We start from the raw sequence: 119,682 nt of genomic DNA, 5'->3' as shown, positions 1-119,682 counted from the left end.
GTAAGATAAGAGAAGCTTCAGCCAAATTTGTTTAAACCATGAGAGTTTTAAATATGGATATTTTTCTTACAAAAACCCCTCGCTTCACTTCAGAAGGCTTTCATTAACCCCCCTGGAGCCGTGAGGAGTACTTTTATGATGGATGGATGCACTTTTTTTGGCTTCAAAATCAGGCCCCTTATTCACTGCCATTATAAATCTTGGAAGAGCCAGGATATTTTTAAATATATCTCCGTTTGTGTTAGTCTGAAAGAAGATAGTCATATACACCTTGGATGGCTTGAGGGTGAGTAAATCATGGGGTAATTTTCATTTTTGGGTGAACTATCCCTTTAAAAGTCAACATGTAATCAAAATTGACTATTTATTTTCTTAATTCATCTTTCTGGTTGTATTGTTTATGATGCATAAATGCATGTTATTCCAAAGATAAGAATATTTGTATCCATAATCTTTCATCAAAATGTAATAACCTGCCTCACCACTAAAACGACTTGTAGTCTGTGCAGGTTATTAATATGAATTGGCTGTTCTAACATCTTATTATCGAATTGTTAGTGCAGTAATGTCGGTTAAAGTTAAAATTTTTAAAAGACGCCAATAATAGCAAATAATTGATCGATCTGCAAAGCGTTACTAATGGGATAGTTTTTCCCACACTAGTCCCACACTACATTTTTTAAAAATTGAATATCCTACTTTAATCAAAAATGTCACGTTGCATAAGATAAATAGTTTGCGTGTGCCATTTCATGTTGACGTTTAACCCTGAACCACACCAGTCAACCAATTCATGCCATTCAATTCAAAATTCAACTCGCAGCATTGTTTATGTACTTCATTTTCATAGTAAGTTCTCATCAGAAAGTGTACTTGAGCAAGAAACACATCTGATATGGACCTGCAGTGTATGTTTAAGGACATGATGCTCTTGGTGGAACAGGTTTGAAATATTATTATTTTTTTCTCTCAGTAACTGATCAATGAGCCATTGGCGCTCACCCGGTGAAGGTTTCTCACTTTAATGCTATGATACGTGCACATCATAGTGTGACGTTACTTGTGTTATGCACCCGGAGGGCTGAAGTTATGCTAGAATCTAACATGACTGAAATCTTATTTTTGTATTTTGAATAGCATGTACAAATGATTTAATTTCAAGACTGTTTTAGTCTAGACAGACATTATTTATAGATTATACTATTATAATGTTTTTGGAGCTGTTTGTTTTTTTTCTTTGACTGCTTACTTTTTACTGTATATGAATATTAATTAGTATATTATAATAATCAGGTATGGGGGAGATGCATCGAATAAGACATCCCCCTGCTCTGCGATGATGAATGCTGACGAACCATGTACAGTGCCTTGCTAAAATATTCAGTCATTTAACCAACTCGGTTATTTTACTGAGTTATTGAGTTATTGTTTTATGTTGGAAAATAGTAATAAAATGTGGTTTTGGGGCAGAAATTATCTAAAAATTAAACTATTTGATGATATGATATTTATTGGTATGAAATAAATATAAATTCAACAAAAAGATGAGTGTCTTACAGTGACGCTATTTGAACATTTCTGAGTGATGCTGTCATTGCTGCAAAAGTTTCCAAAATATTACAATGTAGAGATTGAATGTAACAAAACAGTGCTTCAAAATGGGCACAACTGCAATGTGGGACTGTGTAATCCAGTAACATGACAGAATTGGTCAAGGCCTGATTACTTTTGGCAAGGCACTGTAAATGCTTATTATGTAAACACTTGAATGAAATACATGCTCCTCTTGTATGATTCTTACAAGTTTCTACTTTTCCTTGGAAATGTGTGAAAATACGATGAAGATAAAAAGTAGTTCTTACAGCCAGAAACTGAACTCAAGGGAATGCCGAATATGCAGATTCAATAAAGCTGAATAACCCTGGTGATGTCTTTGGTTTCTTGCCATTTCCTGACAAGATATAAATAATGTTGATACAGCATGTGCTCTACTGTTTCTCAGCTCTAAGATGTACAGTAAAGTAAGGCCAGAGTTTTGGTATTAGCAAAACAAGTACCTTAAAATACTATGCAATGCTTTCTTGGGGCTGGGTGAATCCATGCAAACAAAATGATATAGTACTTGTGTCAAATTGGCACTAGGTAAATTCAGATAAATGTGATGATTTAAGGTGTTAAGGTGTCATTTTATGTAGGACAGTGGTTCTCAAACTTTCACTTTGGACATCAAGTGGCCACCCAACACAATACTAAAATTATTGTACAAACGTGAATAAAAAATGTCCTTTAAATTAGAACATTTTATCAGTACAAATTTATTAGTATGCTACTACCATGACTTTTGTAGGTGGAATAGGAAAAATGAAGCTGACGTCCTCTGCAAATCAGTAGGGCACTTGTGAATGACACAAAATGTTCCTGAGAGTCTTTGGCAGGGCTAAGATTAGCAAACACTGCCACTGTAGTAATTTGTAAACATAACATGCAAATTTATGAGTGCAATTATACAGTCCTGGGGAAAATCTAATTATGTGGAGTGTAATGGCCTCTAGTGGTTGCGTACATCCATTGCACAAATACTCCGCTGCTTTTATAGTTTAATTTAGATTCGATTTTGTTTTTGTTATATTGTTCAAAAACCTTACCTGCATAAGAGGAATTTGTACCACATTTAAGAAAACGTTCACTTTCTTTATTTAAATTTACTTACTGTCAAAAATACATCAAGCCACTCTATCATAAACATCTCTCATGCAGTCGACCCCGCCCACGTTTTTCATTGGCTCGCTCATGCCACTTCGGCGTCCGTGATTGGTCCACTCCGCTCACGTCTGCGTCAACCTGCCACAGCGGAAGTGAGGGCTTCAGAAGAAATAGCTGCTAGTTTAATAAGCATGTTCGCTATTATAGTATTGCTCATTGTAAATATTTCCCACTAACAAAAATGAATGTTTTTACCTGCGTCGTGTTGTTTCTCGTAAGTGCCGCAGCTGCTAACAAAAGCGGGGACGATGAGTGGGTGCATCTGCCAAATAAATGTGAAGGTAGACTGTCCTTATTTATAATGAATCGTTATTTTCCTTTAAATACATCATGATCTCTTGTGCATTTCAACACTAATTTTCAATGCTTGATAAAATCACCGAATACTATCGCAGACACATATTTTACACAATTTAAGATTTGGTTTTATCAGACTCAGTTCAGAGGTCCATGTATATCAATAGCAATCTACATTTTTTGTTTGTTTCGTGACAGCTATAAATCGAAATAGATCATTTTAACCATTTTCATTTCTAAAAACAGCAAAGCTGTCTGAACATTGAACTAACTGAAGTAACTGTTATTCCACATATTATTTATACCTGTCTTACTACATATGGTAGCCTATATAATATATTAAACTATACTACATATTGACAATACAATGATTACAACTTACGATTGATTAACTCTAATAATTATTATAAATAATTGAAAGTATTGCATTGATATTAAGAGCATTTGGGGGGAAACAAAAGCAGCAGATTTCCTCTTTTCAACGGACCTACTCGGTGTGTCTCAAAACGTAGTGTGCTGCCTACCTAGACTGCATGTTTGGAACATTTAAATGAGCCTATAATGACCAACAATGCAGTCTATGTAGGCAGTGCAGGGGTTTTGAGATGAAGCTGCTTTCTGTTCCTCTTTGGTGTACTAAATTTGATTATGGTCTGTATGTTTTTATAGTGTGCAAATTTGTGAGTATTGAGATGAAGTCTGCATTTGAAGAGACTGGCAAAACAAAAGAAGTGATTGAAACCAACTACCGATTCTTGGATGACAAAGGTGCACCGCCAATCAAATATGTGAAATCGTAAGTGTTTTTAATACAAACCCTGATCTTAAGCTAAATAATTGTGCGTCTTGTCTATAAAGGATGTAGTATTGTAAAGTGAACATGTGCATACTGTATTTAGATGCAGTGTGAGTTTTATTGAGCAACATCTAATGCCGTCTTTTGCTTTTTTAGTGATATTCGTTTCATAGAGGTGATGGAGAACGTTTGCTCAAGGATTATGCAGTACAATCTACACAAAGAGAGAGATGGCAGCAATCGTTTTGCAAAGGTTTGCTATAACCTGCTTTTCTACCACCTTCATGTTTTACACCACAACCTTAGTGCTCTTACTGAATAATTAAAGGGATAGTTCACTCAAAAATGAAAATTCTGTCATCATGTCATCATTTCTGTCTGTCTGTTGAACACAAAAGAAGATATTATGAAGAATGTTGGTAACCAGACAGTTGACGGTAGCCATTGACTTACATAGTAGGAAAAAAATACTATGGAAGTCAATGGCTACCGAAGAAAGAAACTCATACAGGTTTGGAACAACTTGAGGGTGAGTAAATGATGACAGAATTAATTAAACTATCCCTTTAACATCTATTAAACAATCTTGAGTGACAAAAAACTTCGTTGTAGAGTGAAAAGTTTGAATGAATGAATACACCAAATTGCTGTGCCAATAATTAATGATCACATTTCATATCATTAATGCCTTAAATGTAATGTCACAATGTTTCTTTAACTGATGATCTAGTAAATGGACATACTGTATGCGTATGATGTTGAGACTGAATTCTTTTACTGTAAAATGCTGTGATGTGTCAAACTGTATTATAGCTGGTGAGATCTGATCATTTCTCTTTCTCTGCTCAGGGTATGTCTGAGACATTCTCTACCTTACATAACCTGGTTAATAAAGGCGTGAAGGTGGTCATGGACATTCCCTATGAACTGTGGAACGAGACCAGTGCAGAAGTAGCTGACCTCAAAAAACAGGTGTGTGAGTGACTGAGAGATCTTACAATTAGGGTTGTCAGTGGATTCCATTTTGCAATTAATGTGATTCATATTGCAGTTGCTGAAATTCAAGTTTTTATATATATATATATATATATATATATAAATTATACCATACCTTATCTCACAGAAGTGAGTACACCCCTCACATTTTTGTAAATATTTTATTATATCTTTTCATGTGATGCTGAAGAAATGACACTTTGCTACAATGTAAAGTAGTGAGTGTACAGCTTATATAACAGTGTAAATTTGCTGTCCCCTCAAAATAACTCAACACAGCCATTAACATCTAAACCGCTGGCCACAAAAGTGAGTACACCCCTAAGTGAAAATGTCCAAATTGGGCCCAAAGTGTCAATATTTTGTGTGACCACCATTATTTTCCAGCACTGCCTTAACCCACTTGGGCATGGAGTTCACCAGAGCTTCACAGGTCGCCACTGGAGTCCTCTTCCACTCCTCCATGACGACATCACGGAGCTGGTGGATGTTAGAGACCTTGCGCTCCTCCACCTTCCGTTTGAGGATGCCCCACAGATGCTCAATAGGGTTTAGGTCTGGAGACATGCTTGGCCAGTCCATCACCTTTACCCTCAGCTTCTTTAGCAAGGCAGTGGTCGTCTTGGAGGTGTGTTTGGGGTCGTTATCATGTTGGAATACTGCCCTGCGGCCCAGTCTCCGAAGGGAGGGGATCATGCTCTGCTTCAGTATGTCACAGTGCATGTTTGCATTCATGGTTCCCTCAATGAACTGTAGCTCCCCAGTGCTGGCAGCACTCATGCAGCGCCAGACCATGACACTCCCACCACCATGCTTGACTGTAGGCAGGACACACTTGTCTTTGTACTCCTCACCTGGTTGCCACCACACACGCTTGACACCATCTGAACCAAATAAGTTTATCTTGGTCTCATCAGGACATGGTTCCAGTAATCCATGTCCTTAGTCTGCTTGTCTTCAGCAAACTGTTTGCAGGGCTTTCTTGTGCATCATCTTTAGAAGAGGCTTCCTTCTGGGACGACAGCCATGCAGACCAATTTGATGCAGTGTGCAGCGTATGGTCTGAGCACTGACAGGCTGACCCCTCACCCCTTCAACCTCTGCAGTAATGCTGGCAGCACTCATATGTCTACTTCCCAAACACAACCTCTGGATATGACGCTGAGCACATGCACTCAACTTCTTTGGTCGACCATGGCGAGGCCTGTTCTGAGTTGAACCTGTCCTGTTAAACCGCTGTATGGTCTTGGCCACCATGCTGCAGCTCAGTTTCAGGGTCTTGGCAATCTTCTTATAGCCTACACCATCTTTATGTAGAGCAACAATTCTTTTTTTTCAGATCCTCAGAGAGTTCTTTGCCATGAGGTTCCATGTTGAACTTCCAGTGACCAGTATGAGAGAATGAGAGTGATAACACCAAATTTAACACCTGCTTCCCATTCACACCTGAGACCTTGTAACACTAACAAGTCACATGACACCGGGGAGAGAAAATGGCTAATTGGGCCCAATTTGGACATTTTTACTTAGGGATGTACTCACTTTTGTGGCCAGCGGTTTAGACATTAATGGCTGTGTGTTGAGTTATTTTGAGGGGACAGCAAATTTACACTGTTATACAAGCTGTACACTCACTACTTTACATTGTAGCAAAGTGTCATTTCTTCAGTGTTGTCACATGAAAAGATATAATAAAATATTTACAAAAATGTGAGGGGTGTACTCACTTCTGTGAGATACTGTATATATAATATACATATATATATATATATATATATATATATATATATATACACACTACTGTTCAAAAGGGTTTTTTTATTTATTTTTTTATTTATTCAGAAAGGATGCATAAAATTGATCATACAGAGGCAATAAAGACATTTGTAATGTAACAAAAGATTTTTCTTTTTCAAATAAATGCTGTTATTTTGAACTTTCTATTGATCAAAGAATCCTGGAAAAAATGTATTACAGTTTCCACAAAAATATTAAGCAGTACAACTGTTTTCAACATTGATAATAATAATAAATGTTTCTTGAGCAGCAAATCAGGATATTAGAATGATTTCTGAAGGATCATGTGAAATTGAAGACTGGAGTAATGATGCTGAAAATTCAACCTTGTTACATTATATATTATATACTGTTATATACGACAACATATATATGTTGTATTGTCTTTTGACCCAACATGCAATACAACATACAACATAAAAGGGTCATAATACAACACAAAACAAGAGACCAGTATTGTTTTGACCCATATGGGTGAGTGTGTGTATATACATATATAATAATACTGTTTCAAACCGGTATGCTGTTGTTTTCTCCTCTACAAACATTGTAAAAAAAAAACAAAAAAAAAAAAAACCTTTGTTTCTTTGTATATTGTATATATTAAGTGTATAAGTTTATATAAGCATTTAAAGCAACACATGCACATGTTTGCATTTATGTTCAGATAAATGGGAGATATGATATGCCCCAGTAAGAGATGTGTGTTTTCTTCCCTCAGTGTGATGTGATGGTAGAGCAGTATGAAGAAGTCATCGAAGACTGGTATAAAGGCAGCCAGGAGGAAGATCTCACCACTTACCTGTGTGAAAAACATGTGCTGAAAGGACAAGACACTGGTAATGTGAAACTAACAGCTGTTTTACTTCATCATATACCCTCTTAACAGTTAAACCACACTAGACATAATATTATGACTTCTTACAGACTAAAACTCTTGATCTCCTTTATCGGCATCGGTTTTAAGAGCCGTTGTTTGTGAGAAGACTCAGACAGTTACTCAAGGCCACAGGAGCAGAAATAGTAAATGACATACTCTAGAGCATATAGCAGCTTTAGCTGGTGTCCTGTGCGCCCTCTTGTACAACTAAATGGACAATGCTTTAAAAAAAGGATTATTTATTTTTGAAAGAAAGAAAGAAATCATTTTATTCAGCAAAGATGCGTTAAATGGATAGTCCACCCAAAAATTCTATCGTCATTTTATATTATTATATTTTTCCAAATAAAATCAGTACATAATTTTGTAACACATTTGACAAAGTACCATTTGTTGAAGTTCTGTAAGTAATGAATCCTGTGTGAAAATACCAGTTGTTCATAGTGTAAATGAGCAAATACAAATTATTAACTGTCTGTCTTCATATCACCAGCTTGTTGCTTCCTGTTATAGAAGATTAATGATTAATTTGGCATTGTGCTGGCTCTTATGCCATTGCTATAGCAACTAATATAGATCTGCCAGAAAAAGACATCACTTCCCGAACACACAGCTCTGATTTGATCACATGTTGCTAATAACAGTGCAGGCAGTCAGTATAAAGATCAGAATTGTGCAAACATGTACCTCTGATTCTCTCTGCAGAATGTCTTAAAGAGTCATGGGCCGGGAAAAAGGGAGACATGGCAGCTATCGCGGAGGACAAGAAGAAAAAGAAGGGCAAAAAGAAGAAGGGTAAAGACAGTGAGGATGGGCAGAAAAAGGAAAAGAAGGTGAAGAAGAAGAAGAAGAAGGAAAAGTCCAAGCTTCCCAAGAGTGAAACTAGCAAGCGGAAAACCGAAGAAGCTGGATACACCTCAGATGAGGAGGAGATTCAAAAGAAAGTTCCTCTTAATCAGGAGAAAACTGAACTCTGATATAGTTCTTTGCCCCCCTTTTTTGTTTGTTTTTTGATGCTTGTCCCCTTGACATCTAAAATTACAACTGATACCGAGATGTACGTTGAGTTTTAGTCCATTAGAAGAAGGTAATATTGAGGTCCTCATTATAGATCAGGCAGAACGTGTCACTTGAATGTTACATGAACAGGAAGAAGCTAAAATCAAACGCCATTTCAGATCCAAAAATGGCAGCTACTGTAGACCAATCAAATCAGAGCTTGGATTTAAACGTTTGCTTGTGTTTGTTCTCATGCTGGTACATGTTGGTACAATATTCCTTTCAGGAAGTGTTTTGAATCATTGAAGTTGGCAAGCCCTTGGAATGGATTCTGGAAATCCTTCTCATGGTTCTCATTTCTATTCCTCTCACTCTTTCCTAAAATTTAGTTAAGGTCTTATACCTGCTGTTACTTTTACTTGCCATTTATTTCATCATTATAGATCCCTCATAGATACCTTGGAGCTTTTTTTCAGTATTAATATGATTAGGTGGTACAAATAAAAATAAAAATTAAAAAATTGTACTTTTTTCTGTGTAAGATAATATTTTTATGTCAACATTTTATGTGATGCAACAAATGCTAATAGTTTTTTTTTTGTGATTCAACGTCCATAAAATGTGATTTTTATTATATATCCCCACAAATTTCCTTTTATTATTTTATTTTAGATGGAACGGTCTGAACTTGGCACCTCGTAAAGCCTCTAAATTTCCCACATTTTTCATTTCAGTAATGCAGATAATGGAAGAAACCCTGAGAAAGTAGGGACCTTTTCTTCTTTTTTTTAAAATCCAAATATAGTTGTACCATTTTTACTCGATCTGTTTTTGCGTTTGCAGTGTTTATGTACGTGATGTCACTTACAGGGAATGTTTGAGTTCGTTTTTTCTTAATACTCTTCTGTACAGTATTGTTTACTTCAACTGTTTATCTGATATCAGGCTTCACTCTTTCCAAAAGCTGTATGTCTGTAAGTGTGTGAGCTCCTGCAGGTGTTTGTATGCCTATTCAGATTAGTGTTGTTTGGAGTGCGATGTGGAGTGTGTATGAAAGTTATTGACCGGAGATTGAACTGTATATGCAAATGTTGTAATGGGAGGAACATGTGCGGGTTTTGTGTTTCTTGGCAGCAGCTCATTAGCTGAGGCTTTTGATAAGTGAGTTGTAAATGACTGATGAATAAAAAAAAGTAAACCAACAACAAACAACTGTTGGGATTATTATTATTATTATTTTTAAATGTCACAAGAAAATGTTTTGGGCAGTAGTTTTGCAGCCTTTACCACAAGGGGGTGGTAACGCCAAAAACAAAGAACAAATCATTGCTTGTTAAAAGAGACGAGGATTTGTCAATCAGTTTTATGGGAGTGTGGGAATGTGTTACTACGATATTCAGGATCGTTTCTTTCGTGTGTGTGTGGTCCTGGTATTCCCTACGACGTTATATGGGGACCAAATGTCGCCACAAGGACTTTGACCTTGTGAGGACTTCTTTTTTTTTTTGGTCTCCATGAGGAAAACCGCTTATAAATGATGTTATTAAATGGATTTTTTTTTTTTTTTTTTTTTTTTTTTTTTTTTGTAAATTGCAGAAAGTTTTGTGCTATGGTGTTTAGGGCCAGGTTAGGATATACAGGTTGTAAACTATAAAAATCACGATGTCTATGGAAATGCCCCATAAAACATGGAAACCCAACGTGTGTGTGTGACAACTATAGACTGTAAAAAAAGGGTCACAACGATTCCTGTGGACAAAATCAAGTCCCGCCTTACATTTATTGTTGTTCGAGAAGCCGTTTCACTCAGATATGTCACCATGGGGAAGAAAATACTATCGCTTCCGTAATACCTAAACTTCCGTTTCCTGCCGACTGTAATGTCCTTCTTATTTGTTGGTTTGTTTTTGTTTTATTGTAGCAAAGCTATCTTTCTCAAGAGAAAGAAGAGGAAAAACATCAGAAACGGGACTTATTTGATTTACACTAACTTTACCCCCTTCATTTCTTAAAATTTGTGGACAAACAACATCCTACAGGTCTAGCAAAGCTCTTCCGACACAAGAAATGGTGCGTTATGAAGAAGATTCAGTGTCGCTCCGTCTGTCACGAGGACTGTTTATCAGTAAGTGAGTGACCCTGAAGGCTTTGTCCGCATTTCCACTTCTCAATGTCAAATTCCTTTTCTGTTATGTTTGAGCAATCTGTATTATTTGCCCTTCAGTATTGGAGCAAATGGCTATTCACTTGCACAAACACATCTCAATGAATAATTCACAAAAACAAACATCTTGCACCCAGGCTAAAACCTTTTCATTTTGCTATCAGTAAGGCTGGGAGATTCTTCCTTCGGCAGATGGAGAAAATCGAGTATTTGATTGTTCTCTAATCTCTGAGAATAAAACTGCAGTCTGGAATTGAAATATTGATCTTTTACATTGCAATCACCTGGTATATTACACCAGAGACAGTATGTGTGAGCAAGAATATGAATTTCTCTTCTCTGGGTCTTTGTTGACTGTTTTGTTTTACAGTTGTTGACCATGTGAAATCATGTAAAAGCCCTCAGCATGGTTTCTGGTTTCCCCACAGTATTAACAATTAATTTTGAAGAATTGGGCCGTTAAAAAAAAAAAAAAAAAAAAATCTATAAAATCCCTATTGGTGGAGTGAAGTAATACATTTATAATATAAAATAACTGGAAAAACTATTTTATATATATAATTGTTTTATATATACATATGCCATTAAAAATGCTTTTTTTTTTTTTTTGAAAGAAAGAAATGCTTTTATTTAGCAATGATGCATTAAATTGTTAAAAAAAAGTCACTAAAAATGTAAAATAAAAATGTATCATGGTTTTCACAAAATTATTAAGCGGCTCAACATTGATAATAATAGGAAATGTTGCTTGAGCACCAAATCAGTGAAGGATCTGAAGGATCATGTGACTAAAAATTGGAGTAATGATGCTGAAAATGGACTATCACTATCACTTACTATCACAGGAATAAATGACATTTTATAAAGTTATTTTAAATTATATTTCACTGTATTTTTGATCCAATAAATGCAGCCTTTGTGAGCATAAGAGACTTCATGTACAAATATAAAAAAAGAAAAAAAAAAAAAAAAAAAAAATTGCAACTGTGCAGGTCTATAGATATATAAATGATTTTTTCCCTTGTATTAACAGTCATTCATTTAAAGAAACATTCTCATTCTTCTATATGGTGAAAGTCAAAAGAACTTTGGTCACTTTAGATGAGGAAAAACATCCTCTGTTATCTTTCGATGTCAAAAGAAAAGTTGTTCATGGGTTCAATGACTTAATCATGATTTAATAATTTCCTTTCAAAGCATTTCCTCCCTTTCCATCCCAGTGTGCCCTAATATGGGTAATCTAGTTAAACAAACATTTTTTCATGTCTTATTTAAGTGCTTTCTTCACAATGTGTATCTTTATTTGAAGGCTGTGGTGCATGAAATGGTTCTATAACTCAATGGAGACAAGAAGCTTCTTCAAATCGCATTAAAAAAAACATGTGGGCTGCCTTTTTCATGAGTAACAAAATAAACTCATGTTTTCTGTTTGGAGTATTATGGGTAAATCATTCAATCAGTGCCTCTGACTATTTATAGTTGTTGCACCACCCTGAGAAAACAGCAGCCACCCTTAATGCATCATGGGAATAATATGACATATCAGGCACATTTCTGTTTATCTGGCTCAAGGAATTGAAAAACGGCCCACAGCTTGGATAATCATTTTAAAGAAAATAATGAATGCCATGAAATAAAATGATGTATTGTTTTGCTGTTGTAGATTGTAAAAAGGTTTTAACGGAGTACGTTTTACAAGAAAAAGCTACTACTTCAAATTTTCATGTTTAATTAAATGTTCCTTGCTATTTCTTTGTAATTATTTGTGAAATTTACCAGCAAATTCTAAGGGCTTTTCACACTTGGAATAGTTAACCCTGTGTCATTCTAAACCCTGGGTAAACGGAATCCTGGGTTATCTTGCACACTGCTCATAATTAAGGCAACCCGAGGTTAATAATTTGTCCTGGGTATTCTTAAACTGATGTATTACATTGTACATTCCTAAACCCTGGGTTAATGTTTTTATTTGCATATCTGTGGTGTCATTGATTTGATAAACACAGCACGCGACCTGTTTACAGCTGCGTATTGCCGACTGTAGGCTACTATCGAATTTTGAATGGACATTTCGGACTATAAAGGTAAGAATGAAACGGTCTCTTCTACACTCACATTTAGGGCTTTCACACTTGAAAAAGTTAACCCTGGGTCATTCTAAACCCCGGGTAAATGCAATCCTGGGTTATCTTTATTCACGTTTCACACTGCTCATACTATACACCTGGGGTTAACAGTTAATAAACAGTTCATAACATGCCATTTCACACTGCACATTCCTAAACCCTGGGCTAAAAAGTCTGTAAAAATAGGGCACAATATACTGTATAAATATAAAGGATTTTTCCGTATTGGTATTTTACAGGTGTTTTACCTGTGTTTTGAATTACGCTTTGCATTAGGTTGTGTTTTAAGGATTAACAGAAAATTCCGTAAAATTACTGGATAATGTCCTGGCAGAAATTTACTAGTACATTTTCCGTTTTTATGTTTTACAGTGTTCTTATTTGCATATTTGAGGTGTCAGTGTTACTGACTGGACAAACGCAGCACGTGACCTGTTTACATAAAGGCTCTTGCATTGCTGACTGTAATATCAAGTTTTTTTCAGTTAACTTTTCGAACTAAAAAGGTAAGAATGATATTCTCTTCTCCAATTGTCGCGTTTTCCATTTTTCCTATCATAGGCAGAAACTGCTATGTTTCCATGACTGCGCGTGAATATAAGGCACGCGATTGGTTGTCGGTTGCAAAGCATTTAGTTATAACATTATTACGGAGCCCCGCACATGACATGCAAGAAAAAAAATTAAATCGTGCGCACGTTTCATAACCCCAGATAAAGGCGGTGCTAACCCCGCATCTACAAGTGTGAAACGTTACAATAAGGCTTTTCACATTGCGCTTAACCCCGGGATATCAACGTTCAATTGGAGCGAAGAGACCGTCATTCTTACCTTTATAGTTCGAAAAGTTGATTCAGAAAAAAACATGATATTACAGTCAGCAATGAGGACGCGCAATGCAAGAGCCTTTATGTAAACAGGTCAGTTTGTCCAGTCAGTACTGACACCTGAAAAATGCAAATAAGAACATTAACCCAGGGTTTAGGAATGTGCAGTGTAAAACGGCAGTTTATGAATACCCTGGATTAACTGTTAACCCCGGGTATAGTATGAGCAGTGTAAAAAGTAAATATAAAGATAACCCAGGATTGCATTTACCTGGGGTTTAGAATGACCCAGGGTTAACTTTTTCAAGTGTGAAAAGCCCTCGTTTAACACCGTATCTTAACCCCGGTTAAATAGCGGTGCTAAACCCGCTTCTAAATTACAAGTGTGAAACATTCCTTTACCAGTGGTTAAAAGCGGTGTTTACAACAATGATAACCTGGGGTTAGTGCAGTGTGAAAAGCCCATGTGAAAAAGCCATTTTTTCAGTGTATGGGACCATGTTCTTGATACTTGGTTTCATTTTTATTGTTTATTTTTTGTTTCCAGCCTGCTTAGTCAATGATCACACAATATCCTGTATGTCGTTTCCTTTTACATAGGGACTCAAAACTTGTGTATAACTTAACATTTTCCAGGATGCTGAAATTGACTGAATACACCAATAAATGCAACAGTACTGATATATTTCTCACAAAACAATCATTGCAAAACAGATGCCATTTCTGTATATATCCTAAACACATGTTTATCTTCCGCTCCTATCTTTTGCTTACTGTAGTTTTTAAACCGAACATTTCCCACGTTCCCAAATGGTCATCTCCCATTTTTAGAGAGCAATTCTGAATCAGAGTAAATTGTTTTCAAATCTATTTATGGTCCCCAAAGATTTATGGTCTCGGGTGATATTTCTAAAGTATGCAAAAGAAAAATATTACAATTCCACGTTACAGTACTGTACTTTGAGTCATGATATCCTTGTTTGGAAAAGGAAATTGCCTCTTTCAAGGGTCCTTTTAGACTCTAAATGAGTCTACAGGACAATAATGACATTTTAGCTTGTGTCTGAAATGCCAGTCATGAGAAGACCACAAACTGAATGTTAATGAGGACTTTGATATGTGTCAATAAAGGCACTAATGGGGTCTTCATTTGCATGACCTAAATCAATAGGACTGTTTGATGGCTTTTGCATCTTGTCATGAGGAACGCTATTGACGACAAGGTGACACTGGTGACATGAGCATAGCATTGTTTATTTGTGTCCTCGGTTCTTTCTGGTGCACAAAACGGTGACAGACATCGATCTACACCTTTCAAGACATGATTTAGCATTCAAATGCCTATAGGAAAGATGTCTCAAGGCTCATCCTGACAAAAGCAGTAGGGAACTTCTGTTCTGCGGGAAGTCTGTTTTCCTCTTTAAGTAACTCTCAGACTAAATAAAGACTCATATGTTGGGGGAAATGCCAAATATCCTCTGCGGTCTTAGTGTCTAGTTTTAGCCTATGCTAAAACGGTTAGTGAATCAAATCTCCGTAAATGCTTGGGAACCACAGGTTTCAACAAACCAAAGACCTACGTATCATATGAAGGGCGAAACATTAAGGGGGATTTTCAAAACTTTTGAATGAATGACGTGGTGGTAATACTGTATTTCTCATTAGGAAAGATTCAAAATACAGAATAAACATTCATTAGCTTTTCCTTCTGACTGAAAGCCAATAAAATAACGCAAGGTCTTACAAAAGAAAACTAGCACATATGGTTGCTCAAACTGAAGAGCAGGTGAACATTTTAAACAGTATCAAGAAGCTAAACTGACCTACAAAGAGAGATAAAATGAACCGAAGAACCAGAAGATGGGCAAATAAGAGAAAAGCAACAAAATGTAACATTCCACACTCTTCAGAGTCTTTCAACAAGAATGAAACACAAGCTAGATGCATCTCTTTTCCTTCTCTTTCTCTCGTTTTTTTTTTTTTTTTTTTTTTTACATTTTCATCAGCCCATCCTGAGGGCATTAGACTGAAGGTCACTGTCCTGAAGGGATAATGTCAAGGCTTCAAAACAAGTAACGGGACGTCGCCCGTCTCCAAAGAGCTTAAACAGGGAATTAAGCACAATGTATGTAGATAAAACAACAGTTGAGGAATCTCGAATGTTGTGAGGATGGGAATAAGAGTGGATGGAGCAATCAGTTGGGTCAAAGAGAAGATCTTCTCCAACATAGCTCATTGTGTAAAACCGTGAAGTCCTCTCTTCATTGGAAACTGCATTTAGGAATTTGATTGTTTTTTGTGTAGGGATGATCCATGATGTGGAGAACATCCTTGCTCTCTCATTGGGAGTTCACCTCCTCTTAGTATATTATTGGATTTTTTGTGTATGATCTGCTTTCTGTAAAAAAAGAAACAACAAGAGGAAGGTTTGAGAGTGAGTAGTAAACCACAAGTTTAACTTGTAAATTACAGCAGTCTGGAAAAAAAGAGAGACACTGAAATCACCAAACTGTTTACCGACTGTTTTTTCAATATTATTCAATGATTATTTAAATGTTTAACAGTGTTAAACTTTTCGTTAAACTTTTTTTTTTTTTTTTTTTTTTAATAAATTAATACTTTTCTTCAGTAATGATGCATTAAATTGATCAAAAGTGAGAGTAAAGACATTTATAATGTTAAAAAAGATTTTTATTTCAAATAAATCCTGTTCTTTTGAACTTTCTATGCATCAAAGAATCCTGAAAAATGTATCCTGGTTTCCACAAAATTATTAAGCAGCACAACTGTTTTCAACATTGATAATAATAAGAAATGTTTCTTGAGCAGCAAATCAGCATATTAGAATGATTTCTGAAGGATCATGTGACACTGAAGACTGGAGGAATGATGCTGAAAATTTAGCTTTGCCTTTAAAATATATTAAAAATAAAAAAAAATATTATTTTAAATTATAATAATATTTCACAATATTACAGTTTTTGCTGTATTTGTGATCAAATAAATACAGCCTTGGTGAGCAGAAGAAACTTCTTTCAAAAACATTTAAAAATCTTACCAAACCCCAACTTTTGAATGGTAGTGTGTTTTTTTTTTTTTAATGGTAGATTTTTTTATTTATTTATTTTTTTGTCATATACCAAAAAAACATTTTTTTTTTTTAGTTATATTCTTAATTGTATTTTTATTTAAGTTAATTTAAGATGGGCCAAATGTTTGACCAACATGTTTAAAAACACTACTTAATTCAAATATAAGAGATAAAAAAATAAGAAAAAAAGAAAATAAAAATATAATATTTACTTGTAAATAATATATATCATTTCAAATGCAATTTAACTCTAAATAGACAATTTTTGCACATCATGTAAAAAGATATTAGACATTAGTAAATGAACACCTCTTCCAGTCCAGTGCTATGCCAACGTGTAGCAGATTTTCTCGGCATTAGGGAGCCATTTTAATAAAATTAACACGAGGTGTAATTCAAGTAATTTATCATGTAGCTTTAGCTGTCTCACGGAGGGGGAGAGAACGAGAAAGGCCAGCTGCAGAAACAGATAAACGGGTGGAAGGGCGGTGCTGCAATATTCATGCGGTGAGGCTTTGCTTACACAGGAAACTTGCAATTAGTCCCCAGTCTTTTGATTCATCTATGTGTTTATTTGCTAATGGTTTCGCTCTGAGACAGAGGGAGCCGATGATCTCATCTGTTTGGAGGACACGGGCGAGTGACACACGGTGTTGCTGAGAAAGACTGATGGGAAGGGGAAGTGAGGCCAAAACAACAAATCCGAATAATCCACAGCTGAAACTGTCCACGTCCATATAAATACACATTGTATACAAACCCGATTCCAAAAAAGTTGGGACACTGTACAAATTGTGAATAAAAAAGGAATGCAATGATGTGGAAGTTTCAAATTTCAATATTTTATTCAGAATACAACATAGATGACATATCAAATGTTTAAACTGAGAAAATGTATCATTTTAAGGGAAAAATAAGTTGATTTTAAATTTCATGGCATTAACACATCTCAAAAAAGTTGGGACAAGGCCATGTTTACCGCTGTGTGGCATCCCCTCTTCTTTTTATAACAGTCTGCAAACGTCTGGGGACTGAGGAGACAAGTTGCTCAAGTTTAGGAATAGGAATGTTGTCCCATTCTTGTCTAATACAGGCTTCTAGTTGCTCAACTGTCTCAGGTCTTCTTTGTCGCATCTTCCTCTTTATGATGCGGCAAATGTTTTCTATGGGTGAAAGATCTGGACTGCAGGCTGGCCATTTCAGTACCCGGATCCTTCTTCTACGCAGCCATGATGTTGTAATTGATGCAGTATGTGGTTTGGCATTGTCATGTTGGAAAATGCAAGGTCTTCCCTGAAAGAGACGACGTCTGGATGGGAGCATATGTTTTTCTAGAACTTGGATATACCTTTCAGCATTGATGGTGCCTTTCCAGATGTGTAAGCTGCCCATGCCACACGCACTCATGCAACCCCATACCATCAGAGATTCAGGCTTCTGAACTGAGCGCTGATAACAACTTGGGTTGTCCTTGTCCTCTTTAGTCCGGATGACATGGCGTCCCAGTTTTCCAAAAAGAACTTCAAATTTTGATTCGTCTGACCACAGAACAGTTTTCCACTTTGCCACAGTCCATTTTAAATAAGTCTTGGCCCAGAGAAAACGCCTGCGCTTCTGGATCATGTTTAGATATGGCTTCTTTTTTGACCTATAGAGTTTTAGCCGGCAACGGCGAATGGCACGGTGGATTGTGTTCACCGACAATGTTTTCTGGAAGTATTCCTGAGCCCATGTTGTGATTTCCATTACAGCAGCATTCCTGTATGTGATGCAGTGCTGTCTAAGGGCCCGAAGATGACGGGCATCCAATATGGTTTTCCGGCCTTGACCCTTACGCACAGAGATTGTTCCAGGTTCTCTGAATCTTTGGATGATATTATGCACTATAGATGATGATAACTTCAAACTCTTTGCAATTTTTCTCTGAGAAACTCCTTTCTGATATTGCTCCACTATTGTTCGCCGCAGCATTGGGGGAATTGGTGATCCTCTACCCAATCATGTTGCCAATTGACCTAATAAGTTGCAAATTGGTCCTCCAGCTGTTCCTTACATGTACATTTAACTTTTCCGGCCTCTTATTGCTACCTGTCCCAACTTTTTTGAAATGTGTAGCTCTCATGAAATCCAAAATGAGCCAATATTTGGCATGACATTTCAAAATGTCTCACTTTCAACATTTGATATGTTATCTATATTCTATTGTGAATAAAATATAAGTTTATGAGATTTGTAAATTATTGCATTCCTTTTTTATTCACAATTTGTACAGTGTCCCAACTTTTTTGGAATCGGGTTTGTACATGAATGTGTTGATAAGCATGTGTTTGTACAAGGAAAAATAAAAATACTAAATATTTTAGCACTCTCTTCAAAATGAATACAGGGAATGATCATATTTACTATTAATAGGGTTGGGAATTGAAAATCGATTTCAATTCTGGAATCGGATACTTAAGGTCAGGAATTGGATACTTGTTATAAAATTAAAATTTCGATTCCTTTTATCGATTCATTTATGTACATTTTAATATGACTTTAATCCATTCAAGCACAAGAAGACCCATGAAAAAAAAAGAAGAGATTTTAATGTGATTTTAAACCATTCAAGCACAAGAAGACCCGTGCGCTGTTTTCACATCCAAAACAAGCGCACAAAAAAGCAGCCTCTCATGCTGAATAGTGTGCGATACTGAATTGAGTTCTCTTCTGCGTCTTTTTGCTCTTGAAAGGACAAATACACACAAAAATATGTCAAAATATCCTTGTACACACAGTCGGTTATGTCTTAAGTGAACGTAAACAATTCACAAAGAAAATGCATAACAGTATATTGGATCGGTGCAGCTCTTAAAGTGACAGCAGCCTAATATTCCTGTTGCCGTCTCTATAATAATGTTAATCAAACAACAAAAGACAGAGAAAATTCACTTGCTGTTCTTGACTGAATAACTTTTGTCACTATATTTGTAATGTATATTTTATTTATAATGTATATTTAATTTTTAAAGTGCAATGGTATTTTACTTTTGATTACAGTTTCTGTACCGGAATACCTGAAAATCTTAAAACACTGTTGATTTTAATTGTATATTTGTTCAGTTGTATTTATTTGTGCAATTGCTAATTTGTTTACTTGATCTTTTTTAATTACTGAGTGTCTTTAATACTGCTTGAAATTTATATTAGACAGGCTAGTTGTTTTTTCTATGGTATTTTTAAAGCATAGGCAAAAGTTCCTTGTGTAAGTGTTTTTCATCCTGTTGATTTTTGTTCATGGTATTCAGCTACAATTAAATGTTTGCAATAAGACTTAGAATAAATGTGAATGATATGTAAGTTTTTTTTTTTTACCTTTTTGGAATCAAATTAGGAATCGATAAGAATCGGAATTGATAAGCAGAATCGGAATCCTTAAAATTCAAACGATGCCCAACCCTAATCATTATTATATATTGTATATGTCACCATTCAAAAGTTTTTTGAAAAGAAATTAATATTGCTATTCAGCAAGGATTGATTAAAAGTGACAGTAAAGACTTTTACATAGTTATAAACAAATTCTATTTCAAGTAAGTGCTGTTCTTTTGAACTTTTTATTCATCAAATTATCCAGAGAAAAAATGTATCCCAGTTTCCACAAAAATATTAAGCAGCACAACTATTTTGACATCGATAATAAAAATAAATGTTTCTTGAGCACCAAATCAGCATATTAGAATGATTTCTGAAGGATCATGTGACACTGAAGACTGGAGTAATGATGCTGAAAATACAGTTTTGCCATCACAGGAATAAATTACATTTTAAAATATATTAAAATAGCAAATAGTTTTTTTAAACTGTAATAATAGTTCACAATATTACTGTTTTTACTGTATTTTTTAATAAAAAAAATGCAAACTTGGTGAGCAGAAGAGCCTTCATTCAAAACCATTACAAAATCTTACCAACCCCAGAATTTTGTACTATATATTTATTAAAATATGATTAAAATAGCTTGTTCTGCAATAAGAAGTTCCATTCAGTACCTTGTAACAAGCAGTTGTCCTCCGGGCTTCTGCAGCGTTCTGTCTCCATGTCCAGACTGATTGGATCTGTGTTAACAGACAGCGACAGCTGACAAAGTCTGCTGAAAGACTATCGGCCTGAATGAAACTCACTGAGTGTGTGTGAGTGTGTCCCACCGTGTATGAGAGAGTCTGATGAGGTGGCCTGCTGTAAGGCCTGCTCGATTTGCCCTCTCCGCTTGGACTCATATTCCAGCGCCTCCTGTAACCTCCTCTTTGCCTTCTTCTCCTTCTTCAGACGTCTCTGAATGGTGGCTGCATAAGAAAAGATAAGAGAAAAGTTCCACGTGTAAACATCAAATGGAATTGGATGATTTCTGTTTTTTCAATTTTCCAATTATTGTATTACAACTTAACACTTTACCTCGACTGCGTAACTCAGAGGTGAGCTGTCTCTCTAGACTCTCTCTCATCTCTCTCTCTCTGTACAGTTCCATTTTGAGCTCTCGCCTCTCTTGCTGAAGCTGTTTCTCCTGCAGACGGGCGTTCTCCAAAGCCACCTTTAGCAGACCCTAAAACACATGTCCAAATGTTATTGATGTTGAACATTGTATCGTATGTGTGTCTCTCTGTGCATGTATTCCATCATGGCCGTACCTGGACATTAGTGAGCAGAGTCTCCACAGAGGAGAGGCCGTCTGTGAAAAGGAGGGAAGCAGGGAAGCCTGAGGGAAACGTCTGGGCTGGGACCTTCTCAAATATTGTTGGCTTCGCTGTATTCTGCTCAACTGCAAAATAATAAACACACAGAAATTAATTAAACTAGTTAAAGAAATAGTTTAGCTATTAATTTAAATACTGTCATCATTTACTCAGCTTCAAACAGGGTTATTATAGTTAACTACAACTAAAACGAAAAATAAATAAATAAATATATATATATATATATATATATATATATATATATATATACACATACATATTTCATCACTTGAAATAAAATAAACATTATATAAAATACATTTTAAATAAATATATATAAAAAACAAACTTATTTTATTTCAGATAGTTGCCAAGGCAAAATTTCTAATTTCAATTTAGTTTAAATTGATGCACTAGAATAACTTGAACTGAAAATGAAATAAGAATTAATAAAAACTATATAGACAAAAATTAATTTAAAAAATAATAATAATTATAATAAAACTCACAAAAAAAAAAAAAAAGTTTGGGGTCAAAATACAGTAAAAAACTGTAATATTCTAAAATATTAAATAATTGTTTTCTATTTTAATATATTTTAAAACGTAATTTATTCCTGTAATGCAAAGCTGAATTTTCAGCATCATTATTCCAGTCTTCAGTGTCACATGATCCATCAGAAATCATTCTAATATGCTGATTTGCTTATTATTATCAATGTTGAAAACCGAAAACCCCCAAAAAACAAACGAAAAAAAAATCGTACTGACCCCAAACTTTTAATCGGTAGTGTGTGTCTGTCGGTTAATGCTTTTTATATATTTTCTAGTACAGGATGGTAAGAAGTAAGGCATTAGCATATTATTTTAATTGTTTTGAGATTACTTGTGTATATAACCTAGAATATCTCATTATAACCAACAATATACCATTACATCACCCAACTAAACGCAATATAAAGGCTCTGTGTAATAATTGAACTGTAATGAGAGCAGAGGAGGTCAGAGGCTTTTATGTAATGTTATGTTACATGAAATTGTGTTGTTTTTTATGAAATTTTGTTTATGTTGAGAAAATGCACCCCTGTCGTTGGAAAGTCTGTTCATATGCAGAGCTGAGTCTGTCTCCCTTTGTTCATCATGAACGTCATATGCTGCAGAGAGAGAAAGAGACATAAAAAGACAGTAGATAAATGAAACAAGAAGCTTCTGAGTAGCACAGACTATTACAAACACATATTGCTTTGTGCTGTTATTGTGTATGCACCAGAATCATTGCAAGGATTGTTGATTAGTTTACAGTAACATCTTTTTTTTCCCTCAATGTAAATCATATAATGTTGTTTACTATGGACATTATACGCAAGATATTATGAAACAACAGTAATATCACACTTCAAGATGAAGATGCTAACCACAATAACTGGGTCTCCATAAATCCACTAACATTCAGAAACAACATTTTATGAGGGAAAAAAAAAAAAATTATATATATATATATTATATATATATATACACACCGATCAGGCATAACATTATGACCACTGACAGGTGAAGTGAATAACACTGATTATCTCATCATCACAGCACCTGTTAGTGGGTGGGATATATTAGGCAGCATGTGAACATTTTGTCCTCAAAGTTGGTTTGTTAGAAGCAGGAAAAATGGGAAAGCGTAAGGATTTGAGTGAGTTTGACAAGGGCCAAATTGTGATGGCTAGACGACTGGGTCAGAGCATCTCCAAAAGTGCAGCTCTTGTGGGGTGTTCCCGGTCTGCAGTGGTCAGTATCTATCAAAAGTGGTCCAAGGATGGAACAGTGGTGGGCAGCCAAGGAACATTGATGCACGTGGGGAGCGAAGGCTGGCCCGTGTGGTCCGATCCAACAAACGAGCTACTGTAGCTCAAATTGCTCAAGAAGTTAATGCTGGTTCTGATAGAAAGGTGTCACAATACACAGTGCATCGCAGTTTGTTGCGTGTGGGGCTGCATAGCCACAGACCAGTCAGGGTGCCCATGCTGACCCCTGTCCACCGCCGAAAGTGCCAAAAGTGGGCACGTGAGCATCAGAACTGGACCACGGAGCAATGGAAGAAGGTGGCCTGGTCTGATGAATCATGTTTTCTTTTACATCACGTGGATGGCTGGGTGCGTGTGCGTTGCTTACCTGGGGAACACATGGCACCAGGATGCACTATGGGAACAAGGCAAGCCGGCGGAGGCAGTGTGATGCTTTGGGCAATGTTCTGCTGGGAAACCTTGGGTCCTGCCATCCATGTGGATGTTAAATTGACACGTACAGTACCACCTACCTAAGCATTGTTGCAGACCATGTACACACTTTCATGGAAATGGTATTCCCTGGTGGCTGTGGCCTCTTTCGGCAGAATAATGCGCCTCGCCACAAAACAAAAATGGTTCAGGAATGGTTTGAGGAGCACAACGAGTTTGAGGTGTTGACTTGGCCTCCAAATTCCCCAGATCTCAATCGAGCACCTGTGGGATGTGCTGAACAAACAAGTCCGATCCATGGAGGCCCCACCTCACAACTTACAGGACTTAAAGGATCTGCTGCTAACATCTTGGTGCCAGATACCACAGCACACCTTCAGAGGTCTAGTGGAGTCCATGCCTCGACGGGTCAGGGCTGTTTTGGCAGCGAATGGGGGACCAACACAATATTAGGAAGGTGGTCATAATGTTATGCCTGATCGGTGTATGTATATATATTAGATGGCTTCTTACGCTACTGCCTGTTATATGTCTATTTAATGGTTTACTCGTATGGCACAATAATGTTTTTGAGTTGCACTATAATTCAAATGTTTAGGGTCAATAACACTTTAATGTTTTTGAAAGAAGTCTTATATGCTCACCAAGACTCCATTTATTTGGTTTAAAAATACAGTAAAAACTGTAATATTGTGAAATAATATTACAATTTAAAATAACTGTTTTCTATTTGAATATATTTTAAAATGTAATTTATTCCTGTGATTGAAAACTGAATTTTCAGCATCATTACTCCAGTCTTTAGTGTCACATGATCCTTCAGAAATCATTCTACTATGTACATTTGGTACTCAAGAAACATTTCTGATTATTTTTCAAGATTCTTTGATAAATAGAAAGTTCAAAAGAACAGCAATTATTTGAAATAAAATACTTTCATACCATTATAAATGTACTTACTCTCACTTTAGATCAATTTAATGGACTTGCTGGATAAAAGCATACATTTCTTTCTCTAGAAAAAGTACTCATCCCAAACTTTTGAACAGTAGTGTTTGTGCATTTGAGGGTTTTACTCAGCAAATATTGATGTATAGTTTGATTCATTGCAATAAAAGCAATTAACTACTCAGCATATAATTAATTAATTTGATAGCCCTACTGAATATGTAAACTCACCTGTTTTTTGAGGAGAGTGTATGTAAGGGTGTGTGGGGCTGCTGGGAACTGAACTGCTTTGTTGAGGTGAGGGCTCAGTCTTCTGAGGAACAATCCCCTCAACGGATGGTGTCATAGAGGGACTCTCTTCAAAACACTCTTGCTGAAATAAATAAATAAAAAATAAAAAGTTCAGTCCTGTAAACAATTACGCACCCATATAAACTCTCCCCACATGACAACACATCTTCAATGGCCCAGTTCGTCTGAAATCCAACTGAGAGTCAGATTGGCTTGAGGTTCATCGTAAAGGATTTGTCATAAAATAAAATCTATTTTTCAGGTACAGCTTTGTGGTGAAGCTAGTTTAATAGTCAAGCTGTGTTTTGCAACACAAGTCCCTAAAGTAGTTTGGACCCCTTCAGACCAAGTGGACCAGCAAATTGCTTTAAGTGACTCAAAATAAATAAACTCAAACAAGAACTGTGTGAACAATCCCTGATGACCTTGCAGCAAAAGAGCTCTTGGAGTGTATGTGTGTGTGTTTTAGTGTCTGGTGTGTACAGTATGTCCTACCTTGATGGCAGATGTCGGCCTGGAGACGGGGCTGTGCACCTGTGCACTGGCAACCATGTTGGCAATTGTATTAAGGTGGTTCATCTGGTTCATTGCCATGGCAACAGAGGCAGGAGGAAGTCCAACAGGAAGCAGGGGATGGGGCATCATCATGAAGGGCAGGTCCAGTCCTATGCGAAGAAGAAAGAATCAGAGAATAACTACTTAAATTTCGGTCTGTTTATCACACAAATCTACTGAATGTCTTCAATCATACGTATGGAAGCATGTTTTTTGCTACTAAATAAAAAAATAAAAAAGGTAATTGCGACTTCTCACAATTCTGAGATTTTTCTCAGAATTGCGAGATATAAACTCACAATTGCGAGTTAAAAAAGTCAGAATTGCATGATATAAACTTGCAAATGAGTCTTATAAAGTCTCGCAATTCTGACTTTTTTTTAGCAGATTTGCGAGTTTATATTTTGCAATTATGACTTTATAACATGCAATTGCGAGTTATAAAGTCAGAATTGTGAGAAATAAATTTGCAATTCTGAGAAGTGTCTTTTTTTCCCCTCACAATTGGACATTATAACACGCAATTGCAAAAAAAAAAAGTCAGAATTGTGAGATAAAAGATTATCTTTATTATTTTTTATTTTATGGTGGAAACAAGCTACCATATATATGGACTACTTTTATGATGCTTTTTAGGGCTGCATGATATATTGTTTTGGCAACGATATCGCGTTGTGCGCATCCGCGTTAGTCACATGCAGGATATATGGATGTATGCAAGCCTTCCTGCTGCTGTCTGTGTCATTAATGTTAAACTGGGTTCACCTGGCCAAATTTGCCCACTGGCCTCTATCCATCATCATGGCCTCCTAATCATCCCCATATAAATATTGATTGCCTTCATCACTCTGTCTCCTCTCCACCAATAAGCTAGTGTGTGGTGGGTGTTCTGGCGCAATATGGCTGCCGTTGCATCATCCAGGTGGATGCTGCACATTGATGGTGTTTTAGGAGATTCCCACTTCCATATGTAAAAGCGCTTTGAGTGCAGGGAAAAGCACTATATAAATGTAATGATAAATGTAACATCAATTGCCCCAATAATTGAAAATAGAAAGTCATACATGCTTGGAAAGACATGAGGGTGAGAAAATACTGACATAATTTTTGTTTTGGGTTGAATTATCCCTTTAAACACATCGGGGTGTGCAAGTGAATGGTTAATACTCACTGTTGGCCAGTAGATGGGTGTGTTGGAGAGAGTTGAGCTGAGAGCTGTTCATGCTGTGATGTGTTTTCTCTGAAGCAGGTGATGAACGTTTCTCTCTCTCCCAGGACAAAGCGCTACATCCTGTTTAATTAATTATAAAAGAGCATGAAACAGAGAAAAGAAATAGTAAAATATTTATATATATATATATATATATATCTTATAACGGATCTTTAAAAGTTAATGGACAAACGGATCTTTATGAAAGTCCACATTGTTATTGCAAATGAAATATAACTTAACATTAAATAAATATTTTTATCATGGAAAAACTTTGATTATAGTCACTCAAACCTTTATCTAAACCTCTCACCGTTGGTCGTGTATATCCGCCATGTTTTATAGTTTTTTTTTTTAACACTTTTTACTCGTGTTTGTAGTTACGAACCTAATCCTTGCCCAATGCGCAATGGGTTGTGGGCAATATTATCGTTTACCTACCGGAAATAGTAGACCATCCAAGGACCTCTGGCATACTCTTTTCAACATACTATGCTTTGTGACAGACTTATTGTAATCTCATATACTATTTAGGATGGATAGTATAGACATTGGGATGCAGGGATAGTTCTACCACTTTATTCAGCAGTAGTTTTTTTTTTTTTTTTTTTAAGTCATAGTTTAGACTTTATACTGACACCTACTGGTGTGTCAATGTAGAAATAGCCTATTCATTTTTATAGCCTAATCAAACTTTTGAAACCAAAAATAACTGCAAGATACAGACTAATATTACTGGAGTTTGTTAAAAGTACTATTCATTGCTTTAGGTTAACTTTAAGTGCACATTTAACCACATACACACACAGATATGCTCAGACTAATGAACTTAGTTAAACTTATAAAAGTTTAAGTTAAAAAAAGTTATGCCCCAAAAAAGTGATCAGAATATTATAAGATGTGCATATTGTTATTTTTAGTGAATAAAGAAATAATAAATAGTAGGTTGCCCAACGACCAGCAGTAACAATGAGCTGAAATAATCTATCATCAGCATTCATGTCAGTGCCATTGGGAGCAGATGGTGTTTAGGTGGCAGATTGTGGCAAAGGAATCAATGATAACGCAGGATGAAGTTGGTCCCCTTAAGACTTTCACACACTCCAGCCAATAAGGTCTTCACACAACCGCACAAAAATAACCTGATTAAAAACAATAAGCTCCCTCATTATACCACGACACAACACTGCAGTTACATTACAACACCACGACAGCTTCGCAACCTGGGCCCTTCACCATGACATAAATACCGTACAATAGAGCGGCCATCTGTGCGACGATCTGCACGTCCGTGGAAATCAAGACTAGTGTCAACAAACGCTCACATATCTTGTAGGACTGGAGTTCTAACATAAGTGAGAGGGTGCAAATTCACAGTAATCAGACAGATGAAGATGGATGAGAGGAGGGAAAGCAGGGGCAATCAGACAACAAGAGCTGCAGCTGTGCTGTGAAACACTAAAACAAACACAAACATGAGCACATACACACACGTGCATACGGTATATGTCTTGTGTCAAGTACTCAAATAGAAACAGCTTTCAGCTTTTGGTGGATGTCTAGAACAGCTTTGGTTTGGCAGATCTGTCTGTGAACGATCAACATGAAATAAAAAGTTTCTTAATGAAAGACAATATAAACTTTTTAATAAACATTCCTGGCCTTATTGTGTGTGATTCATAAGTGCATGTTATTCAAGATAGATTTCCAACAGATAATTTTCACCTGGTGGATGATGAAACAGGCCAAAAATCCCATCGATTTACATTAAAAGAAGGACCTGCGCCATGTTTAGTATAGAATATAATTTAGGGTTGGTCTATTGACTTTGGCCAGTAAACAAGCAATCACCCTAGCAATGCCCTAGCAACCACATAGCAACAACCAGTTAAAAATGAAAATTCTGTCATTAATACAACAAGATTTCGAATCAGTGGTTCGGAGCATGAAAGTCATGTGATTTCCGTAAACGAGGCTTCATTATGTCATAAGTGTTTTCGAAATTTCAATGGTGCACGTGACTTTGGCAGTTTGATACATGCTCCAAACCACTGATTCGAAACAAAAGATTCGTAAAGCTTCGAAGCTTCATGAAGCAGTGTTTTGAAATCGCCCATAACTAGATATTGTTGAATAAAGTCGTTTTGTTTTTTAGGTGCACAAAAAGTATTCTCGTCGCTTCATAACATTAAGGTTAAACCACTGTAGTCACATGAACTGTTTTAAATATGTCTTTAGTAGCATTTGAAAGTGTTAATTGTCTTGCTGGCAATGGAGGCCTCACTTAGCCATTGGATTTCATCAAAAATATCTTAATTTGTGTTCTGAAGATGAACAAAGGTCTTACAGGTGTGGAACGACATGAGGGTGAGTAATTAATGACAGAACTTTCATTTTTGGGTGAACTAACCCATTAAAAGTTATTACTGTAAAATATTAGAGATTATTAGAGAAACATGCAAAACTCAAAAAACGTAATTATACATACAATTTGCAGCAGTTTCCAGCTGAAGTGCCAGTAGAAATCCAAAATTTTTTATTCCTTTTCACACCAGTTCTGATTACAGACGCAGATTATGAAAGAATAAAAACTTATTTTCATGCAGTTCTTTGCACAATACTATGTTATGACCTCAAAACACTTTTACAATAGTGCATGATTTGTAAACGAGTACATTTTTAAGTTTGCATCACATAACCAGCTCCGTATGTTTAGCTTTTCTGACATAGTAAACTTGCTCAGTAGCTCACCTGGAACAGTATTGCACTTGTGATGTAGAGCGCTCGGGTATGAATCCCGTGAAACATGAATGACAAAAGAGCTCAAAGATGTAGAATCAAGCTAAAATGGCATGATGGGTTTTTTTGTTTTTTTTTGTGTCACATTTGCCTTTGTTAACACTATCTAATAAGTTTATGGTAGAGTTTAGTTGAGGTTTTGCGTTATTTTCAAACGTGATAGAGAATTAAAGGGTTGGTTCACCCAAAAATAAAAAATTCTGTCATTAATTAATCACCCTAGAACACAAATGAAGATGTTCTAATGAACATGTTCACTTTATATGATGAACAGATTTAATTTAGACTATTATTGTGGTAAACAGAAGCTCAAGCACGCTTGCTTGACATGCGAAAACCAATGAGGTTCATTCTAGTGTGTTACACAGCACGTTTGTTTTCGCACATCAAGCAAGTACGGTTGAGCTTCTGTTTATGTTCGCTGATCAATGTTTATATGTGATTAAAGCCTAAATTCAATCTGTTCATCATATAAAGCGATCGTGCCTCTTTAGAAAATTTGGACTAAACCACTCAATTCATATGGATTACTTTTACAATCTCTTTATGAACTTTTTGAAGTGTCAAAGTGGTAGTTGTGTGGACTGTCAATGGAGGGACATAAATCTCTTAGATTTCATTAGAATATCTTCATTTGTGTTCAGAAGATGAACAAAAGTCTTACGGGTGTGGAATGACATGAGGGTGAGTAATTGATGACAATTTTTTTCATTTTTGGGTGAACTAACTCTTTAACATTTTAGCAACACTCTCCAGACTTTTTTTTATTTCTGAACTGCCACAATACGTACAATAACCAATGTAATAAGTCATCTCCAGATCCACGTTCATCTGTTTCAGACAAAACTGAATGCACAGTTAGCACTAATCACTAGACATTTCACTTTAAATGCGTCACGAAACACGCAAAAAGCAACGTGATATCGCTTCGCAGAAATGTCGCCACAGTCACGTTCTCCCACTGGATGACAGAAAAAATGAGCCTCAATGACAAGGTCAAAACAAGGTAAAACTTTCTCATAAAAATGGCTATTTCTCACTTTTGAGTATTTTTGGCCAGTAATTAATTATAGTAATTAGTATCCTAGTAATTAATAAACACCAGATGGTCAGCTTGTCTAGACTGTTTGATCAAGTGAGAAATGCTTTAAAAGTCAACTAGAACAGATTTGTGTGTTTCTATATGTTTGCTCTCACCAAAACACACACACACACACAAACATTGCCCGCACAAAAAAAAAAAAAAAAAAACTACTGATTTAAACAGCATCTTAAAAATGAGGGCAACTTCAAACAGACAAGATGAGAGAGACAGAAAGGGGGTGGACGGGTGAAGATCCAAAAATGCTGACCATATGCTCGCAGGGAAAGATGGGCAAACAGATAATGTGTGCGTTACACTAGACACGACTTCCCTGCTAAGCGCACGCGGACGTGAAAACAAGCACACATGTTCTAACATACACCCGTATGCGTGCACAACGCACACCTGTTTCTGTTAACGCAGGCAATCACCCGTATGACAGGTTTCGGCCATCTTGTTAAATAATGCATGGAATTTTTCTTTCAACTTGTCAACGCAGGGGAAAAAAGTATCTCTCACTGTCTCTCTCTTCTCTTCTGATGTCATCCTTGATGCTGATTTTCCTTGACTGCATTCCATCTTTCTGATGAAGGCCTTTTTTCTTCTCTCCTAAATTCTGCTTGTCCACAGCTGTTCTCACTAGGAACGCTGTGCTCTCTTCCTCCTAAACACTTGTGAAAGGGGCCTTTGAAGTTCACATTATCTGTGTTAGTTTTAGCCACAGTTAGTATATGGCTGATGTGTTTGAAGACTCGAGATTTCATGTGATGCCTGAAAATCAGTCTAGCAAGACTCGCTTAATGTAAACACTAAAAAAATGTATTTCTTTTTTAAAGAAAATGGTACTTTTTCCCCAGCAAGAATACATTAAATTGGTCAAAAGTGGCAGTAAAGTGTCAAAAGATTTCTATTACAAATAAATGCTGTTCTTTTGAACTTTTTATTCACTAAAGAATCCTGAAAATATATATCATTGTTTTTAATAAAATATTAAGTACCACAACTGTTAACTTTGATAATAATGGAAAAAATATATCCAGGTTTTCACAAAACATTGATAATAAAAATAAATGTTTCTTGAGCAGCAAATCAGCATATTAGAATGATTTTGAAGCATCAAGACTGGAGTAATGATGCTAAAAATTCAGCTTTGCATCACAGGAATAAATTACATTTTATAATATATTCAATTATAAAACATTTATTTAAAACTGTAATAATATTTCACAATATTTCTGTTTTTACTGTACGTTTCATCAAGTGAATGTAGCCCTGGTGAGCATAAAAGACTTCTTAAAAGACTAAAAATCTTACCAACCCCAAACTCAAACGGTAGTGAATAAGTAAAAATGTTATTTTTATTCATTATATTTTTTTATTATATTTTAGATTTTTTAGTTTTTAAACATGTTGGAGGTCAAACATAGCCCTACCGTTTTGTTAGTGAAGCTGAAATGAAAATAAAGAAGCTTACAACTGATTCAACTATTGGAAAATACACTTCATATATTTTTCAATAACAATAAATGCTTTTGAATAACGAATGACATGTGAATTGTAAAATATTTTGCAATTTTGAGACTATTTTTTATTTGTGTTTTTTTCTGACTTCTGTCAGTTTCAAAATGCATCACCAGGTCTTGTAAATAATGAATATTTTTTGTTTTCAAATATTTTTACTTAAATATGAGTAAATGCAAAAGTATAAAGTAAATGTATTTAATTTCAACATTTTTATGTCTCATTTTCTACCATAATATTGTATTATACCACATCAGATGGGTGAGAAATATAGATATAAATATATTTAGACAATAACCCTAACCCTAGACAAAACAAATATAATTAAATATAAATAAATGTGTACTATTAGATCTTCATGTTCAGAAATTCATAAAAACAACAAAATATAAATTATGTAAATTATGTATCACACACACACACACACACACACACGTTTGTTTTTGTGAATTGTGGGGACATTCCATAGGCGTAATGGTTTTTATACTGTTCAAACCGTATTTTCTATCCCCCTACACCTAAACCTACCCATCACAGAAAACTGTGCACATTTTTACTTTCTCAAAAAAACTCTTTCTGTATGATAAGTCTTTTGAAAAATGGGCACATGGAGTAATGTCCTCATAAGTCACCCTCTCCTTGTAATAGCTATGTCATACCCATGTCATTATACAAATTTGTGTCCTGATGTGTCAAAAAAACGCACGCGCACACAAACACACACACACACACACACACACACACACACACACACACACACACACACACACACACACACACTTGTATATATGGTTTACGGGGACTCTCCATAGAAGTAATGGTTTTTATACTGTACAAACCGTATAACTGTATTATATCCCTACACTACCCCTTACCCCTAAACCTACTTATTACAGGAAACTGCATTTTTTGAATTAAAAAAAAAAACACTGTTTAGTATGTTTTTTAAGCCATTTGGTTACAAGGACACAGGAAGTGTTATGTTGTAATACCCATGTTATTATACACATTTGTGTCCTCATGAACCATATATACAAGAACACACACACACACACACACACACACAAATATTGTGCATATATAACACAGCATGTGCATACACACAAACACATGCACCTCTGCACCAAATGTCTTGTTTCATCTCTAAGGCTGGTGTACGATTAACTATTCTCCTGTCCGTTGTTGGTCTTCTCTAAATGCACAGTCAGGCAGCAGTCATTAATGTCACCATTAGTCTCTGTAAACCAAGCACAGCCCTGCAACATGGGCCCCTCGAGCGAGCTCTGTGATGGGGCTCATCTCACCCAAAAGGCCCAGGTTACTATTGCAAGGCCATCTGTCTCACACATCTACAGATTGCACTTTAAACAAGCTGCCTTTAACACAACACATTAACAAACAAATAGAGAAAGCACAAGAACTACCTGTATCTGTATTAGAGTTGAGGTCATCTGAATCGAATTCTAAGCCATTGTGGGTCTTGTGTAGATTCATCATCATTTTCATCTTCTGTATCTTCAAAGCTTCAGCCATTGTTGTTAGACCTGCAATACAATGATATCACAAATAACTGAGTACATACACAAAACACTCCACTCTCACTTGTTTCTCCCACACAGCACCGAGGTAATCAAATGGAGACACTTCTGCTTCATGTGAGAGTAAACTCACATGTGTCTCCTCCACAACAGTTTTAGCAGAGATCACAAAAATATCTCAGTCTGAGCTCAGATTTGCCAGGATTTTCTCCAATCAAATGCCATAATTTCCAAGATGGAATCAAACATTTCTCATCGAAATTAAATATTTTTCCAAGACCACATAATCTAAGCTTTTCCATCCAAATCTACTTTATACTGTATATATATTCTACTGCTCAAAAGTTTGTAATAAGTCTTTTATGCTCACCAAGGCAGCATTTATTTGATCAAAAATGCAGTAAAAACAGTAATATTGTAAAATAGGATTACAATTTAAAATAACCGGTTTCTGTTTTAATATATATTAAAATGTAATTTATTCCTGTGACGATAAAGCTGAATTTTCAGCAGCCATTATTCCTGTCATCAGTGTCTGATATACTACCATTCAAAAGTTTGTGGTAAGTAATTTTTTATTTTTTTTATTTTTTCAAATAAATTAATACTTTTAGGGCACATTAAATTGATACTATCAAAAGTGACAATAAAGTGACAGTAATGATAAGAACCATTATTAATATTTGAGCACCAATAATAACAGAGTGGTGGAACTATGATGCATTTTTGTAGGCCAAAACCCGGAAGTGAGTTAGCATTTTAGCACTTCCGGTTCCATCGTCCCAAAGTCAATGGGTTTTTTGGTTAAATGGCTGAAATAAGGTCTGTGGTTAACACAAGCTCAAAATACTTAGTTTATTCTACGACATAAAATACATCAGTATTAACCTACCCATTATTTTTTAAAGCTGTTACATGTCTTGAAAATGACTAACAAGTGGCTAAATCGGACTACAGAGGCTGTTGGCAACATTAAAAGTCATTGCGCCGAACAGGTAAGCTCAGTCTGCTTTTACAACCTAGTTATGCTTATAACTGCACTCTTACAAACTATTCTAATTCAAACTTTCAGGGAACATGTCTTTAGATAAAGACTGAAGGAGTTGTCGGAAGCTTAGTGGTGGTGACGTTGTGGGACCGTGCTGTAGTTCGTTTATAGCCTACCTTTAGCTTTTTACTTCAGGCGACTGCATTTAGGCTTCAAAATTCATAAAAGTTGTGTTCATCTGTGAAAATGATCTTGATGGACAAAACGTGTACGTATCATAAACTTTTGTTGATCACAGAACTTATTTTTTGCAATAATCCAAAAGTCTATGGGAAAATCCTATTGGGTTTTTGTCGAGGAAAACCAGAGTGATGCTAACTGCCGATTGGCCTACAAAGTGATGTCAACGTTCCACCACTCTATTGAGCAGCAAATCAGCATTAGAATGATTTCTAAAGGATCATGTGACACTGAAGACTGAAGTAATGATGCTGAAAATTCAGCTTTGCATCACAGGGATAAGTTACATTTTAAAATATGCTGAAGTGGAAAACAGTCAATTTAAATTGTAATAATATTCCGCAATATTACATTATTTTTGAGCAAATAAATGCAGCCCAGGTGACCATAAGGCCATGTGTTTTTTTCCTGCGGCTAGTGTACTTTTCCAATTGTTTTTAATGGTAGCGCCGCATTTTTTAAATGCCTGGAGCGTAATGAGGCGCTGACTGTCTTTTTCACGCTCAAGCGCTGTTTTCAGCTGGCTAAAAACGCTTTGGTGGACACACGGCCTAATGGCCCGTTCACATCAAGAACGATACCTATAAAGATAACAATAAAGATATAGTTCTATTAACAATTACCATTGCACACCTGTAGATAATGGATAGGTGCGTTGAAGAGAAGACCAAAAAAGTCAAAATTCTAAAAAAACAAAGAGAATCCCACACACTATCAATACTTGCAAAGACGTATCAAAAATATTTTATTAGCAACGTTTTGGTCGCATGACCTTCATCAGGCATCATTGCGATATCATTGGGATCACTTTCAGAACAATTTTTTTCAGCTGTTGAACGATAAAACATTGACAGAATCTATTCTAATTTAAGGGCTCGCGCATTTAAAATGGCAGACAATATTGCGGAGAAGATAATTGCTGAAGTCCAGAAAAAGCCACCACTGTTTGACAAGTCAACGCCCCTATTCAAGGATACTTTAAATATAATGGACATATGGAAAACAAAAGGTCATACCCTCAGAATAAATGGTGAGAAGTATTAACGATGAGATCATTATGCCAGGCTAGAAAACAGTGTAAAATAAAATTACCTCAGGTATCCAGCGCTAGTTTCGACAACATTGTCTTGCTTCCTTTGAACTGAAAAAGTCTAGGCATTGTTTTTATTCCACTATATTGACTTTGTCAGCTATTAGATTAGATTGATTACACTAGCTATTCACTCGAAACATTGCATGCTGAGGACATCTGCTGGTTAAAGCCACGTAAATGCAACAAGAACAGCAAAAACATGATGTACACACTTTGAAACCGCAGCACGTGAGCTTACAATAAACAGACTGTTATTGTTCGTTGGTGTGGATGCAAATATAGTTATCTTTATAGTTATCGTTCTTGGCATGAACGGGCCTTTAGAGACTTGTTTCAAAAACATTATTAAAAATTGTAATTATTCCAAATGTTTGACCAGTAGTGTACAGTCTTACTGTAAGACAACAATTATCTAATTTCTTTCTATTTTTATTGAGAACTTAAATGAGAGAAAAAACATAGGCTTCTCTTTTTGGTTTTTGAAAACCTTAATATACTGGTTTCAGGCTGCTAAGAGATGTGCTATTTATGAAGAACGTTAGACTAAAAATTATAGCAATAAATTCCTTAGTTGACAGTGAATGGATGTTGTCATCAGCAGAGTTTTAGTCAGAGCAACTGGAGGGTCGCAGTGAGATAAGGGACGTGAAATGTTAGCTGGACAGAGAGCATATCATGGAAGTCGTCCAAGAAATAGCCATCCGCCAATCAATCACTTTAAACTCCTCCTACTACCAGCACAATTAGCCAGCCTGAGAGCTCTGGCCTTGGTTACCCTGGATACCATCAAAAAGGCAAAAAAAAAATAAAAATGTATTGATTAGTGACAGACGGTCAATGCTCTGGACCAGTGATTGATGTTAAAATTGCTGCCTCTCTCATTATAGTTTAGATTTTTCAATACACGACCCTGCAACTCCAGAGATGTCCATTGAGCATGTGTTTGTGTGTGTGTTCCTGTATATTTTTGCATGTGTGTTTGGGTGAGCGTGTGTATCGCATCTGACAAGGTCACGATTGTGACAAAGGAAAAGAAAAGTGCAGGTGAGACTGACTGCTGAGAAGGAGAAAAACAATGGACCATTAACATGCACACACATAGACACAAGTACAGACCGGCATATTCCCTCAGGAGAGCATCGACTGCTTGGCTAATCATGACTTCAACATCTCTATATGTAAATGCTGACTGTCTGAATCTAGTATACAGCTGTTGCATGAGCTTCACTGTGGGCTCATGGGAAAATAATCTTCAGAGACTTGAGTTGAGTTACATAAGCTGTTTGACAAGAAGGAAACCGCTCGTTCATGTGAAGTGAGACTATCCTGAGGGGGGATTCTATTCCTTAAACTCTAATGGTGCACCAAAAACAAATTTCATGTCACAGCAACACACACACGAGAATAATTAAGATCATACATACATTTATGCACAGAACATGCTTTATAAAAACAACCAGAAACTCACTTTGAAGAAACTGAGCAGTTTAGTCCAAATTTTCTGTAGAGACTTGATTGCTTTTTATGATGAACAGATTTACTTTAGGCTTTTACTCATATATAAACCTTGATCAGCGATTTGGTGCAGTGCTCATTCAGTGTTTATGTTCACTGATGAATGTTTATATGTGAGTAAAAGGTTAAATTAAACCTGTTCATCATAAAAAGTGATCGAGTCTCTTCAGAAAATTTGGACTAAACCGCTCAATTCATATGGATTAGTTTTCTGATCTCTTTATGAACTTTTTGAAGCGTCAGAGGTCAAGTTGCAAAGGCAGTCTATGGAGTGACAGAAATCGCTCAGATTTCAATAAAAAAGATCTTCATTTGTGTTCTGAAGATGAATGAAGGTGTTACGGGTTTGGAACGACATGAGGGTGAGTAATTAATGGCAGAATTTTCATTTTGGGGTGTCACAAAGACACGTTTTTGGTACTTTTTGTCATTTTCTGGAGCTTTGCAATAATGTAAATCACTGGTCAATTTTGATTTATAGAAAAGAGCAGCTGGGAAATTCCACTAAATGTCTCCATCTGCATTCCATGTTTAAAATCACAGAATTTAAACAACACAGTTTTAATTTTTTGGTGACATATTCCAGACAGCGAGAGAGTGATTCAGCAAGGATGCATTAAATTGATCAAAAGTGACAATAAAGACATATGGTGTTACAAAAGCTTACTATTTCTTTGCTTTGGTGAGCATAAGAGACTTTCAAAAACATTATGAAAATCTTGTTGTAAACTTTTGAACGGTATGTATGTATGCATAAGATTTTTATTCTTTTAGATGTCTTGGAAGCTGATGTGTGCGTTTAGAACCTATTATATGGAGATCAAATACTGTATTTCCCCCATCTCTACTCTCCTCTCGTCTCCCTCGTTTGGCACCACCCCCTGCTGTCTGTCACTGCCCTGTGTCATAAACAATCCCAAAAATTTCAAAACATGCCAACGAGGCCATTTTGCAGCAGTTGGAGATTAGAGAAAATGAAAATAAAAGATTTAAATGAATGTCAAAGTCAAATTTTACAAACAAAAAAAATCCATGCTAATGTCACATACTTCAGATCCCAGAGGAAAATCTTGAGGCAATTACTGATGATCAGTAAGAACTACACAATTAACGTGGATAGTATAGTTCAGTTCATTTGAATGTTTCATATTGAAATATATGACATATGGAAGCTTGTTTCTGCCACTGAAAATAAAAAAGGTGACTATTTTCCTCACAATTCTGACTTTTTTATCTTGCAATTCTGACTTTTTTCTCAGAATTGCGTGATATTAACTCGCAATTGTGAGTTATAGTCAATTGAGAGTTTATATCTCACAGTTCTGACTTTATATGCACGGAGTGCTCTTTAGAACTTCCGCAATAATATAAGCCAGCTGGAAAACTTCTGGTGAAATGTCACTTGCTGGTGTGTTGAGCATCAATAGTGTAATACTTAGTTTATAATCAGAATATAGTCACTTAAATAGTCAGGCATAGCATTAATTTAGTTATTCAAACGTAAAACGACATAAAAAAAAAATTAATAAACAAAGACGTACCTCAGTGTTCCTCCTCAGCTAAATTCAGTTCGACCATCAGTTTCACACTTTCGTGTGAAAAAAAGCATCAAAAATAAATATTCATTGTGCACTTTAGTTGGATTCATTGAATAAAATATGATTTTTTACAAATGTGCCAAAATAATTGATCTTGCGCTGCACTGACTGACAGCTGCTGTGATTACAAAGGGAGAGCGCGGTGCTCGCTTTCTGTGTAATTCATTCACAAGAAAAGTTATTGTTTTTCATGAGATTTTGTGAGTACTTCATACTACATATTGACAAAATGTATTTTTAAACCTAGTCATTTTATAATGTTAAATATTTATTCAAAAGTGAAACTAAGTGAAAAACTATTACAGGAAATGGCAAATATATATGCAAATAAATGCTACTCTGCCGCCACCTGCTAATTATAGTGGTAAATAATGTCTTTTTTATTTTTAAATAAGTGTTTTCTATCAACTGTTGGATTTCCCACATTTTGAATCGTTCGGTTTTACAAATGGGGACAATCTCAGAAGGTTGAACAAATGTTTGTGGTCATCACATTAAAAATAACATTTGAAGTGCTGGAAAAAAAAAAAAAAATTGCGTGTGCGTCTAATTACAGACACGGCATTTCTTAAATGGTCAGAATAGCTTCGTCTTTATTGCAATCAATAAAACTGGTTTATTGGCAAATTAATTAAATGTGATAAGTGCATTAAAATATGAATACAACATTAAAAAGTCAACCACTGATGGTTTTGTGTCGATGTACAGCGAGTACAGAATGATCAGCTAACAGTTCACCGGACATGCCCGAGCTGTCTTAACGGCAACAAGGAAGTAACCGTGCATATAGTCAATTGTAAGAAAATGTCAGAACTGTGAGCTGACATTTTTTCCCCTCAGAATTGGACTTTGTAACTCGCAATTGTGAGAAGTCAGAATTCTGAGATAAAAAGTCGCAATTATCTTTTACATTTTTTTATTATGAGGCGGAAACAAGCTTCCATAAATTTTCTGAATGTCATCATCATCTTCTGAAGCTCTAAAGAAACATATAAGAGATTACTCTGGAATTTTTTTTCTCAGGCAAACAATCAGAGAATCATCTCAGTTGAGATATTAAAGAAATTTCTGATTTTCTCATATGGAAGCAAACAAAAACGCAAAGCAAAATACTGTCATGTCTCCACTGTGTTTCATGGCAGGTTGTATTTTGCTGTTAAGACAGAATCATTGAATCACTCAAATGGTGCCACCATTTTTTATTTTTTTTTTACCTTACTGTCATAGCCCCAAACAATGACTGAGCACTTGGCAAATCAAAGCAAACTGCTCTACTCTCATTCCTAACGAGTCCTGACATCTGGCACTTGACGAAGCCAAGACTCTAAGTGACATCTCCACGGTAACTGCTCAAACATGGCAGAATATCACTGCACAGTCTAGCGCATCCTCCATGGTGACCCCACAACTTTGTGTGTATGTGTGTGAGGGGGTACTGCTATTACTATACACACACACACACACACATACACGTGCTTATAAACATTTAGAAAAATAATTTTGACCAGGTGTATAGGTTTAAAAAGTGGGTTAATGTTTTGAAAAAGTTGATATCTCTGAAATCTACTCCAAATATTTATTGGAGTGACCATTTTTTTGACCACAGTGAAATGAGGCTCATTATTTTACTGTTTACTTGCATTGGCCTCTTCATATGGAAGCTTGTTTCCACCACTAAATAAAAAAATAAAAAAGGTAATTGTGAGTTTGCATCTCACAATTCTGACTTTTTTCTCAGAATTGAAAGATTTAAATGCAATTGCGAGTTATAAAGTCAGAATTGCGTCTTAAAGTCAGAATTGCAACTTTATATATATAGTTGCAATTCTGACTTTTTCTGACTTTATATCTCACAATTCTGACTTTTTTTCCTCACAAATGGACATTATAACACGCAATTGCGAGTTTATATCTCGCAATTCTGAGAAAAAAGTCAGAATTGTGAGATAAAAAGACGCAATTACCTTTTTTTATTTTTTGTTTCATAGTGGAAACAAGCTGAAATAAGTTCAAGTACTAAAATGACATAAATAAAAAATAAAGCTAAATAAAAACTAATAAAATGACCAAGGCACATAACATTAAAATTAACTAACTTAATTAAAATGAAAACTAAAATCTAAAAACAAAAGCCAAAAATAGTAATAAATACTATATTAATTACAAATTAGATTTTTTTCTCTGATCTTTACCCTGCAACAACAAAAAATAATACTAAAATACATATAAATAAAAATGTAACAGTGGCGCAAAAAAAAAAAAAAAGGTAATAAAATATGACAAGATCTCAGACTTAAACTGTGTCAGAAAAAATTCTTAATTAAGTTAATCTTAATTAAGAATTAATTAAATTATCTTAATTATGTCAGATAACACTTAAGCAAAACATGGTCAGGTCAAAGTGTCTGAATAATTTTTGGTTCCAAATTTTTATCAGTTTTACTGGTAGTCCACTGTATGAAGAATTTTTGGGTATAATATGTCACAGTTTACTTTACTTTGCAATCCTCACTTACATAAATGAACTATAGTGTCCTGCACCCACTAGTAAAAATATATATATATATTATATATATATATTATATATTATATATATATATATATATATATATATATATATATATATATATATATATAATATATATATATATATATATATATATATATATGGGATTTCTTAAAGGTTCAGCAGTTACTTTATTTCCAGATTTTTTGGCACTGTTTCCTGAAAATAAGCCATAATTTTTTGTCCCCTTCAGGCATAGTGACTGTTACATCCCTGATTCTGGTGGAAATAAGACATTTCTTAGGGCAAATTTCAGCACATTTTCAGCATCCACCCTTCCCAATGTGATACAGTAGAGTTGAGAAGAGAGGACGGGGGATGTGAGGCTTCTGGCCAGTGAGAGGAAGAGGGAAATAGAGAGGGATGAACAGATGGATGAGTGATCCCGCTGGGGTGTGTCATTCATCACTGTCACCCGTAAAAGAAGGTGCATGAAAGATGACCGAACAGAGCGGCAGAAAGGGAGAAAGAATGAAAGATGAGCAGAAGGACAGCAGAGGAGGGAGTGATTTAAGCATATACTTTTCATATGTGTTGAAGGGGGCTGTGAGTGAGTAAATTGAGGCTCATCTAAATTTACAGCGCTATGAACGTGGTGAAAAGCGAGCTGGGTGTGTGTGTATGGTTGGATTTACCTGTGGGTGACAGCAGGGCTGGAGACAGAAGGCTGTTTGCTCTGTGGTGGAGGATTCTGGGGCTGTCTTGCACACTGGCCCCATAGGAACGCTTTGGTGGGCGGCCTGGACGAGAGCTGTGGAGGGCGTAAACAGACATTAGCAAATTTGCGCCCATTATTAAGGACAACGGGAACAGACAATGGAGAAGATGTGTAAGAGAACCAGTGTAGAAAAATAGACACACATTAAAAGCAAATAATAGAAAAGTATGTTTTACAAAATGTGCACAAAAACTAAAAAAATAACACTTTAAAAGGAGATTATATATATATATATATATATATATATATATATATATATATATATATATATATATATATATATATATATATATATATATATATATATATATATATAAAGAATTTATGTATTTATTTATTTATTTTTTGGAAAGTGTGATGCATTTTGCATCCATGATGAATAAAAGAATTTATTTATGTATTTTAAATCATACTGGCCTCAAACTTTTAAACAGTATATGGGTCATTGACAAATAAGGTTTTTAAAAGTGTAAAAAACATATTGGAGATATTACTTCTAATGTTTTATTAAGTGTTAACAATAAGATTATGTGGTTTTTTATAATCAATTAACACTACTTTTGTCATTTTTTACAAGATGGACAAAATTTTTCACCAAAATTTCGGTTTTACAGAATGACACTTTTGGTTATACCGAATGATGATACTTTGCTTGCTTGCATATTTTGCTGTGCTTGCTAACTAGCTAGCAAAAGGACAATCAAAAATTTTATATCTAGTACAAGTTTTTTAAAATATTACAACATTATCCATGTTTTATACTGTAGCGGTTGAACCGAATGACCTGATGTTTCGGGACATGAGCAAGTGAAAACATGAATGTTTCAAATAGTTAAGAGAGAGTTAGTTACTTTGCTTCACGACCATGTGGTCCTTTGCAGGTGTTTAAATGATGTCACATCCTGTCACATGATATTGACTGCATGACTTGATCCAAAACAGTCCCTTTATATTGGTTACTCCGAATGACATCAATGAAATTCATTTTTCCAGTCATTCTCTCTCATAACAAAGCAACGACTTAATTTTTAAACGACACATAATTTGGACGGTTAAACCGAATGACCTTCTGACACTTCATATAGAATTAAAACCTTTTGGATTCAATAAAAGAGATTTAGTTGTACTACCTTACATACTTTGGATGTCATATTTGTTTTTTTTTATTATTATTAAGGGCTTTAGAAAAAAAATGACCTGCCACGTCATTGACCCATATTTAATTAACATAAATATGAGACTGTTTTATGAATGTTAGTGGTCTTTATGATCAACAATTTAAATGATAGTCACACAAGAGAGCCCTTTCAGCAAATCATATATATATTTCAAATTATTTTATAGAGTATCAGAGCCTAATGAGCATTTATGAGGTGAACATACTGAGGTTTCAGCTTTCTAACTTCTAACTGGAAAGGCGTTATAAAGGTCAAAGCAAGAAAATCATTCCGAAGGTTCAGTTTCAGACTGTTCAGTAAGCTTCAAAATGGATGCTTTTGCTTTTCCCATTAGTTTTTCCCCTGAAGTAGTTTTAACATTGCACTTTGTCTGTCACCTGTCAATCTTGGGATATGAACTATCCACTATAAAGCAACAAACTGCTGATCAAATAAAGACAGACAAACCCCTCCAAATTCAGTTGAAATAGCCGAAACATAATATATATAGACTGCCAAGTCAGTACGGGTAACAGGAGGAGAAAGACAGAGTACAGCCAGTAGCTTTTCTTGCCTGTCTTGCTTTTGTTTATAACTCCAAAGGTTCATCTCAGGGGTAAAGGCACAATCTCTGAGCAGTCAAAGGTTAAAAGACACTGAGGGGCTTTTGCCCTGGAAGAATGTGGATGAAAAAGGAGAAAGACCTTTAAACAGAGGCCCGTGACTGACAGAGGAACAAACTTAGTTTAACATCCCTCCATTGATTTATGCGGCAATGGTAGTCGATGACAAGTCTGTGATCTCTCCTCTGATAGAGCAACAATCATGAACCCATATGTGAAGAACAAGAGAATGACATTGATGTACAGTGAGCTAGAATGAACCAGTGACATTTTTTTTTCAGTTGTCGCTCGCGTCACAACAGCTAAAAGCTGTCTACACAGCACGCGACAAAGCGTCCGTTGCAAAGCATTTGTCCTTCATGTCAGTACGTCATAAATAGAACGAGGCATCAGTTTACTGTCGGAGATTACTCGCGTTGCGCCGCATCCAGTGTAGACAACATCAATGATTATAATGAGTTCTATTGTCTTTTGTCGTGTCGCATCGCACCGCTCGCGTCTGGTGTAGACACGGTGTAAGGTATTATGAGTGACGTTTAGTACATTGCTATGCAGCTGCCGGGGATTCTGAGTGGATGTTAGGGTGTTGCTAATAGGCGGTTGTTTACTGTCATAAGTCTCTATATGGCTTGGGTCCCTCCTTCAAATGTAAATCTATGGGATCTTTTATCCTTTTTATCACTCTCTCCTCAAGCTCTTCTCAACAAGCCACACAATTTGCAGAATTATTCATGACTGTAGCGTAAACAGTGCAGGGTGAGTTATGCACTGAAATTTAATACTTTTGTGTTTTAAAGGAGCAAGGAAAATCCTGTTTTCTCTGATATGGCCCCTCTGAAATCTCTGAGTATTAACACAGGCTCAGCAGCAGTTTAGATTTTAAACAGAGTAAATTTAATAAGGCAATGTGATTCTGAAACAATAAGGATTGTGTATGCTTTTTGCACGCTTAATTAGTTTGATGCCTAAAAGGGCCACAGATGAATCCCAACAGAGAGAAAGAAAGAAGAGGGAAAAAAAGCATTTCCACGGCAGTTCAGCTGCTCATATCTCTCTTTTCATCCTGGTGTGTAATGTTTATACATCCACTAACCCGCTGTGTCAGCCTAACAGGAATGTGTGCAGTGTGTGTGGGACGGTGTGTTGATGTACGGGGGTGTGAATGGTTTCCTCTTTCTTAAAAGCACAGACAAAAGGAAGAACGCTGTTTACAAAGCTTACAGTAATACAGCTCTTGGAGACGCTCATTCATTGATCTCTTGATACCACTTCTCTCTCCCTCTCTTTCTCTCGCTCTGTCTTTCTGTGCACACACACACGGAAACACAAAAAAAGCTAATCCAGATCTACTGACAACAGCTCTTTTGTTCTGTATTATCAGAGAGAAAAGAATCCCTCTCTTTTAGTGAACGACAGGATGAGCCGCTGATGGAAGCGATGCAGTCATGCAGAGGTCACTAGCAAGCACAAACTCTCATAAAAATGACTGAAGCACCGATCGGAGGGACTGGAAACACACTGGCTAAACAAGCCAGTCATGCCAACATCATGGCATCAGATAAGACTGCATTTCTGTAGCTCAACAGGTAAAGCAAGATGCAAGAAATGCCAAGGTCATGGGTTTGATTCACAGTGAACAAAAAGAGTGCATGTGTAATCGTACACTGATTATAAATAATCAGCAGACTACACTCTAAAAATGCTGGGTTAAAAACAACCCAAGTTGAGTTGAAAATAGACAAACCCAGCAGTTGGGTTAAATGTTTGCCCAACGTGCTGGGTAGTTTTATTTAACCCAACTACTGTTTAAAAATTACTATATGGCTGGCTTAAAATGAACCCAAAATTGAAAAAAATTGGAAAATTAAAAATCAGACACATAATTACTAGAGGCAACAATAATAATCAAAAGGTGAACATTTATTAATAAGCAATTTAATAAATGTTTATTGTTCAATTATTATTCATTAAACTTATTATTAAATGTTCATTTATTAAAGGGGACCTATTATGCCCCTTTTCACAAGATGTAATAACTGGGTGTCCCCAGAATGCGTCTGTGAAGTTTCAGCTCAAAATGCCCCACAGATTATTTATTATAGCTCGTCAAATTTGCCCCTATTTGGTTGTGAGCAAAAACACGCCGTTTTTGTATGTTTCCCTTTAAATGCAAATGAGCTGCTGTTCCCGGCCCCCTTTCCAGAAGAGGGCGGAGCTTTAACAGCTCACGCATTGGTTGCTCAACAACAACAAAGCTGGAGAATCTCACGCAGCCAAAATGAAGATTGTCAGTAACGGTGTTCAGCCTTACATTGTTCAAACCGGAGAAGGACACTGATGGAGAGACTCAGGACGAAGTTACAGCTTTTAGAATGCATCTGGACATTTCTGAATGGTTAGTGGATAAATTTATGTAGTTGCTCTGGAGTTGATTCAACTCATCGACTAGCATGTGCCGTCATGTAAATCTTTTGTGCAAATCCAGCGTTGACCCTCATTTGTGAAGCAATCCGGCGTAAAGCGAGGCATGGTAACAACTCTCTACATATATATATATATATATATATATATATATATATATATATATATATATATGTAGTTTATTTAGTTAACATTTTTATTTGTATTTTAGATCAAATATGTGCACTCTACCAATTCTGATCCCAAAGCTTCAGTGGGTTTTTAGAAATCACAATTTGAGTAATGATTTCCCAGGTATTTAGTCTAACTGTGGGCATTGCAAATGAAAAAAAAAAAAAAAACATTGATTAAAATATATAATTATCTAAAAAAGCTGAGTTTTAGTATTTAGTATTTCTGTAAAATAATATAAAACGTAAAACAATGTGACTGCATAATTTTTTTGGGATTTGTTTTCACATATTAAGTACATAACTTAATATGTGAAAACAAATCCCAAAAAATTATTTACTCAATTAAAGAATGGTATCGACATCTATTCTATTTATTTATCATGTATTTTATTTTAAAAGGACACTGTGAATTTTCTTTGTGATACTATATTTTTTGTGATACATGTTTAATTTGTTCGTATGTAGTTTTGTTTGTGAAGCCAAAGACAATAAAGTATTATCTAATCTAATTAAACATGCTCGCTCACATACATACTGTATGAGACCTTGATGATATTTGCTGTATCATCGAGAACACTAAAATAACTCTTTATTTATTGATGTTTTACTCTAGAGTGTATTACATTTTATTAAAGACACCCCCCCCCCCACCAAACTCTGCATAAAACATATATCAGACCACACCCAAGAGCCTGTTACTATGGAAACTTCTTCTCAATCAATACTCTGTCATCGGCTATGATTGGTGGCAGATGGAGGACAAGGGAGGATTCCCCCAGAGATCAAAGACATATTATTAAAGCTCAGGCACACACACACACACACAGGTTTGTTTTGCTATCTTAGTGAGGACATTCCATGGGCGTAATGGTTTTTATACTGTACAAACTGTACATTCTCTCCCCCTACACTACCCCTACTCCTAAACCTACCCATCACAGAAAACTGTCTGCATTTTTAAGTTTTTAATAAAACATTGTTTAGTATGATTTTAAAGCTATTTTAAATATGAGGACTCATGAAATGTCCTCATATTTCATGTTTATGTCGTAATACCAGTGTAATACCCATGTCATTATAAAAATTTGTGTCCTCATAAATCACAAAAACGCACACACACACACACACACACACACACACACACACACACACACACACACACACACACACAGAGAGAGAGACAGAGGGTAGCTATACTATTTATTGCCATCATAGATATCAAACAGCTGTCATAACCGTTGACCACAGGTCTCACTGCAGTTCCTCTTTACATTCATAAATGTTCACTAACCATAACTGTAAGGGTGGAATCTCATGGAAACATGACATGCAAATGGGTTACACTTCACCCCAAAGTTATAAGAAAAAAAAAAAAACTTAATAGTGTTTTTTTCTTCTGTTGAACACAAAAGAAGTTATTTTAAAGAATGTTGTTAACCAGACAGTTGATGGTAGCCATTGACATCGATAGTATTTTTATGTCAGTGGCTACCATCAACTGTTGGATTACCAAGATTCTTTAAAATATCTTCTGTGATCAACAGAAGAAAGAAACTCATATAGGTTTAGAACAGCATTAGGGTAAATAAATGATGTTAAAATTGTCATTTTTGGGTGAACCAACCCTTTAAATACACAGAAGGAATGATCAACAGAACAGGGAACAGGTGCAGAACTAATTAGAAACCATGGTAACAAATGAGAACTCAAAGACAGTGACAATAAACTAAACAATTTTTGAATGTATTGTAGTAAAAATATTATTATATTATATTTTTAAGTACCTGCACCTTCCACTTAATTATCATGCAAATAATGTCAATGAAAAAAAGGTCTTAAAGTCCCCCTGTAGTCAATAATTTTGTCCCTTAAAACTCATCTTTGATCACCAAAATGACATATTTAAAAGTTTTTTTTTTTTCCTGAGGAAAAATGTATTCATGCCTTAAAATAACTTGAATGTAACTCTACACCCTTGCCTCATTTAGTATACACAGATCTATGAATATGCTAATTAGCCCCGCCTCCACTCACTCGCACGAGCTCAGAGATCCACTCGGTCAACTTACTGAGGTAAACGCTGCACAATGGTATCGTTCTTTACAACATCGGACACATAATGGTAATTGATATGATAAGCCTTTTGCTTGACTACATTATCAAACAGCTAATAATGTGTTGTTGCTAATGTTACACAAACCATGTTCCCATTCGCGAGCTGTCTGCTAAAATCAGTATCCTTAGAAATGCTTTGAACAACTCAGAACATTAGTGGAGAAAGGCATATAGTTCATCATAACATCGTAATATACATCACCCTCTATATTGCTAAATCTACCCGATTTTTCATATCAACAGAAAACAGACTTCTCTTGAGACTCCCTTGCTTCAGAGCGGTCATAGTTAATGATATGCTAAAGCCTGTACTGTACACATTACAGATATATTTACAAGAATAGCACATTCACCATTTCAATACAATAATCAATCTGTTTTACTGCATAGCACACCTGAATTGCCATGCTTTGATAAGACAGAGCATCTGTTTCTTTGTGTGCTTGTTTTCTACTATGATGTCATAGTGCTCTGGAGGGAATCCCTCCCTCCCTTTATTGATTGGTCAAGGTTGTCTTCTTTACTTTCTTTCTTTTCATTTGAGCTAGGTATTGAATTTATGTAGCCCTTTGCCTCTTTTCTCGCTACTATCAAGTATGATAATAAGGATAGACAAGCAGCACACACATAAATAAACACTCTCACACACACACACACAAGCTTAATCACACATTCACACACCCATTTATACACACATACACAATGACATCTATTGACTTTCTTCTGAGAAATACAATAGCTCCATCTTTCTCTAGCTGGTTTTGTGTGGACCACAGAAGAGCTAATTACAGTCTCTCATTTTCAATTGAGTGAGAAGAGCAGCAGGAAAGGGAAGAGATGACAGAGAAACACACTAAAGGAAAGAAAAAATGTCCTAACAAAAAATAACAAAGAGAAAAGTAAGAGAGAGAAGATCATAATGAGACAATCTGAGACTTATTCAGTGTTCAAAACCAATTTCTTTTACAGCCTCTGACACTTTATATTGTACAGTATATTATGAAAAGAACACAATACTTAGGCCCTGAAGTCTGACTGTTACTTATACTTGTAATAGGCTACTTAATACTTACAAGCACACACAACACACTGGAATAGTGGTGAAGAGTTTTGTATAGGCGAGAACAACTCCCACTTCTTCAAAAAATGTAAAAATCTAGTATATATTTGTAAAAGTATGTTGTACATTATAAAAAATCTAGAGGCACAACATGCATGTTTATGCATTATTAGGTAAAATCAATAAAACAGTTTGCTCTAATTTTCAAATTATATACAAATATACACACACATATTACTCCAGTCTTCAGTGTCACATGATCCTTCAGAAATCATTCTAATATGCTGATTTGCAGCTCAAGAAGCATTTATAATTATTATCAATGTTGAAAACAGCTTAATATTTTTGTGAAAACCGATACTGCAAACTTTTAAATTGTAGTGTAAGAAATTAAGTTGTATTTTTATTCAACAAGGATGCATTAAATTGTTTAAAAAAAGCGAGAGTAAAGACACTTATAATGTTACAAAACAATTCAATTTCACATAAATGCAGTTCTTTTGAACTTTCTATTCATCAAAGAATCCTGAAATAAAGTGTATCACTGTTTTTACAAAATATTAAGTAGCAAAAACTATTTTCAACATTAATAATAATACAAAACATTATTAATAATTGAGCAATAATTATAATTTATAATAACTGAGCACCAAATCAGCATATTAGAATTTCTGAAGGATCATGTGACACTGAAGACTAATGATGATGAAAATTCAGCTTTGCATCACATTACAAATTACATTTTAAATATATTCAAATAGAAAACGGTTCTTTTAAACTGTAATATTTCCAAAATATTTTAGTTTTTACTATATTTTTGATCAAATACATGCAGCATTGACAAGAATGAATAGACAATTTATTCTAATACATGATTTTGATTAATTCTGCATTTGAAAAAAACTGAGTAAAATGCATTTGGAAGGCTGAGTATGAGAGCAGTGTAAGAATGAAGAGGGGGAAATGGAGATGGAGAGAGAGAGAGAGAGAGAGAGAGAGAGAGAGAGAGAGAGAGAGAGAGAGAGAGAGAGAGAGAGAGAGAGAGAGAGAGAGAGAGAGAGAGAGAGAGAGAGAGAGTTTATCTGCTGCTCTGTTCCTTGACCACACAAAGGCGGCATTCATTCTCTGTCTAAAAAGAATCACAGAAGCAAACAGAAAACATAAATGCTGATTTCTATTCATAGAGTGAAAGAGGAAAAGTGACACAAGGAAACAACAACTGGTGGCTTAAAGCATTTTTTATGCTTGTGTAAATATAGAAATGTCTTTGAAAGACAAAATGACCAAGTGAACATAATTTATGGGAGTGATTTACTTTTATGACACTTACTTACTTTCATGACATGATCTGTTCTAAAAGATTGTGAACTGTCTAAATATACTGTAAGGTGGAACCTTATATTTATTCCGTTCTGAGAACTATTGACAAAATAGATTTGTGTAATTGTGCCAACTGTGATCAAGTCTCCTTTGCAGATTGGCGGTTTCTAGAGAGTTCAGAGTGGTTGCTAGGTGGCTGCTAAAAGGTACAATCAAAAGAGCCGTGAAAGTCTTCAGGGTTTTGCAGCATGTTATATCATTGTGCCAGGTGAAAATCATATATCTGAGAGCTTAAAAAAAGAAATAGTAGTCCTTTTCCAGCCTCCCAATTCGAGCTTTTATTAAAGGATTAGTTCACTTCAGAATTAAAATTTCCTGATAATTTACTCACCCCCATATCATCCAAGATGTTTATGTCTTTTTTTTCTTCAGTCGAAAAGAAATTAAAGTTTGAGGATTTTTCTCCATATAGTGGACTTCAACAGTTACCAACAGGTTGAAGGTCCAAATTGCAGTTTCGATGCAGCTTCAAAGGGCTCTACACGATCCCAGCCGAGGAATAAGGGTCTTATCTAGCAAAACGATCGTCATTTTCTAAAAAAATAAATAAATAAAAATGATATACTTTTTAACCACAAATGCTCATCTTGCACTGCTCTGCAATGTGCCATGCATTACATGATCACGCTGGAAAGGTCACGCGTGACGTAGGCAGAAGTACCGATCCAGTCTATACAAAGCTAGCGTGCCAAGACTGTCAAATGGCCTTCACAAAAGAAGGTAAAACAATGATGTCTGATGATTTTGAAGTTGGAGGAGTAAATGAAACAAGTTTTTTACCCTATCGTGGTACTTCCGCCTACGTCACACAGTACCTTTCCAACATGATTACGTAATACGTAGTGCAAGACAAGCATTTGTGGTTAAAAAGTATACAGTTTTTATTATTTTTAGAAAATGATCAATTGTTTCGCTAGACAAGACCCTAATCATCGGCTGGGATCGTGTAGAGCCCTTTGAAGCTGCACTGAAACTGCAATTTGGACCTTCAACCCATTGTACCCTGTTGAAGTACACTATATGGAGAAAAATCCTGGAATGTTTTCCTCAAAAACCTTAATTTCTTTTCAACTGAAGAAAGAAAGACAAAAACATCTTGGATGATGACATGGGGGTGAGTAAATTCTGGAAATTTTAATTCTGAAGTGAACTAATCCTTTAATGTCTTTAGCATGAATATTATAACAAACAGCGTAACATGAGTTACACACTAAAGTTCTATACTTAAAGTTTTCAGTTTGTTTAAATCACAAAAGTATAAGCAATAGTAAAAGTGACTCTTACAGTATGTTAGTGAGTGCCACTAATGACCACAATTCTCCATTGACTGCTTTTCAGTTTCTGCCTCTAGCTCATGAATACTTCTTCTTTCTCTTCTTCTCTTCCTGTCTTTCTTTCCGTCTTTGCCTCCTGCATATTAAAACATTTACTTATTCAATTCTCTCTACTTTTCTCCCTCTCTGTCCTTTTTAGATAGAGGACATATTTGCAAGCCAATAAACAATCCTCTCTGTGTGTGTGTGTGTGTGTGTGTCGGAAAAGTGCCAAGTCAGCACAGTCAGGGATGACACCTTGTGATCGGACAGAGAGACGCGAGCAGCATTCTCAAAGATGCTACAGGGTGAGAATGGGAAAAACTGGAAGAATATAGCAGACAGGAGTGGAATAAACCAACAAGCCACAAAAGGCATGTGCTAAAGTGATTTTAACACAAAAGAGTTTTCTTACGCATGACTAAAAGAATTTAATATCAAACTTATTCAACAGTGTGCAACAGTCAGGTTCCGGAAGTAAAAATCCTATTCCTTTTCTCCATAAGGGAATTGATTTTTAGCAATAACTAATAGACCATTAAAGACCAAACTTACTGTCAGCTATGAGGTTGTTAATCGATGGCATATAATTTTGTTGAAGCCATCATCCTGCATAATTTCAACCTGTTTTTTTAAATAATCATGTTTAACATTGGAATTCCTGGTGAAAAACTATTATCCATGATTCTGCAAAAACAATCCCCACCAATCAGGGAATCGAAGCAAGCAAATCGCACCAAAAGAACTCTTTACTGCCCACCCACTCCCACTAAGCCCTGTGAATTGCATAATAGAGTCAATCTCTCTACACTCGCTAACTACTTAAATATATATATATATATATATATATATATTCTGCAATTAAAATAAAATGTACTGTTTATATAATACATAATCAACATATTTATTCAATAGTTTTATATTTAGCCACTATTTTTATTTTGATTGTCATTTGCAGTGCTCATCATGTTGTTCTGTTCGTCCTTAAAGTCTGGCTCCTTTGTAATTTTTTGCTTCAAATTAAACTTTGATTTGTTGTGATTCTCCTTGTAGCTGGTTGGTTTTTTTTTTTTTGGCTTATCACTATTAAATGAAAACTTCTTGTAACTATTAAATGAAGACCAAAAATCCCTATGGGAAAAAAATAATGGTAAAAAAAAAAAAATACTACCAAACCACTAAACCAGGCCACTAAAAAAAAGTGAACAACACTTCCCCCAAGTAATTTAATTCAATGTGGCTTATTCAAATAGATTCAGATTTATCTGAACTATCCATCCAAGTGTGGACAAAACAACTGTTTAAAATAATACAGAAAAATGAGAAAATCCATAGACTGTTTTCATGCTCTTTTCCATACAATGACAATAAACAGGGAATGAAGCTTCATAAATGCACCATTAAAGTATCATAAAAGTAGTCCACACAACTCTTATATTCTAAGTCCTGTGGTTATTCACTGAAATACTTGACACCTGGCCTAGATTTCCTTGGCATGCTCACAAGAAAAGTAGAAATGTCTGATTTGTGAATGAATCATTGTTTTGAGACAGATCTTTTCAATGAATCAATTGATCTGGTTCACAAAAACTGTCTGAATAATTTGTTCACAAATTGAACTAATCCAATTCTATCCGATTAATTAATGATTCCAAGGTCTGTTTCTCACACAAAGCTATTATATGACTTAAAAAAAACATATGTGTGTGTCATATGGACTACCATGATGATAACTTCCCAATTCTTTTGCATCATTTTTGATGTCTAAAAAGCTTTCATTGTAATTGCATTGAAAAGTGGCTGAAAATAATTCTCCATTTTGGTCATATTGTTAGATATAAGATATAATGGTAAGTAAATGATGACAGATATTTTCATTTTTGGGTGAACTGCTCCTTTAAAAGGAAGGCATGAAAAAAAAAAAAAACATACATTGTCAAGCACCACTTTGTCATTTTTGTTTTCTTCAAGCCTCTAATGGAGAGGTGAGTAGGAAGAGAGGGCTTATCATGTGTCTAACATCCATCCATAACATCCACACCTCAACAGGAAAAAGCGTGGGGAGGGAGTGTGTGTTTGTCTGCTTGACTGTCTTAAGGGGAAACTGACTATTTTACAGCAGCTTATCTCCCTCACTCAGATAAGAGACCTGAACAGAAGTCTGGTTTATTTTGTTCGGTGAAACATTATCACAACACATCTATCCATCCGCATGTTACCCGTCTACATGACCACAATGCAAACACAGACGCATGATCTCAACAGAAGTCATAAAGGAGGTCATGATGCTATGGCTAAAACAAGTGAGATGGGGGATCTGTTAGTCTGAAACAAGCTGACTCTTGTTGCGTCTAGACGAGATCATTCATTTATGTGTCTGTGAACCGCACAAGCGTCAGGTCATGAAAAAAAGATGCCAGATTCCTCCTGTTTCTTTCAGTATCTCGGGTACTTAATGTGCTAACCTGTCACTTAGTGCCTCACAATCAGCTAATCACTTGGCATAACATACAGAACTTCTCTTTGTGATCCAATCGCTAAACACAGCTATTGTCTCTATTGTAACGTTTTAATTGTCTGTTTGGTTTAACCTACCTATGGCTGTAAAAGACTGTACACTATCTTCGTAACTGATTGTAACTGAAAACAAAAGAAAGGGAAATGTTTCAAGTTTCATAAATATAATTTATTCCTGTGGTGGCAAATCTGAATTTTCCGCAGCCATTACTCCAGTCTTCAGTGTCACATGATTTTTCAGAAATAATTCTAATATGCTGATTGTCACGATCATGTCATGTTTATTTCCTGTATCTGGTTCTGTTTTGTTTTCCCTGTTACCATTTGCCTGAGTTCTCATTCATAGTTTGTTCCCACGGTTTCTGATTGATTTATGCACCTGTTTCTTGTTCCGTTGATCATTCCTTCTGTGTATTTAAGCCCTCAGTTCTTTCTGTTCATTGTTCGGTGTCATCAACATTTCTGTATAGGGCATTATTGGTTATTCTTGGTGTTTATTAAAAGTATCAATCATTTATTCTGCGTCACACATCATTCTTCGGATCTAAACTACACAGCCCTGTGAACTGATTTGGTGTTCAAGAAACATTTCTCATTATTATCAATGTTGAAAACAGTTGTGCTGCTTAATATTTTTGTGGAAACTGTGATACATGTGGAATAAAATGCGTGTAAAAATGCGAGACACAGCGCTCAGGAATACTTTTTAAAAAAGAGCTGCGTAGAATCCGAGGGTCTCCAGACGCGCTTTTCAGACATGATGCAATAATGACAATAACGGAAATAATAGAAATAGGCAAACAGCAGAATTGATAGATATGAGTTTTGACATGGGAAAAAAAGAAAATAAGATAATGAGCGCCTTCTCCGCCATGTTGCCGTCCAATAAAACAGTTGTCATGCCAACTTGCTACTATAAACAGAAGCTTGCAACGCTTGCCCCGCCTCTGAGTTCTTCTGATTGGTCCGCTGTTTTGAAACTGACATTGACACTGCGTGTAAAAGTTGAAATTCTTTTAACTTGATATGGCGTCTTAAAAACGCTGCGATCATGTGCAAAAGATGCGAGACGCGAGCGTAACGGTCATGCATGTCCGCCAAGCGTGTGTTTACATAGAAAAACAATGGGAAAGTAGCGCACTGGAATAGAAAAACGCATTCTGTGTGAACGGTCCCCTTACTGTCACTTTAGAACAATTTATTGTGTTCTTGATGAAGAAAAGTAGCCTATTAATTCCTTTAAAAAAAAAAAAATTGTACTGACCCCAAACTTTTGAAAGGCAGTGTACTGTATGTAAAGGATGTTATTTAAAATATTTTTTTAGAATTAAGACTAAATATACAACAAAAGTGATTTCTATAATTTTGAATCATGCACCAAATAGAGTATCTACAGTATAAAGCATACCTTGTTGCTTAATTACTGGCAATATAACAATCTAACAGCATAAAGAAGCTTTATTATCCATATGTTCCTGATGTTCACCTGGTCTACACAATAACTTTCTGAAGAGGAAGTTTCTAATATTTACAGCCTGATTCTTGATAGAGAGGCACAATGATGTGACGCAGAAGTCGTACCATCCAACATCCGCTTCTGATGTGGACAAATGTAATTAAGTGTTATCAAAACGTCCACTTCACGCTACACATTAACCTCGCTGAGTGCAAATGCACCCCTAGTACAGCTCATTAGTACTGAATGTACTGAATGACCTCAGCTGAGACACAACTCAATAAGGAATCAAATGAATGACTGCTGCTCTCATGGTCTTTCACACTCACTGCTTGAAGCAGCACATAGTGCCATGTTTGGCCTGTTTTGCAGAGCACGCATTTGAAGCGGCACCCATATTAACAGGTTACTGTATTCACACTGTTTACTCTTAAAGGGATAGTTCACCCAAAAATGGAGCCGCATGGAATACTTTTATGATGGATGGATGGATGCATTTTTTTGGCTCCCATTCACTACCATTATAAAGCTTGGAAGAGCCAGGATATTTTTATATATATCTCTGATTGTGTTTGTCTGAAAGAAGATAGTCATATACACCTAGGATGGCTTGCAGGGTGAGTAAATCATGGGATAATTTTCATTTTTGGGTAAACTATCCCTTTAAGCAAATTACACTGAAGAAATTGCGAAATGGCTTCACTACAGAGTCAGGAGCTGGAACAGTCTGATCCAGAGGCCATTATATATTCATATTATAGCAGACATAGTCCACCGCAGCCACAAGTACACTCACTATTACATCATGGATCACTTCATACCAACACAATCATGATTCAACAACATCTGAGGCATGGACTTAATGTTTTATTGTGCTAACTTCTTGGTTTTCAAATTCTTATTAATAAATGGTAATAAATGCTAGGCAATAAAACAAGCCGCCCTTTGAGCCTGCTGTATTCTTAGAATCACATATGGTGAGACATCACTGTTTATACAGAGAAATAAAATCATGAGTGTATGTGTGTGTTCTCTACAATATATGTCACAGGTCAATAAGCAGTTCACTCATGCGCAGCAGTGTAAACCATCTGCTAGGAAACATAATCCAGACAACACAAAGGTGAAATGTGACCAATACTAAATTCTTAATACAATCAAAAATTATATTGTTCTTCCTGGAATCACTCAGTTATTATCACACTTTCTTATTAATAACTTAATTAACAATGAATTATGATTTCTTTAGCAGTACACTAGCAAATAGATGGCCTCAAACAGACATGAACTAAAAGACACAAAACAGTCTCTCTCACTGCTAGTAGATGCTTTTCTCTCCCATCGTTTTCTTAAATGATTATAGTTTTAAATCTCAAGACTTTAAAAAAAAAAAAAAAATACTAGCTTCCTAATATCACCAGAGGCAACAGTTCTGACATTCACACCTCATAAAATATTTCCTGCAAACCTGTGAATGTATCCAAAAGTCCCTTTGAAACCTGATGACAGACTTTCTTCAAAACACATGACCTAATATGACAATATATCTCCCTTCTATTCAGTCATGGTCTCTGCACAAACGGACCGCAACAAAGAGAAGGATTAGGACATCACATTCAAAGCACCATATTTTAACCTATTGTCTGCCGTGAATAAAGCGTGGCCGTAACATGACTCTATAGATGTTACACGATCCCAGTGTTTTCACAGCACTGTACAAAACATACTAAAATATATACAGTCCTGCAGTTAATCACTTGGGGATTAAACAGAAGCTATTACTCAAATGAAATGTTTAAATGCATTTAAGTATTAGGCTACAAACTAATATTGTCTTTGCTAGGAAATGCAAACAAATTGGTTCTCTCTCTGTTTAGAAGAAGACTGTTGTTATTATTGATGTTAGTAATGAAACTTAACATAGGATGCTTAAAATGTCTTACTGAAAAAACAAGCAGTGAGGTCAGAAAGTGGATAAACAGTTTACCATCTTGAACAATGCATGTGCGTTCACATAACAGAGGATCTGGAAAATTGATCTGTGTCACGTATGTGAGGATCCAAGGGGATTGAACAGGACAGGCATGCACTGGGCTTCAAAGAATGGCAATTACAGTTTGGTCACGAAAAAAATTCACAAGCTGACACACAACGTGTATTCACAGAACTAATGGTTCCTGACGGAACTATTCCATCCAATTAGAGCCAGGGTTTTCATTCAGGGGTCCGTGGACCCCTGGGGGTCCCTGAAAGTATTCCAGGGTGTCCGTGGAGAAGACAGATAAGCACATTGTAATGCAAGCAAACTTTCTTGATAAAAGTTTAACCAAGAAAAAATTAACTCATATAGCGGTTTCGGGACCTTGCATTGGCAGAATGTCGGAGATGGCTGAGCTCATTTTTTGGTCGGGATGCATAAAAAAAATTCATTAGGAAAATTTAATTCATCTGCAAACATCTCTTCTGTCATGAAAACGCTTTTACTTTCAGAGTTAAAGTCTTTTAATATCTTTTGTTGGGCTTAAAGTAAAAAAAAAAAAAAAAAAAAAAGGCTAGTGTAAACATCTAGATTGTAAAAATGAAGTCTCATTAAAATGTTCAAATTCTTGAAAAAAAAAAATGTTGGAATAATTAATTGGCATAATATTTGATTGATTTTATTAGCAATTTAGTTTTAAAATGTTATTTATTTATTAACTTTCGGCTGCCAAATCAAAGTCAACGTCCAACTTTCAGGAAGACACATTGTCATTTGGCAAAAAAAACATAAAACAAAAATCATAGTCAACCAAAGTCAAAGTTTAAAAAAAAAAAAAAAAAAAAAAAAAACCTAAAATAATTAAGTCATATACTCTCTTGTGTATTCAAGATACCAGTACTTTTGTATGTTTTACTGAAGATAATTACATTTTACTAGGTTGCAGTCATTGAATCAATATATTTGCAGAAAATTAAAATTTCTTAAAAAAAATGAATGAAATGAACAAACACAAAGATTTTATTTCCAAGAACTTTCTTAGAGCTTTGGAGTTTTAAACTTAATATTTCTATTTATTCTTAATATTTCTTGCCCCGCATATTTGCCACCAAGTCAAAACTGGGGCTCCACTTGTTGCTTTCTGTCCCCATTTGAAATGACTCAAGAGCAACATAACGGGACACTATGTTCCTCTACCCAACCCTACTATGTACTACTATGTACACTATGTACAGTCTACCTCTGTTTCACACATTTCTGCTTCAATGAAACGAAATCCTTCTCTTACATCGAAAAAAGTACTGAAATTGTCTTTACTTTAGGAGTCTATCTGCAATTTAAAAGTTAATTCACACCAATTATTTACACTTATAAACAGCAAAAAAGTTATTCACCAAACGAACCTTGCATTGGTACAGTCGTTGTACAACGCTTCGAAATCCTTCCTGGAAATGAGTTTGCAGCGGTTCACTCCGGGCTGGATGGCACCCAGTCCGCGCAACACGCGCACCTGCTCCACGGTGCACACCACCGGGTTTATATCCAAACGCTTGAGTTTCGTGTACACGGTGTGCAGTCCGCCGACAAGGTGCTTCAAGAACAGGTCGAAGACTTGAGGGAGACAAATGAGCTCCTGTCCATCAACGTTGAAAGAAGCGACTTTCACCCCGTGCACCTCCACGATTTTGCACTCGTTTGTCGCTACGCCGCTCGGAAGCGTCGCGTTCAGCGAGTTGATCAGTCGCGGAGAGTCCGCGGGACTCGAGAAGAACGGGTCGGTTCTGAAGAGTTTACCGGACACCACAGAAGTCCCAGAGTGAACCGGAAGAGTCGCAGGAACGGCCATAGTGGTTATTACAATTAAATTTCTTAATGTGCCCTTTTACGTCGTCTACTTTCTCATCACTCCCTCTTATATGCTTTCCTCTCTCTTGCACTGCGTCCAGAGAGCAAACTGGCAGAAACGAGCCGCGCGCCCCTCTTTACCCGTGTGAAAATTCAGATGAACGGAGCGCTTCTCGGTTCGGTTGACTCCGCCTCTCCTTGGAAGAATGATGCTCCATTTTGCCAACCACATGTGCTCCAATTTATGCATGAAGACTTCACTGGAGGGAGAGAAATTACAGCCCTCCTCCTTTATTGAACGAGTGTCCAGCTCAATGCTTCTCTCAAGCTGTTATGTTTCGGACGAGATATCCCATATCTGAACCCATCCATCAATCTCAAAATTACTCTAAACATTTTTTCCACATTTTTTTTTTTTCATCTGTATTAATAGGCAAAGTTTATTTGAAGTAGCCTAACTACAAATAGGCAACTTTATTGGTAAAGGCTATTTGCAGATTTCACCCACTCTGCTAACACAATTTACCACAGTACAAATAGCATTACTTCTATTTACATTTTGTGCAAATAGGTTTCTTCACTATTCACAATTTACACTATGTAAACAAAACTTGCATGGGATATTTTATATAGTCTATTTAGGACCACATGACCATTTTAATTGTTATTTTAGTATTTTTATAGCTACTATTATAGTATTTATAAATATTTTGAATTAAGTTTAAATTTTTATATTTTCAGTTTTTATTTTAATTGTAGTTTGTTTTAGTAATTTTTTTTAGTTTTTTTTTTTATATTTGTATTTAGCTGTCATTTTATTTTATTTCAGTTTTAGTAATTTTAGTACTTAAAATTATTTTATATCAGTTATGGCAACATTTCGAATCTATCTATCTATCTATCTATCTATCTATCTATCTATCTATCTATCTATCTATCTATCTATCTATCTATCTATCTATCTGTCTGTCTCTCTATCTATCTATCTATCTGTCTAAGTACTCTAGAACCACCTTTTCCCCATTAACCTCTGCCCAAAAATATTCACAGAAATTTTGGTAACACTTTATTTTAGTGCTCTTGTTACATGTTACTGTACATGTACTAACTGTAATAACAGTAAATTATGCATAATTACATACAACTAACCCTAAACCAAACCTTAATCCAAACCCTAACGCTATAGTTAGTGCATGCTCTTAATCAGTATTACTCAGTACTTAAATGTATAATCACACTGTAAAAAAGACACCTTAAAATAAAGTGGAACTGAAATTTCCCCTCATAAATGTATAGCTGCACTGCACCGTGTTATACACTCTAAACTGTTCATGCACACTAAATTGTGTGCGATAGTCCTATGTCAAGAAAATAAAGCATGAAATAAGAAGTATGATCCTTAGGCAATAGAAGAATCAGCTTTGTCTTTTATAGGTCAGGCTAAGTCAGGTACTCAAGCATTTGAATGCCATCTGTTCAGCATCATTGGGAAACAAGCTTACACATCTGGATGCATCTGTGGAAAGACTTCTGTGCATCCCTCTCCTGGGACTTGTGAGAAATCCTTTGAGAAAAATGCAATAAAAATACCCCATGCATCCCTTTAACCACATTTGTGTTCCCATCAGGCATACCATATCTTTATTCACATTAATGAATTTGTAACATATGTTTTAAAGTGTTCTGTAATGGAAAATGGATATTTTAACCAAAAATTAAAATTCTGTCATCATTTACCTAAACCTTATATCCCTTTAAATCTATTTTTCTGGGCATCATTGTTAGAAACATCTTTATTGTTGTAGAATTTGTAGCAGAAAATGATTTAATTGTATATTAATAGGACAAAAGTATTATTAAATTAGATAAACTGGAAAATAAAGGCATTATTTATTAGTGGCCTCAGGCTTTATACATGTAATTACAGTAGATACAGTTTTGCTATAGAGCTTTCAGGCTATTCATTTCCAGTTTGTTTTTGTAGTTTAGAAATTATAATGTCTAGTACAATGGTCTTATCTCAGCATGAGCTTTTGATATATACAAATTTAGAACACTAACTGACTCAGACGACATAAGTGAAGAGTAGGAAGAGGTTTGTTTGAAGAAGAGTGAGTCATGAAACCATTATAAAACAGTATGCTGACACAATACTGATTTAGATGCATGATCTAAACAATTTATCAGCATTATGAACACTTGAAAAAACCATTTTGGATATCGAGAAGCAACTTAAAAACTTTGCAAGTTAATATACTGTTTGTGGGATTATGATAAAGTGTCAGGAAGATGTCAATGACCTTAATGACACTTTGACCTGAATTTGCATATCAGTGTGAAATACAATTATGAACAGTAAGAATGAGACTTTCTGGGAAACAAGGCTGGAGTTAATCCATTCAAATCCAATTTAAAGGAGAGAGAGCGAGTGCATAACTAGTCTTAGACTGACATGCTGCTCTTTTAAATGGTTAATAGACAGTAAATTAATGATGTGAAAGCTGTAGCTGCAGAAACACATTTAATAATTTTGAGGTGAAGAAATTGTTTGAAAATTGAGGGGTATTAATAAGGGTATTAATTTGACCCAAAAAAAGTGTCCATCACACAGGAAAATGCCAAAATCTTTGAACATACCATTTGAACACCGTATGAATACTTCCGGCATTTCCATCACTGGTTTTGGCGCTATTGTTGCGTGTCGCATTAAGAGTGACACCAAAGACTATTTAAAATCTGATTTGAGCAGCCAGAGCGTCCAGACTGAGATGCATCTGTAAAAATCTGACTGGAATCGCATTTTAAACCACTTCCATATCTGGTTTGAATCAGATTTTTATTTATTTTTTTATTTTTTTAAAATCAGATTTCATGTGTTTTTTTGCTGTCCAGACTTTCAAAAACCCATCTGGATATATTCTGGATATGCAAAAAATTAAATTTTTACTGGCAGTCTAAATACCATCTATCGCTATTTGCACTTAGTGTAATTAGCCACTACCATTTTTATATTAAAAGGAGTTAGTAATTCTCAGGTTATATTAGGTTAGTTTCCTGGTCATTTGTTCATCTTACCTATGTATTTAATTATATTATAGGTTATGTTAAATATCATATTTAAATTTGTATATAAAAATAAACAGTCAGTTGTTTTTTTTCATAGTGATTTACAGTATCGTTTAATCTTAAAACATGCAAAACACCTGTATCCATGTTTGACATATGCAAGTTAACAAAAGAGAGTGATGAAAATTGCTCCATGGCATCTTACCTTTGTTTGTATATCACTGACAATAAATCATCTTGCTTACAGGATCAAAGCTGAATATCTCTGTAAAAAAGTTAGATATTAAAGATATTGAAAAGAAATTAAAAGGCAAATAATAATAATGGACATATTAATAATATGAACTAAAATACATAGATACTACATTACATTTAAAAGGCAATTTATTAACTCATTAAAACAGGAAATATTTTATACTTTGATACAATTTCTGAATAGATTACTATACTGGATACATTATCATCGTTTAAAGGGTTAGTTCACCCCAAAATGAAGATCTGTCATTAATTAGTCGCCCTCATGTCGTTCCAAACCCGTACTTTCGTTCATCTTCAGAACACAAATGAAGATCTTTTTGATGAAATATGAGAGCTTTCTGTCCCTCCACAAACAGCTACGCAAAAAGTTTCACATATAAACATTCATCAACTCGCACATCAGTTGTGGTAAACGGAAGCTCAAACATGTTTGCTTGATGTGCGAGAACCAATGAGGTTCATTCTTGTCTGTTACACAGCACGTTTGAGCATCTGCAAGAGGTTTGTTCTCGCGTGTCAAGCAGGTTCGGTTGAGCGTCTGTTTATGTTCACTGATCAATGTTTATATGTGAACATATGTAAATTAAATCTGTTCATCATATAAAGCAACCGTGTCTCTTCAGAAAAATTAATAAAATTCATATGGATTAGTTTTACAATCTCTTTATGAACTTTTTGAAGCGTCAAAGTGTCAGTTGCATAGCGGTCTATGAAAGATCAGAAAGCTGTCAGTTTTCATCAAAAACATCTTCATTTGTATTCTGAAGATGAACAAAAGTCTTACGGGTTTGGAATGACATGAGGATGAGTAATTACTAATTAATGACAGAAGTTTCATTTTTGGGTGAACTATCCCTTTAAGGGGATTCGAAGACACACACATACACACAAATATGAGAGAAAAGGCAAGGTCAGTCGGTCAGAGATTTGGCTATGCATCAGATCACTTCAAGGGCTCAAGGAATGAGAGAATAAAGAAAGAGTATGGACCACATTTCTGCTCCCGTCTCATCTATTTTTTCCCTTCTTTCAAACACATGCATTTATAGACATACAGACACAGATCTGCCACTCAAAAGAGCAGTATAAACATGATATATAAGAAAAGATCAGACGAGTGGCCAAACGTCTTCAGTAAACGGAAAAATAAATCCAGACGCTCTAAAATAAACCTTACAGGATGGACTATGATGACCTAGATGATGAAGCCTCACAAATCTGATAAATACAGTATAGTACACATGTTAATTATCTGCTATTTAGAATCGGATGTGCATCTATTGAAAGAATGATTTGCCAAAGTTAAGCGTGTCATAAGCGGTCACATCCACAAAGAAATGACTGCCACAAAAAGAAGAAGAAAAAAAAACAGCTCAGTCTTAGACACACTCTCCCTTTACTTTCTGCAGCTCTCTGTCATTGTGTGCAAATGAGAACAGATGTGTTGCTTATCTGACAGATGCTAAAAACACTTACATGAATTTTCCTCTTGGTTAAATGGGTCTGAGGTGACAGCAAACAAAAGTGACAATGATGAAAGGTGAAGTCTCCTCCAGCTCAAATTCACTGCTGTTATTATACGCCTGAGCTGACTTTGGACATTGGCTAGGACTAAATTTAGTACTAATTATCTCTCTGGACTTTCTCGGAGTCAAAAAAGTGTTGGTTGTAGGGATGAAACGGTTAATGTTTTGACGATAAACCGTTTGGACTATATTATCGTATCATTTTTGAATTATCATTAAAACTGTATTTTGAAAAACTCACGGTAAATAGTATAGTGTTCAGCATTCAGCAAAATTGGCAACAGTAGGCTACCACGCAGGCTCAGAATTCAGCGTAGGTTTCAATTTGTGTGAAAACATGACGGAAGGCAGAGTGCTGAGAGAAATTATATGAGAGAATTTATGAAGGAATTCTTGTATAAGGGGGAACCGACTGTTTTCAGGAAAGTTTCGATGGCATTTGCTTTTCATCTTCCCTCTGTATAATGCCTAATAAAGTATCGTTTTGCCTTGTTTACAGAGGTTACCGGGGAAACAGCCCTATTTCTGCTGTTCCATAAGCGCCACCTACTGACAAAGAGTGAATTTACATAATCATTCAGCCTGTCTACCGTTTTTCTTCAGATCAATAAAACAAATCTGCCTGATTTTTTGTTGAAAAATTTTAACAGGTAGATGGAAAATAATAACTAACGTGCATTCTGACAATCTCAACAATTCAGAATGTTTATGGAGCAGATAGGCAAAAAATACCTATAACTTATCAATTTGACACCCATCAAAGCGTTTCGTTCAGGTTACGGAAGCCAAGAGATTTTTCAACAATGCTGTGTCCCAATTCAGGGGCTGCACCCTTCGAAGGCCGCATTTTGAAGGCTGCATACATCATCGAGGCAGTCTCATTTAAGAAAAGTAACCGTTAGATTGCAAAGTAAGAAATAAATTACAGTATTTTACACCTCACAATGAATATCAGTCAATTTTATTACTGTTACTTTTCTTAAAGGGTTAGTTCGCCCAAAAATGAAAATTCTGTCATTTATTACTCACGCTCATGCCGTTCCACACCCGTAAGACCTTCGTTCATCTTTTGATCGCAAATTGAGATATTTTTGTTTAAATCCAATGGCTCAGTGAGGCCTACATAGGGAGCAATGACATTTCCTCTCTCAAGATCCATAAAGGTACTAAAAACATATTTAAATCGGTTCATGTGAGTACAGTGGTTCAATATTAATATTATAAAGCGACGAGAATATTTTTGATGCGCCAAAAAAAAAACAAAAAAAAAACGAATTATTTAGTGATGGCCGATTTCAAAACACTGCTTCAGGAAGCTTCGGAGCATAATGAATCAGCGTGTCGAATCTGCAGTTCGGAGCGCCAAAGTCATGTGATTTCAGCAGTTTGGCGGTTTGACACGCGATCCGAATCATGATTCGACACGCTGATTCATAATGCTCCGAAGCTTCATGAAGCAGTGTTTTGAAATCGGCCATCACTAAATAAGTCGTTATTTTGTTTTTTTTGGCACGTGAATCCAGCGTTAAGGGAACAGTGGATGAAGTTTGTTTTTCCAAAGCAGTTTTGCGTGTTTGTTTGTTCCCGGAATTTCTGTGATGAATGCTTTGTAAACAAGTTCCAGTTCGGCACTGGATTTGCAGATCTCGGGCGGTGAGTAAAACTGCATCAGATGTCTGTGTTTTGTTGGCAATCGGCGTGCAAGTGCATAAAATGTAAACAACACAAACATTTTTGTTCCCCTTTTATTTATAATGATGTCGCAGCTTGTAGACGATCTCTATGCAAAAGCGGTGCGCACCTGTGACTCTTTAGCTCTGCCCACGGCAGGCACGCCTCCAGGAGCTCGGCTTTTTTCGGAAAGACTCGGTACAGCATATCTATCTTTTATAAATATGATAAAACTAAAGACTTTTCAGAGATATGAAGGATGCAATACTACTCTACAGGTACTCAAGATTAACATGAGATTGGTAGAAACTGTGTGTAACCTACCCTTTAATGAATATATATATATTTTTTTAATCTTTAATAAATGTTATCCTAGACTCTTTAGTTAAGCTAATTTTCCTCTATAAGTAAAAGTCCAAGCAGTTCTGCACTAAAGTCATGTGAATTTTTATGTGGCAATATTGTATAGCACAAAAATAATAAAATATTTTACAAATAAATGGATTGAATTAAATATTTTTTTTTAAATAATATTGAGATTGGGGTTGCAATGCTAACTTTTAGTAGTCATGTACTAGAGATTACTCTATTAAAATCTGCTATTCCATTAATTTCCTTCTATTTACAATCCTTCTAATATATTGTAGATCTACTGCAGTAAAAAAAAATTACAAACCCGATTCCAAAAAAGTTGGGACACTGTACAAATTGTGAATAAAAAAGGAATGCAATGATGTGGAAGTTTCAAATTTCAATATTTTATTCAGAATACAACATAGATGACATATCAAATGTTTAAACTGAGAAAATGTATCATTTTAAGGGAAAAATAAGTTGATTTTAAATTTCATGGCATCAACATATCTCAAAAAAGTTGGGACAAGGCCATGTTTACCACTGTGTGGCATCCGCTCTTCTTTTTATAACAGTCTGCAAACGTCTGGGGACTGAGGAGACAAGTTGCACAAGTTTAGGAATAGGAATGTTGTCCCATTCTTGTCTAATACAGGCTTCTAGTTCCTCAACTGTCTTAGGTCTTCTTTGTCACATCTTCCTCTTTATGATGGCCAAATGTTTTTTATGGGTGAAAGATCTGGACTGCAGGCTGGCCATTTCAGTACCCGGATCCTTCTTCTACGCAGCCATGATGTTGTAATTGATGCAGTACGTGGTCTGGCATTGTCATGTTGGAAAATGCAAGGTCTTCCCTGAAAGAGACGACGTCTGGATGGGAGCATATGTTGTTCTAGAACTTGGATATACCTTTCAGCATTGATGGTGCCTTTCCAGATGTGTAAGCTGCCCATGCCACGCGCACTCATGCAACCCCATACCATCAGAGATGCAGGCTTCTGAATTGAGCGCTGATAACAACTTGGGTTGTCTTTGTCCTCTTTAGTCCGGATGACATGGCGTCCCAGTTTTCCAAAAAGAACTTCAAATTTTGATTCGTCTGACCACAGAACAGTTTTCCACAGTCTTGATGATGTGAAGAATGAGCCTTGGCCCAGAGAAAACGCCTGCGCTTCTGGATCATGTTTAGATATGGCTTCTTTTTTGACCTATAGAGTTTTAGCCGGCAACGGCGAATGGCACGGTGGATTGTGTTCACCGACAATGTTTTCTGGAAGTATTCCTGAGCCCATGTTGTGATTTCCACTACAGTAGCATTCCTGTATGTGATGCAGTGCCATCTAAGGGCTTGAAGATCACGGGCATCCAGTATGGTTTTCCGGCCTTGACCCTTACGCACAGAGATTGTTCCAGATTCTCTGAATCTTTGGATGATATTATGCACTGTAGATGATGATAATTTTTCTCTGAGAAACTCCTTTCTGATATTGCTCCACTATTTTTCGCCGCAGCATTTTGGGAATTGGTGATCCTCTGCCCATCTTGACTTATGAGAGACACTGCCACTCTGAGAGGCTCTTTTTATACCCAATCATGTTGCCAATTGACCTAATAAGTTGCAAATTGGTCCTCCAGCTATTCCTTATATGTACATTTAACTTTTCCGGCCTCTTATTGCTACCTGTCCCAACTTCTTTGGAATGTGTAGCTCCAAAATCCAAAATGAGCCAATATTTGGCATGACATTTCAAAATGTCTCACTTTCAACATTTGATATGTTATCTATATTCTATTGTGAATAAAATATAAGTTTATGAGATTTGTAAATTATTGCATTCCTTTTTTATTCACAATTTGTACAGTGTCCCAACTTTTTTGGAATCGGGTTTGTACTATGAAAGTGCAGCAACTCGAAGCCAGAAATATACTGTAAATTCACACTAAAATGTCTGTAAAGGAATGCATGTGCATGTTTGTCAAATTTTATTCCATGTCTCCCTCTTCCACTCCATTGTTTATTTCCTTTGAACAAGTCTACAGATAGTAAATAATGACCAAATGATTTTGAAGATATGGCGCTGACAGATGCTGGAATCCAGCTTGGAATGTTGCATGATTTACCACTACAAGTGTTTGCTCAGCGATTCACCAACTGTGGGTTTTGCAAAGCTCAAATGAGAGGGATAAAACCATGACATTATCATGACAATGAAGACAAGGCTTAAGGCAAACAGTTGAAGTTGAGCAGAGAGTAAGAAAGAAAGAAACAAAAAGATGTAAGTTTTCAAATCAACTAGTCAAAAATGAACAAATATTACAATATTGAAAATAAAACAGCATTGAAATGAAAAAAACAAACAAACAAAAAAACATTTCCTCCTGTTATATAGTCTGACACTTTTTCTCTCTTCTGCTCCACATGTTGGCCCTTGTTTACTTTCCACCATAATATTTCCACCCCTCCACTCTCTTTTATTTCTCCCTGGTGCAGAAGAGATTCTCTCAGTTATTGTTAGACTTATTCTGACAGAACTTATCATTCCTTCACTGACTCCTATCGTCCCATCAGTTTTCCTGGCAGAGAAGAGGAGTTTCCTCTGGGCTCCCTGAACATTGGCTACCGCAAGGCTCTAAATCAGTGTTGTATCGCTTTTGACTCATCTTTCTGCTTCAAGTTCATCTCAGGGTTTGGAAGGCCAGGTAAGAGCTGGCACCAGGTTTTACGACTTTCCGTTCACTCTCCATAAAGGCAGAGGGAAAAAATGCATGGCCAGGTTTTTTTTCCACAATGTTGTAGATATCACTGCCTTGGTAAATAAAAATGAGAAAAACACTGAGATCTGAAGCTGGAGAAAGTGATACAACCTCATACGGTCCCATCACAGACAAACATGTTGTCAACCTTTGCGGTATGCTGAGTATGTATAGCTTGAGTTATTTGACCAAGTTGTAGCATGTTCTTACTACATGTACTCCATGAGCACGATCAAATTTTGTGATTTATTGTGTTGTTAAGGCCTGCCAAACACCTTTAATTTTCAATGTTAAGTCCTTGTGCATTGCAAATAATGTTTAGCATTGTAATTTCAATCAGTAAAATATTTATTTAATTGTCCATGTTTTATGTACTTGTTTAATACCTGGATTCACAGACAGGGCTTATAGATTAAGCCAAGAGTAGGCCTTAATTCAATTAGGACATTTAAAGGGTTAGTTCACCCAAAAATGACATTTCTGTCATTAATTGCTTTATTCAACAATCTCTTCTCTTCCCTGTCATTATCCTTATGCAGTTGACGCAGTAAGCATGACAAATGTTAAAGCAAAAAGTGTTACAACCATTCTCTGTCTCTCCTGATGCATAAAGTGTTTACTTTTTTTTTTTTTTTTTTTTTTTGATGTGTGTAAAAGGTTAATTGAAATTGGCTTTCAAGTGTCATTTAGTTTAAGGATAGCATTAGTATGTGTGAAGGAAACCTGCTGATATAAAATCTCACAAATTTAAGCATTGATTAAACACTAAAAACCTTTTTACTTACAATCTTCGACAGACCAATGCCATCAGTGCTATTGCCTTAATTAAAAAGGGCCAAAAAGTGCTAGAGGTTTTAATTGTACCTATAAATATTAGTTACTCCTGCATCAAACTAAATCCAAATGAAACTCTAATGCAGTATGTGAAGATATTATCTTATTGACCAGAAACAGGATATGATTTCACATAGATATGAGCTCTAATAAATGTATGACGCATACAAGCATCTATTTTCAGCATAGTACAGGCACAAGGCCAAAAATACTGAAATCCACCCAGATAAGGTGAAGAAATGAAAATAGTCAACATGAAGGAAAAACTTGATCCATGAGATAATGGAGAAAACACCTACAGTTTCAAACTCTTTCATCTGTATTCAACCTAAAATTCCTCAAAAGATCAATCATGGGACAGATCTAAAAAACCTTGTCTTCTCCTGTTTTAATCTAGAGTGTCTATCAAGTATACCCTTGGATTTATGGTTACCTTATGAAAGCAGCTATTTTTTGCTTGATCCAAAAGTAGCACAATCAATCAATTACCTGTTGCTAATATTTTTAGCGTTTTAAAATGCACTACCGTTCAAAAGTTTGGGGCCGGTAAGACATTTTTACTTTTATTCAGCAAGGATGCATTGAATTGATCAATCTGACAGTAAAGACCTTCATAAGGTTACAAAAGATTTCTATTTCAAATAGATGCTGTTCTTTTGAACTTTTAATTCATCAAAGAATCTTGGTGCTTGATGCTGTTTTGTTGTTGTTGTTGTTGTTGTTGTTTTTTGAGCAGCAAATCAGCATATTAGAATGATTTCTGAAGGATCATGTGACATGGAAGACTGGAGTAATGATGCTGAAAATTCAGCTTCGCCATCATTACATTTTACAACATATTTCGAGTGAAAACAGTTATTTTAATTTGTAGTAATATTTTAGAAAATTACTGTTTTTACTGTATTTTTCGATCAAATAAATGCAGTCTCTGTGAGCATAAAAGACTTAAATCATTAAAAATCTTATTGACCTCAAACTTTGGAATGGTAAGGTGCATGACTACATTAATGATTTTCAAATTATTCACAATGGTTTTTGCAAACTGGATCAACCGTTCAATGAGAAGATCTATTTCTTTGAAAGCATTCTATCCAGTCAAGATGCCATTTCTCTCGCCTCTCTATGCAGAGCTTTCTGATGAGCAGAGGTTTGGCTTGAGGGGTTAATGAGTGTCCAGATTTATTCTGACACTGACCTTCTCTCTCTGCAGCAGGATACTTATCAGTGGTATTAATAGATTAATGAAATCATAAGCAAAGCCATTAATCATCTCAGGAGTATCCTGCCACAAGTTTAACTCTCAGCAGGTAGTCGACTCTTTGTTTCTTGTTGGCAACACTCTGACTCTAAAAATGAGATATCACAGACCTGCACTTCAGAAGAGAGTGACACTGAGACAGAACAGACGGATCTTATGCAAATACGATCCTCATTCTCAATGCAGATTATAGTGTCCTCTATATAATGACAAGTATACCACAACTGGAAATGGAACATGGAAATGGAATCAGTCAATCAATCTATCTATCTATATCTATATCTATCTCTATCTATCTCAAGTATCTGCATGTGTTTGACTAACATGTAACTTTAATTTATTTTAGCGTCATTTGCTTCAAGAAAAACAAGCTATTTGCACTAAACATTAGACACTATTTACACTAAGTGCAAATAGCGATAGACGCTATTTACACTAAACGCAAATAGCAAATGTATTTACTTTGCACTAATTGTAAATAGTTAAATGCTATTTGTGTAAATAGTACTGGAAGTTATTTACAATACATCTCAGTGTATTGTAGTACATTATAAAATAGTATGTCATAACAACATATGTATTTGATCATATTTATTAAAATCATAAATGGATGCTGCCTTATTAAGAGCTTAATTGTTTTGATCCATAAAGCACACTTCTACATCTACATCTACAACTAACCCTAATTGAACCAAGCTGATAAGTAAATGTGTTCTCGAAGGTCCATGGTTTTGAGCGTGGTATACAAAATGAGCTACACGCATTGCATTTTTATTTTTATTTAAAATAAATGCCTCTCCGAGCTCATATGCGATGGGAATAGGGAGAAGAATGGGGTCAAGAAAAGGTGTATTCGAACTTGTGTTTTTTGCATCAAAAGCTAAATACTCGCATGCCACTCTCTTGGTTGTTGGACTGCTTTCTTGAGTTAGTGTAAACATATTTGCCAACAAGATGGGTTATTTGCACTTAGTGTAAACAGACTCTCCCTAAACTTATACTACAAGACTCAATTAAATAAATGGTTTATACGCATGTTTTGTTTTTGTGCATTTATCTGATTAAAAAAAATACAGTAAAAACAATAAAATTACGAAATATTACTACAATTTTTTATTACATCATTACGCCAGTCTTCAGTGTCACATGATCCTTCAGTAATCATTCTAATATGCTGATTTGAAGCTCAAGAAACATTTCTTCTTATTATTAATGTTATAAACTGTTGTGATTGTTTGATGAATAGAAAGTTCAAACTTTTGTAACATTATAAATATCTTTACTGTCACTTTTTATGCCTTTTAATGCATCTTACTGAGCCCAAACTTCTGAAGAGTAGTGTCTGCAATGTTCAAAGGAATAAATTGTTTCTAAATTTTGACCCAAACCCCTTTTTCTATAGTATTTTTCAGGGTTGCCAGGTCTGCGCAATAAAACTCGCCCATTGGCCAATTAAAACAAATGTCCAAAAATAGCCCAATGCAGTTTTCTCCATCTGGGAGTGAGTAGGAGAGCTGAATTTGCACATCAGTGCAACCATTTAAAGGTAGCCCAATTTCGCAGGAAAAACGCGGACTTGGCAACACTGGTATTAATACTACAAAAGTACATGTGTAAAATGTTGATGATGTCAAAATACACTGCCCGGCCAAAAAAAGTCACTGTTTGGATTTAAATAGGCAAATGCTTAAGAGTCTATGACTGGATCATTATTGCTGTCATTATTATGTTTCTAGCATGTTATATGTTTAGCAACAGTTCTTCTACCCCTAATTGATGTAGTGTGTAGCTTCATTTCTTAAACAAACATGTAGGAACCATGATCATACTCCAGGATGACAACGTCAAGATTCATTAGGCTCAAACTGTGAAAGAATGGTTGGGAGGGTGCGTAAAGAATCATTTTCACACATGAATTGGCACCTCTGAGTCCAGACCTTAAATTTATTGAAAGTCTTTTGGATGTGCTGGAATAGACTTTACAGAGTGCTCACCTCTTGCATTGTCAATACAAGATCTTGACCAAAAACTGATGCACCTTTTGATGGAAATAACATCACAACATTTATTTCCATCAAGAGGTGCATCATTTTTTGGTCACTATCTTGTATTATAGGGTTAAAAGAACTGTTGCCAAACATATAACATGCTAGAAACATAATAATCACGGCAATAATGATCCAGTCATAGACTCTTAAGCATATACCTATTTAAATCCAAACAGTGACCTTTTTTTTTTGGCCGGGCAGTGTAGTTCCTGGAATTTCTGCTTGAGAGAGCATAACTTATCAAACAGTTTTCTAAAAACTCACCAAGTTCTGCTGTTACATGGATGAGTTTTGAGGAAACAAACCATTAAACATCCCAATTACCATACAAAGTGACCATTGAACAGATTCTCTCTCCATATAAATTCCTCTGTCTAGTCTTTTAAGCTGTGACATGTAATCTCATTTAAAACACAAGAGAAGAAGGAGATTTAAAAAATCAAAAGAAAATGAATCCACATTAACATCCGTTCCACTGTATAAAACAGTAGGGGCTTAAATTTCATTTCAGTGTGAATAAAGGGATTGCTCTCCCTATCTCTCCCTCTCCACCTACTCCTTTTATGAAGCAAAGACGGAGTTTGATCCAGTAGTGTGGACGATTTTAATAGGCTGTGACATTGTCCTTGGTCATGACATCAGCTGGAGAGTGAAGACACAGGAAGACTTCTCATGAGACATGGACCCCAGAGGGGTGAGGGGGTTGGAAAAGGATTGGGATTGTCTCTTGACACAAGTGAACAAGTTATTAAGAGCTCAAAGAGACTTTCATATCCTTTTTTTTTTTTTGCCATATACCTGAGGGCTGCATATACATTAGCTGGACCTCTTTTAGGATATTTTCTTGTGAACTTCTTTATACACAGATGAGGTTTCTTTCTTCAGGGAAGGACATTTAGAGATAAGTATCATGACTATAAATCACTTTTTTTAAACTCACTAACTCATCACATACACATTCTTCATCATCTTTCATCAAGTCTAACCTTTCATTTTTTACTAAAATATTCTGTTTCATTCAGTAACATGTCACATTATAAAGTGGGTTGTGACCAAGAAGGTCTAAAATACCTGGATAAAACTAGACATTAGCACACAAGACCACTCAGAATTGAATGGCCTGACTGCTGCCATCTTTGCAAAGCAAGTCCATTTTATGCTTTTAGGCCCATCAACATCAACAACAACAACAACAACAAAAATCTACTGAAAAATTAATGACTACAATATAATGTAATTTTATATAACACTTTATACACCACTGTTCAAAAGTTTGGGTCATTAAGATGTTTTGAAGACAAGAAAGAAGTCTCGTATATTCACCAAGGCTGAATATATTTGATCAAAAATATAGTAAAAACAGTAAAATTGGGAATTATTATTATAATTTAAAATAACTGTTTTCTATTTTGATATCTTTTGTAATTTATAATGTAATGTATTCCTGTGATAACAAAGCTGGATTTTCAGCATCATTACTCCAGTCTTCAGTGTCACATGATCCTTCAGAATTCATCCTAATATGCTGATTTGAAGTTCAAAAAGCACAGTTTTGTTGCATATGTTTGTGGAAACCATTTCTTATTTCAGAACAGCATGTATTTGAAATAGAAATCTTTTGTGACATTATAAATGTTGTTACTGTCACTTTTTTTTAACAATTTAATGCATCCTTGCTGAATAAAAGTATTAATTTATTATTATAAAAATGACTGACCCCAAACTTTTTGAAAAAATGTCATTAAATACATGGCTACTTTTAAATAGCTGTCAATGAGAAAGATGCTTTTGTGCATCTACTGTAAAATATTTTCTACAAGCATCTGCTAACTGACCCATGCTAACCAGCCAAATCAAATACTGCATCATGTTGACTTTAACATAAAAAAAAAAAATACTCATAAAAAATGTACACATACATTGACTTAAAGGCCTGTTCTGGTCCACTATCATTAGATGTCAAACAACCAGACAGTGCAAGTTTAAGAAGCAGAAGCATATACCACACAAACTGAACCACCAGAAAGCATGCAAAATGCAGGTCTTAAACTTTAAACGACATCTGTGCAAACAGGGAGGAAAAACAACCATAGGGGATTAGCTAATGGGAAGACAGTTTAAGGCAGATGTTTGGCTAAATATGTGGATTTGAGTGTGTAGGTGAATGAATCATCAAGGGCAAAGTGGTTGGAATGGTTTAGACCTTTTCCAGTGTCTATTTTTTCTCAGACCCCTAGGGTGAGATGAACCTGAGGACCACTGGCTGCTTACTAAATTAACAGAAGAGCTCTAAAATATATCACCCTTCTCATGCCAGGCGGTGTATGACATTTTCCAAATGACACCCTTGACATTTTGTAGTAACTCTTTCAGGGCATTTGTGCTTTTATATCTTTCAAGTGGAAAATGAGTAATAACAAGGAATAAAAGTTTAAGGTGGGAGAAACAAATGGATGAGACAATTTGTCATTTACACACATCGATACACACACATTCACATAGAAAGCAATAGGAGTGCGGGCCGGTGAACTTATATGGTTATCTTTGAAAGTCAGTTTTAGTACATGTACACAGTTTAAAGGGATAGTTCACCCAAAAATGAAAATTACCCCATGATTTACTCACCCTCAAGACATCCAAGGTGTATATGACTATCTTCTTTCAGACGAACACAATCAGATCGGATATATTTAAAAAATATCCTGGCTCTTCCAAGCTTTATAATGGCAGTGAATGGGGAGCCGATTTTGATGCCAAAAAAGTGCATCCATCCATCATAAAAGTAATCCACACGGCTCCAGGGGGTTAATAAAGGCCTTCTGAAGTGAAACGATGCGTTTTTTTTTTAAGAAAAATATCCATAATTAAAACTTCATAATCTAAAATGACTAGCTTCTGGCAGATGACCGTACACATAGTGCGCAAGTCGACTTACGCCACAAGAGTAACCCGTGACGCGATGTATGACATAGGAGTATCGTAAGCTTAGACGCCGATCGCAGTTTAAACAAATAAGGCTGTGCAACAAACTCAAGCTTCTCTTCTCCTATATCAAAATCCTTCGATATTTCTCTTTAAAATTTCTCGTTTTAGACTTCTAATTCATTACCGGTGTTTTGTTTTGCTCTATCCTCTGCACTTTCGCATTCGCAGGGGTCAGGGGTTACTCTTCCGCCGCAAATCGATGTGTACGGCCGTCTGCTGGAAGCTAGTTATTATAGTTAATAAAGTTTTAAATATGGTTTTTTTGTTTGTTTGTTTTTTACAAAAACCCATTGCTTCACTTCAGAAGGCCAGTATTAACCCCCTGGGAGTTGTGTGGAGTACTTTTACGATGGATGGATGCACTTTTTTTGGCTTCAAAATCTTGTCCCCCATTCACTGCCATTATAAAGCTTGGAAAAAGCCAGGATATTTTTAAATATATCTCCGATTGTATTCGTCTGAAAGAAGATAGTCATAGGATGGGTGAGTAAATCATGGGGTAATTTTCATTTTGGGGTGAACTAACCCTTTAAGTTTGCTTTGTGGCCTAAACCAGATCTACATGCAGATGTATTACAGATCTGTTTTCACATCATGTATCCTGAGGTTTGCTATCTATCTCAGATCTGTCTTGGAGGGCATTTACACTTGGACAGATAGCTATCAGATCAATGAAATCATGTGAATTCAGAAAGTGTAAATACTCCTTTAAAATTTTGACTACAAAGAACAGTTTGAAGTTGGCATGAAACGGAAGTTGTGATAGTCTTTTTTTCCCTTATTGTGACATATATCCATTTGAAACGGCTTTTTGAAAAAGAAAAAATGTAGGGCGGGACTTGATTTTGTCCATCAGGAATTGATTGGATCATTAGAGTTGGGTTGTCCCGCCCTTGCACCAGTAAACACATCAACAGAGAAGAAAAGTTGAAGCAAGAGGGAGATAAAGTTATTAGGGTCCAAGCACAAAGTGCAGGAACCCTATTGTATTTGTAAGGATTTTCTGCCCTAAATCTGTCTGAGCGTCAGAGACCTTACATCATAGAGACCCCAAACTTGGTGGGATGGTCAGAAATCCCACCCGCTACTCAGGCACATCGACACACATATGTCGGACTCTAGGTGGCGCCACTTTGCATTTTGGTTAATAACTCTGGTTCCATAAGGGCTAGAAACAAAATTATTGTGTCTTCTGAATTCTTGATGTGCCTCATCTAGACTAGAGACCCACATGGGAAAAAAATTGTCAAAAGAATTTTGATTGATTAACAGATATAAGCCAATAGAAACTGCAGGTGTGCCCTGTTTTCACTAATATGCAAATATCTTCTAAATGCAAAGTCTAAGCTTAAGGAAACTTGGTACACATACTAGGCCCGGTTTCACAGACAGGGCTTAGCCTAAGCCAGGATTATGATGTACATCTTGAGACAAAACAATGGCACTGACATATTTTTATATATGTCAGAATAAGTTGCTTTCAGTTAAAACACATCAAACATGCATTTTGGTCTAGGACTAGCTTTAGCCTTGTCTGTGAAACCAGGGGATAGACGAGGACATGTGGATGCAAGTCAAATTTTATCCTATTTCTCCCATAGGGGGCGCTACAACAGAAAATCTTTCATAATGCCATTAACTGCATGGTTAATGAAGTTGAAAATTGGTATACATCTTTGGTGGATGTCCTAACATATCCTCTCATTTCACTAGGATACATTAAAAAAAATGGCCACCAGCAGCCAATCAATTTTCAGCAGCTAATAACATAAAATGTGGATGGCATACCATTGCAGAAATTGACATAATCATAGACCATGTAAAGCTGAGTATGTCTTCCAAATTTTGTGAAAATTGGCTATATGGTGGTCCTATAACAAGCTATTTGACATTTTTTGGCTAATAACGCTAATAAAAATGTTACCAGACTTGATTAATTATATTGCTGTCCATTTAAAATTAAGACAATTTTGTCTCTTTTAAGATAATATAGTATAGCATTTCTATAGGATTTAAGTACATTTTCTAACATGTCTTTAGTAATGTGTAGCATTTTTTCAGCATTATTAGGCTATATTATAATTTGTACAAATATATGATATCCATCGATCCATTCAGCCATTCTTCAAACCGCTTTATCCTCTGTTGTGTGGTGCTGCTGGAGTCCATCCCAACATCATCGGGCCAAAATATATTATATAATTACAATAATTTTTGCAGGCTGCAATAAGTGATTTCCTTTGGAAGTCAGTTGTCCCTTTTGACACCAGCATGTATTGCTAACCTGCTTCATCAAACCCAAACTAACACATGGGCCATTCATGCTTGGGCCCCGATGATTGCAGTTTGCGGCTATATTTCTGATTAAAGGTTACAAGGGCATATGATTTATTAATCTTTCTGACTTTCAAATATAAACATCTTTCTGACATTCAAAAATAGGCCCAATAGTAAAATCTGAGTGTGTGAGGGGGGGTGGAAGGTGTATAAAAACCAGACCAGAAAAGAGCATTTCTCCAGATGATGTAGTTTGCAGGTTAAGGTGGTCGTAGAGACAAATTACCTCTCAGCCGCAGTGCACGGGCTTCAGAATACACGGTGGAAAGCACACAGGCCGACAGGTGCTCGGAAAATCAAACAGGGCCGGTGATGATGATGAGGTGTGATGGAACAGTAGCAGCTGGTCAGCAGAGCTCCGGCTTCAGCTCCCCTTACAGGTTCCGCTTCGCCGTATCAAAACAAGAGATTACATTCACCTGCCGAGGAATACAGAGCACAAAAGGTGAGGACGAGAGAAACAGATCAGTTGTGAGATGTTTTTTGAAGGGTTGACATGTTTTAATTAGTTGTTTAATCTCTTTGTCCTCGCATAGTTGTACGCTATTTGCAGACTTGCCGTACAGTATTTGTTTTTACCTGGGTCGTTGCTTAGAAATTCATTAGGAAATACTGCCACCTCATGGCATATAAGATGAGCTGCAGCTGAGGAGATTTCCCTGAAGCAGACGTCACGGTTGTGTTGTAAGGTAGCCGAAAGCCTACGTAGACTACGTAGTCCTAATTTAATGTACGGCAGGGGTGTCCAACCCTGCTCCTGGAGAGCTACCATCCTGCAGATTTCAGGTCCAACCTCAAACAAACACACCTGAACCAGCTATTTAAGGTGTTCAAGACTGCTTGATCATTACAGACAGGTGTGTTGGAGCAGGGTTGGAACTGAAGTCTGCAGGACGGTAGCTCTCCAGGAGCAGGGTTGGACACCCCTGATGTACGGAATACTGGGGCTGGTTGGTACTTTTTTTTACTCTATTGTATATTGAATAGGCACAAGACTGAAAGTCGTGACTAAAAAAACTATTGAATTCCATAGTCCAGAGAAAAAAGATGCAGTTCACTGAACACATGTTGACCTTTTTTCTGAACTGTATTACAATGCCTTATATTTGTCTTGTACGTTTTGCATTGTACGTGTCTGTAATTGAATAATAATAATAATAATAATAATAATAAACATGTTGACCTTTTGTGACAACATGCCCCGCTATTAGGTTAGTTGCTGAACTTTTCTACATACATACATATATATATATATATATATATATATATATATATATATAATATATTATATATAATAGCCTACACACACGATATATATATATATATATATATATATATATATATATATATAATATATATAATAGCCTACACACACGATATATATATGTGTATATATGTATATATATCGTGTGTGTAGGCTATTTTATCTTTACAGTGATTTGATGCCATTTTTCGTTGGCTTTTCTATTACTTCTATTACTTTATTTTTTACTAAATATTTACGGTCAGTAATTTTGTTTACAACATAAAACCTGACGTCTATGCGCGTTTTACAGACTTGTGTTGATTGTACTAACGCGTGTGGTGATGCTCTGCACTGAGATCAGATACAGTAGTGCTGCTGATGCTGCTCAGTTTAAAAACAGGATGCGTGAACAGTCGTCACGAGACCGCCGCGCGCAACTCCCTCACAACAGCATCAAACGGATAATGTCCCACATTATCAACCTTTATTTATATGAAAAGTGTGGTGTTTAAACCCTAAAGGCGCAGAAGATGGGGGATAAGTTCGAGTTGCTGAAGACACCTGTCAATAGGACAGCTGCGCGGAAGAAGAACAAGAATGAGAAACTGCGATTACGCGTCATCTTCTTAGACGACAGTGAGAGAGTTTTCGAGGTGGAGGTGAGAAATAATATATATATATTTATACAGGCCAGGGCAAGTTGTCACAAGGGGGCTATGTCGGAGTACCTATAAGGTCCACAAATGCTTGTTTTCTATAGCAGTGGTTTTGTATGCTGGTTTCAAACCTGCGGTTCTTAGTCGAGAATATGTTTTGTGAGTTTTGTCTCCAAACTAACATTCTAATAGCATATTTTTTTGCTATATCTGTTGTGTAAGCTAAACAACTGCACACAATAAAACCACATGGCGTGCACTCAAACTAGGGTCAGCTGTATAATGAAGGTAGATTTTAACTGTGTAGGTTAGTTATCATAATTGTCAGATTGGGGCAAGTTGTCACATGCATATTTACTTGTTGCCCAAATAATGGTTTGATATATCTGTATGTTACCTTTTTGACTTATGTTTGATGAATTGTTCAAAATACCCCATATAGTGTGACAACTCTATTGAGGCATGTTGTCACAAAAAGACAGAATGTGTTCTGTGAACTGTATTTTTTTTTTCCTGGGAAGTAAAAGTGTAGTTTTTTTTTGTGGCTGAGACTTTAAGCTATTTGACAATGGCTTTCAAAAATAACCCTACAGCCTGTGAAATATTCAGTGAAGTAAAAAGTGTGACAACAAGTCCAGTCTACCTTATAATTAAATTTTGTAATGTTTATGTCTATATTAAATAATCACTTAAGTATGTGTAGCTGGTAACAAGGACAATACATAATTTTGACATTTAATATGTTTGCATTAATGCATCACTTTACATCTCTTTAAGTTTCCTCATTTAAAAAGTAATTAATTCAAAAAATAGGCTACATCCTTTGTCAAAACCATCTTTTGTGGTCTAGTTTGTGTGTGTGTGTGAGGGGTTCTCTCACTTTTGCTCCAGCTGTGTTTTGCTTGTAAAGGAGCATCATTTCATGTCCCATTATCTGCTGCTGCTTCTGCTTCATGGGGGATGCTCTGTGTGTATGTGTGTGTACGTGCCTGGGGGTTTTCACTGCTTTTACACAGCACAGTCTTGTCCTGCCAGTCAGAAAAAGCAGGTGAGATATAAAGTCAGGGTGGTGGGGAGATGGACAGAAAAAAAAGGACAGAGAGTGAGTGAATGAGTGAGTGAGAGATTTAGTGCCCGTGAGGCATGTGTGTGACTGAATAGGGGTAAATATCATGGCCTACACTGAACAGAAGCTTGTCCTGGCCTCATTCCAGAGAGCACGCCAGCATTCCCCTACACCCTCGGGCAAAACAGGCAATTAGAAGCAGTGAAAAATACAAGAAATCTGAGAGAAAGATGTCAGGTTGTAGAGAGACGATCTGTTGTTTTAATCAATACTTGTTCAAAAGAATGTAATTTCAGCATATTTTGTGGTGCTTGCTGTTATGGTTAGGGTTTTTCTAAAATCCCTATGCATAGGTATTAAATAATGACATGAATCGGTACCTTAGATAGTGTGGCTTGTTGATGAGAGCTGTGCTATTACTTGTCTAAGCAAGAGACTTAAAAACAGGTAAAATATCTTGTAAATTTACATTAAAAGAGGGAAATATCTGATGCCCAGGCTATATTAGTAACCAACCACCCAGGGCATCTAGCAATGTTGTTATCGTTAAACTAAAACTATTAAAAGTGACTGAAATTAATCTGAAATTAACTGAATTTAATCTGAAATATAATAAAACATATATATTAGAAGATAAAACTTGAAAAAGTTAAATGAAAATTAGAAATATTGTCTTGGCAACTAAATGAAATAAAATAAAAGTACTAAAACTGAAAAAAGCTTAACAGAAATATAAAAAAAAAATTATATAAAAATGAGAAAAGTACATAAAATTACTACTGTAAAACCTGATAAGTTATGGTAACGCATACTGTTTGAGGAAACTGATTGCCTTTTAAAACCATTAAGTATGAGTACTGTAAACTCATATACATTAAGTTAAAGTCACTTATATTTTAGTGTTGGTTTAGTCGATCATTAGAGTAAACTCAACTTAAAGATTTTAAGTTTATTCCACTCATTCAGTTTGAATTCAGGTAACAAATCTAACTAAGTCTTAACAACTATATAGCTAATTAAATGGTTTGAGGAAACCGATTACCTTAAATGGTTTAGGTTCATCAATCTCAAAGTAATAAAGACAATGATGACAGAAAAGGAGATAAACTAAAATTAAAACTAAAAACTATTCAAAATATTATTAAATACTATAATAGCATATAAATAATTCTTAAATAACATTGCTAGCCACAACATTCTGACATCATGGTGCCAACTTTTGCACAGACAAACATAAGTCATGTTTTCTGTAAAAAAATGTTTGTTATTTGATAGTATTCCCCAGACACAACTGGATTAAATTACATGTTCAGTGATGATTCATTGTTGAAAGTCACATTTGTCCTGAATAAACAGTGCAAAAAAGCATCCATTATGTCTTCACACATATTTACAAAGTCTGTATATTCTGACGTAACTTCAACCTGCCATGAGTTTCACAGATCTTTCTTTATTTTTGTACTGTGGTCTGTTTTAACCTCTCTATCTCACACTTGTTCCTGACTTTATCCCTCTATCTTCTTTTGTTCCTTGTCTTTGACAAGATAATGGGGAGTTTCTATGCCCCGCTGTCACAGTAAATACAGGGTTTAGTGACACATCCTCACACACATATGTGCCCACAAACACACTCATCAGATAGCAACCCTGTATTTTGAGGCTGACTCAGTGAGCATCTGACTTCCCCATAATTCCGTTTGAGCAGTTCAGTTGCTGCAGATTCAATTACCAGAGAAAGTTGCTCTAACAGTAACATTCTGCTCAAATCGCATCACCATCTCATTAACACCCGCATCAAGTAATAGAGATGGAAGAAAGAAGCAAATCCGAGGAGTAATTTCACAGTGACGCTGTAGTCACATCACTCAAGAAACTGATGCAGGCAGCACTGAGACCAGTATAAAATGTCATGTAAGATGTATAAATGTCATGTAAGATGTATAAATGAGATGTATTCTCCTTCATCTTCCTGCAGAGAAAGATTCTGGGTTCTGATTTCTTCAATAAGGTGTGTGGTCATCTAAAGCTGCTAGAGAAGGAGTACTTTGGCCTAGAGTTCCGTCACCATACTGGCAGCTATGTGAGTCCTTTGACCTGTCAATGATGCCAATAACAGTTTTATCATAAACAGAGTCTAGCCCTTAAAGGAAAAGTTCACCCAAAAAATAAGCATGTTGTCATCATTTGCTCACCCTCGTGGTGCACAAAAGAAGAAATTTTCAATAGTGTAGTTGGTCGCTAAGATTTTTCATGCAATTATATTGAATGGGGTCTAGAGCTTTCAAGCTTCAAAAAGGTGTCTTGACACCTCCATAAAGGTGTCATAAAGTGGTCTGTATGATTTACACTATATTTTGAGTCTTATAAAGTCTAATAAATATCGCTTTCTGTGAGGAACTGACAGAAATTATAGTCATTGCTTATTGAAAATTTTGCCATCCGCCAAACTCTTTGCAGTGACTTCATGAGAGAAGTAGCGATGACTTTTGAGTATGATTTTTTTTTAATCGGTTTATCCAGGTCACAAAACTGATCTGAATGGATTGTTCAAAAAATCAAAATCGATCAATGATCTCATCATCTCATGATCTTATTATCAGTGAAAAATGACTTTAAATTCGGTCTGAAGAAAATACAAAACTACATGAGGTTGAACACTGACAACATTTTTATTTTTGGGTGAACTGTCCCTTGAAATAATTGCTTTATTCACACTTGTCAAATGGATAATTGTTTGCTGCAATAGAAAATTAAATCAGGTCTTAATGTTTCTTCTACAGGTCTGGCTTGAACTCCTGAAACCAGTGTCTAAGCAGATCAAAAGTGAGTTTTGTAGTGGTCGTCTTGTGACAAGGTCCACTTGGTTAATTTTCAATTTATTATTTGTTCAGCAAATGCTTGTTCACTTATGCCAACTAATAATACTGGCGAATGGTGTGCCAATTTTAGGTTAAGTTTTATTGGCAAGGAAAAAGGATTTAGAGGTGAAATTGATACACTTAAAGGAATAGTTCACCCAAAAGGGAAAATTATGTCATTAATTCCTCACTCTCATGTCATTCCAAACCCGTTCATCTTCAGAACACAAATTAAGATCTTTTTGATGAAATCTGTGAGCTTTCTGTCCCATAGACAGGTACGCAACTGGAACTTTGACGCTTCAAAAAGTTCATAAAGAGATCGTAAAACTAATCCATATGAATTGAGAGGTTTAGTTCAAATTTTCTGAAGAGACCTGATTGTTTTATATGATGAACAGATTTAATTTAGGCTTTTATTCACTTATAAACCTTAATCAGCGAACATAAATAGAAGCCCAACCAAAACCTGCTTGATGCGTGAGAACAAACCTCATTGGCTCTTGCGGAAGCTCAAATGTGTTGCGTAACACACGAAAATGAACCTCATTGGTTCTCACATGTCAAGCAAACATGTTTGAGCTTCTGTTTACCACAGCTGATGTGTGAGTTGATGAATGTTTATGTGAATAAAAGCCTAAATTCAATCTGTTCATCATATAAAGCGATTGAATCTCTTTAGAAAAATGTGGACTAAACCACTCAATTAGTTTTTCAGGTACTGTATAGATATATATGCTTAAACTTATACACTGTAAAAAGTAATACGCTATCTTCAGAAAAATGTGGACTAAACCACTCAATTCACATACAGTATATTAGTTTTACAGTCTCTTTATGAACTTTTTGAAGCATCAAATTGTCAGTTGCGTAGCTGTCTATGGAAGGACAGAAATCGCTCAGATTTCATCAAAAAAGATCTTCATTTGTGTTCTGAAGATGAACGAAAGTCTTACAGGTTTGGAATTACATGAGGGTGAGTAATTAATGACAGAATTTTCATTTTTAGGTGAACTAACCCTTTAGTATATTTTGGGATATCTATATAAATTAGAATAGTGCATCTGCAACACTGCGCCATAAAATTATTCATTCATTAACCATTTCAATCATGTCCGACTCTTGGTGATTCTATGGGCCATCTCTTGCTATACACAAGAGACTGTCCGTAAATTTTCTTGGCGATGAGTTTTCCGAGGCAGGTCACCAGGTCTTTCCCCAGCCCCATTACATGGCTTGGGACTCACACACACGTGAATTCACACCTAGTGTCTACAATTCACCTATACTGCATGTTTCTGAACTCCTGGGAAAGCAGAGCACCTGGATGAAACAGACACAGCGAGGACATGGAAACTCCACACAGAAAAGCTTCCTGGCTCAGCTGAGACTCAAACCAGGGAGCCTCCTTGCTGTGAGGCGACAGTGTAACCCACTGAGCCACTGTGCCGCCCAGGCCATTAAAATAGGGCATCTCAAAAAGAAAAAAAGTGATTCAGTGATTTAGAAATCTAACTTGCCCCCAAAACACTTTGACATAACACTCATTATACTGGCTATGTAGAAAACTCCATGAACAGCTAAAAATGCTGCTGACATGACTTTTTTTGCATGTCAGCCACATTTTCTTGCAAATGAACACTTTTAAAAATACATTAAAATACTGTATCTTGAGAATGTACCCCCTGGCACATCTTACCCCACTTTCACCTACACTAGATGCTTTCTGTATTCCCTAATTTGAATATGTGGTCTCAGAAGTAAGTATTCACCAATTCCAGCAGTTCCTTAGACTGAACCTTTTATTTACCATCTCAGATGCTTAACCATTAGAATATCACTGTCCGCTTGATCCTTTGCATTTAGTCAATATTAAGATTATTAATAACATAGGTTTAATGCTATTTGGGGGTCAAATAAGATTGTGCACTTCCCATAGATACCAGTGATGTGGCGTTCCATTTTATAGTGAAATTTTTCCCTCCTGACCCAGGACAACTGCAGAGAGGCTTAACCAGGTAAACCACAAGCAGATGATTATCTGTTATATAGAGCGATAAATAGATGGTGATACGTGATATGCGTTCAGTCTGACTGCTGCCTCTTTTATACAGGTATCTGTTTGCCCTTCAGATCAAACAGGATCTGTCAAATGGCAGTCTCACCTGTAATGATAACAGCGCCGCCCTACTGGTCTCTCATATACTGCAAGGTATCTCTTCTTACCTCATTGAAAGTTTACATGCCATCTGTTTGATTATCATATACACCTTATCATTTTCCCTCTCTGTCCCCATTTGTAGCAGAAATTGGGGATTATGATGACGAGTTGGATGCTCATCATCTTGAAAATAAGCAATATGTGCCAAACCAGGAGTACTTGGACCACAAAATCACTCGCTTTCACAAAAAGCACAGGTAACATGCAGCTACACACAGTATGAGCATGCCAAAATAATAATATTCCCATTAACATGCAGCTCTTATAATGTACAATATGCCATGACAGATGAGTAATTGAACACCTTTAATTTTGTCCATTAACTTAATTTGGATTTTGGTGACAGAGGACACACTCCTGCTGAATCAGATGTGCATTTGTTGGAGGTTGCCCGGAAAATGGACATGTACGGGATCCGTCCTCACCCTGCCCATGATGGAGAAGGCATGAGAATCAACCTCGCTGTCACACATATGGGGGTACTCGTTTTTCAGGTATTGTACAGATATATATGCTTAAACTTATACACTGTAAAAAGTAATACGCTATATCTACTCCATAAAATTGATTATTTATTATTAATTAAATTCAACAAATAGAATTGAGTTAGAATTAATCAAATTAATTCCTTAAATGTCAACCATTTAAAATGAGTAATATTTAAGTAAAATTTAAACAAAAATATCTGAATAACAGATAGACGTCAAAGATGAATTAAGAACTCTTTATTTTTTATTGCCAACATTGAAGACACCTGATGATAACAAGTAGAATCACTGAAGGAAAGAGAAACACATGAATTAACAGAGGTTTAGATGTTGATGTTGATTTTATTGAAAATGTTTGGTCACCATTATGGTGATCAGTGTTTCATTTAGTTGCCCAGTTTGAGTCTTTGCTTTTTATGTCAGTTTGTGGTTTTTGTAATGGTGTTTGCTAATTTTACACATTTTAAATGGTTGACTTTTAAGTAATTAATTTGATTAATTCTAACTCAGTTCTTATATGTTGAATTTAATTAATAATATTGCTTGTAATCTGTTGCTACAGTTTTATTGAGTAGATAGAGCGTATTACTTTTTACAGTGTGTATGCTTAAATATACACAACAACCTTAAATGCAGCTAAGAAATATAAATTCTCTCTTGCATGTTTAAATATTTAACATCTTATACCATTATCAGGGAAACACAAAGATCAATACCTTCAGCTGGGCCAAGATCCGTAAGCTAAGCTTCAAGAGGAAACATTTCCTTATCAAACTCCACACTGAAACTGGGGTGAGACACAGACAATCCCTCCATTACTACCACTGTTGGGAAACTGTGGGGAAAAGAATACTATAGTTCCTCTGCAACACTTGAAATTATATTTCTCTTCATATATCATATCTGCAACATTAGTGCTGACTTCTAGATTTACATTTAGTCATTTAGCAGACGTTTTATCCAAAGCTGGCAGACTTACAAATGAGGAACAGCACAAGCAATTTATCATGAGAGACAACAATGACATAGAAAAGAAAAGAAAGATAAACCACATAAAAAAGGAAGAAGGCAGATGCACAACTTTTGTTTATCCTCTTAAATAATCAGCACCAATGTAATGGTAAAAATGTACATTTACATGTATGCAGAAGCCTCAATATAAATAAAAAAAAAATACATTGAATTTGATCAGTTAATGCATTCCCTGGGAATCAAACCCATGTCCTTGATGTTGCTAGCGGAGGTTTCTATTTTTGAGCTACAGAAAGGAAAAAATTTAATTTTGTATTTCTAATAAGCTAGCATTAGTCTGATTCTGAAAGCATTTAATTTGACTATGAAAATGCTTTAACAATCATAATCTGTCATTCACTCAACTCTTACTGTGTTAGCCTTCGAGGAGGGACACTGTTGAGTTTTCCATGGCAAGCAGAGATGTGTGTAAGGCGTTCTGGAAAATGTGTGTGGAGTATCACGCTTTCTTCAGACTTGCTGAGGAGCCCAAGTCACATCAAAAGTCCATTCTGTCTAGCAAAGGATCCAGTTTCAGATACAGGTATGTACAGGTATATGTGTGTAAGAGAGAACGATTTTAGATTTGCGGAATGCAATGAGAAACCCCACTTGTCTAATACTTTATGCCATGATGATCCTTCCTAATCATCTTCCATAAACCCTCTGAGAGTGTGTAATGGGTATATTAAACAGAGCAGTTCTAATCTTTTTTTCTGAACACACAACTAGAGACTTTAGTCGTTGGTATATATGTGTGAAAGTGTTTTCACACTGACAGCGATTTAGTGAGAGTTGATGATAACCAACGAAAAGAGCAACAGTAACCATTGGCGATATTACATGACATTTGACTAGTGATATAATAAAGTTGAGAATAGTTTAACTTGATGCTCATGATCAGATACTATAGTTGAGTGAAGGCAAGATGGAGAAGTTAGTCACTGTGAGTGATTTTACTCTTCAATATGATATGTCTCTGCCCACATACATGAAAAATGATGTGTCAGAAACTGTCAGCATTAATTCATGTATTGACAAACATTCGTCTTGTTCAGGATGCATCATGGACTGCTGGATTTTATATACACTCAAGAACATTCATTTTTAGCAGTATGAAAACTGATTGTAAAAATAGAATGGTGTCTTGTTTTTACCAGCAATATACACTACTGATCAAAAGTTTCAAACTTTTATTCAGCAAGGATGCATTAAACTGATAAAAAATGACAGTAAAGTCTTTTACATTGTTATAAAAAAATACATATTTTAAATATAGTAAATGCAGTTCTATTCTATTCATTAAAGAATCCTGAAAAAAAGTTTCAGTCCCCACAAAAATATTACGTAGCACAACTGTTTTCAAAATTGATAATAATGAGAAATCTTTCTTAAAGGGTTAGTTCATCCAAAAATTAAATTTTTGACATGAATTACTCCCCCTCATGCCGTTCCACACCCGTAAGACCTTCGTTCATCTTCGGAACATATTAAGATATTTTTGATGAAATCCAAGGGTTTTTTTATCCCCCATAGAAACCAATGTAATTACCATCATTCAAGGTCCAGAAAGGTATCAAAGACCGCGTTAAAGTAGTCAACGTCACTACAATGGTTTAACCTTAATGTTATGAAGCGACGAGAATACTTTTTGTGCACAAAAACAAAACAAAAATAATGACTTTTTTCAACAATTTCTTCTCTACCCTGTCAGACTCGTACGCAGTTGATGCAGTGAACGCATGACAGAAATTTCATTTTTGGGTGAACTACCCTTTAAGCACAAACATCAGCATTTACATTGTAATAATATTTCGCTATATTACTGTTTTACTGTATTTTCAATCAAATAAAATTGATCAAATAAAAGCATGAGCATAAGGAGACTTATTTCCAAAATATTACCAACCCCAAATCTTTGAATGGTAGTGTATAACTCTGGCCAGTTATGCAACCCACAAATAACGTTAGGGCATCCAGTGGCAGGAAATCCAAATATTCAAGAAAATCACTTTCAGTGTGAACAAGACTTGATGGTATTATTTTTGCATCATGCACATCAGCAACAATTGTCTTGTAAAAAATCTTTTAATGCTTACGATTGTGGTATTGTAGTGGCAGGACACAGAAGCAACTTCTTGAGTGTGTGGGCTCTGGAGACAGGAAACATTTGCCTTTTGAAAGGTAAGATGTTATGTTGGGTGTTGTGATTTAAAGGGGACCTATTATGCAAAATTCACTTTTGCATGGTGTTTGGACATAAATGTGTGTTGGCAGTGTGTGTACACAACCACCGTATAATGATAAAAATCCAACCACTCCTTTTTTTTAATCCCCATAAATCATAAGCAGTGTCTCTGAACAAGCCGTTTCCAGATCCCTGGCAGTGTGACATCACATTAGCCACAGGCCCCGCCCACGAATGTTGACAGACACTGCCGTTTTAACTTAGAACCGCCCTGAGCGAGTTCACAGCGAGTTTACACAGTCCACCTTTGCTGCACTGATGAGAACATCTCCCAAGCGTTTTAGGTGTTCTGTAGCTGGATGGATTAATCCATATAGATCTCTCCATTTACTCCCTAAATCTGAGCCTCTGAAGATGAGGTGGATTCATTTTGTTTTCGAAGAAAATGCTCCCTCAACTCTACTGAAAATCGTTTATGTCTGCATGAATCATTTCACATCGGACTGCTTTGTGAACGAATGTCAATACAAAGGGACAATACAAAACAGAGGTTGTGCTAAAAAATTTGTTACTCAAGGATAGATCAGTTCATGATCCAGCTTACAGCCTCCAAAGTGATACTGGATATGGCAGTAATGAAGGTGAGAGCACTTTATTACTGTTCATCGGAGTTGATTTACGGATATAAAGTTTACCAGTTTATTAAGCACCACCCGAAAAGGCATAAGGTCTTTATATATTTGTTTACTGTTAGTTGTAACGAGTGTTTCTGTGTACTTCGCTATTTATGTTGATGATAATGCAAGGGAGAGAGAGAGAGAGTTTATGGATAATATTTTAACGCACACTTGGCATGTATTTTATTAAGCTCTTACAGTGATTTTCTAGAATGAAAACAGACGCTTCATATTTTGTGTGAAGTACAATAAACGTTATAAAACTCATCGGTAACCAGGCTTATACTAATATAGTGGATAAAAACAAGAAGACAATATAAGTTATAACTGTAATTAAACTAAATTATACCTGTTCTATCTCCATGCAGCATGTATTCGCAGTTTCTGACATTATAGTGCGTCCTGACTGACTCCTGACACCAGAGAATCAGCTCTTGAAGCTCCGCCCTCTTAGGCCGAGTGCAGCAGCTCATTTACATTTAAAGGGCACACACTGAAACGGCGTGTTTTTGCTCACCCCCAAAAAGTGGCAATTTTACGATGCTATAAAAAATTATCTGTGGGTTATTTTGGGCTAAAACTTCACATACACACTCTGGGGACATCAGAGACTTATTTTACATCTTGTAAAAGGGGGCATAATAGGTCTCCTTTAAAGAGAAAACGTTTGTGCATAAGTTTTGTGTGTAATTTCTGTGGGACTAAAGGGAATAGCATAAATTATACATAATGATTTCCCAAACACTCTTGCTGTCTTCTGCTGGATTAGACAATTAGGTAGCCTTAACTAACAGCAGTTGCGTCAATGTTACTATATTGAGCCACTCAAACAAAGCACACTTCTGAAACCCACAACATCATGGACGGACAAATGATGACCATTCCAAGTCCACAAGACCACAAGTACACATCAAGGGCACCATTTGGGGCAGGAACCAACAGAGCAATGTTGAAAGCATCTTTTGTGAAAGTCAACCTACAAATGGTTTAAAGTTGTCTCTGAACATTAACCTGGGGTGCGTTTTAACATTTTGTTGCAAAAACAGATTCTTTAGGAAATTGGACAGTGCTGTAGGGGTTTGTTTTTCACTGCATCTACAAGCTGTTTTGCATTTTTATTTTCAGAAGTTACTGCAAGTCTGAATATGACACTCGACAATGCAGATCCTCTCCTGACATACTAACTGACGTCTCTAAGCAGGTATTGTACTTGTTACTTACTTTTCAGATGTGTTTTTGGATCCTGTTTCTCACATTTGTTTCTTTCTCACATAGCTGTACGAGCATCTACCTCCCGACCAAACTGTTGCCGGGCAACACAGCGAACAGACAGGCGTAGCAAAGCGCAGTCTATCTGCGGTGGAAGTCATGTTCACTAATGAGCTCGAGCGATCCAGGCCCTTGTCAAGAAATCCTGCCTTCTCAAGCAACTCTGCCTCACCCAAGCTTCGTTCCCTGTCTACATCAGGAGTAGAACATCGTGGTAGAGGAGCCCAGAGACAGAAGGCAAAGCGACGATTGTCTCCCAACGCTCAGCATCTCGTGCTCCTCTATCCTAATACGCCCCACCTCCAGTTCCACCCTGTTCTGCCCACTTTCCCACTCGCCACTCACCCGTACATACTGCAAGACCACACGTCTTCATCCCTAGACCGCCTCCCTCAAACCCATCACAACCATGTGCCTCTGCAATACTTGCCCAGACAAATTGCCCACTCGTCCTTGCCATCCTCTTGCTTGTCGCCACAACTTCAGAAGCAGCAGGAAAGGCTCCGTCCTGCTGGCCTGGGATTAGTCGAATCAAGACCGTACCCCAGAGGAGGACTAGGGCTGAGGGCTGGGTTGAATAGGAAACTAGACTTAAGTAGAGTGGAAGCAGGCCATTACAGTGACGACTCCACCTTTCAGACCGGCTTGCCGCGTCGAACCTCAAGCCAACCAGACTTCAAATTCCAGCGACCTACACTTGCCTCAAATGCTGCTGCATATGCATCCGAGTATCGCCCGCTGGGATATTATCCACACCTTTCTCGGCATCAGGTTCCTGCCAGGCCCACCTACCTTCCTCTAAGTCCTGCCCCTCTCCCAGAAAGACCCACTTCTTTATGTGTACTCGGCACAGGTAGTTATAGTGATTCGGATTCAGACACCTTCTACCCATATTTTCCTGCACTGGGTAAAGTGGTACGTTCTGGACCACTGGCACGCATGCGCTTCTCTTCTGGAAGCCTCCAACTTGATGAAGAGGATGGAGAGGAAGAGGAAGATGAAGATGAAGAGGACTGCCCGAATGATCAGGAGAACACAACTCTCACCACTGTTAAGATGATGAAGTTATAGTAGCCATGCTCAGAATTTTGGCCCTAAATGATGGGACTCAACAAATAATATAAACTGTTAAAGGCACAATATGTAAGATTTTTAGATTAAAATATCCAAACATCACTAGAACAATATTATATTTTTTTTTGACTTGTGTACTTACATTATCCCAAACATTTCCAACAATGTTTAAATCCAAAGAAATCAGCAATTTTAACCAGGACACAGACCGGATGACGTCATATCCGCGCTACCTTTGATTTCCAGTTTTACAAATATCGATCTAGATTACTGCAAAGTGCAACAAGTCTCTCATAGCTAGTGTTGTAGTCAAGACCACCTAATTCGAGACCAAGTCAAGACCAAGACCAGTATGTGTTCAGACCAAGACAAGACCAATGCTGCATCCCAATTCACCTAGTTATACTACGCCCTAAAAGTATGTACTGTTTTTGTGAAGAAAAAGTACATACTTTTGAGTGTGTAGCAGAAGAGTGTGCAAGCTTTGGGACATACTACTTTTAACGGACGTTTGTCGCTTAGTTACGCAACCTGTAACCATTTAAACTGCCCTGTCAATCATCTTGTCACAGTTAAAATCCTCCACATTCAATTAAATTGAATTTCCTATCGTTCCGGAGAGAAATGTAGTCGCACGTTGATCTGCCAGTCATGGGTCTTTGATGTGGAGAACTCTCCTCATAATGATGCATTTAACCAAACCAAATTGACCAAACACATCGTTATAAAAGTTCACAATGCTGTTGCTGATGAAATATAACGTGGATAACATTTAATAAATATATTTTCATCAGGTTAGATACTGATTATTAATCACTCAAACCCCTTTATCTTAAACGCTCTGCTTAACCATCGTACTCGCACATCCCACGTTTGTAGTTTTTTTAACACTTTTTATTCGTATTTGTAGTTCTAATCGAATCCTCGTCCACAGCGCAATGTGTTATGGGCAATATTAGCCGTTAGAGTGTGCACAGATCTGCACTTCGGATTCTAACCGGAAAAAGTAGACCATCCGGGTATCTTTGGAATACTCATTTCAACATACTACGATTTGGGACACATTAATTCTAATTTCGAATACTATTTACGACGGATAGTATGCAAATTGGGACGCAGCACAAGACTTTTAGGGGTTGAGACCAAGACGAGACCAAGGCAGGGTGAGACCGAGTCGAGACCAAGACCCGATTAGCACTCAAATTCATCTGAAAGATCCACATTTACTGCCTGAGAAATGTCTTATTTTTATTCAATAAATAGCTACAATTAGAATAATAAGACAATATATAGAGCTGTTAACAATCAAATGAAATCACTAACAACAAAATTCATTGTTGCACTGCAAGTGGCACAGAAATTGCATCCAAATAGGTAAAATTACAAATGCCTAAACAATGTTTTGTTTATTGAACATTTGTATAAAATCGATATCACATTTGCAGTTGTGCTCAAATTTGTGAAAACAGCTTGCTCTTGCTCTTGTTAAATTGCTTTTTAAATAATTATATCATATGTTGTAATATAAAAATCCAGATCTATTGGATCTACATTAGATTAAATGACAGAAGTACTTTTTTGAATTTTGTGGCCATTTGTATCAATCCCTTATTAATTTCTTACCCAGCACAACAGTATAAATAAATCAAATTAGAAATAAGTTATTGATTGCATCCGAAGCAAGAAGTTTTACATCTAATCACATTAATGATGTTAATAAATTAGACAATGCACTGGCAATTTAATGATATCCAATAAAAGCTCAGCTGGACTCGAGATCGGTGTGAATCGCAGGTGTCTTTCATTAGCATTTGATCCAGTGGCCCCTTCCGCTCCCACGGCTCTCAACCTGTCCTGCTTCATACCACCGTAATGTTAGTAAAACTTTAATACATTAACTCGTTCATGAACATGATTTCTGCCCGCGTTCATCGGATTCCGTACCATCGGCTGGCTGTGGAGGTGAAGATGACAACTTCCATGATTCCACACTCATTTACGGTGTCATCAAGCTGCGCCTTTGTTTTGAATAAGCGACCTCTAGTGGCAAAAATTACATATTGTGCCTTTAAGAACTGCAGACGTTGCACTCTGAGAAGAAATGGTACAAATCTGTTACTGGGGCAGGACCCTTTTGTACACTTAAAGCCTAAAAGGTTATTGCCCCAGTGACAGCTTTTGTACCATTTTTTTTTCTGTGTGGTAGTAACAAAAACAGAGGGGCACATTTTTTTTTAATCAGGTGACATTAGGTAATATTTCTGTAAATAAGGGGAGAGGGGGAGGGGGGGGGGGAATTAACATATATTTGCATCTCTGATCTAAAGTTATATTTTGTTGTCGGCTGCTTTAAATTTATGTATAGTTCACCCTGATATGAAAACTGTGTTATCATTTACTCACCCTCATGTAATTCCAAACCTGTTTGACTTTCTTCTGTGGAGTACAAGAAAAGGATGAACTGGATTAATTGACGCCTAAATGAATCATTCAGAATGGTTTTGTGAAGTGGATCAACTTATTGGAAAGATCTGAGTCAGAAAACTCAACGCATGAATCAGACGTGAAAAGACTTGCTAGGATTTCTTTCAAAACTGTGTTGCACGGAATTTGAAAAAAACATGAGGTTATGTAAATGATGACTAACGTGTCTTGGGTAAACTATACTTTTGATTAGTCATTATTTCTTAAAATGTACTGAGTGAATAATCATTCTGTGGTGATTCTGAGTAAATCTTAATTTTCAGGAAAGTCCATGTTTATGTAACTACTAAAAATGGATTCTGTTAGCTGAAAATGAAAACAGATATTCAGATGTTTGTGTAATGGGGAAAACACTAGCAATTCTTTCTTTGACATTTGTGCTACCATAGTGATATGTATTTAAAACATTTTTGCAAGGATGTGAAATTTTGTCAATAAATGAGATATGTAATTTATTGTAAAGTCAAGCTCATTTAGCACTACAAGGTTTGCATTTAACCTTATATTTACACTATAGTACTCAACTTCTATATGCCAATCACTTGCACACATTTCCTTTTGCTTAAAGTACATGCTAATAAAACTAATTTAAACTGAATTATTTAAATTGAATTGACATTTTCACCTAATCTTTTGAAAATGTTCTGAACAAAAGAAAGTACAATGTCCTTTGAAAAGAAAGTACACCCAGTACTCAGATCTAAAAAGCAGAAGGACATTCTCAATTAGTTTAATTCCTGTAGCTCAAAGAAAAGTGCATTAACTGATCAAATGTATACCTTGAATGCACTGCAAGTCGCTTTACATAAAATTCATGAATGAATTTAGCCAAAAAGAGCATCAGTTTTTGATTAACCTTAACATTGTACTCACTGAATCGCTGCTATAGCTTGGAACTTTCACTTCAGTATTTCATTATGTTTCATCTGTTGTCATAATTGCGAAAATGGTCAGAACCCCAATACTCATACAAATACTCAGAGATTGTTAAAACATTTTAGTCTCAAAGGAACATACAAAAATGATCAACAACAAAATCAACAATGACATGAGTAGGATCTGTTAGCGTGCTAAAATGTAGTGCAACAATAACATTTTTTTTAACAAAAATTAAACAAGTAAATGCACAGTACAACTGCACAATCATGTAAACAAATCAAACTCTGCAAAAATAAAAACTTACTGGTCCACTTTTGTATTTCACAGAAAAAGTATTAGTATATATCTGTATACTCCATTAAGAGTGCAGTGCAAAGAGTACATTTCAGCTGGAAATGAGTCTGCTATTGGTCAGCTGGTACATTTACATCTCATTACACTCAGGAAAAAAGCATAAACTGTACCTTTAGGGGTGCAACACCTTGTCACTGGGGCAACACCCTTAAAAGGACAACTTTGTACCTTATTTATGCCTAAAAGGGTCTAGTAATACCTTAAGGGTACATATTACTACTCTAGGGTACTAATATGCACCTTTTATGGGTAATACAATGTACCGCCATGGGGACAAGCTGTTATATCAAAAAGGTAAAAATTTTGCATATTTTTTCTGACAGTGAAGATATAAGTTAATCACAGCAGTTCGCTTTGTTGAATATTTACATTCACCAGCATTTTAAAGTTTTTATATGCAGATTGTGTCAAGGAAAGAAAAGAAAACATTACTGTTTTTTTTTTTTTTTTTTTTTAAGAAATAGTCAAAATTAATAATCTTTGCCTGTACTAATCTACTGGGTAATGCTACAGTTATTAATAGCATTCAAGATAGAAGGTTTTAATGCAGCTATATAACTATATAACCACAGACAGGTACAAATAATAAGCAGCAATGCTTGATTTAAAAACAGCATCAACAAAAGTAACATAAGGATTATCAAAAATCTCTAGAATGTCTATAATATTGCATTGTGTCAGATATTGGAACATTTTTTAGTTAGTAAGAAAAGCATAATTTGGTGCCTAAGCTGTTTTAAGGGTCCAGATACATCGTAAGACATGCTGAATGCTGTAGGAGGAAGAAGAGGAAGGTAAGGGTTTGGTCTAAGCCTGGGCCACAGACATTCAGATCCACTGAATAATATCTATGAAACAGCAATAAAAAACACTGAAAGAATAAATCAACTTCATTGTTGTATATGATTCAATCTATAGCACATTTCAATCATTTGTGACATTAAAGTGCATTGAAATGCACTTTCTACAAAACAAAAAGATCAGCTTTTGCTTTTTCCCCTTTTCTTCTAAACCTCCCAAATGCTTCAGTGTGGAGTTTTAATTTTCTTTTTCTTTCTTTCACAACCTACAATTTTCAATAAAGCTCAAAGCTGCAAGTCCTCTATATATGGCAATATTCGTTTTAGAAGTTACTTTTACCAGCTATAACAACTGTCATATGAGGCACTTACTAGTTCTGTCAGCAATTCAGCCACAATCTCATTCTAACTATAATGCTTCCGTATATTTGTGTGATGCCACAATGATGTCAGAGTCAATTCACATGGCAAAAAAAGCCTGTTTCAGCAATTACTGATTCTGCAACTAAACTAGAAGTTCTCATCCTACTGACATTGTGGAAATATTTGTTTCTCTATGCATTTTTTAATTTGCAGTGTTCACGAAGGAAGTTCCCATTAGGAATGTGGCTTGAAATTTAAACTATTTGGGTGAAAAGTGGGTCATACTTCACCCCAATATTAAAAAGGAATAAAATTAATAATTTAATTATAAGTATTTAGAATAATAATAAAAAAAAAATGTTGGCCTATTGAACTTTTTATGCATGTTTTTGCATTTATTTTAGGGTGTAATATGATTTGGATATTTTACTGACAGTTCTTCACCCATTTTAACAGAGCATCCCTTTTGGCTCTGTTTTCTCCTTCACTTGGACTTATTCTTGTCTCTTACACTTCAGCTGGACCTCCTGCTCCTCGTTGCTCTCTTCTATGAGTAGTTTTGCAGCGGTTCACTGATTTTCATGCAGGCCCAATGTAGGGCTCTGAACAAAGTGAAGAGCACCAGGAGAATGAAGAATACCCATGATGCATAAATCCCCTTATATTGCCGTGCATTCAACCACGTACCAGCCTACAGAGAAAGAAAGGGAACAGAGTAAAGAAGTTTCCTGGCATTCTGAAATGGTGATGCTCTTTGAAATAATGAACTCTAAAACGCTTTTATTCTTACAATCAATCCTGCAGTCGTTATGATGAGAATCAAACACAACATAAAACATTTCAAACTCCGCTTTCTCGGGTACCTCTGGCCAATCGATGAGCTGTATGGATAAAAAGAATGGAATTTACTTGTAATCAATGTAACTGTGTGGTACTAAATAAAGGAAGGTCTATGGATAGTATTTAACATACACTTTTCTGCAGTGTGGACATCGAGCCAATGTCCGATCTGTAAATTCTGTCCACTAAATCAACAACAGAGAGACATTACAGATACAGTATTAAGGCTATTATTAAGGCAAGAAAGAAGAAATGTTCTTACCAGAAAAGTGTTTGCACAGTGTCCACATGAAACTCTGGCACCGCTAGGCTGAGGATTCGGACTTCCAGCACCAAGATGAACTGGACCTAAATTGATAATTCGCTTACTGATACCCCCCCCCCCCCCAAAAAAGACACATACACAAAAAACAAACAAAAAAACATTTATTTAACACTATTTCTGGAAACTCATAATTTAAATTAATACTTTATTTGACTCCATTCATTAAAGTCCACTGAAAAAAAAAAAAAATTTTTGACAATCATGGTGTATGAATATACACTACCATTCAAAAATTCGCTAAGATTTTTAAAAAAAAATTTTTTATTAATGCCTCCAAGCCTGCATTTTAAAATGTTCTATTTGAATATATTTTAAAACGTAATTTATTCCTCTCATGAGCAGTGTTGGGGTAATGCATTACAAGTAACGCGAGTTATGTAATCAGATTACTTTTTTAAGTAACTAAAGCATTACTTTTAAATTTACAACAAAATATCTGAGTTACTTTTTCAAAAAAGTAACACAAGTTACTTTGTTTTCCCATTTATAGACTGACCTCTCTTGTCCCCATGTTGAGAGAAATCAGTAGTAAGGTTGCACTTCCTTCAGCCGGAGGCTTTTTCATTTCACTTTTGGCGTGAAAGGGCCTTTACATTTGCCAAAAATAGAGCTTTTATTTATTTTTGTTCAAATTCAAACAAGCAAGCCCAGCCCAGGTGAGAAAAAGTAAGGCAAAAGTAACGTAATGCATTACTTTCCATAGTAATGTAAGTAACAAAGTAACACGATTAGTTACTTTTTCAGGGAGTAATGCAATATTTTAACATATTACTTTTAAAAGTAAGTTTCCCCAACATTGGTGATGACAAAGCTGAATTTTCAGCATCATTACTCCAGTCTTCAGTGTCACATGATCCTTTAGAAATCATTCTAATATGCTGATTTGGTGCTCAAGAAACATTTCTTATTATTTATCTCTTATTATTGCGGAAACCACGATATTTTTCAGGATTCTTTGATGAATAGAAAGTTCAAAAGAACAGCATATATTTTAAATATTTTTATTTTTGTAATATAATAGAAGTCGTTATTGTCACTTTTGAGCAATTTAATGTTTCCTCACTAAATAAAGGTATTCATTTATTATTATTATTATTTTTAAATTTGAATGGTAGTGTAGTAAAAAAAAATCAGCTTCAATATACCATGGTATGTTCCAAATACCATTGTAAGAGTCATGAATTATGGTAATGTCTCCTTTCAAATTCGCTCACCAGTAAGGTCGAGGGCAGGCGATCCTCTGCGAGGTAACTTTGCAGATGAGAAGACAGTTACACGGACACCTCACATACTTCTTTCCTGCTGGAGCATTCTTTATGGGCTAGATAAATCAGGAAGTAGTATCACAGTCTTTCACTTAAATCTAGTTCAGTTTTCGTCACTTCACTAAATCATCAAACACAATCAAACATTATGCATGATTGATGAATGGAATCCTAAATTAATTAGCTTGTTAACTCACTGTAGCCTCATTGCAGACACCACATTTGACCACATGCTGGTGGATTTTGCCCTCCACATTAATAAGCGACTGACACACTCTGCAGCTGATGACAGGAGCGCTGCCGCTCTCCGGAGAGCCCAGCGGGGAGTACGGTGGAGGAGCCTCGCCCAGCATCAACAAGGGAGGAGCTGACGGGAAATCTGGGATGGAAAGAGAGCATGAGAGAGGATGTAAGGTGGCGGCAGCAGACAGAGAAAGTGAGGAAAAAAGAAAAGGATTGGCAGTGCTGCAACTAAAAATGACAATTAAATACAGAAGTAGAGCAAGTTTTTGATGAAAACATTCCAGGATTTTTCTCCATATAGTGGACTTCAATGGTCTCCAAACGGTTGAAGGTAAAAATTACAGTTTCAGTTGAGCTTCAAAGGGCTTTAATCGATACCAGACGAGGAATAAGGGTCTTATCTAGCGAAACGATCATTCAAAAAATAAATAAATAAAAATGCATATGCTTTATAAACACAAATGATCGCCTCGCAAGTGCTTCCGCCAGATCGCTTTCCGTATTCTTCAAAAAGCTTACGCTGTATGTCCTACACCTTCCCTATTCAACTTACGGAACGAACACGGCGCCAGTTCCGTTTTTTCCGTAAGTTGAATAGGGAAGGCGTAGGACATGCAGCGTAAGCTTTTTGAAGAATACGGAAGTGCGGTTTTGGCGGAACCATTTGAAGGCGATCATTTGTTTATATAAAGCGCATACATTTAAAATTTTTTTAAATAAATTATCGATCGTTTCTCTAGATAAGACCCTTATTCCTCGTCTGGTATCGTTTAAAGCCCTTTGAAGCTGCACTGAAACTGTAATTTTTACCTTCAACCGTTTGGAGACCATTAAAGTCCACTATATGGAGAAAAATCCTGGAATGTTTTCCTCAAAAACCTTCATTTCTTTTCGACTGAAGAAAGAAGGACATGGACATCTTAGATGACATGTGGGTGAGTAAATTATCAGGAAATTTTAATTTAAAAGTGGACTAATCCTTTAAGTAGTCATACAGTTTCAGGCTGAGTCAATAGTACTTGAACTGATAGACTGATAAGCTTGAGGGCAAAAATCAGGATTCCTTTAGTCATGAGATTGAGGTGTACTGTCTAATCTGGCAATAATCTATTTGTAGTGTGCTCAGATTACTGCAAATTAAATCACATGATCAACATATGTTGATCTGCGTACAGTGACATACTGTACGCTCTATATAAGTCAAATTCAAATTAATAAATTAAGGGGATTCTAAATAGTTCACTGCCTGCCTAGACAGCATGCGCGCGTGGGCATCATCACACAGAAGCGTTTGAACGCTCCAGTCGAACTGAATTGAATAAAGTCATGCGTTCGAATCTGCTTACGATGCCAAAAAATGCTGTGTAGGTAGACAGCTCAATAAGCTTTCAGACACAGCCGCTGTCATTCCGGATCAGGTTTGACTCACTCTGTGGTTTGGTCGGCGGTCGGTAGGTCTCATCTACCGGTGACAGCCCGTTCATTCCATCGCGACTGTCCGACAGCAAAGGCGAGCGCTCACCGTCAGCCATGCCGTAAACGAGCACCAAAAAGTCCGCAACAAAAAGCCCGCTGTAGATGTTGGTGTTTCCTGCTGGTAAATGTTGCCACGGAGAGCAAAAGTGATACGTGAAAGTAAAGCAACAGGAAGCGTCACATAATCACATGATTTTTGCTACCAGGAAGTGGACAACAAAAATAACAACACAAGCGCGTGATCGCGGATTGGGCCAATGAGAGACGAGTTCACAAGGATTGAAAAATTAATATAATCCCGTTTTAATTAGCTCTCACTCATTTAGGTGTGCTGTGCTTCGAGTGAAATATTAATGTTCACCGCTCACTATACACAGCTTTTTAAAAGCTGCCAGTATTAGAGAATGTCATACATTGTGAGCTTATGAACTAAATCCTTTTCATTGGTCAAGTTATTTTATTATTCTGTAATAACAAAGATGTGTGTAATGCATGTCTTTTTAATTAATTAAATAAGGGATATGTGGTAACAATATAACTATATACACAGAAAACAAAAACTTTACTGCATATATATATATATATATATATATATATATATATATATATATATAAACATTCCTGCAATTCAATCAATAATAAAAAGGAATTAGTAACTGTGAAGATCCAACTTCATTAACTGCATCTATTATTATTGTATTCTTGAATAATAATACACAATGATCTATAGTTAACACTATAGGTTTATTTCCACCATTTAAAGCGAAAAAAAAAAAGCCAAAATATGAAAAGATGTCTTTTACTTCACATAAGTCAGAGCAGCATTTAGACACACAAAAATCCACAGATAAATTACAATAAATATCAATGTAAACATTATCAATATACATGTTCATCTGTTATGTACACACATCCCTCAAGCTGTCCATAAAACAGCAAAAACATTAAAATTTCAAACAAATAAAAACAAGCACTTCAACAAGTAGTCCAGTACCCTGAAAATGCAGCAACACTTTTGTCAGAAATTAAAGTTATAAAATACATCTTTATGTACAATCCTTGTGTAAAATGTACAGTCCAAAAACACACCATAAAAACAATGTATGATTAAATGAAAATTAAATCCATTAATTATTCTGGGTTATATGAAAAGAAAACATTTTGAACACAGAAGGGAAAAATATCCAGGTTTGTAAAGCAAGTCCCTTTTGTAAAAGTATATGTATCTCAGTGTGTGTGTGTGAGACAGAGCAGTCAGTGTATAAAAACACACACATAGAAGCGCCCTTCCTTCATAGCTGAAATTTGCACCTCAGTAACATAATATTCAGTGTCCTACGCATGATGTGATACTGATGGAAGGTTCAAAGGAACCGATGAAAAACTGGTTAGTGTTACACATTGTAATCAGGAAGTGCTGAATAACTGATGCCACCAACAGAAGGAGGGGACGAATGGAGCGGGAACAGCCAACATAGTATAGAGCCTGTAAATATGAGAAATACACAAATGGAAAAAACATTTATCATTATAAGCACTATCCTTCAAAAGTTTGATTTTAATAAAAGTACTCAAAAAAAAAAATCATACTTTTACTCAGCAAGGAATGATTAAATTGATCAAAACAGACAAAAAAAAAAGGCATTTATAAACAGCAATTCAGCAAATCAGAATGATTTCTGAAGGATCAGGTGACATTGAAGACTGAAGTAATGATGCTGCAAAATCAGCTTTTCTATCACATGAATAAATTACATTGTGAAATATATATATATAAAAATCAAACACATTTAAAAATTCAAAAACATTTAAAAAATAATTTCAACCCCAAACTTTTGAATGGTAGTATAACATATTCCTTAATGCTTTGGATTTCTGACAGTGATTCAGTTCTGGGGGGTGGTCTAGAAAGCAGGTTATGTCACATACCTAGGAAATTTTAAGAATAAGTAAACAGATAACATCAATTTTTGGTTACAGAGAAGGAAGTAACTTTCAGGGTAAGTAAGTAGCCAACTTACTCTCAAACAAAACCTGCTCTGGAGCTGGAACTTTATATAGCCATATTATTTTTGCAAGTATAGTTTTTTAAATCAATATTTATTTATTTATTTACTTAGCATCAAACTATTTAATCCTTGTTCATAGTCGTTAAAAACATATTTCTGCATCACTGAAGTACAGTAAGTAGAAGACGAAAGCGAAAAAAGGATACGATTAAAAATGATTGCACAACAGCCCAATAGATGGTGATATGCACTGAGACTATACTCTTGCCATTAAACAAAAGAACAAGAAAAAAAAAGTATGGTGCGCTTCTTCTTAGTGTTTGTTTCCACGGTGACTCTTGTAATCGGTGATCCATTGATGACGCTGTCTTTATGTATTAAAATACTATCCATAAACTCTCTCTTTCTCTCTCACCCCTTAATTTGTGTTCCGAAGATGAATGAAGGTCTTACGGGTTTGGAACGACATGAGGGTGAGAAATTAATGACAGAAATTTCATTTTTGGGTGAACTAACCCTTTAATCTTGCTTTCTTGAATACCCCCTAGATGCTAAAAATAGTTACTCACCCCGTCCAAAAACCTCTCTCAGCAGTGCAATTTTTGGCTTTCTTGTGTGTGTAATGTGTGTCGGGTGGGTGTTGTTGGGTTTGTCTTTCATTAGTCTGTTCCTCATCTGCTCGATGGGCGTCTCATCCGTTATAATGGACACCAGCTTGGGACAAAAACAAGAGAGACAGGTGACAGATCATCACATGCAAAAACATTTAAATTTCAACAATTACATAAGGTTTGCATTTGAAGAAAATAGTGTTTTGAAAGTCAAAAGAGAATAGTGTTAGAGTTTTACACTGTGTCTACACCAGACGTGGGCAGCACGACAATGCGACAAAAGCAGTTAGAACTCATTATAATCAGTGATGCTGTCTACACTGGATTCGATGCGGCGCAACACATTCCCAACAGCAAACTGATACCCCGTTCTATTTCTGATGTACTTCAAGCTCTCACGCTACTTGTAGACAGCCTCAAGATGTTGTGTCCGGTGTAGAAACAGTGTTAGGCAAGGTTGTTTAGACTTTAGTTCCGCTAAAGAGCCACTTTGCACTTAATCATACTTCATTCATTCTATTGGCTATGCATAAGAATCAAGACAAAACACAACATCATCTTTGAAATTTAAAGGTGAATAAATGTTTAAATAAATGCAAAAATATCACAATTCAGAATTCAAATAAGTGCAGAAAGACCAGTAGCATTTCAATATGAAATATTACAATTATGTCACTGCTGTTCAATTGCTGAACATCCATTAAGTCTATTCTAATATTCCTTAAAGTATTGAGTTAAAATAATTTAATTAAAAAGAACTACAAATTACAAATATTTGTTGAGAAGAATAAATATATAGAATAATAATCTGAGAAATGTCTCAGTGTTTTTTTCCCTCTTTCCAATGGAGGTTAATGGTAACCAAACTGTTTACCATTATTATCAAAATATCTTCTTTTTTGTTCTGCAAAGGAAAATTATGCATACAGATTTGGAACGGCATGAGGGTATGTAAATGATTTTCATTTTTGGGTGAACTAACCCTTTAAGGAATATTATTACAGCCTCCCCATGCAAACAATGCAACAAAGAACGTAAGTACAATACTGTGGCTGTGTGTGAAATTGTGAATTCACATTTTTCAAAATATTAGCCTATAATATCAACATATGGTACAAAACATATGCTCCCACTGAAGCTATATAATGTTGAAGCATACCTGGTCATAAAATATCACCAAGACAAAAACTCCAAAAAGTATTGACTCCACCAGCAGAATGATATAATGTGCCCTTCAGAACAAATGACCAAGAACAGTGTGAGAGAAGCAAAAAGCTAACAAAGGCAATATTGATAATCATTATATAGTATAGTGAATCAGTACATTGTAACTTACACAATAAGATGTTTGCTGGGAGCTTCTTCTCCTTCTTTATCTCCATCTCCCTCTCTTTCACTCCTTATTCTCCACACCCATGCTGACACCACCAGCGCCATGGAATACAAGCTGGCCATGCCTACAGAGATATGGCATTACAGGAGAGAAATGGAAAATCAAATCTGCATCCAACAGGGCATCCTTATGTTCTTAAACAGGGGTCTCCAATCCTGCTCCTGAAGGGCCACTGTCCTAATTAAACACACCTGAACCAGCTAAACAAGGTCTCACTAGACCAGGGGTATCCAAAGTCGGTCCTGGAGAGCCACTGTCCTGCAGTTTAGCTCTAACTTGCCTCAACACACCTGCCTGGACGTTTCCAGTATGCCTAGTAAGACCTTGATTAGCTGGTTCAAGTGTGTTTCATTTGGGTTGGAGCTGAACTCTACAAGGCAGTGGCCCTCCAGAAGCAGGTTTCAACACCCCTTTTCTTAAAACACCCCATGTTATTAAAACTCACCTGTGTAGAAGAGGAACTGAATGAAGTATTTCTGATTGAGCTCTCCAACACAGTTATTGATCCTATAAAAGAGCAAACACATATGCAAATGCATTAATGAGAGACATGACAAAAACTGTAATGGTCAAACATCATATGAGGTGTCTTTAACCACTTTGTACTTCCAAAAAAAAAAAAAAAAAAACATATGTACAACGTACTTGTGTTCATGCTGGTGGTATGGTTAGGTTTAAGGGTGGGTTAATAGGTAAGGGGAATGAATTACAGCTATAATTACATGCAAGTATTTTTTAATTAAAAGTACCATGTGAAAACATGTATGCACACAATAAGTGCATTGTATCAACTGATTAATGTACGTGTTATTACCTATTACGTTTTTTTGCATTTTCAGCTTTTTTAGTATGTAATGTAGCTGTTTGAGAATACGAAAGGTCTACAAAGTTACAAAGTCATTCCTCTATATCAGTAAGCACTGTTTCTGAACTCCCTGAAACGCCTCGATTGTAGTCTTGCGTTTCCTTCAGGGAACGTACATGTCACAATATTCCTCATTTAAATAATTCCCACCAAAAAAAGGGACAAGGCCTGGTTGAGTTGCATTAGTAGTGTGTTGAAACTCGTGGTTATGGTAAGGGGCATGACATTTCCAAAACACTCTCAGCGGTTGACTAATCACAACAATTCTAATATTCTAATATTCGTATTCTAATAGACCCCAAAAACAAACTCAAGCCTTTGTGAAAGTGCATAATAGGTCCTCTTTAAAGACACTTAATGTAAAGCGGGACCCATTACACATGGCATATTTTATAGCGCAAGTATATTACATACACTTATGCTATTTTATACACAGCCAGAAATGACAGAAAAAATATACATTCAAGTTGATAACACTGGCCAATGGAGAACGCGGAGAGACTGACCACGGGCAGTGATGGTCCATTCTTCTGATGCAGCGCTGACAAACTCTGCAGTGATGGGCTCGAGGAGGCCGATACGTCTCACAGCGACTGCACACTGTCCAGCCCTCACAGCCCTGATCAGAACCAACACAATGATTAAGACAAGTCACAGAGAAAATGCACTGTGAAATAAGACATAATCATGTAAACAGAATATACACACTCTGCACACTAAACAAAGTATGTGAACAAGCTGAAAGGGCCACTATGAAATCAATAACTACAGCATAAACAGAAAAGAAAAAGTAGAAAATACCATTTGCAAAAGAGTTATATTTACACAATACAAATACAACTTAAATATAGTTACAGTAGTAAACAGGTCAGTGACACTCACTCTGTCATTTAGACGGTTGGACTGGGACCTCAAGTCAGAGAAGTCAATGGCCGTCTCAGGTAGAGGAACCATTCCTGTAACGGTAAATGGTAAAAGTTTTTGACTGATTAACCCTGTAATGCCTGACATTTGAAATAGTCAGAAAAAATTGGAACAGTTTTTTTGAACCTTTAAACAAAATATAAAATAAATTAATATAAAAGTTTGTGTTTTAAGTTGTGTATCATGTTTGATGCATCAGGCTTTTATGACCCATATAGTATGATATAGAGAGCTCACATTCAAGGAGAAAAAAAAAAATAAAATTTAGAGGCCCAAACTGAGCAAAAATTTGCAATTTGGTGCAGATGGTATTTATATAGCTTGCAATGTAAATCAGATTTCTAAACAGCTTAGCAGACTACATACAATGCAAATAAATATCAGTTGTCACTATATCTCCCAATAATATGTATTAGATGATATTTAAATGATTAATTTTATTGATTAATTTTATATAAAAAATTACAACTAGTTCTGTAGTTGTAATTGTGGGGGCAAAACATATAATCCAATGCAATTCAGTAATGACTGAGAGATTCAAATAAATGTTCCTCAAAAGCCTGTGGGATGATATTTGATTCTTGCAATGTAACATGATTTTTCTACAAAATTATGTACGATAATAAAGTAAACCTAAGTTGCTTCAGTCCAGTCCAGTATCAGTCATCTTGAAATATTACAAACAAGATAAAAGTTATTCTTATTGGAAAAAGCAACTAGCAAAAGAAACGTGTGTACCACAACCTGAAGATGCACATTTTTACTATGTTATACTAATTTTACTTGCTCCAAAAAGTATGAATTATCAATCAGAGGACAGAAGGCATGTAGAAGATTGAACACAGCAAGTTTTACAGCAATGTTTTGATTAAGTTGATCATTTGGAGGGCTTTATAGGGTTAAAACACAAACAGTCTAGTATAAAAATCAAATGTTTGATCCATTAAATAAGACAAAGCAATGTCAAGTTTCAGGACTCTCACCAGGGTCGGAGAACACTGCTTTTGCATGGCACGCCAGCAGTAGTAACAGAATAATATTGAACACAGATCCATGGAGAGTGCACCACACACTAAACACAAAGAAAGTAAACATACACTTTACACACTGAAATACCCATAAGCAAAAAATAACCATAACCACAAAATATTTTGCATATGTATAAATGTAGTCATTTTGTTTCCTGGTGTTGCTAGCTACTAATAGGACCTACTTAAAATGAAGAAACATTATCAATAGCCTAAATATTAAACAATTTCTTTACATTGTGTGACGGAGTTGACATAATGGTTGTGACAGACAAGCGCAAAAAAGAAAAGAAAAAAACGTAATGAGGATATTTGTTTTGTTGTTGTTTTTTTAACTCTTTCTTCTGTCAGGACATAGTAGTAATGCTTATTCAAAATATTTATTGTTCCTTAAGGACAATAATGGCGAAATAAATTATTAATGCATCCCCACACGTGGGAGAGAGATTAAATTACCACTATTATTAGACTATATAAATATTGATTTACATTAGTTGGAAAGCCTATTTGCAGTTACACTAAATAACATGCTTTAAATCACTAATAAGCTTTGTTAATTGGAACTATTGACACTCAGTTTCCCCATTCATGCAATTCAGTCTACTAAATATAATGAACAGAATTATTACTAGTAGGTAAAGATCACGTTATACTAACATTTCCTCAAGTAGCGAGTCTAGCGACTAGGTTATGCTCCTTTGCTAGACTATACAGACATTAAAATGCGTTTTACCGTATTCAGTGCATTTGTAACTTGTATTTTATTTATTTATTTTGATCTGTCATTTTGACGTTTTCATCCAGTATGTGTAGCAAAATGCAGGACAGGTGGTCCAAAACAAAAAACATAGGAGAGTGGTACCGTTTATCATAATATGACTTGTTAATTTCAGGTGAGATAACCTGCTGAAACCTTATACTATAGACTAACAGAGACTGAAAGTGTAGTAAACACGCGCTGAATGATGCACTACAGCAGAGTCCGACGATCCTAATACTAGTGCTTGCAGTAACGCACTGTAAACACTTTTCGCGGTATAACACATCAGCACGAACACTTCTTTTGACCGGCTGTCGCTATGGATGATTCTAAAAAGCTAATGTTACAATTAAAAAGCGATAAAATCATGAGAAGCGCGTGCTGTTACGTGAACCAAACGCTGGCTCTTCAAAGCTTTGTTTACACGGTACTCACCTTCCAGAATACGCGGGGATCAGGACATACTGAATCACAACATAGTCGGCGTAAAAGACGCTGAAATAAGTTAAAATAAGACAAATAAAGCCGCACGGGTCTCGCCGACAGCGAAACGCAGCCATCTTTCCATCTGCGGTCTTCCCGATGACGTCATAAAAGGACGAGCGTTACGTAGCCCGCGTTGTCCGTCATCCGTTTATTTCTGACCACCTGTGAACGTTTGTGTATTTCTGTCAGGTTTCTGCTTATCTTTTAAAAATTATACAATTTAAATACCAGCACAAGCTTTGGGGTAGCTTTGTTTTTCATCTATTAATATATAATATTATATACACACACACACACACACACACATTATACAGGTGCTGGTCATATAATTAGAATATCGTGAAAAAGTTCATTTTTTTCTTGTAAATTATTTTAAAAAATGAAACTTTCATATATTCTAGATTCCCTACATGTAAAGTAAAACATTTCAAAAGTTTTTTTTTTAATTTTGATGATTAGAGCGTACAGCTCATGAAAGTCCAAAATCCAGTATTTCAAAATATTAGAATATTTCCTAAGATCAATCAAAAAATGGATTTGCAAAACAGAAAAGTTCAAGTTCTTTAAAGTATGTTCTTTTGTGCACTCAATACTTGATCGGCAGGACATATTACAGCAAATGACTTGCTCCTAGCACAAATTACAGCATCAGTGAAGTGTGGCATGGAAGTGATCAGCCTGTGGCACTGCTGAGGCACTATTGAGCCTTCAGATCATCTGTATATTGTTGGATCGACTGTTTCTCATCTTTCTCTTGAAAATATCCCATAGATTCAGGTCAGGCATATTGGCTGGCCAATAAAGCACAGTAATATCATGGTCAGCAAACCACTTGGAAGTGGTTTTTGCACTGTGGGCAGGTGCTAAAGTCCTGCTGGAAAAGGAAATCAGCATCTCCATAAAGCTTGTCAGCAGATGGAAGCATAAAGTGCTCCAAAATTTCCTGGAAGATGGCTGCATTGACTTTGCACTTGATAAAACAATGGACCAACACCAGCAGACGTCACGCCCCCCCCAAATCATTATTGACTTCAGAAACTTCACACTAGACTTCAAGCAGCTTGGATTCTGTGCCTCTCCAGTCTTCCTTCAGACTCTGGGACCATGATTTCAACATGAAATACAAAATTTACTTTTATCTGAAAAGAGGACTTTCGACCACTGTTCACTGTCCAGTTCTTTTTCTCCTTAGCCCAGGTAAGATGCTTCTGACATTGTCTCTGGTTCAGAAGTGGCTTGGTAGTCCTTTTCCTGAAGATGTCTGAGTGTGGTGACTCTTGATGCGCTGACTCCGGCTTCATTCTACTCATTGTGAAGCTCTCCCAAGTGTTTGAATCGGCTTTACTTGACAGTATTCTCAAGCTTGCGGTCATCCCTGTTGCTTGTGCACCTTTGCCTACCCAATTTCTTCCTTCCAGTCAACTTTGCATTTAATATGCTTTGATACATCACTCTGTAAACAGCCACCCCATTCAGTAATGACCTTCTGTGACTTACTCTCTTTGTGGAGGGTGTCAATGATTGTCTCCTGGACCATTGCCAAGTCAGCAGTCTTCCCCATTAGTGTGGTTTCAAAAAACAAAAGATACCCGGAATTTATACTGTAGGGATGGTCATTTAATGAAACTCAAATGTAAATATTCTAATATTTTGAGATACTGGATTTTGGACTTTCATTAGCTGTACGCTCTAATCAACAAATTTACAAAAAAAAACTTTTGAAATGTTTTACTTTACATGTAGGGAATCTAGAATATATGAAAGTTTCATTTTTTAAAATAATTTACAATAAAAAAAATGAACTTTTTCACGATATTCTAATTATATGACCAGCACCTGTATATATTCCACTCACAAGCTCTCGGATATTCAAGCACTGTTTTAAACAACTCATCACACAAATTGCTGGAATGACAAACATATTTTTATTTATTTTAATTTCCAATCACAGAACAACTAGTTTCTCGTTAAGCGCGATCTGAGCTTGAGTGAGATTCGCCAGGTAGGTCACCATCAACAGATCCTGCAAAGAAAGAAAAGAGTCTGAGAACTACAGAAGCACAGGCACACAACTTTAGTTTAATCTGAAAGCCATTACAGGGTTCCTATTTTTTATTTTTTGTGAAAAATTTTAAAAATAATTTTTATTTAGGCAGACTGGCTAAGGTACCACCAGTGTTCAGACGTAAACACAGAAGCCTGCACTGCGTTCACTACGTCAACAGCGTATGACAACAGTTCAAATTGTTAAATAAACTCGTTATTCTTGTTGCTTCATAATATTAAGGTTGAACCACTGTAGTCACGTTGATTATATGTACATTTCTGAAATTACATAATTTGGACAGTCAACTCTGATAACAGATCACTCTAAATTGTAATGCTGACATGCATTCTCTGTAAAGCTGCTTTGAAACGATATGTATTGTGAAAAGCGCTATACAAATAAATGTGAATTGAATTGACTATTTTAACAATGTCTTTACTACTTCTCTGAACCTTGAATGTGGTAATTGCGTTCCTTTCTATGGGAGATAAAAAAAATAAAAAAAAAACCCTCACAGATTATCAAAAATATCTTAATTTGTGTTCTGAAGATGAACGAAGGTCTTACAGGTTTGAAACAACATGAGGGTGAGTAATGACAAATTAAATTTTTGTGGGAACTATCCCTTTAAGTCCAATTCACACTGCACTGCCAAACGCTGACCAACGGCAACAGACTCTGCCATGTTTTGTCAGATCAGTGTAGTACCCGTCACCGTCTGTTGCCGCTGGTCGGCGCTTATTTTTGCTGATTGAACATGTTGAATCACTGTTTGGAACATCTGAGAAGTGACATACTGTACTCTAGTCACTGTCTGCGTTGGTCAGCGTCTGTCGGTGTGGTGTCAATTGGTCTTTAAGGACTATTTCTGACTATAACTAGCTGATGAAATATTTATAAAAATAAATAAAAACTGTACAGTCATTATAGGAATTTCTATGATCTTTCCAGAAATGGAAATCAAAAACAAAATTAAAATTCTGATATTTCCATTTTTTTCATGACTGTGGGAACCCTGATATTAAAGCACGTCAAACATATATACTATCATATTGTACTGAATGTCACTCACATTAATGTTGGAGTTCAGCATGCTCTCAAAGTCTTCTGCTGTGATCTTGGGCACTTTGTTCACAAGATCCATCAGGAAACGACCGACACTGTTATCTGCCATCACTTTCCCAGACTAGAAAAAAATAAAATTGAAGTTATTAAACAATACTTGTCATATGTATAAAGAAAGTGTAAGAGAGATTTATAATGAAATTAAATTACTCTATAGAAGCTTTTGCACCGGGTAGTTATTTATAGGAACTTAGTTATAGGAACTAGCCAGTTCCCCGAAAACTAAATGTTCCCCTAGGGCCATTTTCCTGGTTGCATTCGCACCGTCACTTAGAAGGCTAAGTGACTAAATATCCTACAACAACTTGCGGTGCTACATATCATCGAGGCTGATAAAACAATACAATTCCACAAACAAAGGCGACAGGTAAATGCCGTTAACATTAGCTTTCTGTATGTTTATTGTGAAGTAAACTGTGTGCGTTTACACAGCTTTTTAAAAACGGCAAGTGCCAGTGTTTCATATGGCATGCGTTCAACCTGTCAACATACACTTACGTCACTGGTAGTTCCTATTGTGCTGGGTTAGACCATACTCTCAAGTAAGAGCTAATTTAGTCCCCCAAAAGGTGTTCCTAGAACTAAATTCATTCCCAGTTACTGTGGCGTGAACACGCCAAAAAGTGGGTAACTCCGTTATTAGTTCTAGGAACTATGAAAATGTTCCTCCGGTGTGAAAGCCCCTTATGAAGGTATAAGAAATTTTGATAAATTAACTGAAACCAAATAGGTCACCAAAAATATTAATGTTATATCCCAAAGAGACACTCACCAGCACATCTTCTATGTATGCGAGCACTGTGGTCAGCATTTCTTGTATGCGTCCTGCTGCACCGGCTACCTGGGCCAGGTCTGTGGTCAGTCCGTTGGTGCGACTGGGAGATGCACGAGTCCTCTGTAGAAGGTCAACTATAGGGAGATGTGTTTAATCCATTATAAGAAAATAAGCTATTCTTAAAACGCACAAATGCAATAACGTTCCAATCCAAAAACTGAATAATCCACAAAATGTTTTTTAAGTAGGGGAAAAATAACTGACCTCCAATGCGCTCTGTGTCGTAGTAAACATACTTGACTGTCAGTGGGGTGAACATGACACCAACTGTCTTGCCCGGGACGCCCATCTGTGAACTAACAGCACAAACAACAAATAAAAACTGTTACTGCAGCAGAGGACATCAGGTCAGCAGCCAAAAATAAATCTACTTTTGTCCAGATGATAATACCTGACATAGGCACGGATGTTCATTTTGTTGCTCTGCAGTGCCGTGTCCACAGTGAGGTGAATGGGGTTTGGAGCCTCTCGGCTGTAGTACTCATGGATCAGAACGGAGTGCTCTGTGATGTCATATCCTGTGGCATACCTGCAAAACAAAAGAACACTTATTATTGCTGCGTCCCAATTCGACAGCAAGCTTTGGGACACACTACTTTGTCATAGTTGTGTCTTTTTACGGACCACTCTGAGGCTTAGTTACGTTTGCCCTGTCACTGCTTAAAATGCCCTGTCAATCATCTTTTCACAGTTAAAATCCTCCACATTTAATTTAACTTCCTACCATATCGGAGAGAAATGTAGTAGCATGTTGATCTGCCAGTTGTGTCTCTCATGCGGAGACTCTCCCCATGTGTTTGCACAATGATGCATTTAAAAGTTAATGACTAAATGTATCTTTATAAAAATCACAATGTTGTTGCAGATTAAATATAATGCGGATAACATTGAATAAATATAGTTTCTTCAGGTTAAATACTGATTATTAATCAAAAGTCAAACCCCTCTCTACTGAACCGTCGGTCATCTGCCATGTTTGTAGTTTTTTTTTTTTTTTTCATTTTTATTCATTGTGGTAATTAAAGGGTAAAGTTCACCCAAAAATGAAAATTCTGTCATTAATTACTCACCCTCATGTTGTTCCAAACCCATAAGATTTTCGTTCATCTTCGGAACACAAATTAAGATATTTTTGATGAAATCCGAGAGGTATATAGACCATCCTTATATTGCTGTCTATAGACCCACCGTCCATAGACAGCAATATAATCAACACTTTCAAAGTCCAGAAAGGTACTAAAGACATCGTTAAAACAGTCGACGTGACTGCAGTGGTTCAACCTTAATTTTATGAAGCGACAAGAATACTTTTTGTGTGCAAAAACAAAACAAAAATAACGACTTTATTCAACAACCTCTTCTCTTCCCTGTCATTATCCTTACGCAAGTGACGCAGTAAGCACAGTAAAGGCTTCCGTGTTTACGTCTGAATGCCGGCTCAGTATTGGCCAAAGCTGATCACGTGAGCAGCACGACGCATGCGTGTGATGCTGACGCAGGAGCCGGCCAATAATGAGTCGCCATTCTGACGTAGAACCTGGAAGCGCTGGACGTAAACAACATATGAGAATGACACAAAAGAGAAGATATTGTTGAATAAAGTCTTTTTTTTTTTTTTTTTTTTTTTCGCACAAAAAGTATTCTTGTCGCATCATAAAATTAAAGTTGAACCACTGCAGTCACATTGACCGTTTTAAAGATGTCTTTAGTACCTTTCTGGACCTTGAAAGTGATGATTATATTGCTGTCTATGGACGAGTCATATACCTCTTGGATTTCATCAAAAATATCTTAATAATTCAGAAGATGAATAAAGATCTTACGGGTGTGGAACGACATGAGGGTGAGTAATTAATGGCAGATTTTTCATTTTTGGGTGAACTAACCCTTTAAGTTATACTAAAATAAAGTTTTTCATATTTTATTTTAGTTAACATTTATTTTATTTCAAGTAGCTTTTTTAAAGTTTACTAATAACACTGCTTTGAAATGAATCCTTAGGAAACCTAAGATGATATAAAATTCATTAGCATGAGTGGCCACATACCATCCAATAATGACTTCACTTGGTGAAACCTTCTTATGAAGCTCATACATGTTCTTGGCGAACTCCATGTCAACAGCCACCTATGACACAGACATTGTAAATAAGGATATCACATCACTTAGCTTTGTGTTTGAAGGATGATGTTTTTGAAATTCATGTACAATGATATTTACATGGGGGTTCTCTAAAGCACATCCAAGTATACGTCCAAAAATATAGTGATAGATACCATGGTATTTTCTAGTAATGTTTTCTAAGTAATTTCTGGCATATATAAAAGTACCATGGTATACCACGGATACATGACTGTATGGATGGGATGGGGTGGGATGATGTCGTTTATCTCACCTCATCTTCAGACTCATTGTGAGGAACAGAGAAGCAGTTGGTGACTTCAACTGAATGCTTGTCTGCTGTTCCTGTGTGACACACAAATTAAACCAGTTAAGTGATGCTGATCTTTTAACTTGTGCGGATGCGCTCTCACCCACTCCAGCCATCCTGCTGGACTACAACACATGCTTCACAAGACAAAACAACGATCCTGTTGTCTTTATTAAAACAACTGTCTCGGGTTTTACTCAGAGAAATTACACGACCCACCTAATAATGTTCCTATCACACGACTTGCTCCCTCATTCCTACGCTCGTATGAGTCCGCAATCGATGCCAAAACCACCGGATGGATTTTCACGACCGGGCCGTGGACCGCCATGATTTCGTAGAGGAAGTGAAGGATGATGATAACCAGAGAAGAAGAGGGAGAGTGCGGAAATCAGCACAGAGTTTGTGCTTCTGCCCCTAGCGGATGTAAGTCGCTGACAATATAGTGGCGTGTCTGAGACCACGCTGAAAATCTAGGATTTAAATTGTAATTTATTCCTGGGATAAACGCATTCTTAATCATTTTTCCTTATTTCTAAGCCGCAAATCAAATGCGTAAACATTTTTATGTGAACTCCAGATGTTAGATTTCCTTGCTTCTATGCTCTTTGTAACAGCTATAAAAATCATGCTTGATAACATGGATCATTAGATTATGCAAAAACTTGTGGAGTTCATGTCAGCTCGAGTGCTGCTGTCTTTGCAAAAGAGGAAAAAATTATTCCTTTTTTCTTTCTGAGGTCCTTAACAACATTTTCAGAAATCCACAATAGATTGCTCTTTTACAATAGGGCTGTGTGACTCGCTTCACAAGACAAACTTGTATACAAACGCAGGGGGCATGTACCAAACGCTCAAATAAACATCTCTCAAGGTCAAGTGTGTATGCTGCAAACTGTGCAAAGCAATCCAACAACAGGAGGGAAAAGCTTACATTCTAAATCCAGGGGAAAAAACATAAACAACCTTTAACTTAAAGGACAAAGAAAGACAAAAAGTGCCAGGTGCAAGAAATGAGAAAAGCAACAGTAAAACAACATAATGTTAATTACTAAAGTATTAATGGAATATTTGACAATGCTAGTTTAGACTAAAGATTCGGATAAAGATGAATCTCCTTTTAAAATCATTCACAGCTAAATTCAGCCAAGTCTATCAGAAGTTGCTGTGCTGGTGGTGGATATAAACTGTAAAACATGAACAGCAGGTGGCGATAAAGTTCATTACTTTTGCTACCCAGTATTCCTAGCTTCATTAGACCATAGAAATATACACAAAGAAGCCTAATTAGTGTCTTTTTCTACGGGCTGCTATACGTTAGCTGTCCGCCATATTGGAACGGTCAAATCCGGCCGTGACCACTCGAGAACAAAAGTTGATTGTAGGCCTACTGCATCGGCTCGGCAACCTAGTTATTCAAATGTATTTATCTGCAATAGACATTAGCAGATGATTTAGTTTATAATTATTGTAATAAATCTGCAAATAGATATTGGTTATTGAATTATACATAAAAACACAAACCAGCACATTCACATCTCTGAAAGGTTAGGCCTATCCCATTTCGTCTGGAATTTACAGCTCAGTAGTTTTTACAGCCATAGGCTGCACAAAGCTGTGACATTTTAGATGAAAATTCATTTATTTTTTTAGTGTGAGTTATGAACAGTGTCATGTTAACCGTTCCAACATGGTGAATGCGTTGGTGTGTCTGGGCCTGGAGTGGTCGAATGTGGCATCCCACGTATACATGTCTATGCATCCGACCATAGACATATAAATACATAGGCTGTGTGTGAAATTGCCCCCATACCCTTAAATAGAGCACTATTCGAGGGAACAGCCATTTGTAGTGGTGCCCGAAACCATAGTGGACGTTATCACAATAACTAGTGTACAACCGATGTACGCTCA

At 36.0% G+C, this 119,682-nt stretch overlaps 6 protein-coding genes across 7 annotated transcripts; 2 read left to right on the top strand and 4 right to left on the bottom strand.

Annotated features, from left to right (window-relative positions):
* The first annotated feature begins 2,807 nt into the window (after positions 1-2,807).
* cnpy3 (canopy FGF signaling regulator 3) lies at positions 2,808-9,740 on the top strand. The gene is made up of 6 exons (XM_051900699.1): positions 2,808-3,044; positions 3,730-3,856; positions 4,013-4,109; positions 4,706-4,828; positions 7,371-7,488; positions 8,235-9,740. Exons 1-6 carry the CDS (start codon positions 2,945-2,947, stop codon positions 8,504-8,506), a joined length of 837 nt encoding a protein of 278 aa, XP_051756659.1. The 5' UTR covers positions 2,808-2,944; the 3' UTR covers positions 8,507-9,740.
* Positions 9,741-14,878: 5,138 nt separating this feature from the next.
* On the bottom strand, positions 14,879-60,540 carry dachb (dachshund b). The gene is made up of 12 exons (XM_051905642.1): positions 59,939-60,540; positions 42,260-42,375; positions 33,511-33,630; positions 26,644-26,763; positions 25,413-25,582; positions 24,858-24,999; positions 22,530-22,601; positions 21,404-21,534; positions 21,171-21,318; positions 20,924-21,061; positions 20,768-20,833; positions 14,879-16,043 (listed from the first exon to the last, which is right to left on the bottom strand). Exons 1-12 carry the CDS (start codon positions 60,379-60,381, stop codon positions 16,006-16,008), a joined length of 1,704 nt encoding a protein of 567 aa, XP_051761602.1. The 5' UTR covers positions 60,382-60,540; the 3' UTR covers positions 14,879-16,005.
* A 20,539-nt stretch (positions 60,541-81,079) lies between these two features.
* Positions 81,080-96,503, top strand: LOC127515683 (FERM domain-containing protein 7). Its single transcript, XM_051899582.1, has 12 exons — positions 81,080-81,376; positions 84,415-84,519; positions 85,220-85,262; positions 87,237-87,315; positions 87,412-87,509; positions 87,601-87,715; positions 87,865-88,012; positions 88,703-88,798; positions 89,398-89,561; positions 91,133-91,201; positions 93,008-93,083; positions 93,158-96,503. The coding sequence occupies exons 1-12, from the start codon at positions 81,248-81,250 to the stop codon at positions 94,220-94,222; spliced, it is 2,187 nt and encodes a 728-aa protein (XP_051755542.1). The 5' UTR covers positions 81,080-81,247; the 3' UTR covers positions 94,223-96,503.
* A 1,188-nt stretch (positions 96,504-97,691) lies between these two features.
* pip4p1b (phosphatidylinositol-4,5-bisphosphate 4-phosphatase 1b) lies at positions 97,692-103,454 on the bottom strand. 2 transcript variants are annotated; one of them, XM_051899594.1, is made up of 7 exons: positions 103,208-103,454; positions 101,733-101,914; positions 101,485-101,591; positions 100,208-100,313; positions 100,078-100,130; positions 99,896-99,986; positions 97,692-99,796 (listed from the first exon to the last, which is right to left on the bottom strand). In XM_051899594.1, exons 1-7 carry the CDS (start codon positions 103,308-103,310, stop codon positions 99,653-99,655), a joined length of 786 nt encoding a protein of 261 aa, XP_051755554.1. In that variant the 5' UTR covers positions 103,311-103,454; the 3' UTR covers positions 97,692-99,652. The 2 variants fall into 2 exon arrangements, with proteins under 2 accessions (XP_051755554.1, XP_051755563.1); XM_051899603.1 differs by lacking the exon at positions 100,078-100,130 and having other exon boundaries at positions 99,655-99,796.
* A 583-nt stretch (positions 103,455-104,037) lies between these two features.
* Positions 104,038-111,463, bottom strand: zgc:77880 (zf-DHHC domain-containing protein). The gene is made up of 9 exons (XM_051906593.1): positions 111,280-111,463; positions 110,040-110,128; positions 109,015-109,088; positions 108,639-108,751; positions 107,713-107,774; positions 107,211-107,331; positions 107,034-107,106; positions 105,833-105,977; positions 104,038-104,740 (listed from the first exon to the last, which is right to left on the bottom strand). The coding sequence occupies exons 1-9, from the start codon at positions 111,402-111,404 to the stop codon at positions 104,649-104,651; spliced, it is 894 nt and encodes a 297-aa protein (XP_051762553.1). The 5' UTR covers positions 111,405-111,463; the 3' UTR covers positions 104,038-104,648.
* A 1,773-nt stretch (positions 111,464-113,236) lies between these two features.
* Positions 113,237-118,155, bottom strand: eif3f (eukaryotic translation initiation factor 3, subunit F). Its single transcript, XM_051907540.1, has 8 exons — positions 117,988-118,155; positions 117,733-117,803; positions 117,385-117,464; positions 115,729-115,866; positions 115,542-115,633; positions 115,275-115,411; positions 114,450-114,563; positions 113,237-113,353 (listed from the first exon to the last, which is right to left on the bottom strand). The coding sequence occupies exons 1-8, from the start codon at positions 118,097-118,099 to the stop codon at positions 113,276-113,278; spliced, it is 822 nt and encodes a 273-aa protein (XP_051763500.1). The 5' UTR covers positions 118,100-118,155; the 3' UTR covers positions 113,237-113,275.
* Positions 118,156-119,682: the final 1,527 nt, after the last annotated feature.

Source organism: Ctenopharyngodon idella, chromosome 1, assembly GCF_019924925.1.
Source record: "Ctenopharyngodon idella isolate HZGC_01 chromosome 1, HZGC01, whole genome shotgun sequence".
NCBI classification, from domain to species: Eukaryota; Metazoa; Chordata; class Actinopteri; order Cypriniformes; family Xenocyprididae; genus Ctenopharyngodon; species Ctenopharyngodon idella.
This window is presented reverse-complemented; position numbering and strand designations above follow the sequence as displayed.

Bases quoted from the DNA above. Each gene is read 5' to 3' on its own strand.
- cnpy3 (XM_051900699.1), top strand. From the start codon at position 2,945: ATGAATGTTTTTACCTGCGTCGTGTTGTTTCTCGTAAGTGCCGCAGCT. The intron at 4,110-4,705 runs GTTTGCTATAAC...TTCTCTGCTCAG, and splicing joins GCAGCAATCGTTTTGCAAAG to GGTATGTCTGAGACATTCTC. The intron at 7,489-8,234 runs GTAATGTGAAAC...TTCTCTCTGCAG, and splicing joins GCTGAAAGGACAAGACACTG to AATGTCTTAAAGAGTCATGG.
- dachb (XM_051905642.1), bottom strand. From the start codon at position 60,381: ATGGCCGTTCCTGCGACTCTTCCGGTTCACTCTGGGACTTCTGTGGTG. The intron at 22,602-24,857 runs GTGAGTTTACAT...CTCTCTCTGCAG, and splicing joins ACACTCTCCTCAAAAAACAG to CATATGACGTTCATGATGAA. The intron at 20,834-20,923 runs GTGGGACACACT...CTGTTAACACAG, and splicing joins ATCAGACTCTCTCATACACG to ATCCAATCAGTCTGGACATG.
- LOC127515683 (XM_051899582.1), top strand. From the start codon at position 81,248: ATGGGGGATAAGTTCGAGTTGCTGAAGACACCTGTCAATAGGACAGCT. The intron at 87,510-87,600 runs GTATCTCTTCTT...CCCCATTTGTAG, and splicing joins GGTCTCTCATATACTGCAAG to CAGAAATTGGGGATTATGAT. The intron at 88,799-89,397 runs GTGAGACACAGA...TTACTGTGTTAG, and splicing joins AACTCCACACTGAAACTGGG to CCTTCGAGGAGGGACACTGT.
- pip4p1b (XM_051899594.1), bottom strand. From the start codon at position 103,310: ATGGCTGACGGTGAGCGCTCGCCTTTGCTGTCGGACAGTCGCGATGGA. The intron at 101,592-101,732 runs GTGAGTTAACAA...TGATTTATCTAG, and splicing joins GTGTCTGCAATGAGGCTACA to CCCATAAAGAATGCTCCAGC. The intron at 100,131-100,207 runs GTAAGAACATTT...TTGTTGATTTAG, and splicing joins ACTGTGCAAACACTTTTCTG to TGGACAGAATTTACAGATCG.
- zgc:77880 (XM_051906593.1), bottom strand. From the start codon at position 111,404: ATGGCTGCGTTTCGCTGTCGGCGAGACCCGTGCGGCTTTATTTGTCTT. The intron at 110,129-111,279 runs GTGAGTACCGTG...CTTTGTGTTTAG, and splicing joins ATCCCCGCGTATTCTGGAAG to TGTGTGGTGCACTCTCCATG. The intron at 108,752-109,014 runs GTGAGTGTCACT...GGTTCTGATCAG, and splicing joins CCAACCGTCTAAATGACAGA to GGCTGTGAGGGCTGGACAGT.
- eif3f (XM_051907540.1), bottom strand. From the start codon at position 118,099: ATGGCGGTCCACGGCCCGGTCGTGAAAATCCATCCGGTGGTTTTGGCA. The intron at 115,412-115,541 runs GTCAGTTATTTT...ATCTCCCTATAG, and splicing joins CGACACAGAGCGCATTGGAG to TTGACCTTCTACAGAGGACT. The intron at 114,564-115,274 runs GTGAGTGTCTCT...ATTTTTTTCTAG, and splicing joins CATACATAGAAGATGTGCTG to TCTGGGAAAGTGATGGCAGA.